Source organism: Gymnoscopelus braueri (assembly GCF_963280865.1).
Source record: "Gymnoscopelus braueri genome assembly, chromosome: 6".
NCBI classification, from domain to species: domain Eukaryota; kingdom Metazoa; phylum Chordata; class Actinopteri; order Myctophiformes; family Myctophidae; genus Gymnoscopelus; species Gymnoscopelus braueri.
The window spans coordinates 42,327,909-42,472,087 of NC_137607.1; the positions used below are offsets into that span (position 1 = coordinate 42,327,909).

Below are 144,179 nucleotides of genomic sequence, written 5' to 3' on the forward strand. Positions count from 1 at the left end.
TGCATCAAAAGGAATCAACAAACTATACTATAAAAACTGGTCAAACATTGGCCAAATTGTCAAATAATATATGAGGCAAAAAAATAAATAAAATGAAAATAGCTCACATTTGTGAAAAATCTCACGACGCCTCGCAACGTGTTGTTGTGAGCTCCCCCCCGCCCCCAGCTGTGGAACCGAGTCAAACAAAATAGAATGCTCCTACAATTCCAAGTGCTTGTCAGGGTGGGGGGTCACCAGTTCAAATATGATTATTTTGGGGGGGTATGGCCTGAAAAGGTTGAGAACTGGACTAGAGCAGAGAGACAAAGCAGGGACCCCCACTACATATATTGTATAACATTGTGTTACATAAACTTTTTTTAATAGTCTGTGACAATGTCATTGTGCTTCTATTTTCTTAAAACCTGTGGCACGCTGACACAAAGCTTCCATGGACACGGACGGACACATATGTCCACCTTACATCTGCTCATAATACAACAGAAAATACATTACAGTATTGCACAAAAGTGGCATGCCAAAGTAAAAAAAACAATCAGCACCATTTCACAGCTGGATATCAGAAGACATGCAATGGTTAGCACTGCTGCCTCACAGCCTGAAGGTCCTGGGGTCGACCCCTGGCAGGGGTGGCCTTTCTAGGTGGAAATTGCATGTTCTCCCTGTGTTTGCGTCAGGTTTCCTCCCACACCAAAAGACATGCATGTTAGGTACATACTCCTGCCAGTGGCCTTGACCAAGGTACTGGCATTACAACTAGAGTTGGTCCCCAAACGCTCCACTGTGGCTGCTCACTGCTCCTACTGTAAGTAGTGACTGACTGCAATGAATAGTAGGCCTACAAGTCTCTCAAAATACAGTAGATAACGTCAAGTGCAGTAAATGCATCTATTCAGTAAAACATGAAGATAAAGAGCTTAAGAGAAGTGCATTTAGTGGGCATCATCAGCAGGCACTGAACAATAGCATACATTATTTGAAAGCTAGCTACTGACACATTAACAGAAAAACAAAACACAATACCATTCATATTTATAGCAATTAATAGAAAGTGACACTTGTAAAGAGAAAAAAAAAATTAAATTGAAATCCCTCTCATCGCCATATGTTTACATACTCTGAGATACCCTGGTTATGTCACATGTAAAAACACATGACATAAATAACTGACTGTAATCCAACAACCTGCACATCAGCAACAGTCTTGTATGATCAGTAACAGTTCTGGTAAAGGTGCATTCTCTAGTGCTAGCATGGCACTATGATTCTTGTAACTATAGGGGTGTTGTCGTGTAGCTCAGTGATTCTCAACCTTTTGATGTGTGTATTAGGCCACAGACATGGGTGTCACTGCCCGCCCTTGCCGGTTCTCAGATAATAAAAAAAAAAAAAGGCTCTGTCATGATTAATTGACCACATACGGTATATGAAGTTAAACAAAATTATATCCGAACGATATCTTAAAACTAAATTATGTAAAAAAAAATACGTTTGAGAGCGTTTTAAAGTTTTAAAACCGAAACCAAAAACACAACTGGGGACTCCTACCCCTAATTGCAATGGTTCTGCAATGGTTCTGCTCTAAACTGGTGGGAACGCAAGCCGGTTTGTGGCCGGTTCCCTGAAAGCACCAAGGTTCCAAGAATCTAGAACGGAACTAGTTCTAGAACCAAAGTTATTTTAGGTGGAAAAGAGGTCTGTGTACAGATGGAACCAATGGGTCCATTTGGTTCCATCTGTACACTCTCAGACCGAGTTACAGACCTATTAGGGTCCATTTGGACCCCTGGTGGTTCCCCCGGGCCAGATGTTGAGAAACAGTGGCGTACTGTAGCTGGTGCTCCTCAGCTGGGCTGGGGGCTGAGAGCAGGCCAGGCCAGGGTGACATTCAGCTGTGGGTTGTGTTGAGCGAGCGAGGTACGGCTGTAATGGAGGACCAACTCTCTCAGCGAGGGGTACAGGTTGAAGGGCTCCGCCGTGAAACCACAGCCTGAAGACGTCTTGTTGATGACACAGTGTTTGGTGGCTCCGTTCATGCTGCATGAGACACAGCAGGAGGGACGTGGAGGGTTAAATACTGCATATAATATATGTAACATTATATACAGTAAATGTATTTATAGAGCACGTTTCACAAACAATGACAGTCCTAAAGTTTGAAAACATATAAAAACATATCAATATAGTATAGACATGCAAGGCATTTTACAGTAGGCCTATATTTAAAAATATATATCTTTTGCTTGCTTATTCCTTCCACATATGTCCTGTAGCTGGATCTGGTAAACAGAGCATCCTACTTGCAAACATTTCTACGAGACAACTAAGATGAAAGCTTTTAATAAATACATTTCTTCTGATATTAATTTGACCATGATTTTTATTTTTGTCACAATAGAGTTGTCGTTTCTATATTTAACCACAGGAGGGCACCAGTTGATTGTTTTAAATGCCATCATCATAGAGAAAACTATGGAAATAGCTCTATCTGGTAAGAAAATAACATATTTCTAATAACTATATTTGATCCTGACTCAGTTTCATATAATGTCATGATTTTATCGTAGGCTACAGTATTGCATTTACTTTTGCTTAACTAATCAAACCCCAGTGACAAAGTGAAGGATTCTGTCATGTCAATAAATGAAACACTTACACCACGGAGCAGGCAAAGCAGCCTATCTGTGACTGGCTGTCTCTGATCAAGAAGGTTCCGTCTCTGCGTCCCTGAAGCAGCCGCTCAGCCTCACCACGCCTCATGCTGCCCACGTACCACGTACGCTCATCAGCCAGGGAGTACTGTCTGGAGGACGTGGTTTCACTTTAGTTCAGTGTTTCTCAAACTTTCAATATCAAGGACTCCACACAACTCTGAGAGCGTACGAATGGAACCAAATGGACTCGTAAGGGTCTATTTGAACCCCTTTCAAGGGACCCTGGTTTAGTTAAGACTTGTGGTTCTTCACAAGGCATCAGTACCTGCAGTAGTACCGCCTGGGTCCCATCCCAATTTGAAACGTTTTGTATGCTACTGCATTTAAATTAGTATGTTGATATCGGTGTAGGAGTGGTGTAGCAGATAATTGTACATATGTGATGAGGATTAGTTTATCACCGTAGAAACATGTGGAACTCTTTTACTGATGATATGCCACTGCTTACTGCAAAAGAGTAGCTAAAGACACAAGTTGAATTTCATAAAGCTGATCTTAGCAGTTTGACTTACTGTTCATCATCACTCCTCATCTCCGGACAGTCCGTTTTCTGGGTCTGCTGTGTGCCTTGTCTGATAAGCCACCTTAAACATTAACAAAACCAAGTCATTTAACAGGAACGGAACACCTAAATCAAAACCCTCAAATGCCCAGTTAAACATCATCTTTTTTTCTTTTTTTATTCCAAGAACAATTTACTCATCCACAGAAAGTGATGTAAAGCTACCAAATAAATGTTGTGTTCAAATAACCTGCTCTAACAACTAATCCATGCACAACTGATCTGCATACTGTGACATTCATGTAAACAAGACATAAGAGTTATTATTATAACAATCCACCCCAACAAGTGGCCCTCAGTTACACACACCCTCAGAATGTAAATAAGCTCTCAAGCTTGGTTGTAATTGTATCCTTTTGACAGATATGTACAAATGTATTTTATGCATATGGTCAAAGATGTCAATCAATCAATCAATCAATCAATCAATCAATCAATCAATCAATCAATCAATCACATCCACTATTTCAAATCACTGATACACACAGGCCAAGAGAACCTATGGCTTTGCAAGTGTGTATCTACAGTGTATGTCCCAGTATACAGGGGCATAGGTTTTAAGTGTATGTGGTAAGCTTCATGTTTCATACTGTATCTCCTACATATCACTCACTCTTTTTGTTGTTTGCCAGACCCAGAGGGTTGGCCAACATGAGGCTTTGTCCCTATTTCGTCCATATATGGGGATAAATGTCTGTCCATCTTTTGTGATATGATATGATGATAAAATTATTTATGCTTTTCAGTTATAAAGTGGTTTGTAGGTGTGTTACATACTAGGACTTCATTCTGGGTCTGGCAGAACCAGGTCTCCTGGTCTTGTTAGACTAGAACAACTAAGTGAACCATGCCGTGCTGTGTAACATATTGTGCAGGTGGATTTATTTCCATGCAGCTCAGCTTGGGCCCTACTCAGGAGGTAGTACTAACCCTGAGTTCTAGCGCGAGCCGACAAAGCTGGGGGTGGCGGGTGCGTGAGTACGGGGGGCGCATGTGCGAGGCGGGTGCACAATTAAAAAAAAAAGAATTACCGATAGGTGCTGAAGTCTCTGTCTAACACGCTGAGGAAGGCTTGACACCGAGACGCAATAGAATTAAAAGTACCAGAAGGTTAGTTTTTGTTGTTGTTGTTGTTGCCAGACCCAGAGGGTCGGCCAACATGAGGCTTTGTCCCTATTTCGTCCATACTGTATATGGGGATAAATGTCTGTCCATCTTTTGTCCCTCTTTCATCCATACATGGGCATAGACACAGGCTGACACGTCATGTGAAGTCCGGCTTAGCCGTGACGTAGTGTTCTGATCTTATAAAGTACTTATTCTGGGTCTGACAGAACCAGGTCTCCTGGTCTTGTTTTAATTGGCAGTGTTGACGAGGGGGCGAGATGGTCCGGTTGAGGGGGCTGCCAGTTCCCACCTGATATTGTGTGGGAGTCCTGACTGTTCCAGATCGTACTGAATAACTGCTAGTTTGCACAGCGTCTTCAGACTAGGACTCAAGTCTAAGATGTACAGGTCATCCAGTAGAACGGGCGTGTATCCGCCGCTGTCTCTGTATCCTCCAAAGATGATGATACGATTTCCCACCATGCAACAGCACATCCTATACTTAGAACAGCACAGCGGCTGTTTCCCCTTGGGCTCAACCTTCTTCCAGGAGAAGGTCTCTGGGTTGAATTTCCACAGATCAATGAAGAGCTCATTAGAGTACCGACCGCCAAGTATGTACAGCTCTCCATTGTAGGCAAATGTTGAATGACCCCAATGTACTTTTGGAAGAAGCTGTGCAGAAGGTGTGTTCAGCCAGCAGTTGGTCTCTGTGTCAAACACTCTGATGGTGTTGTAGTGTACTTTCTGAAACAGGTGGTGGAGTTCCTCTGGTGTTAATTAAAGACCAGACCATTGTGGCGTGTCCAACTTGTAGATGTCATTAGTGTTTACAAGCAGCTGGAGAGTTCCGCCATGGACATACATGACCTTCCCCAAGACACAGGCTGAGTGGTTGTACTTTGAATCTGGAACAGCCCCAGAAATCTCTGGTATGAACCATTTGTGTGTGTCGACATCAAATGCATAAAGAACATCACAGTACTTCCTTGAAACGTCTTCCCGCCATGTAGTAACACCCCCCCAGATGTAGACCACATGGTCTATCAGCACAGCTGTGTGGCTGTAGCGCTTGTGACATTTTCTTCTTCTAACGGTTGTAACTGGGGCAACTTCCTCCAGCGTAAAGACACTGTGTTGAAGACGTTCACATCAATGTGATCCATGCTATAGCTTCTGGAATCTGTAAAGGAATAAACCTGATGTCCAACTGCAACTACAGCTTGACCAGCTCTCTCTTTCCTCCATTCTCTCTGGTTACTGTCCACTGAAACATCTCTCTGTCTTCTTGTCTCTCTTCTCTCTGAATTTCTACCTCCTCTATCTCTTCAGTCTTCTTGCACCCTGCAGCATCTTATATAGACGACACAGAGATGTGGAGTGACGTCACACACAAAATAAACATTCTAACGATACGGATTTACACAGGAACCGTTGCAATTAGTGCAGTGATTCTTAACCATTTTTCATTTCAAAGACCCCCAGTTTGATATTCTTTAGACCACAGACCCCCATTTGTTGCCATGTTTATCTCTGGGATCCCCGACTACGGTAGAAAATCCTCATTGTATAATAAACTCTGAGAGCCTACAAATGTAACTAAATGAACCCTTACGGGTGCATTTGGGTCCATGTGTACGCTCTCAGAGTTACAGACCCGTCAGGGTGCATTTGGACCCCCGGTGGTCCCCACTCCCTGGACTCTGGCGGACAAGTGACAGAGGTGGGATTCAATCATTGTATTGCAAGTCAAAAGTCCTAAACCTTTTGTTTTGTGTCCTAAATGTGGGAACCCATGCAAAAACAACCGATCTAAAAGCTCTTGTAGGTCGGAGCCATTTCATTTTAGGACATCCTTTCAGAGGTGGTTCTGTTATAATGGAAACGTGATCATAAAACTAACACAGAACTTCATGGGTTCTGAATAGTTTCAGTTTAGCGAAGCTTCTGGGTTAAACCTTTTGTAGTTGAAAAGAGACAATAAGAATGTAAAGTACTGTACTGTCGTCCAGTCCAGCCAACCTGAGCTAGAGCCTCAGTTCCTGTAGGTTTGCACTCACGCAGTATACTGATCTGTGATGTTCTTCAACTGTACCAAATCAGGTTTCAGGATGTTGAGCATCCGGACGATCTCTGTACTCTCCGACGCCTCCTTCCCAAGCCCCTCCTCCGACCTCCTCTTATCATCGTGGACCTCCTCCAGCCGCCACTCGACCACCTCCTCAGGATTACTCTGGACCCTGGAAAGAGGAGTCCACATCATGACACAGAAGCACTCCCTTCAGAGGTGGAAACATTACTCACATTTTTTACTTAAGTAAAAGTATCAATGCTGCAAAAGTAAAAGTCCGGAATTAAAAATGTGCTTGAGTGAAAGTACAAAAGTATTGGCATCAAAATGTACTTAAAGTACCAAAAGTAAAAGTACTCATTATGCAGAATGTCCCATTTCACGTTTTCAGATGTATACAAATCTTTAGAAAATAGCAGATCTACAAGCTCACAATGCGTCGCATCGTGACGCATTGTGAGCTTGGCTATTTTCAAATGGCCGAAATGTATATAGGGCTGAAGTGGTTAATGTATGTTTTGTGATAATAATCAAAATCTGCAAAGTAACTAGTAACTAAAGCTGTCAGATAATTGTAGTGGAGTAAAATTACAATATTTGCCTCTGAGATGTAGTGGAGTAGAAGTAAAAGTATTGAAAATGGGAAATATGCCAGTAAAGTTAAGTACAGTACTTGAGTACATGTACTTAGTTACTTTACACCACTGACTCCCTTATCCCTAAATATCAGTTTAAGCGCATGCTCCATGTGTGTGTGCGTCCTTCTTGCATGCATGCATGCTTTCTTGCATGCGTGTGTGCATGTTGTGCATGGATGTGAAATGCACTGTACCTGTGTGTTTCCTGTGTTGGGAACATGTGGATGTAGCGCTCTCCGCTCTCACACTGATCTTCAAACATCTGGATGGTCTCAGTGAAGGCCTCGATGGTACAGTCCCCCTGCCGGTCCTGGGGAGCCTGGCCAGCACGTTTCATACACAATCACTACACCTCATATGTTTTCTACACTCTTATGTTCAAAATGACATATCGTCGCTGTCGGGCAGAAACCTCTTATCTCCATATTCTAACATTTTGTGTTTTTTCGTAAATGAACGCCCTACTTGATCATACCACAGCGTCACACGAAAGCATCAAAAGTAGCAGATCCACAAGCTCAAAGCGTGGTGCAAAGCGACGCATTTTGAGCTTGTAGATCTGCTAGTTTTGCCGTTTTTTTATTTGAATCCTGAGAAGTAACAGTTTTGGACATATGAGGTTTCCACCTGAGAGAGATGATTTGTTAGACGTATGAGAGTCCACAATAAGATTATACTATATTAATGTATAGCAGTCTTCATTGAACCGGGGTCATGATTTGGTTGTAACTGTTGCATGTTGTTGTATACCTTTAAGCTGAGTGTGATGTCTTCATAGAACAGCTCATATTCTCTGCTCTCCTCCTGGTACTGATGTCCGACTGCGTCCATGTTGTCTTTCTGCACCCGCTGGTCCTGGGCACCAGGAAACATACAATACAGGACATTCAGACATTAAGAAAAAGAAGGGATTTGAATATAATTGGATTTATATTTACTGTAACAAACAGTTTTTCCTTTGGGTCCAAAATACCCTTAACGCCAAGGTCTTTTCTTTTCTTAGAATAATGAATTGTTATTTTGTATCTGATGAGATGCAAAACCGAATGATCGTGCAACATGTGCCTAGAATAAGTTGTAAGTTTTTACTGTATTTATCCTTTTTCAAAATTCTAAAGACATACAAACACAGACACCCCCCCCCCATCACACCAGAACCTTTCAGAAATAAAGAAAAAATAATAAAGAAAGAAAGAAAAATAAACACTTATTTTAGAAACAAAAGGTTGTGGTGCAGACAGTTTCCATGTCCACCAACCTTCTGGTGTCTGCAGACAGGGTAGAGCAGTGGCGTGTCCAGTTGGGAGTTGTACGAGGCCAGAGACTGGCTGTGATAGAACTGGATCAGCCTCACCACAGAGGAGAAGACCAGAGGTTCAGAGAACCCAAACCTCCCCTGACCATGGAGGATCCGGATCAGCCTGTTCTGACCGTCTTTCCTGCAGGGAAAAAGAACAGTGGTGGAAAAAGTACTCACATTTACAAGTAAAGTATCAATACTGCCAATGCAAAATAATTGGTATCAAAAGTAGTTAAAGTACCAAAAGTAGAAAGTTCTCATTATGTAGAATATCCCATTTCACAAGTTTTCAAATGCATAAAGTACAGTACTTGAGTAAATGTACTTAGTCACTGTACACCACTGAAAAAAAAACATCCAGAACAACAAAAAATGCCTCAAATAAATGAGCTGATGAAGGTACTGTATGCAATTTGTTTTTATATATCACAGAAACGGAAACCAAATTATCAATATTTGAATAAAATATGAATAGTTTGAAAATAAACAAAGTTTTGCTGTCTTGAGGCAAGCTCGGGTCAAAAGAGATATAGACCCTGACATAAACATTAACACGCCAGTAAAACACTGTGATTTGGAATAGAACTCAATAGTGTTTTTCAATCAATTGGACATTTACCTCAGAGTCAGGGTATATTCTTCTTTGATCCTACTGGAAGCGTCTCGGACCAAAAACGTGCCGTCAGGCCTGTCTACCATCAAGTCATTCACCTCCTCTCTGAACACATCAAACAACCGTTCAATAAGATGCATTCTGTGGTCTGTTATTTCTCACTGCTGTTGTCTTATTCAGGCTACAGTGTTTATATTGTTATGGATGCAGTTCTAATCACTGCATTTAGTAGAAGCTGATAAGAGCTACAAAATAATACACAATTCCATATAATACTTACAACTTTCATTTCATACATAAACTGTAGTGTTAATAATAATGTCATTGATGTACCTTGTAATATCACCCCAGTACCAGTCTGCCTCAGCTAACTGGTTTTGGGGACTGGGAGCACTGGAATCCACTGCTGTCATGACCGTGGACTGGTTGGGTTTAGATGGAAGGGCTGTTAAGAGAGGCAACATTGTCATAAAAGAAAAAGAAAACATCTAAAGTAGTTAAGTCCCTGCAATCATGCTGATTGCTGAACAAAAAACATAAACCATGGGCAGACATGGTCTGAGGAGGAGTACAGTACCTTCTTCTTGGAGTGTGGTGGTTCTACTGGCAGAACGGACCACTAGGTTCTGGGGGGATGCAATCAGGGTCCGAGTCAGTGGTTCTGTCTCATCCTGGCCCATCTCATCGCGTCCGACAGCTCTGAACAACAACCCTAGAGTACTGGTCAGTCTTTACTCCCTGCTGAACTCAAATCTTGATTGGTGTGTGTGTGTGTGTGTGTGTGTGTGTGTGTGTGTGTGTGTGTGTGTGTGTGTGTGTGTGTGTGTGTGTGTGTGTGTGTGTGTGTGTGTGTGTGTGTGTGTGTGTGTGTGTGTGTGTGTGTGGTGGGCGGGTATGAGAGCTATCCAGCGGGAGATACGATTGCGTTCCATGTGGGGAAGCGCTGCCCGGACTAGTCCAGTGACAGGTGACAGTGTGTGAGTGCCTGTCATGCCGGGGCCCAGCCCCAGGGCCCGGCCTCTTAACCTCGCCTTGCAAACAACAGCTGTCCGCATGCAGGCCCGGACACAAAGTGTGTCAGCACACAGTGTCTAAGTTTGTTCACAACTCCACTGCCTGGCTAGATTTGTTCAGCAGATGCACAACTCTGTGTGTGTGTGTGTGTGTGTGTGTGTGTGTGTGTGTGTGTGTGTGCGTGCGTGCGTGCGTGCGTGCGTGCGTGCGGTGTGCCAGTGCGAGCCAGAAATATGCAAGAATCTTATGCTTGTGTGCACAGGGGCGTGTGCCCAGTTTAATGAGACAGGAATCCTAGATGTAGTGATGATGAGGCCCCTTCTTGACACCTTCTCCTTCAATTAATACTAGTGACTGACAAAGATATGTCTAGTGTCTACTATGCAGACATATGTGGGTCACTTGGTCTCATGTTTATGATGGTAGGGTCATTGTTTGCCTGGTATCCTAGTTTCAAATATTTAGATGGATGTTGTTTAGACAGATGCTAGGTTCATTGTTAACCTAGTTTCTTTGATGCACTACACTGTTCCCTCTGCACTCTATTTACGTGATTTTTGCCTTATTCATGCTTACTCTGCTCATTTCCATCTCACACTTGTAAGTTGCTCTGGATAAGCTCATCTGCTAAATGCCTGAATTGTACATTGTAAAATGATGCAGTTCAACACTGTAGCGCTCAAACTTGCAAAACCGATTATGAACACCAGTATGTTTGAATCCTCTGCCATATCGCTGTGAAACCTCTGCACCCAGTAACACTTGAATCTCAACATAGTTAAACTCAGGTTATCACGGCAATGTGAACGGCAGTGAGACCATTGATGTAACCCAATCACAGAGCCTATCTTTAGGTCTACAGTAGCATACTTCTCCTGTGGACTGGCCTGGTGTTGCCTGGTGACCATGTCCTCACACACATACTGTACACTCAAGCACAGGCATCAACTTGCAGACACACACACACACACACACACACACACACACACACACACACACACACACACACACACACACACACACACACACACACACACACACACACACACACACACACACACACACACACACACACACACACAGCACACACAGCACACACAGCCTCTCATCCCATGTCTGCTGTTTACTTGATGTAAATGGACCATTTGTATGACACCCGACAGACAGACAGACAGACAGACAGACAGACAGAAATGCAGGTGTCATTGCTGCACTAATCGAATTAGTCAAAGACCAACATAACTACAGTAAATGAATGTGAAACTACATACAGGAGGAATAACACCTCTAGAACCAGGCAGGGCTTAGCTGTACTGTACCTACTGTGTGTGATTTAGGTGCTCACACTGCATTCTGGGGATTTGGGGGTTAGAATCTGCCATCGTTGTCGGGGACATATGTTTATCACATCTTGTTACCGTCTTTGATCCCTGTATATGTGCCTCTGCTTTGAATGGCAGAGACCCACCCCCGAAAGTAAAATGGCTTTTTGGCAATGCCTTGGTTACAGGCCCCTCAATTTGTGATTCAAACTTTGGAAGGCAATTATACCCAATCGGAATGGAATATGGGAAAAATGTGAAAGAGACACGTTTATCACATGACTCCAGACATAATGTGTAGTTATTTGTGTGTGAGGTTTGGAGAGGAAGTTGTGGCGGGATGGGGACGCTACAATACGTATGTAGGAGTAGTAGCGAAAACATGTTTTGAAGAAAATGCTAAATGGCGTAAAATCGAGTTATGCGGAAATAAATGGCACCATGGCCTGTATGGGCAGTTGCTTCATGATCCAAGGAATACCTACACATTTTGATTGTACGACCTACAGTTCAAGAGTTAAGACAAAAGCAGTGATGCTGCTGAACAATGAAGTGTTCTAATATTAGAACATACCGTATCTATGCAGTTTTCTAATATTAGACTTAAAAGAATATAAAATAAATAAAATATAATAATATATAATTTTACTTATTTTCTATCAATTACACACTCCATGAAGCCTTGAATTCATGGAGATCTTTTTGTTTTTGACACATTCCTGAGCACAGACTCACAGACATATTGGTTGGATCGGCGGTGCCACGTAGGTGTGAGGGTAGCGTAGCGGCCAGAACCTGAGTCTAGTAGAACATAATCACGATTCAAATAACCACTTTTAGCAGTATTTAGCACCATTTTTGTTTAGTGTGACATATGATCTATAGCCTGTAGATCATGTGTTTACCTGTAGACTACAGGTAAACAAAATTTGAACATGAAGTTGATGATCAAAGTGACAGCTTCTGTAACCTATTTGTCAGATAACTATTGTATGAGGACAGTGTAAAAGAAAAAGTAAAAAATATATAATTAATTAATCGTAATCGACAAACGTTTTAAATAGTTGTGATATCGATTTGAAGTCATACCGCCGAACCCTACTCTGACCCTTAACCACTTAAATCTTATATGGTTGAACCGGAGTCCCTCAAGGCTCTATACTATTTTTTTCCTGTTTTATGTTATTGTGGGGAAAGCTTGCAGTTGTGAGCTTGTCGATCTGCTACTTAAAGCTTTCCCCACAATAAAGATGCTGGGGTTTAAGTGGTTAACCACTTAAGCCCTATGTTATACTTCAGTCTGGACATAGTATAAGATAAGTGCAACTACATTTATAACCAAATCCGCTATTCCCACAATGACCCTTGGCTATAATTACACAACATCACATTGTTTACCCTTTCTCCCTACGACACTGAACTCAAAGACAGTCGGGATATCTCATGTCAAACTATCTCGGTGCCAATAAGACTGTTAAAAAACATTTAGAAATAAAACCAATACAGTCCACATTCAGATTAATCAAAGTAGACATTTTACTGGGTGCACCAGCAGAGACAGCATGGTACCATGACAGACATGTGTGCTTGTGTCATGCAGCATGCACTGAGTAGAACAGTTCACATCACAACAGAACATGAACATACAAGTGTTTCTGTCTTTAACTTTGAACTGAAGCAGTGGTTCAGAACCTTTTTTTCTTGGAGCCCCCCTCCCTTCTTACATCGGACAAAACCTGAGACCCCCACATGTGCACACACACACACACACACACACACACACACACACGCTAGATGAAAATTAGCTAGTAGCTAAATCTGGTACAAAACATTTTCTCTTTGCTTGATATTAATGTATTTTGTACATGGTACCTGATACAAATAAACATTTTTTTAAATTATTATTATGATGATACTGCCCGTACAGGAGACTCTACCGAAATGATAAGTATGTGCAGTTTTCTGATATGGTATCAAAGAGATTTATATCATAGAAACACAGGATACAAAATGATTTGTACATAGCACGTTTTCTCATTGTAAACAATTCTCAAGTAAACACACTGGCAAGAATACAGCTCAGCAAAGCTTTTCGAAATGAGAGCTTTGATTTTCAACAATTCATCTTCATCAGATTTGACATCTTTCGGACAACGCACAGAAACATTTGAAACACGTTCAAAATAGTGTCTAACCAAAGGGCTCAAGGACAGCTAGCAACACTAATGGGCAGTTAGGAAAAGCTATATCTGTGGCATTCAAGCTGGAAGTGAAATACAGTGAAGTGAAATACATCCCTAGCACTGCACTAACCCTCGGCACTGGAGACAAGTGTACCACGCAGGCAGTAGCGCCCTCCACAGGGCTGAACGGATGTTCGTGGTAAAACCTCAGTTTGTGCCCTGCGAGATAGATGGAGATATGGGAAGACAGTACTGTGTGTGAGCTGTGAGGACCACATGGGCTTTAGAAACGTGTTCTTCCTGGTCCAGGAAGAACAAGGAAGAACTTGTCCCACCCGTTTATAATAAATACCTTATTTTTGTTAAACGTGACCTTTACCCACGCATAACAGTACACAGGACATTCATCAACAATAACCACATTTGTTTCTTGGTTAAAAACAAAGCCTCATCAAAATATACATAAATATATATTTACAAAGACAGAAATTTTGCATTTGTTCAAAATAAGCCCACGGTGTGCAGTAATAAATTTGACTGTTCTCATTCATACGTTATGTGCCATGCAACGTGCTGCGAGCTTGCAGAGGTGGGTAATAACATTTACTTACAGTAATTAACTTTAATAAATTGTACTTTTAATGCAGCATACTTTTCACTTTTAAATGTTGAGTTTTACTCCTTTATAGTTGGGCCAAATGTGAAGGAGTAAAAGTGACATTGATAATTTTATTTGAGAAGCACTATTATATTTTAGACATTTCAATCCCTGCCAATCCAAAGTGCAGTAACTATGTTTTTGGACACACCGACTTATTTGTGTATCCCAAAGGTCAAATTAGCCTTCGTGATTTTGGGGAATAAACAATTACCTCAAGATGTACAGTGTAATATCACTTATATGCCGATATCTCATTTGGCTGACCAGTTGAATTACTTTTAAACCAATTTTTCATTGATTGATTAATTGATTTTTTTCCCCGTAGTTACTGCACTTTGGCTTGGCAGGTATCTAAGTACTTACAGTCCCTATTTTGGGCATGTCATTATACGCTGTGGGCCGGGGAGGCCCACCACTCTCAGACAACATTTCTGAAAGTATAAAACGGGGATTACATGGCTAAGTAACAATATCTTTAGTTGAGTACAGTTTGTTGCTACTGTACCCACCTCTGTGAGCTTGTAGATCAGATATTTCCGGTGTGCGACACTGGCTTTAGTGTACTTTGACCGTCCTCTGCTGTAAACATCACTACACACAGTAAAACAAGTAGAAACAAACAGTTCAGACATGGTGTCTCTGGACTGAACCGACCACAAAAGCTACATTTTCAGTGAAAACTCTCCACAAGTATGAATACACCATGAGCCCATGAACTGTAGGCTCTGAGCTGTGAGTACTGTAGACTGTTACCAGGGAAACAACATCCCACAAAATCGATAGAAAGATGACACATCTGACACGTGCTATGTTTAACCACTTTCAACCTGGCAATTCAACAGTATTTTGGGCATGTCATTATAGGTGAACATTTTCAAAATGTTTCCCCACCAAAAAAAGAAGAAAGAACGACAAAGAACGAAATCCCAACATGTTTCCAATTCTACCAGTGTTAACAAGGCAAATTACATTACAAAAAAATAACGAAAAAGAAAAACAGTTGATTTGTGCTTCTCCTGTACTGTATGTAAACACAACATACTGTAGGCTCAGATATGTCTGCTCTATTACTAAGATCCATGCTTGAATACAACTGATAGACTCACACACATGCTATCAGTGTTTAAAGCAGAGTTATTAGAGTTTAGTTTTACTGTGTGGAATTTGATTTGAGTTATTAATACGTTTTGATGTTATGAATAGACTGTTTTTTGTTTAGTTTTTATTTAGTTTTTCAGGTATTATGAGGAAAGCCTTCATTTATAGAAGCCCAAGATTGACCTCAGACCTATGATGGTAGAAAAATTGAAATAAGTTAATTTTATATGAAACCCTATTTTGGTTCACTTGGTTTTAGTTAGTTTTGCATTGTTCATTTTCAATTTAGAGTTTGTGTTATTGTTTCAGTCAGTTAATTAACTATAATAACCCTTTTTTAAAGATGTCAGGTACATTTAAAAGTACAACGCTACAACGATAACACGCAATCACAAAATACAGGCCTTTGAGGTCAGGATAACTCTACACATCCTACTCAGAACCCTCCGATTTCATCTGAGATATCATGAAGACTGCAGGATCGCCCAGAAATAAAATAAACTACATTTATGAACATTTGCTGTAAAAAGTTGAATTTGCTAACCCACAAAATAAGAGCTTTCAGTAAACACATGCGATATGGCTTTGTGAAATACTGCAAATATATCTTGGCAACTTCAGGTGACTCCGTAACTTTGTCAGGATATTACTTGACTGAAATTCAGCTGAAGTCATGCCAAGGTTGTGTGGTTTCAGATTTACAATTCAGATAAGAAGCTCGTATTCTGAGGTGACTTTGAGTCAAGCTCTTAGCAGATTCCCACTGCTGGAAGGTTATCTACAGTACGTACTGTATGTACTTTTCAGTTTGTGTAAAAAAAATAACTAAACAAACAAACACCCACCCAAGACATCTACTCGACAAGCACTTATAATTTTAAGACTTCTACCTGCAAAAATGCATTTTGGTCCTAAGATATGTCCTACCATTATCAAACTAGTTTGTGTACCATGACAATTTTAGTTAAAAAATAAACATTTATAGAAAAATCCAGTCTGTGAAGACATACAGTAAATCCACATATGATCAATCAATACAAAACGTTTTTGGAGGCTTGGCTAGTCGTCAAAAGACAAACACACTTCATTGTCCTGTAAACATTTCATCAGAGCTTATAAATGTAATAAATAAGAACAGGAAAAGCCTGTAACACTTAGAGTCGAATATTTACAAAACAAAAAAGAAAGTTTCAAGTTAAATCTTTCTCCCCAATCAATGAAGCCAGTAAACAAGCTTTACATTCCTCGTACTGAACCCCATGGTCGCAGATGTACCTTTCAGCAGTTAACGTTTTTAATGTCCTTGAAAGAGCAGACAGACGGCTCCTTTACACTATAAGAACTAAGCAAACCGTACTGTGCTGTTTAACGCAGTGGTTCTCAACCTTTTCAGGCCAAAATAATCATATTTGAACTGGGGACCCCCAAGCTTGACAAGGACTTGGAATTGTAGAAGTTGAGGCATTACATGATTTAGTTCGACTCGGTTCCACAGATAAATATTGTGAAAATAGCAGATCTACAAGCTCACAACGCCTCGCAGTGAGCTTGTAGATCGCCTATTTTCACAAATCACAATCTTTGCCGCCTTCTTATATCATTTGACAATTTGGCCAATGTTGGACCAGGTTTTGTAGTATAGTTTGTTGATGACTTTTGATGCAGTAATGGTCTTTTTCTTTTCTTGAGGGATTAAAAAGGTCTTAAAAGTCCTTAAATTGTCACTTCGTTCCGACCCACAGGTTGAGAACCACTGGTGTAACATATTTCACAGGTTCTGGATGTGTTTCCATACACTACGGCTGGGTTTTTAGATAAAAGGTTCTCAGAACCTAATTTGGGTCCTGCTCAGGAGGTAGTACTTCTAATTTAGTATTTTCGCTTTTGTTTGAGTTTATTTTATTCCATGATGCATCTCCTCCTTTAGGGGTGGTTCTGGCTCTAAGGCCAGTCCACACCAATGCAACTCCTTGCAACTGCCATTGGGGATAATGGTTGCAAGTAATTGCATGTTGCAAGGAGTTGCGTCGCAAATCATTGGTGTGGACTATAGCCTAAATGGGGAAAAAAAGAAAACGTCACAGAACTTCACGGTTCTGGAAGATTTCAGGTTGTGGAAGGTTCTGGGTTAACCCTTCATAGTGGAAAAGAGCCGAGAGACACGATGGTCAATTCATGCTTTGAACGACAAGTGTGGAACTACACGTCGCACCACAATGTTCTGAGCTTTGATTCATTCATACCGTCTGCGACTCGCCCATAGCGTCACCACAAACATGTAAACAAGGAAGTGGATGTAGTCTTGTGCATCTCCGTGGTCATGGAGCTTACTTTGTACTCCCAACCAATCAGAGTGCGTGTCATATTATTTTGCCAGAGATACGTGACATATGTTTGCCGTTTTAAAGTCGCTTTTGCCATGCAACGCCTCTTCACTCGTCGCACGAAGCATAAATTGACCTTAGGGGGCCGTGGCCACCAAGACGTTTTTTTTCCTGGGCGTTTTGGAAACCCCAGCAGCGTGACGAGGCACTGAGCGTTTATTTTGCACTCGCGCGTTCACGTGTGCCGTTTTTATCTGCTTGAGAGAGCTGAAATATTTTCAACTCCGGCGTTTGGAAGGGTTTTTTAGGCGAGCGCCTGGCGTTTTCAACTGGGAAAAAACACCCCGGTGGACACGGCCCCTGAGCCAGTAAAACAAGCTTTACATTCGTCAGACTGAAACGCGCGGCAGCAGACGACTCTTTCAGAAGTGACATTCGTTGTCCTTGAAAGAGCAGACAGAGACACCGTGAGGCGTGAGTCATTCGGAAGCTGTCGACTGTCACTTCTTCAGGTGTCCATTTTGTGGGCTCTCCCTGCCACCGTGCTGACTTGCCGCCGCCCCGTGTTGAATGGGTGTCATAGCGTGTTGCTGTGACGCCGTCCCGCGTTGAACGGGTGTAGTAGCAGGGGCGCCCCCCGGAGGAGAAGGATGTGGTGAAGCTTCACGTTGCTCCGAAGATGAGTCTCCTCCTACCCTGGTGGTGACCGCCGGAGCAGCAGGCGCGTCGTTGCCGTTCTCCTCCTCTTCGTCTGAACACGCCTCCCACTCGTCTTGTTCCTCGCTTTCCGTCGAGCCCTGAACGGCGATGTGCGGCACCAGGGTGAACTGCCGTCTCACTGCCGGCACCTCCAGCTCCACCTAGTGGTCACAACAAACACGAGAGCAGCTGAAGGTGATGTGTGTGTGTGTGTGTGTGTGTGTGTGTGTGTGTGTGTGTGTGTGTGTGTGTGTGTGTGTGTGTGTGTGTGTGTGTGTGTGGAGATTTCCCTACCAACTAATAAATGTCAACACCAGTAATACCGATAACACCAGATGCCTGCAATGGTGGCTCATAGGAAGCGCAAGACCATCTAGTGGTAAACACTAAAAACACAGTTTTGGACTGCGCAAGTCTTTGGCTCCCTGGGGAAATGAAAAAATTGGACGTGTACACCTCTTTGGCACAGAATGAGTTAAGCATCATAATATGACGATGATATGTGTTTCTACCTCGTCACTGGACTGGTGCTGGGTCACCGCCCAGACCGTCCTGTGTTGCTGCTGCTGCTGCTCAGGCTGGGGGTCCTCATCGGGGGGGAGCGGGGGTCCGGTTACGGTGACGGTGGGCCCGGTGCCGTGGGCTTTCTCCTCAGGCTCGTCGAAGCTGACCTCCTGCACCGCCTCCTGCTTCTTGAAGGAGTCTCTCCTCTCTGACAGGTTCAGCTTCCTCATCACCACCAGCTGCTCCCCAGAGGAGGAGCGCTCCAACGTCCCCGAGTCCCCCCGGAGGAGCGCCCCCCGCTGGCCGCACAGGAAGACCCCCGACACCGCACCTCCACCTAGAGCTGTCACCGTCAGGACATTTTCATTAACTATTTATTTATAACACAAATAATTTTGATTCATGATTTCATTGTGTTTTTGGCATTCATGTTTACTGCCAAAAATCACATGAATCAAAATGTCATTTCTGTCTGTCTGACTTTTAGGCTTTGTAAACAAAGATACAGTATGAGAAATAACTGACAATGACTGGTACCAATTTGTTTTAATAAATAATACACTATGGTCAAAACAGGCAATATACTGTACTTTATAATTTTTTCTCTCTTTCCAGAAATAGCAAAAATAATATCTTCTTGGTTAAAAGAGCACAGACAATGATGTGAACATAACAATGCAAATATTACATTGCTGTTAATTTCATCCAGCAGGTTTTTATACAATTTTCATACAAATGAATTGAAACAATTCTAATGCTTATACAAAATAACCGATTAGCTCAAATAACTGACATCAGGGGATTGAGCAATAACTGTGACATATTCCTACCTCCAGCCAGTCGGGCTCCGTCCACATCGCTGTCCCCTAGCAGCTCCGCCTCACCGTACAGTGGCACTTCCAGAGTGTGCCTGCGAGGGGCGCTGTGGTACAGCTTCTCCGCTGACTGGACCCTCTTGAGCAGCGGGGAGCGGGGCGGCTCGGCACTGCGGGGCCGGACCTAAAGGGTCGTAAACATCATGACATGTTAGTTGACAATTAATTATACAAATAATTGTGATTAACGATTTCATTGAATTTTTGGCATAAAATTATATATAAAACACGCTTAATATTTTTGTTGCACAGGGCAGATATGACAAATAGCAAAGAATGACCGGTACCAACAATCTAAATAAATAATGTACTAAGGCCAAACAGGACATATATTTAATCATTTAATACTTAATTGTTTTCTTAAATAGCAGATCTACGGATCTATGCGTCATAAGCTATTTCTGCAAATTTCAGATGAAAGGAAACAATTATACGATCAGTCGATTATGTACTAATTGTGACAAGCCTAACCGACCGTACCATGTGTCTGACAATGGTGGGGGGGGACAGGGTCTTGCCGTGGTAGGCCTGGAGGGCCTTGGCGAGGCCCGGGAGCGGGGAGGGGGAGCGCTGAGGAGACAGAGGCTGGCTGGTGTTGGGGGAGGCGGACGCCAAGGAGGTGCAGGCCAGCGGGGACGGGGGGATGCTGCTGGTGGACTTCCTGCGGCCCATCTACAATTACAATTTGTACAATTTAGGCATTTAGCAGATGCTCTCATCCAGAGCAAATAAACAAGGTAAATAATCACATAAATAAGAGTGCAGCGAGACCAGTGTAGTGCCTTATTCTACTAGGATACCAGGTAAACAATGAACCTAACATATTGTTGCTGTCAGGCAGAAACCTCTTATTTTCACAGATCCACAAGCTCGAAACGCGGCCTGAAGCTTGTAGATCTGCTACTTTTGCTATTTTTGAATCCTGAAAAGTAACAGTTTTGGACATATGAGGTTTCCACCCGACAGAGACGATATGTCTAAACAACATGCTACCTAAATAACATTCTGTACATTTGAAAGTACAAGACACCAGGTAAAGAATGAACCTAGCATCTGTCTAAATAACCTGCTTAACCTTTTCGAGAAAAACAAGTCTAAGAAACAAACAAAAAGCCAACAACATGAGAACAAGTGACCATGATACTATGTCTGCAAGATATAGCCATATTTTGGTCCATCGCTAGCATCGATCGTCACCTTGGTGAAACGGTGCTGGCTGGTGCTGAGCTTGGAGCCCAGGCCGTGCAGCGAGCTGGGCCGGATGTGAGCCGCCGGAGAGCTGGGAGAGCTGGAGCAGGGGGAGGTGCTCTGAGGAGAGCCGGTGTCTGGGGAGGAAGAGGTTAAACCGCTTTAAAACTCAACACAATGAAGAAATGGGGTTTGACCCCAACGTTGAATTCACGCACGCCAGCAGTGTTGGATGCTTGCTAAAGATTTGCAAAATTTAATTTATTTGGTCGTGTCCAAGGTTATGAGTGAAAATCATGAATTAGAAGGTTGCAACATAATGAGATGTTTAACAAATCATTATTGGACATCCAGCATGACAACCAGGGTGTTTCGATGTGGACGTGCTTTTCTGGAGTGTTCCCAAAGCAGCATTCACACTTTAACAAACTTTTAACCAAACTCTAAGGGCAAAAACCCTCAGGTCTGAAAAAACAAAAACCCTGCAATCAAGTGTGGAAATGCCCTTAGATTCAGATACTGACTCGAGAACATATTATACTATAATACTGGACTGGAGCCATTAAAATGTATTATAATATTAATACTATAGTCATTGGGTGTATTTTATTTCCTTCATGTGTTACAGTGAGCTCACCTCCAGGCTGGTGGTCGGGTGCAGGGCTGCGGCAGGGTGTTGACGGCCCAGGAGACAGGCTGTGTGTGGGGGAGCCTGGTAGACTCTCACTGGAAGACACAGAGTTGTGGAGGCCAGAGGAGAAGCTACGACTGCTGTGCATCACTGTGCTCTGCTTGGACAGCTTCTTCAAGATGCTACGCCGCCTAGTGGCAGAGAAACAAACGCACCATATACAGGGTCAATACTATAAACGGACAGTAAACACATAAGATTAAATTGGGCTGATTGATTGACTGTCAATGCTGGGTACCAAAACCTGCAAGCTGATAAGGTGGCGTGAAGAAGCAGAGGACATCCTTCACTAACCTTAACAATTGACATGCCATGACTGACAATAAAGTGTAATTTTATGTAATCACCTGTCCTGAGTGTCTCTCCTCCTGTTCTTCTTGCTGCGTCGGGCCATCTTGCCTTTGTGTTTGGTCTTTCGCGCCGGGCCAACTTTGATGGACGTGTTCTCGAGGGCTGTGGTCTGTAGCGCCACCTTGTTGCCACTCTGCACATTTCAGAAGAATGACACAATGATTAAGTTCTGTTGAAGACACTGGATTTAAGCAGCTTGATTTAACATTCAGGCCTAAAGTCCGTAAACAACAAAGTACATTAATTTACAGCTACAGGAATGCAAAACGATTCAGAGCCAAACATTCTGCACATACGTGCAAAGAATTGTGTTACTTCAAACAAACAAATGTGTAAGTAGTATTTAATACATAGTAGAAGTTTGCGTACCTTAAGCAGCAGTTCAATCATCTCAGGGTGAACCAGGCCTTGGACAGACTCTCCATTCACATGGGTGATGAGGTCACCGGCCCTAAGTCCCGCCTCATGGGCGGGGCTTCCTTCCTCCACACTCTGAGACAGGAAGAACAGAAAGGGTTTTAAATTACTGTTATTTTATTTCATACTTTGTCGTATGACAGTGTCATGCAAAAGTACAGAAAATGGCTCGACCTACAAGCTGACGTGTTAACTTGTGAGCTTGGTCCTTTAGCTAATTTTTGTTTGAGGTTGTTTTGGACAATTTGACCAAAAATAGGGATTCCAGGTTGAAAGAAGTTAAGCCTGTCTGTGGGTTTTATACTTATTTATTCAATGAAAATGATTAACGGTATTGCATTCAAGTGATTACGTAATTGTGTAATTGTCTACTTACCGATACCATGTGGTGCACAGTGTACACATCACTGTCTCCCATGTACACTCTGATGGCCCGCACAGTGAAGCCGCATTTCTTCCCGGATGTGTGGACCACGATGGGAGGCCGCGCGCTGCTGAGGCTGAGGGACAGGTCCCCTCTGCTGGGGGACGAGTCTCTGGACGAGGGGTTGGAGGAGAGGGAGCGAGGGGAGACGGGACTGGGCTGGAGGCTGAAGAGTGTGTCGTCTAGAGAGGAAGACAGACGGACCACATCCTTGACTGAGAACCAAGTCATTTGATCTGTTCATCAACTGGTAAAATACTAAATAAACATGCCCTGGAAATGCACGCGTCCCCTGACCAGACCACTTGACAAGTGGTCAGATGGGTGGGCCGCGAACGCTTTCAAGGCAAGGGCAAGGCAGTTTTATTTGCCGTTTATTTGTATAGCACATTTCAACAACAAGACAATTCAATGTGATTTACACAGAACATCAAGCAAAGGAAACACAATTATACAATGACATTAGGAAGCACACAACAAAAGAAGGAAACAATTACAGATACAGTTACAGTGAAGACAAAGAAAAAAGAAAAGTAACTCAATCAAAGGCAGCAGCAAACAGAAAGGTCTTTAGTTGTGTTTTAAAATAAATAAGAGTGGCTGCAGAGCAGACCTGCAGTTTTCTGGGAGTTTGTTCCAGATAGGCGGTGCATAAAAACTAAATGCCGCTTCTCCAAGTTTATTTTTGGGACAGAAAGCAGACCTTCCCCAGATGACCTGAGAGGTACGGATGGTTCATGATATCATACAAGATCAGAAATGTATTTTGGCCCTAAACCTAAAAGTGATATGTTCCACTTTCTTGGTATTCAAGTGGGCCCTGATCCAGAAAAGGTTGGGAACCACTGATCCAGATGAATGCATTATGCATCTTGCGATGGTGAGGTGACACCTACCTGTGGTGATGATGAGGGACAGGGCGGACACAGAGGCAGACTTGGGGACCTTCCCTCCACAGGGAAGCCTCTGTCTGTCAGGGGTCTCCAGCTGGTTGCCGTAGCGCCGGGGTTCGGCCGGGTCCTTGGGAGAGGAGTGTTTGGCCCCGGTGCTGTTGCTTCGGATCCTGATGCGTTTCAGGCTGGACACCACCACCTCAGCTAGAACACACACACACACAGTACATTCAGGTAATTAGATAAGTGATGGACCTGTTCCGTTTTCTTTTCTCTTTTCTGTTTCTATACAGATTTTACTTCTTTATGTGCTGGTGTAAGCTGGTGCAAGCTTGAATACTTTTGTTTCGTTCTTAATAAACTTTCTATGGCTGATTTTTTTTAAACAAACTCAAGAACTCCAAATAAGCCTATGGGCTTCCTTCCGTTTCTTGCACAGTAAATTGTTTCTTATTTTTGTTGTGCATGTTTATTTTTGTATACACTGTGCTAAAATAACTAGACTACCATGATCTACCATCCTGCACCATCCTCCACCATCATCCTACGCTCCTGTACCTTCGTCGTCGGTGGAGAAAGCGAAGCGGGGCATGGTCTCCAGACTGTGGGTGCTGCTCATCACCAGAGGGCTGCTGCTCCTTTCTGACTGCGAGGAGCTGGAGGAAGCGCGGGGACGGAGGCTACAAACAGGAAACAACACGTTTGTATAGGTTTTTTCAGAGGGTATACCATAATTAGTTAAGTTAACATGTGAACTACTTCGAAACTCTCATGGCCAGCGGTCATTATCACCTCAATAGCCACACATAAGCCTTCACCTCGGACGCTACATTTAAGTGCACATTTTTGCTAACCCCAGCCCCTCCTCCTGCGTTTCAGATAAGCTACCTCAGATGGTTAGCAAACGGTGTACGCTTTTCTTTTCTTTTTCGGGGAGGGCATACTACGTACATAGTGTGTAACGATAGAACACATCACTGGTCTTGCACTAGTCTAGGAAAGCATTGCATTTGAATAATAATCAGCATTTTTTACAGCACAGTTACTAGTTAACTAGAACTAGGTTCATGAACAAAAAGGAAACAATTATTATAAAAGAAGAAAGAAGAAAAGTGACAGTTCTTGGCTCACAAAGTAAAACATTTCCTAACTGGAGGCTTTAATGTTTAATGTGTAAGCAGTTTTTGAATAATTTAGATAGGACAGCAGAGAGACAAGAACTGAGGGCAGGCAGGGGGTAAGGACTAACATAGACAGTACACAGCTCTCTGGCCTGAACTCGGCAGGGATGTTGCGACGTTGACGCACTATCCGTTTCAGTCTATATTTTAGAGACCGCAAACATCGACTAATTTTTCCTCCTCAAATGAAGATACTGGAGTAGAAATCAGATGCCAGTATGTGCCAGTGTGCCCCATGCCAGTTGTACCCGCTGCTGGTGTGTCCAGAGTGCGTGCGCTCCACGCTGCCTTGTCTGTGACCGTCTCCAGGAGCAGGGGAGGGGGTGAGTCTGCCGCTGTCCCAGCGCTCCTCACTGTGCTCCTCGCTGTGGCTGCGGTCTGACGAGAAGCTGAGGTTGGACAGCGTGGCCAGATGCTCCGTGCTGCTGTACACCTGCACACCAACATAGAACAAGTGGTGTTAAAAGGCCCCAATACAATGAGTGGGGACCCCTTTTTTGGGTCGTGAGTTCCTACAATTTTGTTTCCTGCAATTTCTTGTAAATTATTATTACTACAAGCTCACCAGTGAGCATGTAGATCTGCTATTTTCACTATTAAATAGGGATTAAGTAGTTAATTCATAACGTCGTATATTGGTAAGTTCAGGTTGCTGGGTCTTGTGAGCTTGTAGATCGGCTATTTTGAGCTGAAAGGTTTGGGAACCCCTGCTGTAATCTTCTCAGTAAGAAGTAGAATGTATGGACCACTGCGGAGCACCGTGGAGCAACACACACGACAGCTACAGTACAAGAAAACCTAGAATTTATTTTTTAGATATTGAGGTAGCATGTGGAGATGTTTGTTCATGGATGTGGTCTTCCTCACCTTGCTGAAACGATTCGACCAGGAAGAAAACTGTCGTATTTCCAGGGAAGACTCTTCGTCGTTCGTCTCCTCATCCTCATCCGAGGCCAGGTGGTGATAGCGATCGGAACGAGCTGATAATGCAGACAAATGACACATGCAGCCGTTCAACTAATCATAAACCTAACTTATGGCCTCTCTGGAAAAACATGTGTATAACACTTCATAATTTAAGAGGTGCGAGTGATTTATTTTTGTAAAAAACTATACAAAAAAGGTCTCCCCGTCCTCCAGCTCTTATTATATTTTCATACCAATGTCCGATGTTATCCAATGAGGAGAGAATACTCCACAAAGATAATTTGTCAGCTTCAATTTGATAATGTTCCAGTTCAAATCACTTCCAATTTCACTAGTTTATTCAGTATCCTGTATGAGTTCTCTCTCCTGATTAGATGAAATTGTTATCCAAAACAGAAAAATGTATTTCCTGTTTACTGAAGAGCTGGAGAGACGGGGAGACCCCTGTTACTTAACAAACACTCTATAGCGATGATTACTATCAGAGTATAGAGATATTTAACACTTACTTTAAATATATGACAAAATATCCTTTAAAAGGTTTTGTTAAGATATATATAAAAATGAATACCGGTATACATATTTCTATTAATGTTTTATAAGTTTTAAATAATGTACATACTCACATGAGATGACGATTTAAATTGGTTTGTAGGCTTATAATGAGTTATTCTACACAGTGTGGGTCACCCTGCTTATGTTTAGTCGAAGGGTTAAAGGAGCATTTCATCCATTTTCCTTATCTTCCTATATGGTTCCTCATTATAAGATGGCACAATTTCTGCCTACTCACTCCACCCACTTACTCTGGGTTGTGAGCAGTTCAGAAACCTGCGTACTAATGATATAATCAATGGGGATTCCAAGCAAATGGAAACTACAGTCTTTCTCTTCCTAGAAAGTTTGCATGCTGAAATAGAAGCCATTACCAAAAAAAAACGGGGGGAAAGCTTGAAATCATGTCTGAAATGACCAAACCTGCCCACCGATGATGTCAGGCAGGTTTATGAACTGTCCACAGCTCTCCTCTGAGACACAGAGTGAGTAGACAGAAATGGTGTCATCTTATAATGAGCATTAGTCAGGACCAATTACACGAAGAAAGGTTGAAAATGGGTGAAGTGCTCCTTCAACTCACCCACGCTGACCTGTGGCAGAACTGAGTCCAAGAATGGCTGTTTTAGGATGCTAGGAAGGACCTTCAGGGGAAGTGGCTGAGTGCTCCTTTATAATTAAAATGTAACCTACTGTCAAAGTAGCTGGTATCATCCTCTGCCTCCAGCTGGGGGATGAACTCAGCTTTCTGTCTCAGCAGACCGTTCCAGTCCAGACCCACGAAGAACGAGTGCTGCTTCACCTCGGACGCCCCGCCTAAAACATACATGTTTCACAGTCAGTCAAAAACTGGACCAAGATTTACTCAGATGTCAGGACACAGGCAAACAACTCTGACACCCGTTATGAGAATTAAACTTTCTGTTGATACTCATTCCACATACTGTAAATAATTTTATTGAACAATACAGCCTAAATACTATGGCCAGTTATGACATATTACTTGTGTATGTTTTGGTGTTGGATTTTAGTTCTGGGGAAATGTCAGGAACCCTAGCATCCCTATTCTGGGGGGGAACATTCAGCGAAAATAGCCAATCTACAAGCTCATAATAGTGCACCACTAGCTTTAAGTAAGCTGTACCTGTTCCAAATCGTTCTAGAGGGCTCTGTCTCAGGAGTTGGGTGATCATGTCCTGGGCCTCTACTGGCAAGGCGTCATCTCCGTCGGGCCAAATGATGTCATCTATACACGACAGAAACACAGGCAAATTCATAAAAAGCAGCAACAAATGACACAAATTGCAGCTCAATACTCTAATAGAAATAGTAAAAAGAACCTAAACAAAAAGTAAATGGAAACTAAAACAAAAAATGCCATCAAAGAAAGCCAGTGATGCAGTTGAGGAAGAGTTGGAGGAGATCAGAAGATCTCTGCACTTCATGTCGGGTGAGCTGAGCAAAGTGGCAAAACAACAAGCTACGCTACTTGATCTGATGGAGGCAGTAAAACCTTATATCCTTTTAAAAACTGACATTCAAATCGATGGGCGGGGAGGACACTCCTAAAGAGGAACTACAAATGCTGGAATGGCAAGTCATAAAGTTGTTTCAAATTAAGAACGTGAGCATTCACAGTAACAACGTCACTGATGCGATGCGTTGTTAGCTTGTAAATCCGGTAAGCAAGTGTAAATTAAGCTTGAGGGAGGCAAAGAAGCTGAAGTGGACAGTGGTGTAGTTGAATGAGTATTTTACATAAAAGAAGGCAGTGGCAGACACTGCCAAACATGCACACATCCTAAGTAAGCAAAACAAGACACAAGCAACGTGGACTAGAACCTGCAAACTGATGATACAGCTTAAAGGAACGAGAGAACTCAAAGACCAATACAGAGAAGGAACTATAAACTCTTGCCTGCTGGTGCTGTGAAGGAATATTTCCGTTTGGAGTCGTTGATGGCTGTAGAGTTAGTGGTCATGGGACCGGATTGTGTGGGAGCATTTTCATGAATTATTACCAAAACAAATGACAGATCTTGATAAGGAATATTCGTTCTTTCTCGTTCAGAGACAGTGATGAAGAGGAGTTTGTAGACATTGGCAAGGACTGTGTGGGTGACTATATCATATGATGTCATGTCATCCAAGTATGAAAATGTTAAAGATCATAAGCTAATTTGTAGATCAGTTATTTTTGACAAGCAAGCACCCTTGTGTAATGGAGTATAAATGAACGTTGGCCTATATTTTCATTTAAAAAACATATACGTTTGTACGCCTCATTTCCTTCTATACCAGCACTTATACCAGCCACTGGAGTAGTGTGGTGGTGTGTGCCTGCAGAAGCCCTCGAGCTGTGTTTTGGTGTTTTCACTGTTGTTTTGGTCAACCGGGACATATTTGTGCGTTACCTTTTGAGCATGGGCCCTGGATCTTCCAGACAATAATAGTGCGGAAAAGCTGGTGACGCATTGTGAGTTTGATTATGCACCACTTAACACGCTGAGCAGAGCAGGGATTGACGTAATGTCGTCACGTTCAAATAAATCTGTCTTTCTCTATGTCTCTCCCTCTCTCTCGCTCCCTCAGTACGGCACTATGTGGAATAGACACTGCATGTGGTTGCGATCGTACAAATCTTCCCAATGACAACAAAACCATGTTGACAAGTCAATGTTAGACAAGGATGCTGTTAACTGCACATCCTGCATCTGTGCCACCCATTATTTCAAAAGGAGGAGTGGAAAGGCGCCTTTGTTTACCAAAAGCAAGCGAGGAGCACCTGCATAGTATGACTTTAAGCTTCACAGTACTCAGTTGATGCTCACCGCTGACAACGTGGCTGAACAGCTCCTCTGGAGTGTCTCCGAAGAACGGCACGCAGCCCACCAGGAACTCGTAGAGGATGACCCCCATGGCCCACCAGTCCACTGGCTTCCCGTATCCCTGACGAAGGATGACCTCCGGGGCGATGTATTCTGGCGTGCCACACACCTACAGAAGCAGACCAAGCATAGATCCTTCAACATCTCCAAAATCGTCTGCTTCCACTTCCACCTACCGCTATCCGCCTGATTTTGGGGGGGGTCTCGTGTTGCGAGGCATTGTGAGGCATTGTGAGCTTGTAGATATTTTCACAATATATTTATCTGTGAAACCGAGTCAAACTAAATGTAATGCCTCAACTCCTACAATTCCAAGTTCTTGTCAGGGTAGGGGATCCCCAGTTACTGTATAGCCATATGCAGGGACTGAATTACAACATGTGTGGCATGTCTGTATGGTCTAATTCAGTGGTTCTCAACCTTTTCAGGCCGCGATCGCGCAAAATAATCATATTTGAACTGGGGATCCCCTACCCTGACATACGCAAGTCACACAAATGTGTGTCATCTTTATCTTCAGATGAACCTCTCACCTGCTTGTCGAGGAACTCTCTGGTGTCCTTCTCCATGTGGCCTTCCAGCAGGTTGGTGGTCATGTTCATCAGACCGATCTTGGACAGGCCGAAGTCCGTCAGCTTGATGTGTCCCATGGAAGTAATCAACAGACTGTTGGGAAGAGTGGAGGCGACCATGAGGCTAACACAAGCAGAATCTTTCTTGCACAAAGGCCTAGCGCTGCTCCTGTAGTTTTTTTTAACCTCACCTTAATGCTACACCTCATACCCTGAAGAGGGCAGTTAGCTGCTGAAACGTTGTTTTTTATTACTCTGCGTCCAGAATAATATATTGGCACTTTGGCTACCAATGTGTGCGGCCACTTTATTGTCTCTTGAAGACTATCATTTGTAACCTCATGTATATGTACATATCTTAGATTTTTCTTTTGAACAGGTTTGCTCGAAGAAGAATTTCACCCACTTCTTCACAACTCTAAACCTATGATGTGACAATAACGTTGATTGAAAGATTCTGATTTGCATGCAATATGCATACATATTGAACGTACATTATGGTTTTCCCAATATATATTTTCATATATATTGCCGGGGCGGCAGTGGCTCAGGGGTAGAGTTAACTGGAAGGTTAACTGAAACCGCAAGGTTCCCAGTTCGATCCCGGGCTGGGGGGCTACCCCAGAGCTAGTGTTAAAGGGTCCTTGAGCAAGACGCTGAACCCCTAATTGCTCCCGATGAGCAGGTTGGTGCCTTGCATGGTTTCCTCCACTATCGGTTTATGAATGTTCAGATTGGCACCAGAACAGTACCAGGGGGCACAGAAAAATAAACCCTGCCTGCATGACTAATTATGCAATTTTGACCTTTGACCTATTCAACCCAAAAGTTAATTATATGTTCAGGGACGCTGACTGATAACCAAGATTGGTGAAAATTGATCCATCTCAAGTTATGTTGTTCACGGGCATACACACAATACACAGACAGGCAGCAGTGCTTTCAATAACATGAATGTCCATTCCATCATCATGATGTGAGTCTTACTTGTCAGGTTTGAGGTCTCTGTGCACAATGCCATAGTTGTGAAGGTATTCCAGGGCCAGCACTGTTTCAGCAAAGTACATGCGTGTCATTTCTACTGGCAGAGGACCCATGTTCTTCAGCAGGTTGGCACAGTCACCACCTGGACATAAAACAACTCATGGTGAGGCTCTGGACACGGAGCAATTTTATCAGACTTTCTAACCATTAGGTTATTATCAACTACAATGTCTCTGATGAACCAACTACCCACACAGAACACAAAAATACTGTACATCGATGGATTATGGAAAAACAGTCAACAGTGCCCAGGTGTCCTTGACTGCTATGGGGTCCTTGACTGCTATGGGCCCCATGTGTTTGCATTAAATCTATACCTCAGCCTACAGTACAAGTCCCCGTCTAATAAATAACTGATCTGTTTTTTAAGATGACTTATTTTAATTTTTTTTACGTGCAAATAAATATCATGTATATACTGTACGATGAAAGTTCTATAGGTGCTTTTTTGACCCACACATGCCTTACAACTCAAGTGAGGATCAGGGTGGGGGGTCCTAAAAGGTAACTGCCACAGGGGGGACCTTGAGTATTAATCTATCCCTGCACACATACATAACAAATGTAACTACACATAAATTGTGCACATGCACACGGTACCTTCTACATATTCCATCACCATGCAGAGGTGTCTCCGCGTCTCAAAGGAGCAAAACATGGAAACGACGAAGGGGTTCTCGGCAAAGATGAGGATGTCACGCTCCACGAACACCTGTTGGATCTGGTTCCTCAACGCCAGGTTCTGACGGTTGATCTTCTTCATGGCGAAGCGCTGCCGGGTTTCCTTGTGGCGGACCAGGTACACTGCCCTGTCAACACACCACAGGAACATCTTATCTCCATTTTGTTTTGCTTTTAGTGTTTTTTCATAAATTAACGACCTACTTGATCATACTACAGCGTCACACAAAAGTAGCGAAAGTAGCAGATCCACACGCTCGAAATGCGGCGCGAAGCGACTCGTTTTGAGCTTGTAGATCTGCTACTTTTGAATTTGAATCCTGAAAAGTTTTGGACATATGAGGTTTCCAGCCGACAGAGACTAAATCTGATCTTTAGGACTGACAGTCCACACTATTAAATACTTTACTTTGCAACCACAGACATGTAATCTTCTCACCCATAAGCTCCATTGCTGATCAGTTTGATTGTTTCAAAGTGACTCTCTAGAGGTTTCCTTCGAGTCGGGGTCAGCGCCTGGGGGCATTTATTCTAGAAAGAAAGAAAGAGAGAAACTTCATTCACCAAGTACAATAAATCTACTTTATAGCGTTATAGCTGAAGAACTCAAAGTAACAAAACACACAGGTATACATGGAATACACACACACCAGAACACATTGAAACACATAGGACTCTAGGAACACGCTGGTACATACTGTATGGAACACAGAGACCAGGCACTCACCTACAAAATGCATACAAAATTGGCAAAAAAAAACATGACGAGACAATGTATCTAATGCTGATAAATGCTTTGGACACTTAAAAGTATTAAACAAATATGAAATAGTTTTCATATTTAAATAGTTATAGTTCTTTATGGCTAGCCTACTCCTGAACAACTGAATGTGCTGCATTTCCAGATGCAGTCAACAATAGAAGAAGCTGTTACCTCCACAGCAGCATCCGTGTCTACAGAAGCACTGGGAGTAGCATCGTACGGCTCCAGGTGGACCATGTCTAAAAAACACAAAGAAAAATAACATCATCAATCATCACAAATCATCATTAGCGCTTTCATTACACTATGCTTGCTCTGATCAATCATCTTGATTATAAAGTGTGCGTATGCGTGTGTGTATGTGTGTGTGTGTGTGTGTGTGTGTGTGTGTGTGTGTGTGTGTGTGTGTGTGTGTGTGTGTGTGTGTGTGTGTGTGTTGACTATCAGACTTGTCTATAATCAGTCTACCTGCTGTGTGCGAATGAATAAACCAAGCTACGTTTACCTAATTTCTAAATACAGATTAGTCAACAGAGTTTTTTGACCCAGCTCTGGCAGTTCTGGTATTTACCTTCTAAAGGGTCTCGGTTCAGACCCAGCTGGCTGATGATGTAGCGTGGAATGTCCGTTTTGATCCCCTGGTCGATCTTTGCATGACCTTCTGCCGCCTCCAGCAGGTGGTAAAACTCTTCCGGGTCAAACTCCTGCCAACAGGATACAAGGGCACAGGTGCTTCTTACTTAGAGCAATTGTAGGAACATTTTTAAATTACCCAATTTGTAAATAGTATTATTAGTCAATAATATTATTGGTATAATCATTATGTTTAACAAATTTCCATTGTATTTTATTGTTGATTTATTTCCTAAAAGGATCAATTTCATATGCCAACAAAACAAAAATATAATTTAAGTTCCAAATTTTCCGGCCTGGCAGAAATAACAAACCACAAATCGTCTCCTCACCAAACACTCGAGGAGGCGCGCCGGCCGGCTGATGATGATGAGAATCTTTTTCACCAGCTGGGTGATGACGGTCACCTCCTCGCTCTCTGAACGCTCGTACGCCTGCAAACACAGCAGAACCAAAACCAAAGTCTGGTCAAAACACATTGAACAAACAGGCTTATCACTATAGATTCCTCTTTACATCTAGCAGGCCCAATGTGGGCACAATGACTTATTAAAGTTAATGAATCCTTTATTATGCCCTTATTGTGCACCCACCTCGTGCAGCAGCTTGTCCAGTTTCTCCTGCAGCTCGGCGAAGTATCTGGAGGTGACCAGGCCTTTGTGGGACTTGTCCAGGCAGTCTCGAACCAGCTCTCCCAGCTGGTGCTGAATGAAACCCAGCACCCCGTCAGCCAGTGGGAGACAGCTGTCGGACTCTGCACAGCACTGACTGACCATCTCCTGCAAGCGCTCCTCCATCTGGGCTGTGGCCTACACACGCACACCAAAACACACGCACGTGTGCACACACACACAGACAGGCAGATTATGAGACAATGGGCCCCAGGGCACAGACTTGTAAAAGGCCTGTCCTCAACGCCCCGGCAGGTACACTGACTTGCAGTCAACGCCTCAGTAACAATTTTCACCTGCCAAGCGGACACATGTATAGGCTAAACCTAACTCCAACACCTTATTAGCACATCAGCATCTCAACAGGAGATTTAGACATGCCAATGCTGATTTGCACTTGCTTCTTGCATGCCCCTCTAAAGTCCTATAGATAAACCTTTAATTTGAGACTTTGATCTGTCATCAAAACCATAAATGAACCTAAACTTGGACACGAACATCAGAAAAACAGAACATACCTTTGGAAAGCGTTCTCTGTACACATGGTTCATCATGACGATCTCATTGTCAAAGGAACCGCACGCTCTCCCAGGACTGCAACGCAAAACAACAAAACAAAACGACGCATCAGAACTGAAACCATAAAAAGAGAAGACAGCACCTCTATGGGGTTCAGTCTGAGCAGAAACAACCTCCAGATACATATTAAATGAAGGTTTATCAGGAAGATGGTTCTGCATACTCTAGGTCGGGCTCTTGACAATGACACAAATGTGAAATCGGTGCAGGTTGAACACCACATTTACCCGGACCACAGGATCCAATGCAGCTATACTGTACCTGCCTTGTGTTTGCTAAAATGAGAGCCTATGTAGACTTTACGCTATTTGACAATTTCACAATGTGTCAAAAGACAAGCGACACACAATTTAGGTCAGTTCAATCCAGTTCAAATTTATGTCACACTCAAAGTCCATGGAACAGTGGTTCTGAAAAAAAAAGGCCACGGACAACATAACTTTGAAAGTGTACAAATGGAACCAAATGGACCCGTAACTCGGAGTTATAGACTTCTAAGGGTCCATTTTGGTTCCTAACTATCAATAATGTAGGTGGGGGTCCCTGGACCCCACTGTCTTAGAAAAACATACAACACAAACAAGCACACATTCAAATTGACTGGTTATCGTAAACACTAAAACTAGGAATTGACAGCAGCATGATAAAGACATTCTGACATTCTTACGAATACATTTTGAACATCAGATTTGTCAATAGAGCCTGATTTTTTTTTACGCCTGCATTACAAAGCAATACTGTCATTAGTATGCAAACTGTAACTAAAACTACAAAACTAAAGTAAAAAACTGGCTTTTTAAACTTGGCCCACAAGGGGGCAGTATTGAGAGGAGTGCGGTATCTTCAAATGCTCTAGCCAACATGTTAGCTTGATCATAATCTCTCAAGACAGATTCAGCTCAGCAGCAAAAGAAATAATTGCCGATGGTTTCCCAGATTGGCTTGATCATAATATAATACAACACTGGCAATACATGTCATCATCATCAGACATTAGGTCTGTAATGAAATGTAAAACATCTCAGTCAAATGCTGAAAGTTCAAATAATTATTATATAATAATGTCCCCCTTTTCTCTCCCAATTTAGTTATTATGCCAATTCCTAAATTCCCCACACAATTCTCACTTTTTTTGTCATTTACTGGTTGAACCTGCCAGTGAGGAGCCCCCACCGGGAGGAGGGTCTGTCTGTCTGTCTATCTGTCTGTCTCAGTCTCTCTCTCTCTCTCTGCCTGTCTGTCTCCCTCTTGTTGTCTCTGTGTGTGTCTCTCTCTCTCTCCCCCTCTCTCTGTCCATGTTGTCGTTGATGAAGCTCTGGCTTCAGAGGAGGAATGGAGACATATTGTGAAGAGAACAGAGAGAGTGTCTCAGTCTGTCTGGACATTTTGGTGTATATGAAAGGAGTGTCTGTGTCTTGCAGTTGGAACCCTGCAGCTCCCTGCTAGCACACATCCACCCACGCATGCACTGACTGTAACACTGAGGCACGACAGCACATTGAGCTCAGGCCTGTAGGCAGTAGTGGGAAGTAACTAAGTACACTTACTCAAATACTGTACTGTACTGTGTAAAGCAGTGGTTTTGTGCCAGGGACTAAGTGACACGCTGTGAGCTTGCACATCTGCAATTTTTGAATAGCCAACATATAAATGGATAAAGTGGTTTAAATGATTGTGATGCTGTATTAACACATTTAGCTGGGCCAGGCTGAAAATGGTTGATTTCACTATAATTTCACCAGCTAGAAGGTAATCCAATGAGAGAATTAATAAGAATGACTATTCACATCATCGATTTTTCTCTCCCCAACTAACAGTAAAGAAGACACTTGTAGGATTCTCTAACAAACATGTTCTCTTATGGAGGTAAGTAGATCGGAGAGGCTTATTGTCGGTATCAGCCAGAGTGCGGGAGTCTATCCCTGTTTTGCTATGCGCTAGACCCCTGGGAGATGGATTGTTGAGGTGGAGCCATAGACTGTATAACAAGACCAGGAGACCTGGTTCTGCCAGACCCAGACTTCACATGACGTGTCAGCCTGTGTCTATGCCCATGTATGGACGAAAGGGGGACAGACTTTTATGGCTGGGGCCTAAGGACAAAGTGACCATGCCCATGTATGGAGAAAACAGGTACAAAGCCTCATGTAAGCCAGACCCCCTGGGTCCGGCAAAAAGAATGGACAGCGTCACGCCATTGGTTTCTACAGACCGAAAATGAAGCCGATTGTTCAGCTGTGTGCAATCCGCCATCTTTCAATATCGCGTCATATCCTTTGCAACCGGAAATGAATGCTATTGGTTGGGTAGCTTGTCAATCAAGAGCGCCGGGGCGGGGAATGAATGCTATTGGTTGTGAAGCTTGTCAATCAAATCATCCCGCCCCTCCTAGAGCATAACCTACTTTATCGTAAATTTTAAAATAAATGGGACCATAGTTTACCAAAACACATATCATGATGATTGATAGGAGACTTTAAACTAGCGACTGGAAGCATATAGTATTTATGACAATTGTTTATTAAGGTAAGAAAAAACCCATCCGCTTTCATTGAGATAAATTCTTTCTGACACCAGCAGGGGTAAAACAGCGAAACTACAGGCCATTCATATGAACTGTCTCTTCCGTATTGGCGTCAATGTAAAAATCTCAGGCTGGCGTCTTGGGTGAAGCGCAACACCTACCATGACCTCCTGCACGACTTGCCACACCCCAAACCATGATACTCATTTACTGAAGCTTGCAAATCTGACAAGCAAAACATTTATTTGTTTTTTTTGCTGCTATTTTGGATGTGCAACATTGTTGCACAACAGGGTATTAAGTTAAGCCTTCCTCACCACACCCTGATCACTTACAAATAACATAGTGTGCATAGTCAGTCCTTAAAGATTAAATCTGAGAAAGAAAAGTAGTCTGAACAAAGCGAGGAGTTTGTCTTGGCATAGCAGCACCAGCCGAGCTCTGCTCGCTTCGCGCCGCTTTGCGAGTTTGCAGATCTGCTATTTTCATTACTTAAACATTTGTTTTCTAATTTACAGATTTTCTTTTAAAATAATAATAATTAATGACAAAATGTGGGAAACAAAAAATAAAGGGATATTCACAAATGGGTCCCGACCCAATGTTTGGGAAACAGTGTTGTAGAAGAATACCTGAGGCTGCGGGAGCGAGGTCGTATGAGTGTGGCGGAGCAGCGTCCATCCTCGTCCGTCCCGCTCTCTGAGCTGCGGAAGTGTTTGAACAGGAAGTGCAGCTCGTCCTGGGTGGGCTGGTAGGGCAGCTGGTGCAGACGCTCCTGAGACGACGATGACGACTGTATACACACACACACACACACACACACACACACACACGTCAGTGGAAATGTCTTCACATCACTGACAAGGTTCAAGGTTTCTTTAGCGCTACATCTTACGTACAGGTACATTAGTAGAATTATTTTGTTGCGGTTCTTAAAGCAGCACTATGTAACTTTACTCTTCTACGCCAGAATTGAATAATAATAATAATAAAACTTTATTTATATAGCACCTCTCAAAACTGTGTTACAAAGTGCTTCACAAAGAAAACAAGAAAAGAAAACAGTAACAAAAAAACAATGCAGGAATGCACAGGTACAAATCACTTTCATACCAGTGCAAAAACCAGCGGAGATAGACTAGTATAATTGACTAGGAGTGGGGATTAAAAGCTAATCTGTAAAAATGGGTTTTAAGGAGGGATTTAAACCGAGGGACTGACTCAGTGAGAGCCTGATCTCCAGGGGTAGGGCATTCCAAAGAGTAGGGGCCCTGAAGGCGAAGGCCATACGACCTTTTGAATTTAGTAGGACGAAGGCTCTATATCCTCTCGGTGGGGGCTCCTCACTGCTAGGGGAGTCAGTAGTGACACGGAAATGTGTGTGGGGAGGAATTAATTGGCATAAAGACTAAATTGGGGAGAAAAAGGGGTAATACAATTTAAAATAAATAAAAAACGTTCCGACTGACTAACTTAAAGCTTGTGGCGTGTGTATCGGCGACAACCCGAGGGAGTGATATAATGTAAAAAATGAATTATTGTGCATGTCCAACGCCACTATAAGCAGTAGTACTTTTTTGTTGTTTGTTTTTACTTGAATGGGGCAGCGGGTATTATACTGCCAATCTGTTGGGTTTCTTGGTCCATGTGTGGTGAACAGAAGTGGATAAAGGATGTTGGCTGCATCTGTGAGCTGCCTTTTCACTGCCTGAGCATAAAGAGTGTTTTTGAGGAGCTCTTAAAAGGCCTATTGTCCTACAGAGTCCTAACAGGCAGTAAAGAGGTCTACCTCATAGACTTACTCACAATAGAAGCACATGGCCGACACTCGGCACACACTCATACGCTCTCCTTTCCTGACCCTTCCCCCACCCTGTAGAAAGATGCTAAACACTTTAACGTTGGCATCACTATTTTGGGCATGTCTATAGGCAAAGTTTTTCTAAATTCAAAATGTTTTTTTAACCACATGAACGCTAGTGTCCCTATTCTGGGGCTGACATTCAGCGAAAATAGCAGATCTACAGGCTTGGAGCTTGTCTCTTGATCTAAAAGCTTATAACTTGGAGATCGATTATTATTGGCAAAAAGATTTGGCGTAGAGAGAAAAAAGGTGGGGACCTAGTATAGAGCCGGGACCCCGGTCAACTATTTCGAAGTATTTTGAAGCCTTTATTTGACAGAGACTGGTCTAGTACACTGTAGTGTAGTCTTTGTCTAGTATAGAGCAGTTGTTCTTTTTTTTGGAGGTCCCCCAGATAACAGTGAAGTGACAATTTAAGGACTTCAGACCCTTTTAATACCCCCAAAAAATGTTAAGACCATTATTGCATCAAAAGTAATTAACAAAGTATACTAATTATAAAAACTGGCCAAATTGTCAACAAATTTGAAATAGGCAAACATTTTGAAAATAGACGATCTACAAGCTTGTAGATCTGCTAATTTCACAATATTTATCTGTGGAACCGAATCAAACTAAATGGAATGCCCCAACTCAATACAATTCCAAGTGCTTGTCAGGGTGGGGGTCCTCAGTTCAAATATGCCCACCCCCCCACACACACACACACACACACACACACACACACACACACACGTTTTTCAGACATGTTACCCACTTAAGCCCTATATACTTTTTGTACTTGTAGATCTGCTATTTTCACTATTTAGGAACATTTTGGGGAAAAACAAAATCATTTATAACAAGTTGGACTGATATCACATTGAGAACATACAGGCAGTGGTGGATGAAATCAACTACTGATTTAGAAGCCATTTGTAGAATAATGAATAATGGGTTAAGGCCTCACGCCCCCCCCCCAGTGATCTATGGTGCCCCCGCAAGGGGGGCCCAGACCCCCCGATTTGGGTAACAGTGGGGTCCTAGGGTGTGTGTACTTACAGAAACAGTGGAACTGGGTGGGTTGGTTCCATAGCCAGACGAGGGGAGAGACGCCAGTGACCATCTTCTGCCTTCCGCTCTAAGAAGAAACACACATGCCTGTTATGTAATGCTGGCCATTAGCATTTCATATACAGTATATATGTATACAGTATATATATATAGAAAACTACTTATGTAACATACATGCAGAATCCATTCATAGCTGCCCCCCCCCCCACCCCACCCCAACACAAGGAGTCTATTAATCTAGTCTGCTCTTTAAAAAAGACATCATACGTTTCTCTGTGGCATCACTGGAGACTCATTAAAAAGTATGCAAGTAAAAGTGGAAGTGATGAAACAAACAAACAAAAGAAAAAAATAACTAGCAGATAAAATTGGAATTGGAACACAAACTTAAAGCTCATGAATTCTCTGTTCTCTCTACTGATGGATGAAATTGGTTAATGTATTTTTGTTTACTAAAAAGATGGGGAGACCCTTGGTACCTTTTGAGCAAAACTACAAAATAAAAGCCTGGAGATCAAGGCTACTTGGTACCAAAAAAACACTCTATATAGCAATGATCAGCTTTTTTACCCAAAAAGATTACTTACTGCACCTTTAAGTGTTTTGCAATATGCAAACTTTACTAGATTATAAAGATGAAATATATTCTCAAGAATCCCTTTGGGAAATTGGCCACATTATTTAACGCAAACCTGACAAAATCTTTAAAAATAATAAAAAATAATAAACTACCTGTCAGCACGAGCCAAGTGACACAACCGTAATAAGCAACAGAGAGAGAGAGAGCGAGAGAGAGTACTTGTCAGGAACATTTCGGGACATACACATTTAGTGTGTACAAACAACACGCTGGCACAGGGTGGGCTGTGACCTGTGGCATTCAGCTGTGCGATTGAGACTCACACACTTGCCTTCTCTATCGATTGTAATTGATCCTCACTTGTAGAGGAACACTAAATTAATTTGAGGCTTTAGATCATCGCATAAAATCTTTACTTTGGCTGTGAAATGTCAGCAATTTAGGATTGATTATTTGATTTCAGTTTGCAAAAGCAGAGAATATCCAAAGTGTAGCACGACACGAAAGAAAGTTACTGAAATATTTATTATAAATCCCACAGACAACCAAACCAAAAAAAAACGTGTTGTGAGATCGTTTCACTACTTTTTTTCTCGATACTCTTGTACGACGTAGGTAGGCCATTCATTTACGGAAGAGGGGGGAAAAAAAAGAAATATGGAGATACAAGGTTTCTTCCCCACAGCGACAAAATGGAGCTTTCCTGATTTTATGATTACAGGTTATATAAGCAAAGACCTAAATACATTTTTTAGACATTTGCTCTTTCCAGCAGATGAAAGCACTGGCAAAGCTATCTGACAGCTGTGAGTCCAGATCTGATAATGTTGCTGTACCTGGACTAGATCTGTCACAGTCCTGACACCTGATGTTAAAGCTGCACTACGTAACTTTCCTGTTCTAACCCCTATTTTTGAACCGTGGTCTCTTGTGCAAGCGCTGACATGTTTACCGCACTGAGCTAATAGAGCTTGCCTGCTTGCTCTGGGGAGAAATATAAGTTTGACCCTCAGGTCAAAATGTTTGTCAAACCAGAAACGGGATAGGGTCAAAGGTCGTGTCCGTATCGACACAGGATCTAAATGTCTCAATAGAAGAGCAGGGAGACCAAATACAATCAAGTTACGTTGTGTTAACATACTCTACCATACAGATTGTCCAAAATAGCATTTTATTCACTAAAGAAAATTACATGAAAGAGCTTTAAATAATACTAGTAAATTGTGTCTTTACAGGTAGTAAAAAATAAAAGCCAAATAGAGGCTGTTTACAAGTCAAACATAATTGGGGTTGGTTCATCATTGTGTGCACCGTCACTACCAGACAAGTAGCCATCATCAAATCCATCCTGGCAATCGATCTGAAGATCAATCATGACTTCATAAAATGTGATCAGTAATTTATAATAATCAGATCTCACACACACACATTTCTCTAATTAATAGATATCGTTTCTGTCGTGCAGAATCTCCTCGTATCTTCACATTTGGAGATTTTATGTTTTTTCGTAAATTAATGCCCTACCTACTTCGTCATATTATAGTGTCACACAAAAGTAGCAAAAATAGCCTATCTACTGTACATGCTCAGATCTGCTATAAAAAAAGGGTTATTTTGTTCCCCCCTATTTCCTGAAAAGTACGATATGGAATTATGGATCACTGGTTCTCAACCCCCCAAAATAATCATATTTTAACTGGAGACCCCCCACCCTGGTAAGCACTTGGAACGTACGAATTGAGGCATTACATTTTGTTTGACTCGGTTCCACAGATAAATATTGAGAAAATAGCAGATCTACAAGCTCACAAGCTCGTTCATTAAATTGTCATTTCACTGTCTTCTGGAGACCAAAATCATGAGATTGAGAACCACTGATATAGATGATCATACAGTGGTTACCCACAGCTGAGGAGAAGCTGGTGTGTTGCTATGGGAACCAAGCTGGGTGAAAGCGTTTTGAATGCTTTAGTTTAGGGGCTTTCCTCATGTCTGTCTCACTCTCTCTGGTGAGGAGGAGGCAGATGCTGGAGGGTAGAGGATGTGAGTGTTTCCTCCTGTCTTACCAACCCACCCTATCTCTCTGTTCATCATCATCATCATCATCATTATCATCTCTCACATCTCCTGCCTCAATATTTCCCGTGCTGTAGGCCTGTCACAATGAATAATAATTAATTAATTAATAATAGCCATAATCGTTTCCATGTTGAAAAATCTTGTCGGTAGGCTATTACTACACTGTGGAACGGATGTTTTCCCAGATGTTGCTCATACAGTAAAACAGAAAGGGTTGTGAAGCAATGATGACCGCTTGTCTTCACTTCCGCAGTCTGGATGCTTCTGCTTTTCAAAGTGGAACATTTCACACACTTCACATTATATAACAATGTTATAACCAGGATTGGAATTTCGTCATTTTAGGGGCAAGGGCACTTGACCTTTGGTGTTCTCAATCTTTTGAGGGCACAAAGGCCAAATGCCAGGGCAGGAAGGCCATCAAATAAAACAAAAGTCCACAGAAATAATCAATTTAACTTGAAGGTTAAGGATGATTTACAAGAATAGTATGACATCTGTGAAATCTAACCTATTTATTTCACAAAATAATATATTGGCAAATTACCAATATTTGTACAAAGTCATAGCCTATTGGTCTCAATATTTGTCACATTCAGCCCTGGAGGAGGGAGGAGGGGATTATATGCCTGGACTGACAGCCACATTCCAATTCCTCACTCCTGCTCACTCACTCGCTACTCCTGCATGTCATGTTGTATATTAGATTCTCATAAGCCTACTATATGAGCTGTTTGACATGCATTCTCGCACAACAAACAGCATGGTTGTATAAATAAAAATCTACGTGTGACACTGACAATGGAGATGTCTGTTTCTGTCTGTCAACCTGTGTCCCTTTTATGCCGATACGAATATGGATCTCTGTATCTGTCAGTCCCATAGACCGTAAAAAATATGGACGAAGGGAACGGTGACGTCACCCATTGGTTTCTACAGACCGTAAAAATCAAGCCGATTGTTCAGGAACGTGCAATCTGACATCTTTAATAGATACCATTGGGCACGTCGGAACTCAAACGCTATTGCTTGAGACCAGACATGTGAACAGGGAACCGGAAAACAATCCCCAAAGAATGCTATTGGTTGGGTAGCTTGTCAATCAAGAGCGGGGGCGGGGAATGAATGCTATTGGTTGTGTAGGTTGTCAATCAAATCATCCCGCCCCTCCTGGAGCATAGCCTACTTTATCGTCAATTTTAGAATAAATGGGACCATAATTTAGCAAAACGCATATCATGATGATTGAAAGGAGACTTTAAACTAGCGACTGGAAGCACATAGTATTTATGACAATTTTAATTAAGGTAAGAAAATCTAGTCTAAAGTTCGTCAAAAACCCATCCGCTTACAATGAGAGAATATTCCTTCTGACACCTGCAGGGGTAAAACAGCGCCATACTGGCCATTCATATGAACTGTCTCTGGCCTCATTGTAAATATGTCAGGCTGGCCCCTTGGTCAGTCCATGTCCCTTTTATTATGGAGATCCCTGATGTCATCAGTATATGCCCATATATTGGAATGCCCATATATGGGCATATATATTTAGATCGGCGGTTCTGGACAACTGGATGTCCGAAATACTCAACACCGAGTTTGAAGTTGATGACCATATATGGGCAGAGCGGTCGGATCCGTGGCTCTGGACAACTGGATGTCTGTATCTGTCAGTCCATGTCCCTTTTATGCCCATACATGGAGATGATGTCATCAATGCATGCCCATAAATTGGCATGCCCTTTTTTGTGCCCATATATGGAGCAGACTGATTTGTTTGCGCCTGATGACTTATTGAGGTTAGACAACACACTCCATATTTGGGCGAAACTGCATTGGGAACTCCTTATATGGTTATGGCTAAGTCATAGTGACATGTGCGTGCCGACGTGGTACCACGGCCGGCTAGTCCTCCCTTAAGGCAATTTTAATATAATAAAGATTGTACTGCTGTACTTTAAAATGTGTCCATAAAATATTGAGTCAATCAATTTCAATCAATTTCTTGACCACAAATGTACAGATTGTGATTTAGATAGCATGTTATTTAGACAGATGCATTGTTTACATGGTATCCTATAGTTTCAATTGTACAGGATATCATTTACATGTCGTGTTGTTTAGACAGATGCTAGGTTTATTGTCTACCTGGTATCCTAGTGTCTTAGAGGCACTACATTGTTCTCTCTGCACTCTATTCATGTGATTATTTACCTTGTGTATTGACTAGAGTCCATGCTTACTCTCTTTATTATGATCTCGTGCTTACAATAGACTACGGGCCTATTTTTGTCTCCGCCGAAGGTGGAGAATATGTTTTCGCTTTGTGTGAGCAAACATTGTTAGCCAAGCTAACATTGGGCAAGCTCCACGTGACACGTGTCAATTTGTTGACACCAATGCCTCTGATTGGCTAGAGGGACGCGTGACGAAATAAAATTCTATAAATAGGTGTGTCACTTCAAAAAGCCCCTACTTTTTGAAGTGAGGTAAAACAGGATCAATCAGACTTGATTGGAACAGTACCTTCAGTAAGTCCAAGTCACCCGTCTGTGCGTGTGTGTTTCCCTCTGAGAACACCTAACATTGGTCAAGCAAAGGCGCAGAAGGCCAAAGCTAAGAAAGCATACTCATCTACAATTGTAACATAGAAGAGGACTAGAGTTGAAATGATCCCACAACAAAGCCGAACTCTTAATACGTGTCAATATGTTGACATCAATGTCTCTGATTGGCTAGAGGGACGCATGACGAAATACAATCCTATAATAAAAAGGTGTGTCACTTCAAAAAGCCGTTTACGTTTTTGAAGCGAGGTAAGACAGGATCAATCAGTCTTGATTGGAACAGTATCTTCTAGTCCAAATCACCCGTCCGTGCGTGTGTGTGTCCCTTTGAGAACACCTGACATTGGTCAAGCAAAGGCGCAGAAGGCCAAAGCTAAGAAAGCATACTCATCTACAACAGTAACACAGAAGAGGACTAGAGTTGAATTGATCCCACAACAAGACCGAAATCTTAATACGTATTAATATGTTGACACCAATGCCTTTGATTGGCTAGAGGAATGCATGACGAAATACAATTCTATAAATAGGTGTGTCACTTCAAAAAACCGTTTACGTTTTTGAAGCGAGGTAAGACAGGATCAATCAGTCTTGATTGGAACAGTATCTTCTAGTCCAAATCACCCGTCCGTGCGTGTGTGTGTCCCTCTGAGAACACCTAACATTGGTCAAACAAAGGCGCAGAAGGCCAAAGCTGATCAAACACACCAATCAACTGCTGAAACTGTTCAAAACATATTTTTAAACATTAGAAGACAAAATATGATTTTTAAATAATTTTCTTTTTAATAAATATTTCTTTAACATACACCTTTTTATTTAACTACAGTATATATCTTTTAATCTACTGTATCTCATTAGTTATTGCTATGATAATATAATTGCTATAGTCTGCTGGCGGAGACTTGTGCTCCGAGGAGCACATTTTCTAGTTAAAAATATTTTCAAATAGTTCAACTAGCCGATCTACATCGACACGTTGTGAGCTTGTAGATTGGCTATTTGAAAATGTTTTTAAAAATAGAAAAAATGGCAAAGAAGTTTAGGTATAATGGGTAAGGCACCGGCGAAAATAGGGCCCTAAATGCCAAAATTGAAATTTGTAAATCATTCCCCAAAATAGGTGCTTCCATCAAATTCTCCTATTTGGGTCAATGGAGCTTCAAACTTGTGTTGAAATTGAAAACGGGCCGTAAGGCTGTGACGAGGGACAAAGGATTCACAGTGTCGAGTGGACATACCTCCGGGCAAAGGGGAAGTTGAGACAGGCGCTCGAAGACACGTTCCGAGGGCTGTCCAAGGGGCTGCCAGCAGCTGAAAGAGTCACAAGAGTATTAGTACCATTACTCAGGGTTCAATGTGTGTGTGTGTGTGTTTGTTTGTTTGTGTGTGAGTGAGTGGGGGGGGGGCTCCATGAATGCCATCCATTCATTTTTATGGCAAGTAGGGGATATGTTTTATCCCTGCTTCTGGTCAGACTGAATTAAATACATGCACTTCCTGGGAAATGTAGACTGTCCGATATGTTTGATAATTATGTTTGATAATATCACAATTTAACAATTTCATTAACCACAATAACCCTGCAATTGTTAAAAGAAATGTGATACAAGACACAGAAAAACAACAACATAAAAAGGCAAATGATTGGGATGGGATTGGAATTTGTTCCCATCTTTTTTTAACAATATAGGAACCCTGCCATTACTGTTCATAACTGCAATAATGAACTCGTAAAAATACAGGAGGCAATAACGTGAACAGTTTAAGGATGAGGTGATGTCTGTGTAGAGCCCTCTACTGCATATTGAGAAACCCCTTCCAGATTAACAGTCACCTCACCACACTGTCATATAATATCTTAGACTTCAGTTCTTCAATCATAACAGTGACTCACAACTCAGGGCGACGCTGTCAGTATGTATGGAACTGTGCCTGTGTGTGTGTGTGACTGCGGTTCCTTTACATGTAATTGGCTCAGTAGTACCAAATAATTACGTGGCCTCGAGTGCAAATTAAATCTCGATTGTGTCGGGTAATCAGTTCATCCTTGAGTGTGATTGAGCTCTAAAGACAGAGTGGGTCTAAACGCCTCTGGTATGAGTGCTTCTCCAATTCTATTCATAGACTGCAGCTGTTGGACAACATGAAGTCATAATATACATGTGCATACAAACATACTGTACACATGGCTGGTTTACACCCAAAACACCCATTGTGGCTGTCAGGCAGAAACCTAGGGCTGTCATGATTGTGACATTTTACGTGACGATTAATTGTCACACAAATAATTGCGACTAACGATTTCATTGTGTTTTTGGAACACTGGAACATTAAAAAAATATATGAATAAAAATTACATTTCTGTTTGGCTTTTAGGCTTTGAAGTTGCTCAGGGCAGATATGACAAATAACCTATATACAAAGAAAGGACTGACATATTTATACTTTCAAAAAACATTATTTTTGAAAATGTTTGAAGATATATGAAAGATTTTCAACATGGAAACGCTGACAATTATGCAAAATAATTGCAATTATCTAAAATAATTGCAATTAGGCGATTATGTAATAATTGTGACAGGCCTACAGAAACCTTGGATCTCCATATTTCATTTATGTTTTTTCATGAATTAATTCCTATTTTATGCTATGTCGTATGACAGTGTCGCACAAACATGGTGAAAACAAAAAAAAATAATCTACAAGCTCACAATGCGTTTCGGAGCAATGCATTGTGATCTTTTAGATATTTCACCAATGAAAAGTATTAACAAGAGCTTGTAACTACATTGGATCCAAGAGCTTATCTTGTCGAATACCGTGGTACAATACAATATACAGTAAGTTGGGCTTTACATGCATGCCGAAGTGAACCGACATGCATTCTGTGTGTGCTCCGCCCCCCCCGCGCGCTCAGGTAAAGATAATTGGTAAGCATGTACATGAATCATAGCACTGTTGCTCTAGCAGCTGTTCTCATGTTTTTGTTACTTAGGCTTGTTTTGTCTTGACCCATAATGTTAAATGTAATTTAGATAGCATGTTATTTAGACAGATGCTAGGTTCTTGGTTTACCTGTGATCCTAGTTTACTGAGGCACTACACAGTCTCTGCATTTGATGTATGCTTTTAACTTGCTTATTGTAAGTCGCTCTGGATAAAGAGCGTTTAGTGCTGGACTTCCGGTAAGATGGCGGAGAGAGGTGCAGCTTAAGTAGTTAGCTCTCTACAGTTGGACATAACAATAACTCGACAAAAACAGAACCAAAGTGGAAAAGGAATGAAAAGTAATAGGTAGTTTAGGAGACACAGATGAAGCCGTAGAAACACTCGAAGACATACAGCATAAAAATAAAGTAACAAAATCAACGACGACGACGTACAGAGGAGAAGACTCGAATGGGAAAATGGACGGGGGCCTGGCCGAGGTACTACGTGAGGGAATCGCCAATATAAAGAAAGAATTAACGGGTAAAATAATGGACGAAAACCTCGCGGAAATACTGCGAACGGGACTCGCTAATATCACTAAAGAGCTACAATCTGACAAGCAGGAAAGACAACAGGAGCTCTCGTCGTTCAAAGAAGAAGTGAAAAGGGAAATGAAGGAGGAAATCATAAGTTTTCGCAGGGAGATAGATCACCAGATTCAACGACACGATGAAGAGATGGCAACGTTGATGGCTGGTGCACACGAGGCACAAATGCACATATCAGAAATGGAAGAGTGGAAAACGGGGGCAGATGATGTGGTGGTGACGGGGTTGGTGAACCGTGTGGAACAATTACAAACTGAGCTACTGGACATGCAGGTACAGGCAAAGCGCTGTAACATACGTGTATTCGGTCTATTGGAAGGTATAGAAGCGGCTTCAGTAGTGAAATATATGGAACAATTGTTTCAAACGGAGCTTGTTCTACCTAAAGGGACCCAACTCCACATACAGAGGGGATACCGCGCTCGCACTCAGAAAACCAACAACCCATCGGCCACCCCCCGATCCATTGTGATTAACTTTCTTCGATTTGAGACGAAAGAGATGGTGCTTAAAAAGGCCTGGGAAACAAAGATCCAAGTTGGTAACAAGCAACTGGGCTTCGACCACGACTACCCAAACGATGTTGTCCGTATACGGAAAGAATATCTCCCTGCTAAAAAAACTCTTAAAAGAAAAAGGAATACATTTCCAGACCCCCTTCACGAAGATGAGGATACATTGGCTTGACGGAGTGAGGATCTACAGAAATGCGACAGAGGTCACCCAAGCCATGAGGCGAACTGCCTATTCCCATATTGTTGAAGGGGGCGGGGCTGGCGGGGCTGGGAGAGACTGAAGCGCACTGAAGTCAAGGCACAGACTAGGCTACTGTGTTGTTGACGGACAACGGATGCACGCTTATGAGAAACAACAAAAATAAAACCTGGCAAAACAGTTGCGTGCATTAGCGCAAGATGAGGATAAAGGAAACATTCAGTCTAAATGTCCAGCTTGCTAATTCTCGCCTACTACTACTATCCTACTTTTATATTTGAAACTTTAAATTTCTCTAAATATTATAAACTTTCAGGACAGCCTAAGTACAAATATCATTTATGAAAAGGCTACTATAGGCTACAGTGAAGTCGGACTGAATAATGACTTCACTGATATTTGTACTTTAGCTGTCCTAAAAGTTTATAATATTTAGAGAAATTTAAAGTTTCAAATATAAAAGTAGTAGTAGGCGAGAATTAGCAAGCTGGACATTTAGACTGAATGTTTCCTTTATCCTCATCTTGCGCTAATGCACGCAACTGTTTTGCCAAGTTTTATTTTTGTTGTTTCTCATAAGCGTGCATCCGTTGTCCGTCAACAACACAGTAGTCTGTGCCTTGACTTCAGTGCGCTTCAGTCTCTCCCAGCCCCGCCAGCCCCGCCCCCTTGCTTCAACAATATGGGAATAGGCAGTTCGCAGCCATGAGAGAGAGAGAGGCTACATGGTGGGACAACCGAGCGTGGAACGAGACGCTGACTTGCCGAGGGAGGACGGGAGATACGTCGTGTCGACTGTGGACCCAACGGCGGAGGAGGATGGGCGCACAGGATCGAACCATGGAGCCGCGGAGCGAAGACGAACGGAGGGGGAAAGAGGAGTGATGAAGAGAGCCAAAGAAAAGTTGAGAGTGTACTTAAAAAAGAACTGAATACAATATGCTAAGAGATAAGAGGTAACATTGAGTTGGTCTGTGGATGGGAGGTGGAGGGGGGAAATGACAAGGGAAGGAAAATTTGTAGAGAAAAGAAGAAGACACTGATGTCATGCTAATAGACATGTTTAAAAATGAAAAAATGAAAAAGAACAAAAGAAACAACAAAATAAATAAAGAACCCTCCTACCGTTTTGATTCAACAGACATATTTTGGGAATACCACCAACTCAATGTGGGGACTAGAGTGAGAAGTTGGGCTATGTGTACAAAATAAATGTTTTTTTTTGTCCTGTTTGGGGGGGAAATGTACCAACAGAGAGGTTTTTATGTTAAGAGGAGGATGGCTAGGTGCTGGGGAAACCCAAGGATGGGATTAGAACTAGTTGCCTAGGGTGGGGCCCCCATTTAAGATGGGGTTTGCCCCCACACCCTGTTAGGAGGGTTTAGGGGTCACGGGGTCACGGAGGTTTTTACCCCGTGTTTGGAAGTCACATTTTTTGTCTTGTTTCTTTTATATGTGGAGATCCTTCGAACAAGAACAGTACAAGAGAACTGAAAAAATTTGAAGTCACATTATAATTCAGGTAAAGAGGGGTATTTTGAAAAGCAAATTAATGATAAAGAGGGGATGTAAAGTATAATTAGAGGAAGACTAGATAAAGAACCAGGCGATATACCTAGGCTACCCCAGAGAGTGAGGGAAAAAATAATAATTCAAGCCCTTGTGTGATATTACAGTCATGACTGAATTGAAATGTTATGCGTTTCCTTGTTGATCTTTTGTTTTTACTTATGACAAGGTCTATCTCCTTTTGTGTTTTTATTTTATTTTTATATGTTGTATGTGTGTGTGTGGAAAAGTCTAATAAAAATCTAAGTGACAAAAAAAAGAGAGCGTTTAGTGCTAAATACCTAAAAATCAGTCTATGTGTACGTACCAGTGTGGACAGAGAGGGGTGACAGTGGCCGGGACAGAGATGGTGAGGGCGACACCACGCCAAGACACTTCCTGTTGCTGCTCCGACAGCTAGGACACAAAACAGGAAGAGAGAGATCAACAATATGCCAGCCTCTTAATCACATACGACAACATGCCATATCACCTCATACAACTTTATGGTCAGTTTACTTTACACTGAAAGGCATTTTGCATCCTTCATCAGTTCTGCTCAAGAGATTTACACACAGATGACACATAAATTTCAACACTTTTTTTTTCTTTTTCCCCAATTTCCTCCCCAAAACAAATTTCTGTGTTGTCAATGCTGTTGTATCCTACTGACACGCCTGCCGAGTAGGAGCACTGTAGGAAGTAGGAGTACGTGCAACGACCGATATCATCCTTCCGCCCGGCGTCCCTCCCCCAAAGCCAAACACCGGCCAATTGTGTTCGCATAACAAAGCCAGATGCACCACGGTGGATTCCAACATATTCATTCAGGATTCAGTTTTATTCAGTTTTATTGTTACATCTCATATAGAAGTACACAAGAGTAAAACTCTTTGGTTTCGGTTCATCATCCCTGTAAAAGCAGTAATAACAACAATAACAATAATTGCATTATACTTTGCTGTACAATTGTGGCGTACAAAAATTGTGAAAATAACCGACCTAGAGAACGTAGATCTGCTACTTTCACTATTAGTTTATTTGTTTTAAATAATCCTTCATTAATCGTACTTGAGGGAAAACTTTGAAATAATCGTGAAATTGATTTGAAGTCATATCGCCCAGCCTTACTGCTGATTCAGGCCATACTCCAGAGCAGCATGACACTCTGAATGACTACTGGCTCCAAATGATCGGTTTGGCTCAGTCTAGGGATGCAACAGTTAACCAAACTAATCAATTGAATTGACTATAGAGAAAATTATCGATTTGCAAACCATTTTACCATAGGGGGACCGTGGGCAGAGGCTATGGCTAGTTGGGGGTCATCATTGGCATGGTAAAGTTTGGGAACCCCTGATATAGGATACTCTCCGGACAAGATCTCCACGGGACGGAAGGTGCGAATGGAAACCTACAATACCACCTGGAAGTGGAAGGCGATGTGATGAAAGGCTGAGCCTGTGTATCACTATCAATAGAGCCAGGTCTGGCTCTAGTGTAAGCACAATAATCCTCTATTCCTGAGAGGACAGGACACACTCAATAATGCATGCTTCAGCACTTTTAGTGTGACACCAGGGTTAATGGCACACATGGAACGGACCACACTTCACGTCAGTCAGAGCTTCTGTATTATTAAAAACCCTGCTACAGCAGCAAAGGAACCTAGAGTTCTGCTTGTGGTGAGTCAGACTACCAGGTAAAAAATACTGAGGCACTCCTGTCTTCAGGTGAAAAAAATATTTTGTAGATGAACAAGGCAACAGCTGACCGACGTGTTTCAACACTTGGGTCTTCAACAGGGTCTCCCTGCTACAGTAGGTACTAGGTACAGTACACTATCAGCAACACACACACACACACACACACACACAAGAACCTGCTCCATACACCACATCACACCAGTCCTCCCGTGACCTTCACATGGCTCCCAGTTTACTACACAACAGATACTGGCCCTCAACAACCTATAGCAGCGGTTCTCAAGGTGGGGTCCTTGAGTGGGTTCCAGCATATTGATTATCCATCCATTTAGGAGGATACTGCAGAAGCCAAATGAGCCCTTGCCCCGCTGCTGAAAGATGGACCGAAAAATAATAACCCAACGTCTCTGCTTGATGGACGGGCACTCAGGCAGCAAGTCACCTTCCCCCAACAACACATCCTGACATGTTGTCCACTGTTGGAAACTGCATGCAAATTTCTGTTTAGAGCTGCAGTGATTAATCGCTCATTGCTTAATAAAAGATGACTGGGCAACATTATTGTAGCCCATCTTATTCACGTTTATTTTTCTTGTATTACGGTGAAATAGCTATTTCTCAATAGACATAGGCCTATCGGCCCGTGTGGAGGGGGGGAGTTGTGCGAATTTTTGACCACCCAAAATGAAAATCCTGGCTACGCTAATGGGACAGTTCCCCCCAAGCCTAATGTGTACTGTAAAACAGTGCTTCTCAACCAGTGGGCAGTGAGGGCATTGCAAGTGGGCCCCCAAATAATTGGCAAAACATTAAGATAATAATGATACTATAACATTAATAAGAAGAAGTAATACCAAAAATTAAGAACGTAAAGAACGTGTATTAGGTCCATTGATCCAAGGTGGAACACAATCGATTGATTGGTCATTCAAGTTCTGAGAATGCACAAGGCCAAATAAAATATAATATGAATATGATGAGGCACCGCAAAACAAATGTTTTTTTATTGTTTTGGCATTTGAGTGTTGGGCTGTTGGACAACAAAGCTGTGTAATAATATTACACAGTTATTACATTACACATGTTATTTTAACAATAAGAATTGTTTTATTAAAAAAGTGCAAAAAGTGACACAGAGAGTGTCCTCAGACCATCAACACTGAGGACCAAAACGTCCATTGACTTTTTTAACCATGTCACTTTTTGCACTTTTGTAATCAAAAGAATCTATTGCATCCAAAGAGCCTCAACATTCATGTGTCAGTGTGTGAGCCTTCTCTCTCTGTTGTTTATGGACATTAATGTTGGTCTCTTGCACCTGTCTTTCTTTATCCTTAGTAAGCCTTGAGTTTAGAGTGCAAACTCTATTTTATTGATAACATTAAGCACATTATGTATTATGACATTTAAGTAGGCTACACCACAAAACCCATGACACAGCAAGATAAGATGACTAGAAAAGATGTTATTCTTTGCTATTTTACATGTCTAGCATGTTAAAATTGTTTGAATGTACTTATTATGGATTACATTATATGTCTCTATACTATATATCAATCAACAACAACACAAATCTGTTTTACACCCCCCAAAACATAACCGGTCAAAATAAATGGATGAATACATAATGCATACATATGCATTGATATTGAAGCTAATGAGCCGTCCCAATGCCACATGTTTATTAGCTTGAAGATGAATCATGAAGATATAATTATAGCCTGGAGGAGATGTGAAGATGTTGCAGATTGTTACAGCGTGATGATGATAGCATGAGATCACATCACATGAACACAGCGAGGAGGACTGGAGGAACCTTAAGGCAACCATGACGATGATAGAGCAGGGGTCTTCAACTGGGGGTCCGGGACCCTTAGGGGGTCCTCGAGTTACTACAGGGGGGCCGCCAAATCTTTGTGTGATACGAACTCTTGTATTTTTACATTAACCACTTGCACCCAATAGCATCTCTATTCTGAGGTGAACTTTAGCCAAAAATAGCAGATCTACAAGCTTGTAGTTCGGCTATTTTCCGCAAAGAGGTTTGGTGTAGAGGGGGAACGGAGCAAACTACAGAGTGAAAGGTCAAGTTTACTAATTATTAAGTGGTTAAATGTCTGAAAACACTGACATGAACCCAACATATACTGATGATAGTGACAATCTATTAAATCTATGAAAACGTTTAATCTACAACCCATGTTTTTACAGAATATGTAGGGTCCCTGCTTCATTTCTCTCTCACCTAGGGGGTCCTTGGGCTGAAAAACGTTGAAGACCCCTGTGTTAGTTGTTAGAGAATGCCAGTTTACATATTTGATTAACAACACTGTGAATGTGTGAAACACACATAGCAACCATCTGCAGGAAACAAAAAGGAGCGCCTTGAAACAAACACAACCTAAGACAAGGTTTCTAGGCTATGTGTTTGTAAACACGTGGCAGACAGTGAATGAATGGGGGGGGTATAGTCATTCATTTATGACAATGAAAAACATGACTTTAGCTATTTGTAAATGATAAATAATCCATGAAAAAAACATCCACCAAAGCCTGTAGGCTACTCGAACCTAACGGTTAGACCCATAGCGTCCCTGTTCTATGTAGCCTCGATCGTTCCCAGCCTTTTGTATGGGGTAACGTTCACCAAAAGATAGCCTCAAGCACACAGCGCGTCGTGAGCTTGTAGCAATGTTGGGGGAGAATCAAGAAGGTTTTATTTATCACTTTAATATATACGAGTTACAAGCAGCGAAATGTTGACTGGAGAAGAGCTTTAGTAGCCTACATTCACAAAGAATAACATAGGCCGTATAGTTGTCGATCACGGATTTGAACTAATAGTATTTCAATGATTTTTTAACTTGTTACCTTTTGGATCTCTTGAGCAACGCTCCTGTAACAAAACGACTCTTGTGTTGGTTCGGTTGTCCTGCGGACCACTGGTTTGGATCAGACATTCTGCTGGATTGGTGGTTGGTTGGTTCAGGTTGGTTCTACTGCCCTTCAGATCAGATTTATAATCACACAATCCACAGCCTGGTGAAACCCCCGAAACTCTACAAACATTAATGGATCCCCCATGGTTTCTCCTCACACAACTTAAGTCCTTTTGTGATGCCTGCAGCTGCAGCTGTGTGTGTCTGTGTGTGTGTGTGTGTGTGTGTGTGTGTGTGTGTGTGTGTGTGTGTGTGTTGTTGTGAATGTGTGTTCTCGCTCAAAATAATCCCATCTCGTTCAAAAAAGCATGATCCCGGGAGGACCACCACATCTATCTTCCGGTATGAACTGAAGACCCCGATAATCGCGATTAAAAAACTAATTGGTTGTGTGTAACAATGTAGCCCATTTAGCTGATTGTCTGTCTGTATGTGTGTGTGCGTCGGCAAGTGTAAACACAAGCACACTTTGTTTGAAACGCGGATGAATGGACGCTGGTCGTTGTGACGTTGTTGTTGGATCGCACCATACAGCTTACTGAGACGGGGGTGTTAGCTAGGCATACTGAAAAATGGTACATTCCACTTGCTGCGTGGTGGCAACGAGTCTAACAATAGAAAGTATAGTATAGAATATCTAAAATGCTACCTTTGTTTGGTGCTGGGTGCTTGGGTCCCATGCACCTCCAATATGAAATATAGCATACAACATATTATACAGTAGCCTAGTATTTATTGCGTTTATTGCTTCTAGTGTTGATGATGTCTTGTTTATTATTATATATTATTGTATGTCTTTAAATGTCTCATGAATTGAATACACAGGACCACAATGGAAACAAGTCCCTAGTAAAGGCCCTAGGGCTCTTTGTGCTATCCTTTTAGCAATCATGGTAAAATCCTACCACTGTACTATTTGCAAACGAATAAAGTAAGCAATCAATCAATATAAGTAAATGGAAGTGTGGAAAATGAAGGGGAGGGGCCGAAATAAGTTTATTTGTGTCTAACAGAACAGTAGCCTATTATAGGCCTACAGACAATTTACTATAGGAGTTGCATTTCTCTGGGTTATACTGAGGATAAATCTGGCAGCCAGGAGAAAAATATACAGGAAAATAGGCTATTCAGAATATAAAGGGAGAATAAATTAGTAGTAACAAACATATACAAAAGTACAATATGTGTAGAGAATGAACTTGAAATACAGCATTACAAGTTGTTTACATTAGCCTTGGATCAAGACGGTCATCGGTCTTGTCATATAATAATGTAAATGCCAGTCTTGTAAGGCTATTGTTTACATGTGCATCTGTCCAGAGTGACTCATGTGAATAAAGACTTGGAATTGGGAATTTAAGTAACATGTTTTGTGAGGTCAGTGACCTTGACCTTAATAGTTCCTGTCATGATGCTCTGAGTGGTAATTCCCGCGTGGGAAGGGACACTAAGGCCAAACATCTTAACCGCTGGCCTAAAGGGGACTCCCCCCTTGGCCCAGGGGAGATATAAAGGCTTTTTGTCATCACCAGGAAGAGGCAGTTTGTATTTCTATTTTCACAAAGAAGCAGTGTAGCATGCTGGTTCTCAACGTGAGGTCCGGGGACCACCAGGGGGTCCGAATGGACCTGTATGCGTGTGTAAATCTGAGAGTGTCCAAATGGAATCAAATGGTAACATTTGTACACTCTGAGAGTTAAATTAACACTGAGGACACAGCGCCTCGCTGCTTTACTGTCACATGATGTGATGTGATATGATGTGACTTATCACTCTTCACACACCCAGGCCAGTGCATTGTTGCTGTCGGACAGAAAACTTTAATTCTGACTATATGGCCTACAGGAGGCGCCAGCCCTGGATTGGAGCAACACTGTGCCTGTGGCCCCCGGGGGCAACAGTGTTGCTGTGCCCAGGACCTCTGCCCAGAACCAATGCACTTAAGAAAACAGTCATTTACAGAGCCATTGCATACTGGGATGTGCCCCCCCCCCCCCCCCCACATTTGACTCTAACTACAAATACATTTGGTTTAAAAAATAAGCAATCATTAGAAAGGAAATTTGATTAGATTAGGTTGTTATTATATAGTATTTTCGGACAGACAAACCTGTTTTGTATTCTTCTTATTTCACTTATAATGTCAATTTTGTTCTCTAAGTTTATGATTTTGTTCACTGACATTGATCATGGTGTACTGCATTGTATGATTTCTATTGTGATGTTTTTTGCCTGGACCCCAGGAAGACTATAGTCTCCACTACGGTGGATCCTTTATAAAAAATAAACAATAAACACATGGCCCCTGGTGTGACTATTGTCATGGCAGACCCCTGAACAGTGTTTGTTCCAAGTTTGGTGCAGTGGAGCAACAGTGAGCCTGTTGCCCCCAGGGCCCCTGATGAGGCTGTGTGGCCCCTGGTGTGGATATTCTGATGGTAGTGCCAAGTTTGGTGTGTATCGGAGCAATGGTGCACCTTGTAAGACACAGATCCACCGTTCACCATCCACCCATTAGGCAATTTTAATATAGGCTTGAACAATGAAATGTATTAACAAGGGCTTGTTACCGATGGTTGAGCTCATATAGGACTTGATAGTACAATCCCTTAGATTAATCAGCACTTAGTATTGAGTGGGGTAGGGGTAAACGCTTCACTGGGGTCTTCAGGTGGGCACCCTCCTTCATTGGTGTTTGCGTTGATAGGCCCACGACACCTCCACATGGGCTCAACGGCGACACCTTGCGTCCCAGCTGCGCCCCCCTCTGCTTTTCCCCCTCGATGGTCATTTTGCAGCCCAGTTGGGGTCCTTTCTCTTGATCCACATCCAGCTGCTGCTTCCTTCGGCAGCCTCTGACAGTGATTTGACGGCTTGTCGGAAGGCCTTTCCTCGCACTCTCTCATCCCCTTAAGAAGCTTGCCTTGGATGTGGACGTGGTGACAAATCCTCTACACCCGACCTCAACAGGAAGCGCCTGGCCACGCCAGCCTCGGCTGCTATGTCGGAGTAAATAATGACTAAATAATAACTGGATGCATTGGAACACAGGTTCTTTTTTTTTTTCGTTCGCTGAAAAGTAACAGTTTTGGACATACAAGGTTTCCGTCCGACAGTGACACTATGCTGGATGCTGCTGCCGGTGTTTGCTGTAACGCCTTCCTCCACATCACCCGGGCCCGTTGCCAAGCAACCCACATAGACTGAGAGAGACAAATAAGAAGTGATACGCTTTGCCTCTGGGAGCATGAAAACCTTAAAAAAAAGAAAAACACGTGGGAGATTTTGTTTTCCACGTGTTTCCGAATGCCAAGCGTTTTGCCCTTTGCACAGTTAAATACCGCCGCTGCTGGGTGGAAACCTTGTATCTCCATCTTTCTACTTTTTATGTTTGTTTTCGTTTTTTTTTTTTAAACGAATGCCCTACTTCGTCAAACTACAATGTCACACAAAATCTGATCTACAAGCTGACAACGCATCGCATTGCGATGTTTTTTCTATTTTTGAAAAAAATATATTTAAGTGGTTAAGTCTATCTGTGGGTTTTATACATTTTGAACCAATGAAAAGTATTAACAAGAGCTCGGGACTAAATAATAGCTACTTTGGATCCGTTGGAACACAGTTTATTTTTTACATTTCCTGAGAAATAACCGTTTTTGACATACAATGTTTCCACCCGACAGTGACGATATGAAACAGTGAATTGTAGTTTATGTGTATACGAAATGCAGTTCATCATGCCATTCCTGCATCCAGACAAGGCTAATCAATATTTATGTCTCTACAAAATGTCTGCAGAATCTAGAAACCACAGAAACACGGCATGTCTTAAAATATGGGCGTGGCCCGTGGATCAAAGTGTTTACACCAGTGGTTCTCAAAGTGAGGTCCGGGGACCCCCAGGGGTCCTTGAGGGGGTTCCAGAAAAGACCCAATATGGAAATGAAATGACTCACGATGAACAGCCAAAGCTCCGTGTGGGATGGAAAGGGTTGGATCACAGAATCGAGCTGTGAAGAGGGCACTCCTATGCACCAATGGTTCTCAAAGTGAGTCCCAGGACGACCCAGGGGTCCTTGAGGGGGATCTAGGGGTCCCCAGCTAAATGTGCTAATATACCTATCAGTTTAACCACTTTAACCCTATTTTATACTTTGCCTAGATCTGCTATTTTTGATAAAAGTACAACAATCGTGAAAAAAATTAAAACGTTTGAAAGATTTAGATAAAAAGAAACTAATCTTTCCTTCTGGGGGTCCCTGGAACATATTATTTTCACATGGGGGTCCGTAGCCAAATACAGTTTGGGGGTCCTTGACATGAAAATGTTTTCGAACCACTGACTTACACACTGCCAGCGGATGGCTGATTCTGTAGTGTGCTGTATTGCTGTAGATGCTGTAGTGTAGTGTACAAATGGAATTTGGTTCCATTTATACACTCTCACCGTTACATTTACACAGAGGATTTTACAGTGTAGATTGGGGTCCTGGATATAAAAATGGTATGAAATGGGGGTCCGTGGTCTAATAATGCAAATCAAACTGGGGTCCTTGAAATGAAAAAGGTTGAGAATCACCTCCTTAATACATTCCAAATATTGTCTATAAGGGAAAGGAACGAAGGAACTATTCTTCTTTGTGGAATAAACTTTCAAGATAAGCTTTTGGCATCATTGTCTTGACATCTCTTTGTAATGACGAGGCCCACGGCACACCAGTGCCAACATCTCAGGTAGAGAACGCCTTCATTGCTTAAATATCACATGAGCCAAGTCATTCATCTTCATTGTTTCTGAAATGTGAGTAATGTGATGTTTGCCTCCACAGCGGCTGAAATCAATAACTCATCTAAATCCTTTCAACTTCAACTGCTGTTCAGACAACTTGAAGTTTGGTTCTGTGATTGCGATGACAAAACAGTTTTAGGATCTTTAAGGACGACCAGGTCTCCATATATGGATATATATGGGTGTATTGGTCGGATCAGAGGTTCTGGACAACCAACTCTGACCGACTTCACCCTGGGTACCACACTCCCTTAAAGGAGTAGTTCACCCAAAAAATGACTTATTTTCCATCAAGAAGCCACGAAGCCTTGAATTCATGGTCATTTATTAGTTTTTGTCCCATTCCTAAGCCAATAATTTGATGACCGGCGGAGACTCAATGGAGACTCTTTGAGTCTCCTACCGGAGACAACGCCGGCCATCAAATTATTGGCTTAGGAAGACAAAAACAAATCCATGAATTCGAGGCTTCATGCGGTGTAAAATTGATAGAAAATAAGTTATTTAAGTCCTTCACGCTTGAAGTCGATTGGTTAGACAGTTTTCGAGATATGCAAAGTAGGGCTTTCACCAACTAGTCGACTAGTCAACTAGTCGACTAGTATAACCACTAGTCGACCTTGTTGGTACTAGTCGAATAGTTGAAAAAAAAAAAAGGGGGGGGGGGGGGGTTAATTTGTTTTAATGCCATAGCAATGGCCCATCTTACTATTATTATTATCCTCCTGACTTTATTTTTTATCAAAAGCGGGTCAAAAGTATCCATCCATCTTCAACCGCTTATCCGGAGTCGGGTCGCGGGGGCAACAGTTCCAGCAGAGAGCTCCAGACCTTCCTCTCCTGAGCAACATTAGCAACTTCCTCCTGGGGGATCCCGAGGCGTTCCCAGGCCAGTGTGGAGATGTAATCCGCCCATCTGGTCCTTGGTTTGCCCCGGGGTCTCCTCCCAGTGGGACGTGCAGCGAGGACCTCCCTAGGGAGACGCTCGGGAGGCATCCGTACTAGATGCCCGAACCACCTAAGCTGGCTCCTTTCCAAGCGAAGGAGCAGCGACTCTACTCCGAGTCTCTCCCGGGTGACCGAACTTCTCACCCTATCTCTAAGGGAGATGCCAGCCACCCGTCTGAGAAAACTCATTTCGGCCGCTTGTACCCGCGACCTTATTCTTTCGGTCATGACCCACACTTCATGACCATAGGTGAGAGTAGGAACGAAGATTGCTCGGAAGACCGAGAGCTTTGCCTTCTGGCTCAGCTCTCTTTTCGTTCGTCACCACAGTGCGGTACAGCGACTGCAATACCGCTCCTGCTGCTCCGATTCTCCGGCTGATCTCCTGCTCCGTCCTCCCCTCACTCGTGAACAAGACCCCGAGATACTTAAACTCCTTCACCTGGGGCAAAGCCTCATTCCCTACCCGGACTGCACAATCCACCGGTTTCCTGCTGAGAACCATGGCCTCAGATTTGGAGATGCTGATTTTCATCCCAGCCGACGCACACTCGACTGCGAACCGATCCAGTGAGAGCTGAAGGTCAAAAGTATGCCCAATAAAAGCCTATTATTGGGCAATGGGGATCCTTGGAGATGCTGCTGTGGTGCTGTGCTGCTGTGCCAGAAGCGCTTCCCTTAAAACGCCATAAAAATAAGGGCAGGAGGATAATAATAATAGTAATATAGTAGTAGGATGGAATTAAAACAATGCCCCCCCTAAAAAAAATAAAAAAAAGGTTTTTATTTTTTATTTATTTATTTTTTTAATGTAAATTTCGACTAGTCGACTAGTCGACTACCACTGGGTCAAATGAGTCGACTAGTAAAAATCATTAGTTGTGAATGCCCTAATGCAAAGGACACTGTCCCCACCGCCATCATTGCTGTGATTGGCTAAAATGCTCAGAGACCCTGTTTCACTATAGGAAATACGTCACGATATTGTAGCAAAAAGCTATTTCATCTGGTCTTTATTTACATTTTGAATAACAGTGAACTGATGACCAGCCTACACCTTAAAACAGTGATTCTCAACATGGGGTTGAGAGGGGGACGCACAAGTTTACTCTACTTCAGCCCTACTCTTCCGGTGGTGCTCCTTTGTTTTCATTCCTAATAACAACAACTCTACACGTTGTAATGGGAGTTGCCGACAGATTCAGCTGCGGAGCTCTGAATCTGTCTTGAGAGATTAGGGCAGGGGTGAATGCGGGTGTCTCTTACCTCCAGGGGTGCAGGGTTTGTAAGGGGCTGCAGGGACTGCAGGAGCTGCATGGGCTCAGCAGGGTGGGACTCTGGCAGGTGGGGGACAGACTGTAAGGGAAGACATGTACAGAGAGATCAGTGTGCTGAGTCAGCATAAACAAACGCAAGTCATCTGACCGCCAGTCAGCAACAGCCACGCCGCAGCTCTACTCCTCCTTTCCACTGGCTGACATTCAGATTGAACTTGATGTGATTAAACGTTATTTATGTTTAAAATAAAAACACATGGCATACATGCTTGATGCTTTTCACAGAAAGAAGAGTCAAGGATATAAATTTCACTCTCTTATTATAGGTTATGAACCATGTTTATCTGCATCATCTGTGACAGACACCTGTGTTGACAGTGACAGCCGCGACAGGACTGGTTTTATAAGAGGAGACTCTGTGTACCGGCCCGGTATATAACACTTCAGTGGATTCTGAGCCAAGTGGAGGTAAGGTCAGGAATAGTTACACGAAGTACTCACATGTTTTACTTAAGTAAAAGTATCAATACTGCAATGTAGAACAGAGTACAGATGTACTCTGTTACAAGTAAAAGTCGTGTACTGAAAACGTACTTGAGTAAAAGTACAAAAGTATTAGCATCAAAATATACTTAAAGTACCAAAAAGTGTAAAAGTACTCATTGTGCAGAATGTCCCCATTTCACAAGTTCAAAATGTATACAAATCTTTAGAAAATAGCAGATCTATGCGTCGCGATGTGACGCATTGTGAGCTTGTAGATCGGCTATTCGGCTTACTCTGCCTTTAATTGAAAAGGTTACACAGTATATTGAACTCCCAGAGATTTGCTCCAGTGTGCATTATCATAACATCACAAATACGCCTGCTCAGCCACTCCTGTTGCATATAACAAGATGCTGACCGGGCGCTTATGATATTTCCTATTGATTTCCCGACATACCAGGGGCAATTCTAGACCTTTAGGGGGGCTCAGCCCCTAAGGCACTGCATAACATTTTATATACAACATTACTTATTACAACATACAATAATACAGTGATTCTCAAAGTGAGGCCAATTAAGTTAATATAGCAGCTAAATCATTTAACCTCGTCAACCCACTGTACATAAGCTATTTGAATATAGGCAATCTGCAAGTTTGCGTCATGAGCTTGCAGATTGGCTATTTTGGCTATTTTTTTTAAATGTTTGAATATCTTTAAAACATTTCTAACACACAGAACTTGTCCCTGATGGGGGTCCGTGGCCAAATGTGAGGGTCCTTGACATGAAAAAGTTTGAAATGACAACTGCTGCACAAATAGAACAGAGATAATAATTCTCCAACAGTGTTTCTATTGTCTCTGTGTGCTGCAGTCAGAGGATTCTTACTGCAGACACACAGTCAGCGGCTGTAGCGAAGCACTAATGAAGCTGTTGTCATAGTAATACAGTACAGCCAGGGGAGATGCAGCCCCTGCATGCAGGACTGTGATGATCCCGTCACGTGTAGCTAACTCACAGCCTGGTCGCCAGAGAAAACCTCGTCACTGTACACTGCACAGAAGTGTGTACAGTGACAACATTTTGAATCCCCAAAACGTTGCATGTGAACGGGACCATAGATGCGGACCATGTTGAGTCAATCCTCTAATTCAGGGATGGGCAACTTTGATGATGGAGAGGGCCACTATATTTCCACACTCACTCCAGAGGGCCACATTGCATATACCGGTACTGTCTGTAAATAAAATTGTAATACTAGTCATTAAGCTACTAATATAGACTGAAGTAATTAAAGTGGGTCATGTTTGCATGTTTGGAATTGTAACAGCTGAAATCAATAATATATCAGTATTCCGATATTAACCTGTGGGCCGCATTAAGTGAAGGTGGGGGCCGCATGTGGCCCCCGGGCCGACAGTTGCCCATGTATGCTCTAATTTTAAGTAGCCTACTGTACTACCGAACTAACCCTGATCCTAACCTCTCAAAAAACTATACCTAAACCTGCCTAAACCCTTTTCAAAATGTACATTCTCTCTTTACTGTTTTTATCACAGTATAACTGGCGTCCCCCAGGGCTCTATACCAGGCCCCCTACTATTTTCGCTGTACGCTAAATATCTTCGCCGAAAATAACCGAGTTACAAGCTCACAACCCGTCACTACGCAAGGCGCTGTGAGCTTGTAAGATCAGCTATTTTCCCCGAATGTTCACCCCAGAACAGGGATGCTAGGCTAGGGTTCATGTGGAACCCTGGCAACCCAATTTTGGACATGTCATAATAGACGGGAAAATAGAAAGAATTTGTTTTTAAACATTTTGAAAGTCTTTTGAAAATAGCCTATACACTGTATCTACAAGAAACGCGTAGTGAGTGATTACACACTCTGGCACAGAACAGTAACCTACTGTAGATAATAACCCTTTTATTATTATGGCATACAGTACAACAGCAACTGCAGAGCAGTTTCAACAACACATCTTTCTTCCTCAAGGTGTGATATGTAATCATTATGAATAACGGCTTATTATCAATTTTCCTGTTCTGTGTGATTGTGTGTGAAGACTTATTGACTCTCTCTCACTTCAACAAGCCTGGGTTCATTACCTGATATCTCCTTTCTCTCTTCTGAATTTAACTGGCTGTACGTTCAATGTTTTGCTGTAATATTAAACTTTAATCTCTCTCTCTCTCTCTCTCTCTCTCTCTCTCTCTCTCTCTCTCTCTCTCTCTCTCTCTCTCTCTCTCTCTCTCTCTCTCTCTCTCTCTCTCTCTCTCTCTCTCTCTCTCTCTCTCTCTCTCTCTCTCTCTCTCTCTCTCTCTCTCTCTCTCTCTCTCTCTCTCTCTCTCTCTCTCTCTCTCTCTCTCTCTCAAAACATTAGAGAGGACATCCATGTGATAAGAATGTCACAGGTTTGATCCCACCACCAGCAATCAATATCTTTCTCTCTCCAAGACACCTGCTTCAGGCAGACACTGAATCCCACACCCGCCTCGTGGGATTAAAAGAGCACAAGCTGAAAGACTCCATATGAAAATGAAATGACTCACCACCATGATCAGCCAAAGCTCCGTGTGGGATGGAGAGGATTGGATCACAGCACTGGGCTGTGAAGAGGGATCTCCTACACAATCAAATCTGAGTGCATATACATTTAACTCAAGAGTCTATACATGGGACAAATGCAATGTGGACCACATAGCATTTGAAAAGAGACACATTGCATTTGAAGACATGGAGTCAGAGAGTCTACAAATGCATTTGTAGACTCTCCCGAGTTAAATGTACACTCAGAATTTACAGCGCACACCACCCCCAAGGCTACATTCACTCTGAGAGGAGAGTGGGTGGATTCTGAACTGTAAACCCCTTAATTCAGATGCTATAGGAAGGGTGGAACAACAACAACAACAACAAGATAAACAAATCATTCTCGAAGCTGTGCAGTAGACCTGACTGTAGTGGACGTGTAGGAGGATGTACATTTTTATTTCGAAATCTGATTAGAGGATGAACCCCCTTGAGATGCATCATCTCGTTTCAAGGGGTCCTCATGCACAGCAGCACATGAACAATAATGACAATAAAACACAGTACAATACAGAACAATCAACAAGGACATGGTGGGCTCTCCCAATATCCCAGACTACCATGTTACACCTGTCATCTATAACGGCGTTAAATAGAATAAAAACTAATAAAAGTAAACAAACATAATCTCTACATACTCAACTTATAAATAACATATAGTCAAAAACAAGAACATGATGCGTTTTGTGCAGAGATTCTGGAGTGAGAATTGAGAGTGGTTAGACAAAGAGCAAGGCACACAGGGTGTACGATTATAGAGAATATACTGTTATAAAAGGAAAGGACCGTCTGAGTCTATATTAACCATTATAGGCCCCCTCCTTTTTCCCTGTATACCAAATCTCTTCTCTGAAAAGTTTAAATAACCTACTTGTTTGCCTATTTTCACCAAATGTTATTTTCACCCTTTATGACATGGCCAGAGTAGGGATGCTATCATTCATGATTGGATGGAGTGATATTATTTGCAGAATTTGTCCTGGCTAATATAGAGGTAATGTAATGACACATTCAAATGCATTGTAAATCAGCTTAAGAAATGTATCAACTCAGCTCTGTAATCTTTCCGCCCGAATTCATACTACTGAGAATGTGTTTAATGCATAGGCTGAATTTGACCATTTCTGTAGCAATTTACAAATGTAAAAAAGGCGATATTTCAATCTTCAGTAAATTTGTTTTCATACACAGTATGTTCAGTTATCACGCAGCATAAAAGCCATAGGTCATTGCCACCTGTAACTCCATTTAGCCACAAAGAACACAGTCCAACATTCTGTCACCTCACACTGAATCAAAGACACCTCATTACAGTAGGCCTACAGTAAAATAAATCCTGCAAAAAGTGTAATTTATCCATTTATAAGAGTTGGAACTTAATAGACCATAGTCCATTTGGTTCCATACACTCTCAGAGTTAAATTAACATTGAGGGATTAGCCTACTATTAAGCATCAGGCAAAATGTTCAATGTCAGCTCAGAGACAGAGAAGAACTTGATGACGCAGATTGTGTCTATCGTCAGGATCTATATAGTGCATCAGATTCTCATTGTCAAATAATAAATCTGCTTTATATTGTTGAAATCAACTGTATTTTAAGAACTCACGGACATCATGGTAGCCTATACTGTTATAACTTATCCACTCCCAGCATCGGTATTGTGGGGAAAGCTTTCGCTGAAAATAGCCGATCGACAAGCTCACAACACCAGGAAGCAATAAAGCTTTCCCCACAATAACAAAAACATAAAAGACACTAGTATTGAGCCCTAAGGGACTCCGGTTACCCATATTATGGGGTTTAAGTGGGTATCTAACTTATCTGCCCTAGCCTATACGCGCCAGGGGGCGTAAGACCCAATGTACTGACAGTCAGTCATAGTTCACACAGTTACACATTCATACAGAATAATAATCAAAGCAAAACTTACTCCAGAGTGAGAGAGGGGATTTTCAGTTTATCTCGCCTCGACTTCATTCTGTCGCCACTTTGGACTCTGTGTGTAAAAGAAGTGCCACTAGAAGACCTCCGTCACCTCAATGTCCCCGCAGCGGCAGCGCGCACTGCTGGCATCGCCTGTCATCGTGATTCGTGCGACTCAGTGGCAACTATAAATAACTTCCCAACGCGAGGTATCGCTTACCATCATCGGCTTCTTCAGCAGCTATAGTTCCTATTAGCAAAAAGAAATGAAGGAGAAAGAAGCAGACAAAATAACACCGTGGTGGCGAAAGTGGAGATATGCCGTTTAAAAGTGCACGGCGAACGAGTCGACGCGCGTTCTCGTCGTCCGTCCGACCCTCCCCAGAGCGCACGACTGACTGACTGACTGAGATGATCTGATGATGATGGTGCTGGTGGTGGTGGACTGGTGGTCACCTCCAACTCCCACGTGACTGCTGGCTCCGGTGTGTGTGTGTGTGTGTGTGTGTGTGTGTGTGTGTGTGTGTGTGTGTGTGTGTGTGTGTGTGTGTGTGTGTGTGTGTGTGTGTGTGTGTGTGTGCGTGCGTGTGCGTGTGCGTGTGCATGTGTGTGCGTGCGTGCGTGCATGTGTGTGTTGGGGCCGGGTCGCTTGCCGAAAAGAACTGAATGTATACTAACTGTAGTGTAGCTCTACGCATCACATTAACATTGATAATATCATATAGCCTATTCATTGATCCGTGATCGTTGTTTAATTTGTGCGTCATTCCATCTGGGGTTTCAAGACACGCACATAAAAGACGAACTTGAACTCGACAATTAGTAGCCTAATATAGATTATCGGAGACGTTATCGACCAATAGGCCTATATGCGTGTTGGCAACTACAACATACAATAGAATGGAATTAGATAAAATAAGAAATAATTCATACACTGCAAACAATGAATTGATGAGTGCAAGTGTTGTGTGTGTGTGCATGTGTGCGTGTGTGTGCCTGCATGCATGCATGCGTGGGTGCGTGCGTGCGTGCGTGCGTGTGTGTGTGTGTGTGCGTGTGTGTGTGTGTGTGTGTGTGTGTGTGTGTGTGTGTTATGACGCTCATGTGTCATGATATCTCCAACAGCAACAATGACACTAAGCTCCTTCCTTGTTGCTATGGAGCTCATGTAGTAGCCTCCCTAATTGGTTCTCAACCTGTAGGTCTGGACCCCCAGGGGGATCCCCACATGATTTTGGGGGGTTCCCCAGATGACAGTGAAGTGACAATTTAAGGACCTTTCAGACCTTTTTAATACCTCAAAAGAAAAAAAAGAAAGAAAGAAACGGAAAAAGACAATTACTGCATCAAAAGTACTATAGGGTAGCCTACTATATAAAATGGTCAAACATTGGCCAAATTGTCAAATAATAGGCTATAATAAAGAGGCAATAATTGTGAAAATAGCCTATATACAAGCTCACTTTTCACAATATTTATCTGTGGAACGAGTCAAACTAAATGTAATGCATCAACTCCTACAATTCCAAGTGCTTGTCAGGGTGCGGGGGGGGGGGTCCCCAGTTCAAATATGATTATTTTGGGGGTCACGGCCTGTAAAGGTTGAGAACCACTGGCCTAATAGAGATTGACTTGACCTTCTGATCAGCGGTAGGCTGCACGCTAAAAAGTAGGCTAATCTAATTTATTTAAAAAGACCAATTTCATTGTCAGAAAATTATTAATGAAAGTCCAATCAACATTATGTAAAAGTCTAATAATGTTAGACACACCATATACTGTACGTGACCTTCCTGTAGTCTAAGCTATATATCAAAAACAAATCCTCTGTTGAAACTTGAAGTGTTGACATTTTCGGCATATTAACCGATTCACAGGATTTGTATTGTTACAGTATCCAATTGTAAGAGACAAAATTAAAAAAACAACAACAAAATTACTATAGTAATACTGTAATAGTACATTTACAGTAACAATAGTAATATTTACAGCAACAGTTGCACTTTGGTGCCTTATTGGTGTGTCCCACCTCTAAATATAATACAATAAATAAATAGCCTATGTAGGCCTAGGTGTGTGTGTGTGTGTGTGTGTGTGTGTGTGTGTGTGTGTGTGTGTGTGTGTGTGTGTGTGTGTGTGTGTGTGTGTGTGTGTGTGTGTGTGTGTGTGTGTGTGTGTGAGTCAGGCAGGCCTGGTTGCCTGGTATAAAAAGCGGTCCCAGAGCCTGCTGGTCCTTGAGGTTTCTCTCTCTTTATGGTAGCATGTGAAACAGTCCATATAAGGACTATAGGCAATGGTGCTCCAACTTTCACACTTTAAAGGAGTATAGTTCAACCCCAAAAATGACTTATTTTCTGTCAATTACACACCCCATGAAGCCTTGAATTCATGGTTATTTTTTGTTTTTGTCACATTCCTGAGCCAATAATTTGATGACCGGGCCATCGGTCAATAGGAGACTCTTTGAGTCATCAAATTATTGCCTTAGGAATGTGACAAAAACAAAAACATCTCCATGAATGGCTTCACAAGGTGTGATAGAAATTAAGTCATTTTTGGGTATACTACTCCTTTAAGGACCTCCAGTTTGATATGCATTAGTCCACGGAACCCCATTTGATAAAAAAATCCTCAATTTAATCCTCAATCTTACAACAAGCAACACCCCCTGCTGACAGGTGCTGCCCCTGTGCCCCAGCCGGTAGGAGTACGTGCAGTGACAAATATTACCCTCCCCAGCCGGGTTATGCTCATATTATGTTACGACTCAAAGTGTGACTATTACACAGAAAGAGACCTGTGTTAAATATAGTGAAGTTATGGAGGAGGTTCCTATTTGCTTTTTTGGTTGCTTTCATAGATTCCACTTTGAACAGCCATTGGAGAGCGGTTCTTCCGTTACCATGGAAATATGAGCTACATGCCTCCCAGCTCAGCTGGGGTGAGTAAACAAGAACAAGTCAAGTCTCCCTCCCAAGCAAATGGCTGCTGAGGTCAAATTCAAAGTAAAATACATACCAATGCACTGGTTCATACGGCACATACGGTCTGCTAAAACATAGCCTAATCCCAAACATGGTGCCCAAACAAGTGCCTTTAAAATACACATCATCAAAGTGGCCTTTCACTCAAAATGGTTTATTTAGTCTGCACATTTTTATTGGGCAAAGTTCCACTGTATTAAACTATAAACGTATATTGGAGAAACAATATACAATCAACACGTGTGTGATAGTTAGGAGGGATCATAGATTATATATATCTATGGATGGGATATGCGAACAAAGTCAAATCCCTCCAGTCACTAATGGTTTACATCCACAAGATGGTGCTATAGAGAGAGATTAATTAAAAACCAAACATGAAACTGCATCCAAGGGAATAGAGACAGCCTGAGTTATTCTATTCCACTAGATTTTCAGGCCACTATATGCAGCCTTCAAATCCAGTCCTAAATTGCGCTTATCAGAGCATTGGTCACGAGTTATGGCCATTTGACGTGTTAAACACTGCTTTAGCGCCCCATATGTGTGCAATTTAGATTGTTTTGGAGTGGCTATTTACATGGCAGACCCCTGAACAATGTTTCTGCCAAGTTTGGTGCAGATTGATGCAACAGTGTGCCTGTGTCACACGTGGCCCCTGGGGGTCACACGTGGCCCCCGGGGGTCACACGTGGCCCATGGGGTCACACATGACCCCTGATGTGACTTTTGTCATGGTAGCCCCCTGAGCAGTGTTTTTGTCAAGTTTGGTGCGGATTGAAACAACAGTGTGCCTGTGGCCCCTGGGGGCCCCTAATTTGGCCCCTGGGAGCCACACATGGGCCGTGGTGTGACTATTCTCATGACTGCAGGAATGCCATTGGCCGATGGTGGACGTCGTAACATCCGTTGCTCCAATCTGCACCAAACCTGATTCAAATACTGTTCAGGGGTCTGCCATCAGAATAGCCACACCAGAGGCCATGTGTGGCCCCCAGGGTCCATAGGTGCACCGTAGCTCCAATCTGCACCAAATTAGGTACAAACGTACGTACGTACGTTCAGGGGTCTGCCATGACAATAGTTACACCATGGGCAACATGTGGGCCCTTAACTAAGTCTTGCACCTTAACTAACGTCCATATCACGTATAGTATCTGCTGCTATGCTCACGCACCTTATGTCTTACCTCAGGTAGCCTACTTACCGTACCGGATAAATATACTATGTGTAAATGTAGATAATTGCTGTTTTTCATTAATCTCTCTCTCTTCCCCTTGCACCCCACTGCCCTTCTTCCCTTTCTCTTTTTATAGAAATAACAAAAACTAATTTCACCCACTGTTTTACACCTGTAAACCTGTGATGTGACAATAAAGTTGATTCTGATTCTGAACTTGCCACAAATACTATTCAGGTGTGTGCCATGAGAATAGTCACACCATGGCCCATGTGTGGCTCCCAGGGGCCAAATTAGGGGCCCCCAGGGGCCACAGGCACACTGTTGCTTCAATCCGCACCAAACTTGAAGAAGCTAGTGTTGGCTTCAGTGGTGATGGTCGTTTTTTTGTCGTCTTCCCATGACTTTCACACCCTTTACCACGTCAACCACAAGACCCCCACACACTGGAGGAAGACCCCCACAGCTGAGCACAGTAAATAATACAGTAGCATGACTCAGCAGGCTTGTGTGTGTGTGTGTGTGTGGGGGTGTTGGGGGGACTTTTAATATTGGAATAGAAGCCTATAGTAAACTCATGAACTCTATTGGCTCTTTTCAAGTAGGCTACTAGAGGAGCATCATGACTGTTTCAGATGCTGCCTCAGGGCAAGTGTAGTGTGTGGCTGCACGTGGGGCCCGGGGCCACACATGGCCTCTGGTGTGGCTATTCTGATGGCAGAATGGCAGTATTTGTATCTGGTTTGGTGCAGATTGGAGCAACGGATGTTACCTTTGTGACGTCCACCGTCGCCCAATGGCATACCTTGAACAGACTTTCTAAATGTATACAGTTTCTGCTTCCCTGGTAGACAGGTGAGCTGTGCATTAAGGCTATGCTTAATTTAAATGTGGAAAGACTTGGACAAGTATTTATTCTGGATGGAGGACAGCTCGTCAATGTTCACGGTTTTTCTTTATTGTTACAGCCTGTAGGTATGCCTACTGTACATAAGAGTAAAACTTATTTTTGTTCGGCTTTCTTCAGACTTTGCAGCAACATGGAGGAGGAGTGAGGGTCGGTTATAACGTTTCCCTCTGGCCAATTTGTTTTGTTTTTCTTTTGTCAAGAGGCTGTGCAGCCACACACTACACTTGCCCTGAGGCAGCATCTGAAACAGTCATGCTCCTCTAGTAGCCTACTTGAAAAGAGCCAATAGAGTTCATGAGTTTACTGTAGGCTTCTATTCCAATATTAAAAGCACCCCCCCACACACACACATGTGTCATGCTACTGTATTATTTACTGTGCTCAGCTGTGGGGGGTCTTCCTCCAGTGTGTGGGGGTCTTGTGGTTGACGTGGTAAAGGGTGTGAAAGTCAAGGGAAGACGACAAAGAAACGACCATCACCACTGAAACCAACACTAGCTTCTACATACACACGACTTCAAAGACCCCAACATCCTCTTGTTTGGTAAAAAAAAAAAAAAAGATTTGTGGATGTGTGTGTGTGTGTGCGCGTGTGCGTGTGCGTGCGTGCGTGCGTGCGTGCGTGTAGTATGTCATCTTCATCCTGAGCAGCTGTGCAGTTTTTAATTGTTTTGGATACCAGGGTCTTGTACAAAGTGAAAGTGGGTAAAATTCTTGTTTGTGCAGGCTCTTAGCAAAGGAAGAGAAAAAAAGGGAAGAGAATAAAATATAGAGGAAGGAAAGTGCATAAAAATAGCATACTGTAGTATTAGTAAATGGCTGCATGTGAATTGTAAAACATTCCTCACCCTCCTTATCACAAGAAATCCAGCTCCACACAGTACTTCGTTCAAATTGTGAGTTGTTTTTGCTGAAAGGTTATTAGTTTCCTGCTGCTTAGTATACTGGAATATACTGATTTGGTAAATTTAGATTGTTTTGTCAGGTTGGTAGCATATTTTAGGCTAGTTTGTATTATTTACTTTTACGAGGACAGGTATCAAAACTGGGATCTTCTGTTTCCCAGGTTGCCTCTCTACCCATTCAGCTATGGCCGACCGTTAGTACATTAATACATATATGAAAAACCAACGTTAGTAGCCTAATTATGAATACCAGATTAAGTTAGTTATGTTTATGTGTAAGCTTACGCCGCAGACTCACCAGGCTCTATATGTCAACCCCAACCACCACTCCTTACCTTCTACTGTAAATGTATAACTCATAAAGGGTTTGTGTGGATTTAGTTGGTTTCTTGTATAGCATCCTCAGTTTCTGAAATTAATTACACAAATAATAAAGTTGGACTTGACTCGACTTCCCTGGCAAATCATGAGAGAAACATTGTCCAGTAGGTTTACATGAAAGTTCTGTTTGGAGGAAAACACACAGCAAAGTCCTGACTTCTACAGTCAGAGTTAAATTAACACTCAGGATTTCGCTGTGCAGTTTATCAGCTGAGCTCATCTCTATCTACACCACATGTCCTTGAGGAGCTTTGAAGTTCTGCCTCACAGGAGGAGCTTGCTGTATAGACGCTACTGAAACCAGGCACAACATGAGTTCCTGTGTAGAGTTTCCTCCTGTCAGAAATATTAACTTGTGTGGCAAAAATCACACTCAGATATTCACCAAACCCAGGCAGTGAAGAACGACCAGCGGAGACAAGGACAGAGAAGATGGCTGCTCCTCTGAGCCTGAAAGAACACCAGTCTTCATCTGTCATTGTCAACTACTTCATCTTCAACACTTCAACACTTTGGAAAGTTTTGCTCATCGCAGCTCTGATTCTACGCGCAGGTAAGATGTCTGCATGCCTAGCCATGTGGAACTACCACGCCGGTAGTTATCTTAACATAAATAAGAGCAGTTGCTTAGAAAAGTTGGTTCGGTGTGTGGTAGGTATAGGCTACAAGTTATGCTCTTATTCTGAACCAGAACGAAGTAATAGAATTAAACACCAAATTCAATAATGATACAGGAATTGTTCTTGGTCAAAATAGAGACTTACTTACTTACACATAGTGATCTACAAGGACAACTACATTGTACTTAATCACACATGGTTCTCTACAAAGACAAGGACCTGTATACAATTTACAGTTCAGGCAGCTTTTAGACGCTCTTATCCAGAGCAAAATACTAAATAATAAAAGTGCAAGATTGGAGAAAATATGTAATATCTCACCATGTTTACTATATCTTTATAGCTATCAGTCAGTGCATTTCTTCTTAAAACATACTACTATAACAGCTTGACTTTCAATCCAGAATATTTGACTGGTATTTGATATTGTTCCTGTTTATCACAGATCTCGTGTGTGTGCGTGTGCGTATGCGTGTGCGTGTGCTTGTGTGTGTGTGTGTGTGTGTGCGTGTGTGTGTGTGTGTGTGTGTGTGTGTGTGTGTGTGTGTGTGTGTGTGTGTGTGTGTGTGTCATTTAGAATTTTTCTCTTTTAACTTTCTACATATTTTTCTGATTGATTGTATTTGCTGATATGTACTGTAACATACTTTGACACTTTATTATTAGGGTTAGGGTTATTATTTAGCGCTGTGTTGTCTGTCTCTACATACAGGCTGCAGCGGGACCGACAGCTTAAAAGGAACACAGGGCGAAGACATCACCCTTAAGTTCACTTTGGGGAGCAATAGAACAAGATCTATAAGTTCTGTTGCACTGTACACTGTACCATTAGACAACAAAAAGATCCATGAATGTCCGTTCTTAAAACACTGCTCAACAAACCATACCTGTGTCTTCAACAACTCATCTATGTCTGCCTTATTCTGCATCACAAACCTGACATTAAACCATGCTGGGACATATTGGGTTGCTTTTTATAAAGAAAACGGAGTTGACGTGTTGGAGGAGAGCACGAAAATATCCTTGACAGTTCAAAGCCACAACAGAAGCCAAGGTACAGTATGAGGTCTAGGATCGGCATCAGTGTGCTCATTATATTAGACGAATGAGCACCTTCAATTCTAGAGAAATGTAAATTAATTTAGTTTTTTACACAATGTTTCTTAAAACCTGCTGATTGATTGGCATTTGGATATGTTGGATATGTTGAGTGTGCTTAAATTGATATGATCTAACAATTTCCTATGTGTGCACATGGGTGTGCATGTGTGCAAGACAGAAGACACAGTGATTTTACTCTGACTGTAGACACTGTAGGTATGTACATACAGTAGGATCACACTTTATCATAATCATAACAACTACAACAGCTTTTGAATGTCTTCCTGTACAGTACCAACAGATGCACCTCGGACCAACACTGACAGCTCTGTATCAAAGGATACTGGGAAATCAAAGGAATTGGTGATGGTCGTGATCCTCATGGGGACGCTAGCTGTAGCGTTGTTAGCTGGTCTGCTGTCCTGGCTCGCCTGGAGCCACTGTAAAGCCACAGGTAGGGACATTTTTACACGTAGACTACAGCAGTGGTTCTCAAACTTTTTCACATGAAGGACCCCCAAATGGATGTGTATTTGGCCGTGGACCCCCCCCCCCCCCATCTGAAAAGGTTTTGTGCCAGGGACCACCAGAAGCAAAGATTTGAGTAAAACATTTTCGCTTTAGAAAATACATATTCTAAGATTTGCAAAAGAAATCAAGATTTTTTAAAAATAGCAGATCTACAAGCTCATATTAGTATATGAGCTATATACTATAACCATACAACCAGAATAACCCAAATATAAAATATGGTTTAAGAGGTTAAAATTATTGATGCTATATTAACACATTTTGCTGGGGACCCCCTGGAACCCCCTCAAGGACCCCTGGGTCACTTTGAGAACCACTGTACTACAGTGATCCTTAACCTGTGGGCCGGTTATTATTACTTAATAATATAGCATCAACATCAGTTAAACCACTTTAACCCTTTGAAAATAGCCGATGTAATGTAGTTATGTTTCCTCATAACTACATTACAGTGCCCCCTAGGTATTTTAGTATGAAATTTAAAAAATCCGACTCACCGGCTGGAACTTCCAAAAATAATATGTATTTCATAACAACGTCTTGGTCTTTAGACCTTCATCAGGACAAGCATCCTTTGTCTTGATGGTCAATAAGGACGGAGACGTCGTTATAAAATAAACATTATTTTTTTCGGACGGTGTGCGGGATCTTTCATTTTGTTCTTTTTAGCTGTACATTGGCCTTTAGTATTTTAGTATCCCCTTGTCAAATAACAGTCACACCATATTTAATTTATAAGTCCCTCCTAAATACAACATTTTTACCTTACTGTATATCAATTTTGTTTCCCCTAACTACATTATTGTAGGCCGGTAACTATTTTATAAGTACCCCGTGATTACAAAATACTTACACCATAATTGGCAGGCTGTAATCTAAAGAGTTACCCTACAGTTACATTATTTATGCCACAATTTAGCCAAAAATATGTTTAACCATATTATCACTATTTTTGGCAAATGTTCCAATAAATTAATAGATTCAGTATTATACAGCTTGTAGATTTTTGCAATTTGTCATGACGATAGGGCTTACTTAGAAAATGCCCCCCTCCCTGTTTCTTTTCAAAATCGAACTGTGTTTACGCCTACGCTGCAATGAGAAAAGTATTTGTTATGTGTGGAAAACATGGTGTGGTAAAATGTGTCACATGCAATCCAGGTTGCAGTTTCACTTCCTTTCCATATGAGAGATGAGTCACAGATTGCCATCAGTAGCTGTCCTTTCACTTGGGTGAAAGCCTACATGTGGTCATCAATACTACCAACTAGGGATGGCTGGAAAAAGTGTAGACTTGCAGTGTCGTGTTCATCCTACAAATATTCTCTCACCTAAGTGAATTGCAACGTTTGAACACAGCCCCTCACCTCAGAAACCACACGTTTTTGCATTACCCGTAAACAAATGCCAGGGCTAGACAGTAGACACTGTGTTTTTTGCTCACTGTGCATTCTGGTACAGTATCATTTCATCTTTCTGAACGTCTTAACAGAGAGGATATCACAGCTATCACAGCTCACCCCGCTGATGAAGCAAACTTTTTCAGCAGCAACATCCCAACCCCCCACTCCTCCTCACTGTTAGTTAGATGAGAAGAAGTTCTGTTAACCACTTAAACCCTCTAGTCTTATAGTGAAACGGATCTGAGTTGCAACTGTACCTGGACCGTATGCATTGCAAGATGGTACTGTAGATCTGCTATTTTTGGCGAATCTTTCCCCCAGAATAGGGATGCTGGGGTTCAGGTGCTTAATATTATTTAATTATTAATTGTTAGTATGCTGTGACTACATTTATATTTATCTGTTTATAGCTCATACAAAATGCAAATCCCAGGCAGTCCAAGTGCAGACGGCCAAATAAGAGTAGGCTACTGAAGTATATGAGAATCTCCTTTGGTTCTGGTTCTTTATTCCTATCCCTGTGGCTGCGTTACTACCTGTGTACTCTTTTTTTTTTTACTATTATTTACCCTTTCTGTATATATGTTTCATTACAACTGCGGTACTGCCATGAGGAACTGAATTTTCCGAGGGGAAATTATGTTCTCTTGGCAACTATGAAACATAACCCCAGACCATAGAATAGCGGTTGAAAGTGACAGGGAAGGAACATAAGATTCATTTCTCGTTTTTGTCTTTTCTTAAGAGAAACAAGTGCAACAACAGCCCGATTCCACAGCGCAGGTGAGACCCCAATTTCAATGTCTGCCATATTGAAAGAAATTAAAGTAAAAGCATACATTTTAAGTTATTTATCATAAGCATCACATTCAACTTGTCCACAGGAAATAACAGAGGTTTCCAACCAAGCGCCTCCTCTGATCTACAGCCTTCTGGACTTTCCCAAAAGAGCCCCGAGTGGAGTGGAGGCCGGTCAGATGGAGGTCTGGTCCACAGATACTGACTACGCAGCCATCACATATCCAGCGAAAATCAGTCATGTGTGAAGTAACAGTAACAGTGAATGTAAACAAAATGGTTCTCAATCTTGGGGCCGGGACCCTCCAAGGTTTGACAAGCTTTCTGATTAGTAGTGTGTCTGTGATTGTGAATGCCGGTAGTGTGTTTTGTCATTGTGAGATACTGGATATACTGTGTATACACAACCTCTGGGCCTCTTAAAATACTTAACTGTTAGCATAATAACAAAATAGTATTCATCATTTAGAGGCATTATATCTTGCATTTACTGTAGGCATGCATGTGGCCGGTAGTTATGAAGTGACTATGCTGTTTTCTGGGTGTTGTGAGCTTGTTGATTGCCTATTTTTATGTATGTTTTGTAATAATAATCAAAATCTTCAAAGTAACTTTAATACATTTTTAAAATAATTCTAGTGGAGTAAAAAGTACAAGATTTGCCTTTGAGGATGTAGTGGAGTAGAAGTATAAATTATTGACAAATGGAAATACTCAAGCAAAGTACTTGAGTAAATATTCTTATTATTTTCCACAACTGGTATTTTCTACCATTAACTGTTCTTTCAGACATTACTTTGACTATACAGACTTAAGAATGTAGTTGCCACCAGACTTTTCCCACATTCTTCCACTGGAGGTGGAGGAACATAATAGTCCAATATGCAAATGAACCACTTGCTGAAACCTGAAACCACTTTGCTTCGAATGGAGTGGTGGGCGGGGCACGAGGCCTGTGATATTTGCATATGTGAATATCCAGAATTTGGGGGTGAAAGACTAGACATGCTTCCAGAACCTTTCTCAATCTATTTTTCTTCTTTTTACGTCCGAAACCATACTAGACACATTACAGTGGTGTAACTGATGTGTTTTTTTTAAAGAAAATAAAAAGTACAAGCTATATTCTGATAGTAGACAATGATAGAATGTTTGTTCAGTAACATAGGTCCCCCCGTCTCTCCAGCTCTTTAGGATACCAATTTTGTCCAATCAGGAGAGAGAGCCCCTCAAAGATAGTTTATCAGCCTCGATTTTATAGTGTTCCAGTTCCAATTTTGTCTTTTAGTTTAATCATTTCCAAATCCACTTGTGTATCTAATATCCTGATGAGTTCTCTCTCCGTGGAGAAAACTGGTATCCTGACCTGAAAATGTATGTTCAGTTTACTTACTTAAGAGCTGGAGAGACTGAGGGACCCCTGTTACTGAACAATCACTGTATAGGCTACTACTAGCTATTATTGCTAAGAGAATATAGAACTATTTCATACTTATTTATGAATAAATGTCACTTACACCTCATAGCAGAGTATTTATACTTGTTTAGTTTAACACATGTCTGGAGGAAGACTTTTTAGTGCCTTTAAGGCACTGAATGGTTTGGCTTCTCCCTACTTCACAGTGTCTTTCACTCTATGTTCTCTCACAAATCTTAACCAGTTAAACCCTACTTAGTTGGCGGGGTCCCCCAGGGCTCTATACTAGGTACACTCCTTTTTTTTGCCTCAACACCAAATCTCTTTGTCGAAAATAGCCTACAAGCTCACAACGCATCACGTTAATGTTGTTGGCCCTATTGGCCACTGGTTTTCAAAGTGGGGTCCGGGGACCCCAAGGGGTCCTTGAGGGGGTTCCAGGGGTATCCCAGCTAAATGATTGATAGTAACTGTAAGAACCAAATGGACCCTTACAGGCCTGTAACTCCGAGAGTGTACAAAATGGACCCTTTGGTTCCATTTGTATACTGTTAGTTATGGGGATCCATGAGCCTAATGCATACCAAACTGGGGTCCTTGAAATTAAAAAAAAGTTTGAGGAAAAACTGCTATAGGCCATGGAACGCTACTCCAGCACATCAGACTCATTTAAAACACATACAAGATGAAAACATTTAGCTTTTTTATTAACATTTATACATTTATGTTTTTATTTATTGTGTTTGTTTCTTATCTGTTTTAACCTCTAAAGCACTTTGAGTTGCATTTTGTATTAAACGTGTTTTATAAATTAATGTTCTTACAGGCATCCATATTCTGGGGCTGGTGCCGGGTGGGGAGTGGAGGATCTGCAGGCTCACGACGAGATGCAGTAATGCCCGTCGTGGGCCTGTGGATCGGCTGTTTTCAGTTAGAGTGTTGATTGTTGAGTATCAACGGATTGGTTTTATTAATTCATTTCTGTTATTACTGCGTTATTTTTTTTTTATGTTTTCTTTGAACATGCAGTGGAGATGTTTGGGTTGTGTATATTTTTTTTTGAAAAATTGTGATAATTATCAGTGAATAGAGTTGGCAAAAGGGGGGTAGGAGTTTATAAGTTTACACTTCATCCTACTCCCTTTCAAACATTGTTGTTGCTATGCTTGTTTTTTTCTGTTTTGTATTTTATTTGTTTTTAATAATGTTCGAAATAAACAAATTCATTCATTCATTGTTGTTAAAGTTCACCTCATGTACTGTAGGCTACTGTAACAACAATCATAAATCAACAATGTCAAGCAGACCAGCTCACGTTGAATTTCTAAAGATGATTGTCAATTCTGCTGTTTTGAATTGAAGAGATTTAATAAATGAATCCTTCTCACACGGACATTGTCATGTCTTTTTTGATAAATCATAATCAAGCTTTAAAGGGATTAAAATTAAACAAATCACCACATGTGCAGATTATGTGCACCATAACATTTACGTTGTGTTAATGTCTGTCCAGTGCAGTACCCACTACCATATGACCGATTGATATTTGGATATGGAGCTACAGGGATCCCTGATGTCGTCAAACACTGCTGATGTTGTGTTGATGACATACATGGGCATAAATGGAGACAGACGGAAGTATATAAGTAATAGTAGTAGAAGTAGTAGAATTAATATACAGTAATAGTAGTAATAGCAGAAATAAACTGCCCACAAAAAGTTCGGAAACGTAACTTTGGTCGATTATTTCTCCCTTTTAATAATACCAATAGGTATTGTGTTTTAAATAGTCACCTTTACAACAAGGTACAGCTTGTACGGATCGGGCATTCGGATCGGGCATTCGTGGAATGAGGAACACAGCTAAACTTGTGGGTAGCGCCTCCAAAGGATTTGCCAAAATCCCCTAATATGCTTCTGTTGGTAATCGCTCTCGTTTTGAGCAACCTGCCAGCAGGTGTGTGCTGGCAGGTCGCTCAAATCCAGTCACATGTGTGTGACTGGCACCTGAGCATGGGTTCTGCAACTTTGTTGAGTTTGTGTATGCTCCAAGCCGTAACACTGCCCCCTGGAAAGATGCCACGTTTGTCCCTTCAGGATAAGGCCCGTGCAATAGGACAAGTGGAAGCTGGTGTTCCGTTATGCAGAGCATTATTTGGTGTCAGCCCTGGTAACATTTCCAAACTTATAAGGACCAAGTTCTGTGAGACTGGTGAAGTCAAAGGAAGACAACAACCCAAGAAGACCGGTTCCTCTAGCCTGGTAAACCCTCCCTCCGGAAATCTCATTTCCATTTGATTCCAGGAGTGAGTCTGGCATGAAGGCTTGTATGGGCGTTTCTAGTGCATTACCAAATAACCGAGCCAATCAGCGTCCTCGCTCATTGTTTTGTGATTGACAGCGGGGGTAGGCCAATCAGGTGGAACCCGAGTGGTTCACACGTCATTAATCAATACACCTTTCATACAAGCTGCTCATTAACATCAAAGACAAACCAATTACTCCTGGTGATAATCACTGCAGCCTAAAGTGGCTTAATTGGACATCAAAGGGCCACTTGGACATCAAAGCTACATTACTCCCGCCCAGCTCCAGCCCACAGCCAAATTGCCCATATAGGTCTACAGGCCAGACTCACTCCTGAAATAAAATACAAATGAGATTTCTGGAGGGAGGGTTTACCAGGCTACGGTTCCTCACCCTTGCTTCACTGAGGAACCATAGTTAGCTTTTCTTCCAGAGATATACAGGCAAGATTTGCACAACGGTATAGAAAGATGTCAAAATTGCAGGACCCATGCTCAGGTGCCAGTCACACACCTGTGACTGGCACACACCTCTCAGCAGGTGTCAAAAGAAGAGCAATTACCAACAGAAGCATATTGGGGGATTTGGGCAAATGTTTTAGAGGCCTACCCACACATTTAGCTGTGTTACTCATTCCACGATTGCACGATCCTTACAAGTTATACCTCGTTGTAAAGGTGAATAATCAACGATAAAAAATATATAAACACACAATACCAATTGGTATTATTGAAGGGTAGAAATAATCGACTGAAGTTAAGTTTCCGATTTTTTTGTGGGCAGTTTATTTGTAGTTGTAGCAGTAATAGTAAATAAATAGTAGTAGTAATACTTCCAATTGAAAATGTCATGGTTTTGATTCAGCCTTTTGATTGATTGATTGAATACTTTATTAGTAAAAAATGTAAACAGCACGGAAGTACAGTAAAACACTTGGGCTGAAAGGATAACACAAAAAAGTGCTGGGGACTTGTTTCCATCGTGGTCCTCCTAACCGTAATAACCACACACAGTAGCAGTGGAGTGTAGGCCTATAGATGTGTAGGGGTAACGGTTACATTTCCACTCTGCATCAGCGGATTTACAAAGTAGAGCATTGAAAACAGAATAAGGCGCAAAATAGAAAGGTTTCACATGTCAGCAAAGGAAACTCCTGAATGCATATGGTTCAATAGTTCATTCAAAGTCCAGAACTGTATTTCATTTATTCTTAGCGAGAGCTGGAAAAGGATGCAAAAAGGTTTATATATTGTATAAGTATTATGATGTAAAAATGTTAACCACATTAACCGTTTAGATCATTATAAACACAAATCGTATATATATAAAAAAGAAAAGAAAACACAAGCTCCCAACATGCCACATTGTGAGCTTATCAGCTATTTTCAAGTATAATAGGACTCAATTGGTTAACAACTTCCTTTATCTTATATTCAGCCCTTATTTGCAACTTACACACATGAACGTAGGCCCTACTGACCAAGTTGCGAGGAAGGCACCACAACACTTCTAAAATATGGCGCGACGGAAGAAGTTTAGTATGGGACTATGGGCACCTTATAGAGAGGATCCTGACTGGCTGAATCACTGCCTGGTATGGGAACTGTACTGACCTCAACCACAAAGCAATGCAGAGGTTTGTGCGGACAGCCGGGGTCATGCAGATGCTGAGTGCATCGGTGGAGGTGAGCTTCCCTCTTTCGTTGAGTCAGCAAAGCTCCATGACTTACAGCATGAAAGACTCTAGTCTAGCCACTCCAACCACGGACTGTTTCAGATGCAACCAAGGTGCAAGTGGCTTTGAAGCCACAGAACCACTGGCAGTAGGCTAGATTGCTGAATAGCGTCTTCCCCTCGGAAAGCAGGCTGTCTGTCTGGGGTCCTCTAATGAGGTCCCCCTACTTTACTGCATATCTGGGGTCAGAGACAAATGCCAAAGGCCACTGCCACAGTTTGTTTATAATAGATGTTTATAATCCTTTTGCATTTTTCCTTGTTGCATATGTTTATATTATTATTATTATTATTATTATTATTATTACCCTTATTATTATTATTATTATTATTATTACTATTATTATTAATGCTGATACAGTGTCTGAAGAACCAGAACAAAATAATTATTCTTGTATACACAATATGTAACAATGAATGAAGAAACCTTGAGCCTTACCTGAACCTTGAACACGCACAGTGGGAGATGACTGCCCTCTTGTGGTTGATTAATTGAAAAGCATCCTTGTACTGTAGGCTAGCAGTTGTGTTTGTCGGTTATTCTGTGTGCTTAGTTTTAACCATAAAATGACGGTGAAGTCAGGTAATGTAGCCTACAAACGTACAAAATGATGGTAAGAGTTCTGCTTCCAACTTAAATCGTATACTCTTCCTTTTGTGAATTATGGTGGAATATATAAAATCACTGATAACAGAGTAAACAGACGTGTGATGAGGAGTTCAGTAGGCCTATCACTTCTTCTAGACAATGGCAGATTGATGCATAAATATGGCCGGATGCCCGGATCTGTATGATTTTGTAAATAGTAGCTATGAAAACCACGGTGAATCAGCACACATTTAAACAGATTGCGCTGTAAAAAAAAAAAACGACAAAAAAAAAAAGCTTTTGTGTGATGGGGCGGGAACCTGAAAGTCATTAGTGAGTGACAGCCAGGTGCGTATCTGGTTGTTGCCTAACGTGAAGACAGTGCACAACGCTGCAAGGTGGGCGTACGTTTTTCAGCCTGCAGTTAAAGGTTCACTGTGACTGTAGGCCTAATGTAGCCTGACACTCAGCCTGAATTTTAATTTCGTTTCACTCCATTATTCGGCTATTGATTTAGGGGCTGGCTGGAGCATAGACTGTATAAAAAGGTCTGGAGCCAGGCTAGGCTACCCTAATTTTTCCCCGTTGAGAACCTATGCACATCGGCTACAAGTGGGCGGGCCTTCTGATCAGGTAGCAGGCCGCGCTTTACCCAATCAAATGTAGTGGGCGGATTTACATCTGTGCGCTCGCTTCCCACTGGAAACAAGCCGAAACTCATTTAACGTCCCCGAAGTCGACAAAACCACGGAAAGTTAGTAACATTTTAACTTGCTCTTTCATCATTGAAAAAGTGGGCTTATAACCAAAACGATCCATGTTCTTTGGGAGAAATGGTGTTAGTGTTCCGTGGAGAAATATTGTTAGTGGGAATGAAAACAATTCCCACTAACAATAGCCACCGGAAGTGGAGGGCTGAGGGCAGACCAAAATCCCGGTTTCCAGTCAGCATAGGTCTAGTTAATCACTCCTCCCAGAGTCAAATCAAAGGTAAAAAAACAGCAGAGGGCGCTGTTTTTCCTTTTGTTTGACGATGGGTTCCCAGATTGTAGGATGGGTAAAATACAGAGGACAAATTTCACGTATGTGCAAATATACTGTGACAAATAAATCCCCAAGGCGTGGGGCCCATATAAAAAAAAAGAAAGAAAAAAAAGATGGATATAGGAACCAAATGGCCCTAACAGGTCTGTGGCTCTTAGTGAACAAAATGGAACCGAATAATAGACACTTACTGGTCCAAATTGGTTTCACTTTCAGAGTTATGGGGTCTGTGGCCTGCCAGGGCCAGGGGTCCTTGAATAAAACGTTTTAGAATCACTGCTCTATGAACTGTATATGAATATGAACAATTAGACCATTAATTAATGATACACACTCACTCTTCACCAGTGGTGTAAAGTAACTATACTATACATGCAAGTACTAAAAGTACTAAAGTACTAAAATTTCCAATTTTCAATTTGTACTTGTACTTCTACTCCACTATATCTCATAGACAAATAGCCTACTTTTTACACCACTACAATTATTTGTAAATTTTAGTTACTAGTGACTTTGTAGATTTTGATTATTATTACAAAACATAAATTAAACACTTTAGCCCTATCTAAACTTTGGCTCTTTTTAGAAGAAGGCTGATGCTGATTTTCAAATAGCCAAAGTTCAAAAGGGGATCTTTGATAATGACATCAAAGAAAAGGACACGCACACACTGTCAGGAACTTGCAAAAATAATTTCTCTTTATTCGAGGTTTTGGTCATTAGACCTTTCATCATTGTCTGTCCTGATGAAGGTCTAACGACCGAAACGTTGAATAAAGAGCAACATTTTTTTGCAAGTTCCAGACCTTTTCTTTGATGTCATTATCAAAGATCCCCTTTTGAACTTTGGCTCTTTGAAAATAGCCGATCTATAAGCTCACAACACGTCGTGATGCGTTGTGAGCTTGTAGATCTGGTATTTTCAATCAGTTTTATACATAACTTGTGAAGTTCTGCATAATGAGTATTTTTACTTTTGGTACTTTAAAGGACAAGACCACTTTGGTAAAGGTTTGGGTTTTGTATTTACCTTGCCATGGTGTAACTCCAAAGGTGGACAACAAATCAAAAATAATTGCTCCATTGATTAGAAATTGATAATTCAAAATATGCTCCTCATTGACTCACATTGTACGGTGAAACAGCTCTCAAAGTCACTCTTTTAGCACATAAACTAACACAAACAAAGCTGATTCAGAGAATATAGAACATCACCAAACCCAGTACTGTTTGTTTTTTTAATAAAAATGTCAACTTCCTGCTGATTTTACTATTTGAAGATCCGGAAAAAAACAGTACTGGGTTTGGTGATGTTCTATATTGTCTGAATCAACTTTGTTTCCGTCCATTTACGTGCTAAAAGAGTGACTTTGAGAGCTGTTTCAGCGTAAAATGTAAGTCAATGAGGAGCGTATTTTGAATTATCAATTTCTAATCAATGGAGCAATTATTTTTGATTTCTTGTCCACCTTTGGAGTTACATAATGGCAAGGTAACACAACCCAAACCTCTAACAAAGTGGTCTTGCCCTTTAAGTACATTTTGTACTTTTTTCAAGTAAGTTTTGATTACTGGACTGTAACAGAGTGTTTCTACTTTGCACTAGGCCTATTGATACTTTACTTAGGTAAAAAATGTGAGTTGCCTACTTTTCCCACCACTTTTCCTCACACTCTGCTTGTCATTGAAATGGAGCATGAAACTAGCTTGAGTTTACCTGGCAATCATTAACCACTTATGGTAATCCCCTATATGCATTGTTGACCAGAGTCCCAGAGGGGTCTATACTAGCCCCCCATCTTTTTTCCCTCTACACAAAATCTCTTCACCGAAAAATAGCCGGTCGACAAGCTCACAATGCATCACAATGCAATCTACATCAATATTTTAGCAATTTTTACGCTTTTTTTTTAACAAACAAAAAAATATATACAAGCAGGGGATATAAAGTACTGTCACTTGTTCCAGCTATTACTGCATTGTAATTTTAATGAGCCTATACTCTTCTTGGCTTCAGACTGACTCCAGCCTCTCAATCATAAGTCACCAAAGGATTACTCAGTTGAGTTGTTTGCAACTCTGTATACTCTGCTGTAGTTACACTTGTTTCAAAGCTGATCTGGTCTCCATGGTCCTCTCACCACCAGCCATGATGTGTTGACTCTCTTGTGTCTGTTGTTGTGATGGATGGTTCATTGATCCGTGGACAGGGACATTCCTTGCCTGTCCAGGGACAAGGAGGAGCTTTGTTTGACTGAAAAGAGAGAGGCGCCTCAAAGGATGAAGACATCTCAGAATTGGGTCTGATTTTTTATCCTGTCAGAAGGAATGGAGGCTATACAGTAGTTTATCTACTTTAGCTGCTTTAAGAACAATCTGAAATCTATGGGTTTATGAAATGGAGGTGCCCCACAGCAACTCTTGGTGAGTGTAAAGCCCCACTTCAACATATGACAATAGTGAAAATATTAATCACACAACGTGTCGCATTGTGATGGTTGGTGAGCTTGTAGATCTGCTAATTCTGCTATTTTTGAAAATGTTGAAACTCTTTGAACATTATTGCATGTAATCACATGTCTAAAATAGGAATGCCAGGGTGAATTTGGTTAGTGCAACATTTATGGATGTTGTTGCATATAAAACATACTTAATATTTATTATTACCTGTCCAAAAAAGAAATAAGTATAAAGTATTGAGGACTTTGAAGTCATGTCAATTTATTTATAAAGCACATTTAAAAATAGCAAAAGTTAACTAACATACTGTACAATGAAACAAGTAAAACAATGAAAACACAATTCATATTACTGGCATTAATTAGCATTTGTGAAGTAAAGTGTTAATCTCCCCAGGAGAAAAAAAGATAATTGGCCCAGGGGCCTACTTGAGTCATTTAATGCTGTGGTTCTTAAAGTGGGATCCACTTGAGCCGCAGATTCCAGAAGGTCCCCAGCTAAATAATTGATAGTTAGGAACCAAATGGACCCTTATGGGTTTGTAAGTCCGACTTTTACGGGTCCATTTGGTTCCATTTGTACACTCTCAGAGTTAATGAGGTTTGTGGCCTAATAGCATATGAAACTGGGGATCCTTGAAATTGAAACGTTTGACAACCCCTGATTTAACAAATATATTTTATTTGACCTTAACAGTGATGCAGGTGGTGAGGTCAGACCTGATGAGAACCTCACCCTGCAGCTCCTGGAAGACGCGTTCGCCCGCCACTCTGCCTCCAGAGCTAATCTACAGACCCAAGAACAGAGAGAAGGAAGACCAGAACACAGAATGGGTTTTGAGGAGTTACAGGAGGTGCTGAGGTCCATAACGCCGGGTCCTGATAGTGAGGCCGGTGGGGTGGAGAGGTTCTTCCATGAGGTAACGTGTGTGTGTGTGTGTGTGTGTGTGTGTGTGTGTGTGTGTGTGTGTGTGTGTGTGTGTGTGTGTGTGTGTGTGTGTGTGTGTGTGTGTGTGTGTGTGTGTGTGTGTGTGTGTGTGTGTGTGTGTGTGTGTGTGTGTGTTGTTGTTTTGATCATGTACCTGTAGATCTGCTATTTTAGCTATTTCTGAAATAAATATGTCTTATTACATGCACAAAATAGGGGCACCAGGTTGAAGGTGGTTCATCTCATTATAAATTCACCAGCTAGAAGGTAGTCCAATGACAGAATGTACTTTACTAGAGGTTCAGGCCGCTGCGCGGCCCTCTCGTCTAGCCGCTGCGCGGGGCTCCCGTCTAGTAGCCTGGGCTGCACATCAGACACAGAGACAGCAGAGCGTGTTGACGTTCATTGCAACACGGGTGTTTGTGTCGACACGCAAATCAAAAGCGAAAGCAATCTGCAACATGCAAACCGAAAGTGAAGCGAGACCTAACTTGTTGGAGACCCACACACAAACAGCTTGGAGACGCAGACAGCCATGCATGCGCAGACCTAACTTGTTGGAGACGAAGACACACAAACAGGCTGGCGAGGCAGACAGCCACACTGGCGTATTGCGGTCCTCTGCAATACGCAAGCTGAGTTTGAAGTTGACCGGTCGGGCAGTTCTCGAGATATGTTGGTGACCACTGATCTAGAGATATTTGTCACAACAGAAAAGCATATATTCTTCTATTCATTCATGCGTTGGTAACCACCAGGTGGATATCAGCGGTACTACAGGCCGTGTGGAGGACTACCTGCTTCAGCAGTACAGGGAGAGAGGACACTTATCCATCCCCAGAGACGCTGTAGCGGACACTGAGCCACACATCACACACTGTACTCACAACAAAGTATGGGGGCATCAGTCACTGGTGCTCATGCACTTTTGTTTGACCGCACTTGACCTTATTATAAGTCATTATGAAATGTTTATTGTGTTATAATTAGGGATGCACCAATATATCGGCCATATATCAGTATCGGACGATATTCGTCCCGCTCATCAGCATTTCAACAAATAAGCTGGCATTCATCGATGGCAGTGGCCGATGTTGTTGTGACGCATCAAGTTTGCGCTTGCTATGTTGGAGTGTTGGTTATCTGAACATTTGGAACAGATATTTTTTATAATGAAGATTATTTGGTTTCCCTGGCACAAAAGGGGGGATGAACAAAATAAACTATCGGTATCAAATATTGGCCAAATTGCTATTTTAAACATCGTATTGCCTATCGGCCCAGAATTTCCATATCGTTGCATCCCTAGTTATGATTATTGTTACGATGCATTATGAGGATTTATGAGTGCTTATAACTATAATTAGGCTATACAGTGCTAAGCAGGTTATAATACATTATAAGTAGCCTATGTTTATAACGTGTAATAGACTTGGGCTTCATAGAAGGTGTTAAGAATGTCATTAAATATCAATGTGTCCTGTGCAGCGGCAACCGATTATGCGTGTGGTGGCTGTTCCCTCTCCTCCCCCCCTCCGGTACATCAGTGTTAGTAAGGCTGGGATGCTCACTGTCCTGAACACTCGACTACACATCCTTAAGACTCTGCAGGTGAGTGCTCTGATGGTCTGATACAGCAGATAATCCAAATAAATGCATTGCGATGCGAGAGTGCGGTTTAGCCAACTCCAACTCGGGACTCCTGAATCGCTGCCCTCCACGCTCTCCTATCTAGCATCAGGGTCTTGAGCGCTACAGTGTTGTTAAGCTGGTGGTGCGCTTCTTGCCTTTCCTGACTTTGCCCTGGGTTGGCTCCCATAGTGTCAGTTTGCTTGCCACTAGTTCCGGGTGCCTCACATGGACGGACCAGCAGTGCCCTGCCAGCCTCATCCTTCTCTCTCTGACTATGTCTGTGACCCGTGGTAGTAGGTCCCCGTAGACTAGAGGACCACATTTCTGATGTGGTAGAATTCTTGTGTAGACTCCATCCAGGGCCCTTTCCTGTTGTGCTGTGAGGGTCCACATGTAAATGATTATAAAATATAATGCATTTTAATGAAATAATAAATTTTGGGTCGAAAAGGGAAATCTTTTTTTCAAAGATTAAAAACTAAATCAAAGCAAAAATAGACGATCTATAATGCACATTGCGGGATTCTGGCTATTTTTGCAAATTTGGTTGGCTATTTTCTGTGTCAATTTGTTGATATATTAACAAATACAATTATTTCGAAAAACGCGCTTCTCAATTATTCAGTTAATCGAAAGTTATCCATAGAAAAATGGCTAAGAATATGATCGACAGCCCTAGTCTGATGCATACATTATGAAGATCTTGGTGTTTGAGAATTACATTTGATATTGAGCCAGAAGACATCGAGCCAGAAGGCCTATTATTGAGTGGTACTTTTCAAACTGGATATATGTATATTTTTGTAGAATCAATCCCTTCCTATGTTCTGTACATCTGATCCTCAGCTGGCCGGGGACCCAGCAGCGGACGGGAGTTCCAGGAAACCGTTTAAGGGATGGACCACGGATGCCGTCTACATGGCACATGCCCACAAGGTTGCCATAGCAACCAGTTACAACGACATCCATATTGTTGACGTGACCACGTCCGCAGTCTCTGAGGATATCCACTTGTATGGTATGTATTTATTATTTAGATTGGTTTAACTGTCAATATGATGTAGTGTGACCGGCATTGATGATATATACCGGTATTACATTTTTCATTCTTTCTTTGAACTCTTTCTGAAACTTTCCTTCAAGGTTTTTCTGCTCTGCCAACTGCTCTTTGCTACTGGCATGATGCAAAGGTAAGACTATAAGTCCCCCACCACCACCACCACCACCACCACCATCAACACATCTGAATTGATCATTTGTATAACATTAATTTATACTTCTGCAGGTGACTGTCTTGGTCAGGTTTCCATTTCTTTTTTGAGGGAATGGGACTATCCTGTTTAAATAAAGGTTAAATAAATTACAATAAAAGTTGATGTTGTAAGCCTGTTGTGTTCCATCCTAGCATCCAGAGCAGCATCCTCTGCTGCTGTGGGGGGATGAGAAGGGAGGAGCCCACCTCATGAGGTTCCTGAAGCCCTCTAGAATAGAGAACCCCTTCACTGAAGACACCTCCACCCGCAAGATCTACATGCCAGTAGGCCTGACCTCATAATCTATTCACTAACGGTGCTTAAAGGAGCACTTCACCCATTTTTGCCATCTTCATATAGTTAGTCCTCACTCATGCTCATTATATAAGATGGTATAATTTCTTTCTACTCACTCCGCGTCTCATTGGTGGGCTGTGGACAGTTCAGAAACCTGCCTACCAAATCATCGAAGGGGATTCCAAGCTAATTGAAACATACAGCCTTTCTCTTGCTGAAAAGTTAGCATGCTGAAATAGAATCCCTAATTAAAAATTAATTAATCATTAATTAAAAAGAAAAGTTTGAAATAATAGTTGAAATGACCAAACCTGTCTAATGATGTCATTCTTCCACCGTAATCTGAAGACTCACCTCTTCATACTCCACCTTAGCCCTTAGCACTTGCCCTAGCCTCGATGACTTGCAGGCTAAAATGTCATTTAGATAGCATGTTATATGTAGACAGATGCCAGGTCATTTGTAGACCTGGCATCCTATAGTGTGTATAGTTTCAATGTACAGATTATTGATCTTTGATATTATACTATTTAGACTGATGATAGGTTCTTGGTTTATCTATGGTCCTAGATACTACCATTTTTGATCATTGATATAATACCTTGTGTTTTCCTCGCTTACTGTAAGTCGCTCTGGATTAAGAGCGTCTGCTAAGTGCCTACATATTAAATTGAAAATTGGTAGGCAGGTTTCTGAACTGTCCAGCCCTTCTCTGAGACACAGAGTGAGTACCGTAGATAGAAATGGTTCCATCTGGACCAATAGGTTGAAAATGGGTAAAGTGGTCCTTCAACTCAAGTTGGAGTTGTCTTGCAGTTATTTGTATCGGTAGGCTCACAGGGAAATTGGTGAAAAGTAAAAGAAAATAATTATATCATTTCATAATGACTCACAGAGCCTGCTTGGTGACATCAAGTGCCTGGTGTCCTACCATCACATTCCAAACATCCACCATGAACCAATCAACAGAGTGATGTATGAACCCTTCACTGACCTCATCCTGACATCATCAGGAAGCGACACGTCTTCTGTGGTCATCATGGATGTGTCACGCAGGCTGAAGCCTTACATTTGGATGATTGACAAGGTACCTCGTCATCACTCAATGGATGATCTCATGGTGGAGGATGGCACTTATTTTTAAATCACTGTTTCTCAACGTCGGGTTTGGGGACCTCCAGGGATACAAATAGATATGAGTATGTAACTCTTGCGAGTGTTCAAATGGAACCAAATGGACCCTTTACTGTATCTTATGGTCTTATGCTATGCATTATGTAGATATCTTGATCTTTTTATGTTCTCTTTGAGCTTATTTCATGTTTCATTTTTTCTCCTCTCTCCCTGCCCTGTAAAAAACAACCCTGTTTCCCATTTCTGGAAAACAACTAAATAATGGAGCTTATGCTAAATCAAATTTCACCCACCTCTTTACATCTATAAACCAGTGATGTGACAATGAAGTTGATTCTGATTCAGTGCTTTTACACATTCTGCCTCTTACTCTTTGCAGGGAGTCATGTGTTTTGACTACAGCAGGGCTCTCAAACTGATAGTAACAGGTGGTCTGGACCCAGTGGTCAGACTGTGGAACCGCTATGTTCCTGCCAGTCCCTCTGCTACACTGGAGGGTCATCTCACCACGGTGCTGGATGTGGCTATCTACCACCCTGTAGGACAGATCTTCAGCTACTCCAGAGATGATGTGAGTCTTTCAAAACACATTTGTATTCGTATTGAACGTCTTCAAAATCCTAAAACCGCTAAACATGAAGACAACGTGCAACATTTGAGCAATGCAGGACTTTGGGCAACATTTTTTATAGTTTAACTTTTTGAGAAATGTGCTTACGCTTAATAAGTTGTCCAATCATGACTATACACAAATGCAGAGCTGCTTGTCCGTGTTGAGGGCCTCTATGCTCCACTGTCAGCCACCGAGGTACCCACACCAGACTACCACCAGCGTCCCGCCGCCTCCTCTGCCTAACAAAACAGTATATTAAACATATTATTGCCTAATCATTTTGTATTCGCTATATTCATCGTGGAGTTGTATTTTCCTATATCGCCGATTCATTAATAAGCGAGTTGTGATCTAGTATTAAGCTCCACTGCTCCAGATGGAGCGAACCAGCAGCCATGCCCGCGAGGAGAGAGGTGACATCCAGGGAGGAGAAAAAGACAGTCGATGTCCGCCTGACAGCTTGTCTATTAAACCAAAAAAATATTTTAGGCGATAAATGGGCCATGCAGTTATCTCAATCTTGATTAATCTTCATCATTTACACCAGAGTTTCTCAAACCTTTTAGCTCAAGACCCAAAAGAGAAATTTGCTGTCTCCCTGGAACCCCATCAAGGACCCCTAGGGGTCGCCAGACCCCACTTTGAGAACCACACACGTGGTGATTAGTATTTGGTATTAATGTGAGGTTTTCTTTTCCATCAGGAGCTCAGGGTGTGGGACATCTCATCTCATGCTTGTCTCAGAACCCTCCGCCTGCAGTTTCCCTGTGTGCTGCCAGGGCGCCACCCTGAGCACGGCAACTTCCCCTTCCTGTTAACCCCTCCTCTCCCGGGGAAGCATCATTTGTTGGTGGGATGCAAAGATTACCTCGCTCAGCTGAGGCTGGCCGAGGGGACCGAAAATGAAGATGTTGATCCCGTGTGCTCTCTAAAGTGATCTACTATCTTATATTCTACACATTCTAGCCTATTTCACATAGTCTACACTATTATGCCACCAAAATGTGGAATGCCCTACCATCAGCCATAAAAAAGTGTGACTCCCTACACTCCTTCAAAACCGCCATAATAGAGCACTTATCTACAATTTGCTCCTGGTATTGATGATCTCTTGTAGAGCCTACTATGAATTTATATGTCTTGATGAATTGAATACACAGGACCACAATGGAAACAAGCCCTCAGGGATTTTTGTGAGCATTAATGTATAACTGTACCTCTGTACCTTTTGCAAACTGTTAATAAAGCATTCAATCAATCAATCTAGAATGTCTGATACAGAAAATGCATTTTGAGGAATTATTAGTAAAAATGGAGGCTGCCCTCTTGTGGCCTTTTAGAGTAATCCTGATTCCTGTTTAGAGCAGTCCAGCGTTACCTTACACCTGTTGTTAAGAGGGAAAATGAAAATATACATTAAACCGATTTAGAAAGAAAGAAAATGCCCTGAGAATCAGACAGCATTTATACATAATTTGCTGTTTTGATCAAGTTCTTTTTATTAATCTCATTATTACTGCAGCTGTGAAATCACCCAATAGGTCACACTGTACATACACTTCAACCAGTTTATTGTCACATTACAAGTTTACACCTGGTATAAAAAGTTAGTTTTGTGCAAGGCTCCCACAAATTGCAGTTACACGTTTAAATAAAGAACAAGAATAAGATAGAGTAAAATGATCAAAACAGAATATCAAATATACTGTACACTAAGATTGTCACAAGTCTTCCACTGTCTCACTGTCCCATGTTATTATAAAACAAACAAAACCAAAACAGGATTGAGGTACAAAGCAAACTGTCAGGCAGAAAACGTGTATCTCCATATTTGATTCATTAATTAATGCAATTCTTTTTTCTTCCTTTGTCATATGACAGTGTCACGCAAAAGTAAGTTAAGTTTCCTTTCAAATGAAAAAGAAAGTAGCTAAGTATGTCTGTGGGTTTTGTATTGAACCAATGAAAAGTATTAGCTAGAGCTTGTGACTAAATAAATACATTGGAACACAGGTTCTTTTTTCTATTTCCCGGAAAAGTAACTGTCTTGGTTTCCACTCGACAGTTAAAATATGAAAGTTGTCAGTTATTTGTCTGTTGATGTTGTTGTGATACAAACCATGACGGTATCAGCAGCCAGAATCTAACCACACAGCGTTTATCAGATGTTAATCTTTACTCTGTGGTGTAGACGTCTAGATCTGCATCATGTTGATCTAAGATGTGGGCAGTGATAATAACTTTTGTGTGATGCCACTGTTAGTCTAGACCTGTGTTTCCCAAACACTGGATCGGGACCCATTTGTGGGTCGCAGACACATTTTTATGTGTCACGAGTAAATACCCCGTTTCAAACAAATTTTAAAATTATTTCAAAAGATTAAAAAAATTAAACACATGAAAAATATTCAGGAAAAAAAGAAGGAAAGAAACAAACTTTTAAGAAGTAGTAGATCTACAAGCTCACAAAACGTCGCATCGCAACGTGTTGTGTGCTTGTATCTGCTATTTTCACTAGTTTGGGTCAATTTCTCTTTTGGGTCTCGAGCAAAAACGTTTGGGAACCACTGGTCTCTAGACTGTATGGTGTTAGTGTGTGGTTGGTCTTGGGATTGCTTGTTGCTTGTTAACCTGCTTTGTCCTAGGTGTCAGGCTGGGGCAACCTGCAACCTGCATGGCTCATGGAGAGTAGACTACTGGGCTCGGTGCCTCCAGGAGCCTACATGAACTTGGCCATGATCATTCTCTGGGAGATTCAGACCTGCTGCCATCAGGGTTTCTTCAGCTCTCCACATTCCTTTGTTTGCTATTATGTTTTGCCCTTGATCCATCCACACCCTGCACTACACCATGTTCCACTCATCCATACACCTGCACACCCTACTGATTACTGCCTCCACATCCCATAGGTTCCGTATGTTTTGCTATTTCAGTTCACCCATGCTTTATGTTAAGTTAATTCTTTATTAAATATGTATTACTTCGTTTTACACCTTTGGTCTCCCTCCCCTTTATTTGTCATGGCCGAGAGCCAGTCATGATATGTTTCCTCTACGCTCAAAACAAACGCCCGGAATAAAAAAAGGTGCATTTCAACAGAAATTAAAAATGCAATGTAGCAAAAAGATCAAAGGGTCGAAAGGGGGGGACAATACAGAGGTAGCGACGTAGACGCGTATGATGATGAGTATGAAGCGTTTACACTTTTCCTGATGAGGGTGTTTCTAGGTCTTTTCAAAACCACATCCTGTCACATGGTCTCCTTTCTTCTTACTGCTCACATCATTGTTACTATTACTAGCATTTACAGTACTACTGTTAGAACAATTTTCAAAAAAGGTTGAAAAGGTTTGTTGCCAGAGTCCCCCATAAGATAAGACCTTAGTTGTTGTTATATCAGATTTAGTACAGAATTATACAACTGTCTATAGGTGGGGAGAGAGAGAAACCTGTGAACCTACAATGTTCAACCAATTACTGCATTCACCACGCGCGCACTGTGACGGCCCGAAATGGTCCGCGAGCCGCCTGTTACCCGACGGCCCGAAATGGTCCGCGAGCCGCCCGTCAATCACCCCTTCGTCACCCCCGTTGTCATTAAGTGTCCCGGTGCTGGCACCTGCGGTGCGAGAGAGTGAGCGTGGGAAGTTTGGAGGACGAGGAAGTCAGACCCTCGTTCCCTCAGTGTTTGCACCGTGCGTTTAGACCGTTAACAAGTGTCGTAGCCCTCCGTGAAGTGGACGTTGATCCCACGGAAGAAGGAGCCACACACCCCGCCAACGGATCCTGAACAACTGTGCGATTCCCCGCATTCTGGCCGTTCCTGCTAAACGAACAACAAAGTGTTTGTTGTGACTGACCGTCACTGACACGCAGGGAACCGTTCCAGATCACCTCCGCTGCCTGCCTTACTGGTATTTCCCTTATTATTTGAGCTCATAGGCCTATTTTGTTTTGGGGAGAGCGAACTTTATTTTGATTTATTTGTTTATTGTTTGGGGGAACCTAAACAAGGAGCCGATATACTCGGTGAAGAGGACTTACTATAACGTGCGTTGCGTTGCGTCTTGCGTGCTGCGTGCGTATTAAGGACCGGGCACGGACTATTAAAGCCTGTGGTACGTGACTTTATCTATCAAAGACCTTGGTTTATGATGGCCTTGTGTTGTGCGACGTTGTGAACTGATGGTAATGCATTGAATTGTGTTTTGCGTTAAAAACGAGGGGTTACATACGTAACCTGGGTTTTGTGATTCTGTGAATTATATTTTGTTCTTTTTTGTTTGTTTTTGAAACTATTGATCAACTGGTTGGCTTTTGGTTTAATTTTGATGAATTGAAGAGTTTGATGAACTGCTTTGTGTGTTGAAAATGACTTTTTCTCACTAAAACAATTGCAACGGAACTTAAAACGTGTGTTTGGTGGTTTATTCTCAATGACAAAAGGGTTTATATTTTATATTTAAGTCCTTTGTGTGGTTTCACTAATGGTTAAAAAAAACTCAGATGAGGAAGAACTCACTAAATACAAAAAAGGAGGAATAAGGAGTATTATTTCTCTGGTAGACAAAGTCTACCTGGCACCCCAAATTCAAATTAACCAATTCAGTGGAAACCGTTACATAAAAGTGGCACCCCAGATGGGATAAATAAAACATTGAGAATAATAAAATCAAACATGGACAACCCAGAGCCAAACATGGTCAATCAATCAATTAATGGAGCCAATCTGGAAAACACAGAACCAAACCTACTCAATCAGCCAATCAATGGAGCCAACATGGACACCCCAGAAACCAATGTCACCAATGCACCAAGTGAACCTGAATCCGAAACTGAGTCTGAGGAGGAAGGCAATGTGGAACCTGTTGCTGTGACTCAATCGGGAGATGGTCAGATTCCTGTGGATGTGCAGGAGGAAGGAATGCTAACTAGCCATACCTTACTTGACATGGACCTCGTTAATGTAACTGAACGCCAGAATCTGCCACCTGGACAACAGCAACCTCCACTTACTTTCACACCTTCATGGATATTACTACGAATTCAGGATGATTTAAGCAGTCTGCATAAAAATCAGTTAACACTACAAACACTCATCATCGATCAAATCAAACAGCTCCGCGTTGAACAGGAAAAACTCTCAATGTTCTCAATGACAAAAGGGTTTATATTTTATATTTAAGTCCTTTGTGTGGTTTCACTAATGGTTAAAAAAAACTCAGATGAGGAAGAACTCACTAAATACAAAAAAGGAGGAATAAGGAGTATTATTTCTCTGGTAGACAAAGTCTACCTGGCACCCCAAATTCAAATTAACCAATTCAGTGGAAACCGTTACAGCACGCACGCATGCACACACACACACACACACACACACACACACACACACACACACACACACACACACACACACACACACACACACACACACACACACACACACAGCTACTTAAGTCAGTTCATGAACTGTTGCATACAACAGAAATTGACAGAAATTTAGAAATATGTTTTCACGCATTTGCTTTTTTGTCAATAAAAGTGTCAGTCAGTCAATCAATCAATCAATCAAGCAAGCACTCAATCAATCTCTCAATTAATCAATCAAACCCCGGGTAAAGAGGAAATAACTTAAAAATCATCTTTGGAAAAGAGTGTGATTTTCCTCAGAAGCTCACAAGTGATTAAACAACGTAACCTGACTGCTCTATAGGTCACTGTCTTCAGCTTGTAGCCTCAGCTCCCTGTTGGAACAGTTCACTGCTGTTCACCTTGCAGGCCTCATTGCACTTTGGCACATTCACACACCCAGAATCTTCCCCCCACAACGTGAAACCTTCCAGACCTGGGGAAGTTCTGTGATGGGGTTTTTTTGTTCACGTTTCCATTATCACCAGAACCACCCCTGAAGAGGGGGGTACATCATCATAAACTCATTAAAAAAAGCAAAATGTGCCTATATACAAGCTCTATTGTGAGCCTGTAGATAGGCAATCTTTTTGCTATTTTAAAATAATGTAGTAAGTACAGTAGAAGCTCTGAGTTCTGTGTTCCCAGAACTCAGGTTTAGTGCTACCTCCTGAGCAGGGCCCAAATTAGGTTCTGTCAACCTTACGTGAAACCGAGTCATAGCGTATGGAAACAAATCCTGTGAAATAAGTTACACTGCACGGTTCACTTAGTTCTTAGTAGAGCTGTTAGTTCAGTCCGCCTTCATGTCGAAGACTAAACCATTCCTGTACACCAACGGGGTGACCTCACTGTCTCCATCTCCCCGTCCGAGACCATCGCTCACCTCCACGTCTCCACATGGCTTCAGGCCCTGGTCTTTATATCCAGAACTTATCATAGGCTCATCACAGGGACTCTCCGAGGTGTCTGAACCACTCAGGATCCCCTGGTGTTCCGAGTCTTCTTCGCTGTCATCGTCGTCCGTGACCTCCTCTGCCGAGGGCGTGGTCTCCGTCTGGTCCTCGGGGGTCTGGGCGGTGATGTCCGGAACCGGCGGCTGATGATGGAGAGTGAACTCGTGAACTTCCTCTTTCATCTCCAGCATCTCCTGTTGAAGAGACGCAGACACGGCAGTGACGCCAGGGATGTGGAGAAAATATAAATATAATATATTTTTGGACGGCACACATTCATCTCACACTGCTTCAATACATCCAGGGTTCTCAAAGACCCCCAGGGGTCCTTGGGGCGGGGGGGGGACATGGTCTCCAGCTAAATTAGTTAATATAGACTGACTGACTGACTGACTAAGTGACTGAGTCAACTGACTGACTGATTGACTGACAGACCGTCTGATTCCCTGCCTCACATATGCATACACACACACACACACACACACACACACACACACACACACACACACACACACACACACACACACACACACACACACACACACACACACACACACACACACAGTGAGTCAGTATTTGTGGTGTGTTTGTGGTGTAGGCCTACTTGTGCTTCATCTACTCAGCAGGTGATTTCCTCTCCGACTGAAACTTTCACATGAACTATAGATGTAGACGCTCTTTTCCTAATTTTCACATGGTTGCTCAGAACCTCAGAAATGTAAAGCCTAATATATACCCTGTTGTAAGCTCACTGCGAGTCACAATGTCATGCGTTGTGATCTTGTAGGTCTGCTTAAGTTGTTAAAATGTTTATATTTTTTGCTGGGAACCCACTGGAACCTACTCAAGGACCCCTGAGAGTCCCCGGACCCCACTTGAGAACCATCGTCCTAAACCTCTGCTGAAATGAAGTCTCCAGATGGGCGTTTACTGTACCTCTGGACAGTAGGGGTTGGTGGGATGTAAAACAGGCACTGGAACAGGAGGGAGGATTCTCTTTTTGAATCTAAGGATGGGAGCAGAAAAGAAAAACATGGATATAAAATCCACTGGAACTGAGGAAGGTAATGAAGTTCAGAATCAAGAGGGATTTATTTGTCACTCACTACTGTGACACAACAATACAATGTCTTTTCCAGGCTTAACTCAGGTGCCGCACGACCGAACAGCCTCAAACTTGGCCTGTGTGTCCCCTATGACCCAGGGGTATGCAGTGCCAAAAGGCAATACGATCAGATCAGTACGTTTTGCACCACTGCCCATCCATGTCAAGGTGGGAGAGGGTGGCATGCAGAACCTTGGAGATGGCATTGTAGATTCCTGTAGTTTCTCACTGCACATTTTATTTTAAATCTATTATCGTGTTTGGTGTTTTCATTCCGTTGCTGATTTTATTTGATCGTTCTTTGTACATGGTAAATAAAGTGTATCATTACATTTATTCTACAACTACTTCTTGAGAAGAAATAATGTTGTACGTTTTCTTTTGTTCCAGACATACAGAACAGCAACTCACCATCTACAGACTCACAACACACGATGAGAGCTTGTAGATGGGCTATTTTCAGCGAAGTGATTAACAGGACAAAGCAAAGCAACTCACCTCTTAAAGATGAAGGTGCACAGTATTGAACAAATGAACAAGAGGACAAACACCACCACCAAAACACTCCATGCTGATGTGGAGAAGAGCAAAGGAGTGAAAGAACAACACATTATAAATAAGCAAATATTCAGTCCTGTATATGGAAGTTCAAGTGCACATATATTGGCTTAAGGTTCAAGGTTTCTATGTTACATCTTGTGTACGGGACAGGTATAAGAGTAAAGTTATTGTTGCAGCAGCAATAATAATAATAATAATAAATGTACACAGTGCAGTATATATAACAACAAGGGAATAATAAAACAAATAATCAAAGGATAGCAGCAGTATTAAGACAAATTAAGTTTGTCTGTTGGTCCTAACGCTTATGGCCCTTGAAGTGTGCAAGGTGTGCAAGGTTCTTATTTAATACACTCCAACATTTACTCCATCTCACTGTGTCGCTACACTGTCACACTAAAGAGTATAAATGAAGCTCTGTTCCCTCCAGAGACCAGGAAAGAGGTTTCAAAGTCTTCCTAAAAGGATTCTAAAAGCATCCTAGAACTCTCCCACCGTTCTTCCAGCTTTTCCTCTCCGCTGATTTGATGATGAGGATGGACTCATGGGGTCCTGCTCCAGCCTTCGTTACTCCAAACACACTGATGTTGTATATGAACCCTGGGCTGAGCTTGTCTAGAGGATGCTCTGTGTGTGAGGCTGAGATGTTGTGACACTCTTTATGAAAACACAGTAAATGTGATCCATGTTACTGCAACATACTGTGAGTGTGAGTGACTACATAAAACATTCAACAAATCCCATATCTTACAGTTACTTTGCTTACTTTTTGTTTTGCACGTAACATTGTTAATTTATTATGATTTATTATATATTATCTGTAATGTTTTCCATATTGTTTTGTGCCTTGCGGCCAATTAATGACAAGACATAGTCAATTTAAAATAGCAGATAAACAATCTCACAACATATTGTGACATATTGTACGATTGTAGAGCTGCTATTTGTGCAAAACTTTAACATTTGTAAACATTTTAGATTTTTTTTGGTTACTGTATATTGTCATCAAAATTATATTTAGGGGGGGAAATGTTATCATTGCTATGGAGTGTTTGCTCAGTAAGAGTCTCCCCGTCTCTCAAGATCTTTAATTAAAAAATATGTTCAAGTCGGGATATTCTTTTATCTAAAACAAAATCCTAACAATATATATAGTATAAAGTGCTGGAGAGACTGAACAAACACTCTATAGCAGTCATTACTATCTGGATATAGAGGTATTTAACTTTTTTCTTTTTTCCACAAAGTTTAGTTTAGTTATAATTGCTTACTCTACTTTTAATGTGGTTAAATGTCCCTGTTGGAAATAATAAATAGTTGGACTTGAACTCACCCTCATTAGGATGCAGGTCATGTGGACTGGTCTTTGTGATACAGACAGTATAGTATGAGAGGAAGCCTCGTAGGTCTTCAACAGGGATGGCTTTCCACCACAGTTTAGACAAGTTGTGCGTCTTGTTATGAACAAGACCTTGTGGTTTGACACGTGGTGCTGAAACAGACGAGAAAACATAACAGCGGTCAAACCAGCTCCAAAACAACGCAGATGTGAATTCATAACATCGTTCAATCGCAGCATTCACAGAAGAAAGTGTGCAGCTTCCATGTTAACCTAGCCATGACCACTTAACCTCAAAGAAATTGTAGATTATGCAAAATATTGCCTGCATATAATGATTAATGAAAATAGCTGTTCACACACATTGCATCACAGTCTGCTATCTTCACAGTTTTTGATTTATTTTCTTTTTACATTTTTGAAAACGTCTGTACATTTTCTTTCTTTTTTCTCTCTCTCTCTTATAACGACATTTAATATAAAAAATACTTACCACCCTCTTTCTTATAAAAAAGACACATTTTGATTGTCTGCGGTGTCCTGTTTATGCATTTGTGTTCAAAGTAATAGTAGCGAACGAAGTCCTCCATCTCTGAAACTAAACCATACAGTATACAGTAAGACTTTATGTTTATGTTGTTGGATGTTTATCTAAAGACACCTTTGTTATGTGCTTTGTATCTGAATGTGCTTTACTATTAATAATTAAAGGGCGTGCATTTTTTAAAATATATATAAGAGTTAGGGTTAGGGTTTACCAATTAGGAGATACCAGAGCATACCAGATGAAGAAGTTTGTAAAGAAATTATTGAAAAAGTTACACAGTGTGCCTTTAAAGGATGTGTATGGATAAACTGGAGTCAAGATATAGAACTTACGTAGTTTCATTTTATCATACTTTTTCCTTGCTGGTAAAGTTTTCACTCTAACTGGGTCTCCATGTCGGAATGTGAACAACTCAACGCAGGTTTTTCTACGGACCCATAACTGATGGTCACAAGCTGTTTGTGAGGAAAACACATTTATTTAAATAAGCATGTTTGGTCATGACAGACACAGAGATGGTGACATGAACACAGACACAGATAGAATAGTCTCGCATAGCCAGACGATAAGAGATTTCCACCTACTGATGCATCTGGTGATATCTTCATTCAATGAATGTGCTAAAACTGGATATAAACAAATATTAACAGCATCGCAGAACCAATGCTAAGACTTAAAGATGGAGTGCCATGATATTTTTCAACCCTAAAACCTGATCATAAGGTATTATTATTATGTAAGGATTTTTTTCAACAAAAAAAAAGTGTACAGTAAGTGTTAAAATGTTGTTTTTATGTAGACACACCCACCAGTGCATTAAGTATACCTGGTTCTCACCTTAGCACCTCCTCCACCACCTTAGCACCACCCACCTGTCCTAGTCCCTCCTCCTCCTCATGCCCACACCTGTTGTGTTATGATAATGAGGGGGAGGGTGTGGGCTTTGTGATGTCACTAAAGCACTGTTTCTCTATTGGCACATTTGACCCTCAAGGTTTCAGCCTCCAGGAAAAAACTCCAAATAGTCAGAGAAGACATAAAACACCATAAAAACACCACCGGGGGGCTTAATGAAGTTCTATCAACCTCATAGACACATGAAAAACAGAAAAAGTGCAAAAACATGGCACCACCTCTTTAAGGGCAGTCCTTGGCTTCATATTGGGATGGTATTTGGACTGGTGTTTAGGTTTGTTAGGTTTGTCACCACTGTTCACCACTGTTTTATTTCACCCAGTGCCCATATATATGGAATTGAGATTTACCCAGATGTGTCAGTGGGCGAAGATCTCGGATCGTCTGACAGTGCAAGACTAGAGAAAGAAAGACAGAACACAGACACATGGGAGGGAGACAGTGATGGAGCGGGCAAGAGAAAGACAGACAGGGAGAATGCTGGGAGTGAACTGCACTGACAGAGCACATGCACAGTATGCACATACCTATACACTTACATTTGATATCTTTGGTTAGTTTGACTGGTAGGCCTACTTTTAGGACAGCAGGGGGTGACTGTCCCACCTGGTTCATGGCGATAATGGAGATGTTGACAGGAGAGTTAGACACATACATGGTGCATGCAGTGTCGTTCGTGTGGCGCCGGCCCTTGTTCCGGCAACGACAAGACTGGGAGTCATTCACACTGTACTTCACTCCACCCACTGCAGCTGCAAGTGACGGAGCCTGATCAGGGACACAAGGCATTACAGATTGTTTGTGACATTTATCAACTCATTGTGTCTAGGTGGAAACCCCCACATTCCCTTTCTGTTAAAAAATGGAAACTATCTTTTCTGAAGGTTTTAGGGTTGGAAGTGTCAATTGCAAGAGCAAATGGGGCCAAAAGGCAATCTATCGATGCACTCATGCATGCTGTAGAAAAGGTCAAAGCGCACTTATAATTTGCTTACATTTTTATGTTGTCATCACAAGCCTGTATATGTAGTCATTGTATTTTGTGGAATGTCTTTTCAGTTATAGTCATGTTGGAACCAATATAACGGTGGGATTGTAGGAAGGGGTGGGGGGTGGGGGGAGGGATGTAGTGAAGGGAGGGTAGCCGCCCTGTGTACAAAAAAATGGGAAATAAGTGACAGGACGTGTAGGTGGGTGATTGTGGATGTATACGTGGCACGTGCATGTGTTCTGAACACATGCAGGCAACAAATATGTATGTCCTATTGTCCGTGCACTGTAAATCTAATTGCTGAGAAAAATGGGTTGCTCTTGTAAAATGTAAAATGAACAATAAAAAGTTGGTCACAAAAAAAATATATAATTAATTGTGACTCCGTCCAACCAGTCAGCTGTGAGTGGTAGATGTGGTTTCTATTTTATTTTGTATGTGTTATGGGGTCACGGGTTTATTGTTTAGGGCCACTATAGCCCTGGGACAAAATTAAACTGAGGATGTTGTGTTTGTGGAGAGGATGGGAATCAAACCAATCATTTGGTTTGATTGTCTATGGGGCGTGCAGGTGTGTCCTGTCCATGCACAGTTCTATTAAAAAATTAAGCATCAACAACTTACCTTCCAAGTTAGACTGAGGACCCGCTGGGTGCCTTTGTCAATCTCCTGCAAAGTAACTTCAGGTGGTTTTTCAATCACTGCAACCAAACCACACACATTCATTCATGTAGGATTTATACATTTACTTGATAAAGAATGGATTCAGAAACAAAAGGACCCCTCGTTGATCACACCACAACAAAAAAAGATGTAGCAGGCTGCTAAAGTGTCCTTAGAACATGGATATGATATGCCCATATCATTATAGGCAAAATTCTTAGTTAATTTAGTCCATCATAAGCTGGTGTCGTGCGTTGGAAATTGCAGCTCTATACAGTAAGCTCACAACACTTCACATTGCGAACTTCACAAAGTATAACATTCTGGCTTAAGTGATTAAAGGACCATACCAGTGGTCTTACATGTTTAGCTTATTGAATATGACCAAAGATACTTGAAATATTGAGAAGACACACCTCCCCATTGTATCATTCTTATAAGTGAACTATTTTTTAAAAACATTTTCCCATGATCACCTGCAATTATGCCATGGAACACTTGAGAAACAGTGTGAATTCACCCACCTATAGGAACCGTCTGGTTTTCTGACCAGTCACTCCACAGAGCGTTTTGGGCAGTAGTGGACTTGTGTCTGATCCGGACCCAGTACGCTGAGTCTCTCTGGAGGTCCAGCACAGTGACCTGGTCTGGTCACAATGATACACACTGCAATTTAACACACCTAATGGCATGACACAGTGGTTCTCAAACTGTTTTAATATCAAGGACCCGCAGTGTGGGGGTATGAATTATTGGCCAGTGGTGGAAGAAGTACTCAGATTTCTTTGCTTAAGTAAAATAAGCAATACCGCAATAGTAGAAATATTCACAGGTAACAGGTCTGTATTCAAACTTACTGTGTACTGTACACTCTCAGAGTTATAGACCTGCAAGGGTCCATTTGGAACCCCCTCAAGCAACCCTGGGGGTCCCCAGACCCCACTGGTATGACACATTCTTATCATCAGTATGATGTGAATGTTCATACTCAGTGATTTTTTTAAATGTATTTTTAGATTTGGTCTTAAAATTACAAATGTTACGTGGAATAGCAAGCAATGTTAGACAAATAGATAGTTGTTCTAGTGACACCGTTATTCCATTACTGTTCAAATCTGTGACGGTAGACTATTCATCTCAGGCACATCCTGGTGTAACACTGTTCTAACAATACTCGTTTATTCATTTATTCATTTAAAGCTGAAATTCTGAACATTTAATGAACAAAATGTTATTTTAACCAATCTGAATGGTAAAGCGTGTTAATATACAGTAATATAATAGAACATCTGCAGTGGTTGGAGGTGGTGCTCTGGTTTGCCCTGCCATGAGGCCAGAGTTCAAATCCTGGGTTGGACATGAAACTTATGGATTGCAGATTTAATTGAAGAGATGTTAAGGTGTCTTGCTATGTAGCGTACATAATGTAAAATAACATGGGAGTACTTACACACATCGTCTTTGGAATTCGTCTCCATTGACGTCTGAATCAACAATGGATAAAGAGATAAAGCAAGTTAAATGAGACAGCAAACAAACTGACTGACTGATGCTAACCTGACACAAAGATAGATAGATAGATAGATAGATACTGTACATTTTCCCATTGTGCAGTGGTGTCATTGTGTCTTCTGAACTGCACATGCACTGCAGCCCTTGTCTTCTCTGTTGCGTTCCAACTCAACCTGAGGTCATTTGCAGACCACGACTTAAGTATATTCAGTGGCTCTGCGTATTTAACTGTGAGAAGAAAAGACACCTTTATGCTGTAATTTACAGACACTATTTTATTCTAATATACAATTTGGTTTCATGAGCTTCGGGTAAGACCTGTCGCATTGATTCTGAAAAGCATTTCAGTGTGTGAGTCAAAGAGGGCATTTTTAGACAGTGTCCCTATTTGGTGGAGTGTGAAAACATCTGGCGGCCTGCGGGACCCCAGTCAACGAAGTATGCTTTAAGTGGTTGACAGAACATGTGTGTTTTCTTATTGGTTATAATCCAAAATATCAGGACAAACAAATACTATTAGCTGCCTCAACTTCTGCAAAGAAAACTGATATCAAATACTGGTTTGAACCGACTATTAATATGAGGGCAACCAGGCTTATTTTCTTCTGGCTTATTTATGTGTTTATACATAATAATAATAAATAATAATACATCAAATTAATATAGTGCTTTTCTTAGTACCGAAGTTGTGTTACATCAACACAAAACAAAATAAACAACTTAATTAGGAGAGGAATAGTTAAAAGGCAAAATATTTTGCAAGGAAAAAAACATTAAGCTAAGACTAAAAGGCAGAAAGGGAGATTTGAATTAGACGGGGAAAAGTGCGTCTGAAAAGGTGGGTTTTGAGGGAGGCTTTGAATAGGGCAAGGGTGGGGGCGGATATACATATGTGTACATATGTTTATTATTTCATTTCATTGTAATCTGTGAGATTCAAGTTTGTTGGACCGTTATTGTTTTATGTTGTTTATTTTCTCAAATGTGTCCCTGTTTGTGGCTTCATATGTGCATTTGGTGAGCTGGATTAATTATGTTGCTCTTAATAAATAAATAATTGATTAAAAAAATAACGTGTATTGCAGTAACCTACCTGTGTGGCTGAGTATGACAGAGGTGTTGGCTGAGTCACAGCTGTAGTTTCCCATGCGAGCTCTCACCCAGATGTACACAGAGCGGTTTTTGATCAGACTCTCTGCCGTCACATCACGTCTTCTGATGAGCGCTGCCTTCCCCGAGTCCCTCCTCACCATTCGTAACGAATCCTTTATTCTTGTCTCCTTTATCAAATTCATCCATCTGGATCCACCTGCATTACTGTGAAGACAATTAGGTACTTAGAAACATCTTTTCAATTCAACCCAGTTCATTGTATTCATCGTATTATCTAGTTTTCGTCAGGACTCTAGCAGCAGCATTCTGAATCAGTTGGAGTTGTCGAAGAGCTTTGCTTGAGAGTCCTGTGAGCAGACCATTACGGTAATCCAGTCTACTGGAAACAAAAGCATGTATAAGTGTTTCTAGGTCTTGCTTGGACAATTCCGTATCTCTTTCAGGTCTGTCAATGCCAAAACGAAATGTCACATTTTGTCCCCCCAAAAAGTCCATTCTGTGCTCTCAGTCATGATATGAAACTTGCAGGTGTCACTCTTTTCATTTTGTAGCTATACTCTCACAGAATCAAAGGGCAGTACATTTTGTGGTTACGGTCATGACTCACATCAGATCTACAAAAACTACAGACATCTACTGAATACTCTAATGTCTACTTACAGTGCTGGAAAGTAACTCATTCAACATTAACTGAAGTACTGTACTTACTGTATGTACAATTTTGAGGTACTTTATTACTTTACTTGAGTATGTCCATTTGTATATTTGTATATCATACTGTATATTTTTTCTCCATTAAATCGCAGAGGCAATATTGTACTTTTTACTCCACTACAATTATTTGAAAACATACAACATTAGATATATCTGCTATTTTCCAAAGACGGGCCACTACGCGACCCTCACACCTATACGTCGCATCGCCGATCCGACCAATATGCCCACATATGGAGATCTCTGTATCTGTCAGTCCTTGTTCCTTTTATGAAACACACTCTTAGACGACACCAGACCCATAGAGAGAGAGAGTTCCGTCACGCTTTGATCTCGCTGCAAAGCGGGCTGCTATGGGCTGCAGTTCCAAACATTGGAACTTCCTCATTGAGATAGACAGAGCATATCCGCATTCCATTCTTACAATGGGAGTCTATGCTAGTGTCGTCACTCTCATACTAGATCACGCTGGACAACACACTCACACACTGAGTCATAGTGACATGAGCATGACGACGTGGTCTGTCTGTCTGCCTGCCCACCCGCCCACCGGCCGGTCCTCCCTTAAGCCAATTTTAATATAAGAAAGAAGAAAGATTAGGACAAAGTAAACTACTTTAACTTTTTTGGTACTTGGTATTTTGATGCCAATACTTTTGTACTTTTAATCAAATACAATTAGTATTACAATGAGTATTTCTACAATATGGTATGGCTTTTACTTAAGTAAAACTATATTTTACTAAAGTATATTTCAGTATATTTTGACTCACCTGAAGTGAAGATTGAAAGTAGCGTTGGTCATAGATGCTGGCACTCTCCATTCACACGTGTAAAGATTAGCATCAGACGGATTTATGAAGCACTGAGGAGGTGAAGGGGCTTCACAGGCTAATCCTAGATTAAAACACACAAAACGGTTCAACAATCAGTTGATGATATCATTTGTAACCTGTTTAACTGTTAACCACTTGAGCCCTAGTATAGCCTACCTAAACGTTATTTGTAAGTTGGGTGCTTTTCTGAAGACATTTTCTCCCCCTGTTCAAATAAGGTGCTTATCATCCATAGGTATGGGTACCAGAGAGACTGTTTTCAGCCATACCTTTTGACACCTCTATATGAATGTTGTTATTGTATCATGTCTATTTATGATTCTGTGTTGCATACTATGTGCTTATGGTCTTGAGATAAATTAATCTCTCAAGACAATTCAGAGCTCCGCAGCTGAATCTGTCGGCAACTCCCATTACAGCGTGTAGAGTTGTTGAAATTAGGAATGAAAACAAAGGAGCACCACCGAGGGCTGATGGAGAGTAAACGGCCGACATCCGGTCTCTACGCGGGGAATTGGGCAGTGCCCCAAGAGGCAAATTCTAAGGAATGATTTTCTTTCTTTTCCTGATTTGCCGATGGGTTCCCAGATTAGAGTTAAATAAATGAAGATTAGTTATATATATAATGTGTTAATATGTTTTCTCACTCAACAGTAAACAAATCAACATAGAGTATTGTATGCAGTGTACAGTATCTGGACATTTCTAAAGTGACAATTTAAGTTCTATTAACACCTTTTTAAGACTGCAAACAATTAATAAAAAGATAAGACTATAACTGTGTCAAAAGTAATCAACAAACTACAGTATATTGTCAAACATCTGACAATTTGTCAAATATTACATATTACATACATTAGAAAGACGCAAACATTTTGAATTTTTGAGGCGTTGTGAGCTTACAATATTTATCTGTGGAACCGAGTCAAACTAAATGTCTCAACTCCTACAATGCTTAGTGCTTGTAAGGGTGGGGGGTCCCCAGTTCAAATATGATTATTTTGGGGGGTTAGGGCTGAAAAGGTTGAGAACCACTGCAGTAGTACTGTAAGTAGTCAATTAATAAAAGGATACAGTATGAATGCAGAATCAGTGGCAAACAGTTACAGACAAGACTGCAAACCAAAATGCAAGACATAAAACATAAACAAAAGAGACGTTTGCATTGTTCGCCAGGCTGCAAAGTACCTCAGCATCAGACTGGAGCCTGCTAACTGCCTTTGGAAACCACATCAAACTTTGTGACTCACGTAACACTCTCTCTGCACCGTAGCTTCTGCTGGCACGTCACACATCTCATCTATAAAAAAATGTTTATTTTAATTTACCTTTGTTGCCGATTATGAACACTGTAGCCAGGGTAATGAATCCCTGTACAACAGTACGACCCCTCAAGTCCATGAGGCCCTATGGAAAGCAGCTATTCTAATAGCCCAGTGTCAGTCAGTATAACCAACAGTCTGACAGGTACCTTCACACCAGACACACCAGACAAGCTTGTTAGACGATGGTTTCTTGTAAATGCAGCTTGATAGGAAATGTCAATGCAGTTTCATGTGTGTCAAAGTGTGCTGCAGCCAACCACATGTGCTGTGGGGGTGTGTGGGGGGGACCTTAATGTCACTTTGAAGTAATTTTACTTTATTTTCACTTGTCGATTTGACAGTGTGGGAACGTAAATAAGTACATATACTCAAGTACCGTTACTAAAGTAGTAAAAAGTGCAATTTTCAGGTACTTTTTCTTTACTTGAGGTGTTTAAAATGTTCAATACTTTATACTTCTGCTCCACTATCTCAGAGGAAAATATTGTACTTTTTTACTCCGCTACAATTATTTTACAGCCTTAGTTACTAAATACTTTGTAGATTTATATTATTATTACAAGACATACATTAACCACTTAAACCCTATCTTATACTTCAGCTCTTCAAAAAGAGCCTACAAGCTCAGCAGCAGCTAGATCTGTTATTTTCAAAAGGTTTTGTGAAATGAGACATTCTGCATGAGTGTTTTTACTTCTATATGAGGTATTTATTGATTGAACGATTTTATTTGGTGACATTATATAAAAATAGAGCACAGTAGCACTTTCCTGACTTTACAGTCATAGCATCAACTAGGATAAAAACAAATTAAAGCCCAATAGGCTTATTTTCATTGTGGTCCTCTTCATATAAAAACACTTAAAACATAACAAACAATAACACAACAGTATACATAAAAATATATATAATCTATGCGTTGTAAAGTCAATACATTTTAAATTATATTAAATTATTATTATATTAAGGTATTGCTACTTTTAGTTAAGACAAATGTCTGAGTACTTCTTCCATCACTGCTTTGAAGCTTTTGAGTTTATTTTCACTTTCTCTGCAGAAGGAAAACAGAAACAAACAACTAATATCTATTTATATATCAAAACAACGGAACAGAAACTCTCATTTGAAGGTTAAATAACAATAACAATAGTTAACTGCAAATTACAATTGTTCCGCACTAACTCAATGCTTGTGTTATGAGTCAAAACATGGAATATTAAACAGAAACAAAAATAACATTTAAAAAAATATCTATTTGTTAAATATCATGACAAGAAAGAGGTTGCAATGGGTGGGGTGCTGTTCAGACGAACAAGAACAGCTGCTCACCAGAATGATAAATTCACTTTGTATCACTTCATTGTTAAAAACAAGCTCTAATGAAACATAAAAATATTATTTTTTGACGGTTAAAGACTTGCTATTCCCTTTTCGCACACCCACCCCCCTCCTACACATCCTCATTCTATTCCCATTTCTGTCTGAGACTCATTCTGACTCATGTTGAAACTTGTCACAAAGAAGATGGAACTGCCATCAAATGAATACAGTACATCCTAAAGGCTCAGAATGAAATTGGGGGAATTGTTCGTTTGTTTGTATTTTGAATATGATTCAGTCTCAAATTAGTATGTCATTGGTGAAGGGAATTGTAGAGGTACAGGGTCACGAGTATAGGGGTCATGAGTAAATATTGGATTTTTTTCCGTTTAGGCTATACTACAATCTTTTAAAATTATTATTTCAAAAGAAGTACATATTTTTTCTCTAGCTAAAAAGTTTGCGAACCACTGCTTCATATGGTCACATTCTGTTCATCAACATATTTGAACACACATCAGCCATACTGACAACAACACATGGTCAGACCTTTGACTGCCTAGTTCAGAGGTCATTAGGCAATGGTTCACTCCAAACACACTCTCATATTAACAGAGGAGACACAGTTAACACACAGTTAACTTAAAGTTACAATATGTAACTTTCATGTTCTACCCTGGATTACATTTTCTTTCTTTTTTTAGCACTGAGCTAATAGAGCCTGCCTGCTTGCTTCTATTTTGACCTCCAGGCAGTACAGTAGGCTACCACTTGTCAGCCAGTAGTGGTCAAACCAACCAGACCAGGATGAGCAGGGAGACCAAACGCTACCATCACCCCAATTGTGTAAGTTATATTAACATACTCTACCATAGATTGGTCAAAATAAATTTGTATTCACGCAAAAAAGTTACAAATTGTAGCTTTAAGAAAATGTTATAACGACATATTGCTTACTCATAATATCTATAACTAGTTTTGTTTAGTTTGATTATTGACATTTCAGTATTTTCATTTCAAGTTCATAAATTCATAATTGTCATTTAAAACACATGTTGTTGTTACAATTAGTAGGTCTACTACTATAGACCAAAAATAGACCAAGATAAGATTTAAAATGTGAAGTTATCCGAACTAAAACTGAATAGGCCTATCTCAGATCACAAAATGTGAAATGAAAATTTAGAATAGAAAATATTATTTTCATTATGCAAAACGCCCGGGGACCCCCAGGGGTTCCAGGTGGTCCCCAGACCCCAGCTACTAGTGGGAGGGAATCGCTACATGTCTGTAAACTCTCAAGAACCAGCGAGCCCCACCCCGTCCATCGAGTTCAATGGACAGGTGGCGCCATCTTGTGAGGTTTTCAGCTATTCCTTTCAGTGGTGTGACGTCACGTTCTCTTTCTATTCTAAAACTAAAAGATGTTTGAGAACCACCGTATGTAGATTGAAAACCCAGCCTTTTTGTAGAGATAAAGCTACTTTGGCGCCGCTTAGTGGCAAGAAGCGTGACATTGCAGGGAATTAAGCTCCAACGACGTGCCCACACACACAGGGAAGTCATCAGCGTTGCCATGTCTGCTTATTATAAGCGACTTTGGGCTTGTTTTTCTGTAAAGTTGCTTGTAAATATTTGTAGTTGGCTGCGGGTTGCGGTTTTTTGTCCTTGTTTCTAAAGTGTAGTTGTTTATTTGAGCTTGCTGCCAGCCTAAACATGTGTTTCTCAAACATTGTCAAGTGGACCCCCAAATGTATTATTGTCTGCGGACCCCATCTGAATATGTTATGCCATTTTTTTTTTTAAATGTCTTAAATATTTTTTGAAAATAGCCGATGTATATAGGTTTAAACTAAAGGTCTCAGTCGCTTCGTTTGGACTTGTTGGTTGCTTGTTTTTCTCCCAAAACCTGGCAACACTAGAGGAAGTCATCATCATTTCCAACAACACAGACAGACAGCAGTGTTGTTGGTGGTCATTTCTAAACAACTTACTGGCTTGATGCGTTTCATTATTGACGGATGGGGCGTTTATTATCCCTTTGACCTGCTGTTAATGCACCTAAACATGCTCCATGCACCCTGCTGTCACACTGTGCTAGAAGATGGCCGAGTCGGATGGGGGGGATTTTGCCTCGAATCATCCGCAGAACAGGTGAGGATGTCCCCGAGAGAAGTGTCTTTGGATGGTCGCCGTGGGGTGCGTCAGGGTGCCCCCTTTGGGCCCCTGTGTTACCTTCCTATTATGGCAGTGGTTCCTGAACCTTTTAATTTCAAGGATCCCAAATAAGTGTGAGAGTGTTGCAAAATGGAACCGTTTGGTTCCGTTTTGCACACTCTCACACTTACTACTATACTAGCCCTGAAACATGAAGCGTCATGTGAACCATGGCTACTACTATACCATTTGGAACCCCCTCAAGGGGAACCCTGAGGGTCCCTGGGACCCCTCCACTGCCATATGGGAATCCTCGGTGCGCCTTAACGCGCCTATTTGCAGACGAAAGCCTGGAGAGAAGAGTTCCAGCTCTGCAGCTTATGTCCAGGAAACACCGAGGATGTTTGGCCTATTTGCATGCATATTACATGTTTTTATATTATATTAAACTAAAACAGTAATAAAGTGAAGATGCATTATCATCTATGCACCACCAAATGCAACCTTTAATTAATGGAGATTTCTTTGTTTATGTCGCATTCCTGAGCCAATAATTTAACTTATCCAGGTGCCCACATGTCCCTAGTGCCCAGATGGTTTCTGTGCCCTGTTGTTTGGTGCCCACCTCTCCAGGTGCCCACTCGTCCAGGTGCCCAGTTATCTCCACCCCTAAGTGTCCACTCCTCCAGGTGCCCACATGTCCCTAGTGCCCAGATGGTTTTGGTGCCCAGTTGTTGATAGGCTAACTAAAATGTATTATGATGTCTGTATGTACAGCCAGTTATTTGTCAGCACTGACAAAGCCCTGTCCCATTGATAACAGCGGCAGTAGGCTGTCTATTTTTATTTTGCAGGATCTGATTACAATTTAAACAGTGTCAATAGCTACATGATACATGATGATGTTGACATGATTAATTAACAGACTAAATGTACACCACCTGAACTTGAAGCCTGCGCCCAGGGACCAATTACACATTGGCTGTTAATCCAGTAAGCTAATATGCTTGTGCATAGAGATACACTCTGCAACAATGAACTATACTGTAGGCCAGTGGTTGCCAAATTGGGGGTCCCCAAATTATTTTGGGGGGTCCCCAGATGATTAGCTTAATTGTTTTCTCACTCAACAGTAAAAAAACAACAACATACAGTATAAGTGTATAGTATACAGCCAGGGTATCTGCACATTTCTGAAGTTACAATTTAATGACTTATAAGAGCGTTTAATACCAAATTGGCCAAATTGGCAAATATTATGTAAGAAAGACAAAAACACCTCACAGTGTGAAGATTTTAGAGCTTGTAGATATTTGAACTGGGGACCCACCCTGACCAGCACTTGGAATGTAAGAGTTGAGGCATTCAATTTAGTTTGACTCGGTTCCACAGATAAATATTGTGAAAATAGCCAATCTACAAGCTCACAACACCTCGCGTTGTGAGCTTGTAGATCGTCTATTTTCACAATTCTTGCCTCTTATATTATTTGTCAATTTGGCCAATGTTTGACCAGTTTTTATAGTATAGTTTGTTGATTACTTTTGATGCCGTAATGGTCTTTTTTCTTTTCTTTCTTTTTTTTGGGAGGTATTAAAAAGGTCTTAAAAGTCCTTAAATTGACACTTCACGGTCATCTGGGGACCCGATCAAAATCGCCCGCAGGTTGAGAACTACTGGAATAGGCTAGTATTTTGATAATCATAAGGCCTATGTTAAATAGATGTGTCCAACATGTTATGTCACAGACTGGACATGTGGCTGTGCTGAAAACAACTTACAGCTAGTCACGGTTACAGCTAAATACATGACCAGCTGGCAGCAGTGGCTCAGGAGCGGCATCGGTTCGATCCCCGGCCAGCGGCCACCCCCCTTGGGTTAGTGTCAAAGTGTCCTTGAGCAAAACGCTGAACTAACCCTAACTGCTCCCGATGAGCAGGTTGGTGTCTTGCATGCAGTTTCCTCTGCCGCCGTGTGTGAATGTGTGTTAATGGGTGAATGTAAGGCATGTTGTAAAGCGCTTTGGATAAAGGTCCTAAATACAGTAATGCATCATATTTTACCAAATTTCAGTTACGGTAGTTATTTTTATCTTTTTGAAGAGACGACAAAGAGTAGCACGACAAATGTTTTTGTCAAACATCTGAGGAAAAGGGAAGTGCTCAGTTACTGTCACACACATCCTTTGTTCAGATGTCACTCACTCCAGTGGAGAGTGTCAGTTGAACGCCCAAAAAGGGAAATATCGTGCCTAATAATTTATGCTTTGTCATACAACGGCACCGAGCCCGGAAAACAGCACCATACAGTAGCTTTATGAGCTTGTAGGTCTGTTGTTTTTGGTGTGCGACACCTTTGCGCAACAACGTTAGAATCAGGATGTATGCTGCGTTCAGAATACAGGCAGATACAAAGATACAAAGCGACACAGCATATCTGTCTGCTGAAGTACTGATCAACACGCTCATAACGCGTATTATATATGCGTCAAATATAAAGCCTGGGGTTAAAAAGAACACGAAACTGCCTGGCTGACGTCGTAAATAATTAGTTTCCCTCCATCACAAGCAGGAATTGTGTGAAGAGAGAATGTGAGTGGAAATAGTTAAACAACACTTGTTTGTTTTGCAGCTTTGTAGCTGCAGTTGAAGCCATCCTAACTTGGATTGTTGCTTTGTAGACTCTTTGTAGCAGCTACAACCTTTGGACGTCGCTTTGTATCTTCATGTTTCTGGCTTCTATTGAAAATGAAAGTGAACACAGCATTACAGTAGGGTTCCCACGGTCGTGAAATTCCTGGAAATATTTAGAAATTAGAAAAACTGTTTTCCAGGCCTGAAAAAGGTTTGGAATTAATCAAATGTTTTGAAAAATGTTTGGAAATTGTTTTTGGCTATTGATTTTGTTCATAAAAAACATGTCCCAAAACATGTCTATGCATCCCACTGTTTCTCAACCATTAGTCCACGGACTACTAGTGGTCCATGGCATAAGTAGGCCTGCAGGTGGTCCATGGGAAAATGTTCTAAAATGTAAATACACAAATAAAATACCTTTCGTTAAATGTATTAAAATAATACGTAATATGTCAATTAATGTAAGAAAATATTTGAATTAATAGGCGTGGTGTGGGAGAAAAAGCTTGCAATTCGATAATGACTGTTAAGGGCTTGATTTAATTTGTTGCACGATACTATGTGCAACAAATTATATCAAGCCCAGGCATTATTTAACTGAAATATGCGAGTGGTCCAGAGCTAAAAAAAAAGGTTGAGAACCACTGATCTATTCCTATCCCACGTGGCACCTATTCCTGATTTGTATCTTACAGTATGTATTGAGTGAGCAGACACATGCGATTATATGGGCACATTTCCTAATAATGATGACTCAATCAGGCAATCCGGTACACTTCTTGAGATTTTATGTGGAATTATTTGACCTCCGACTTCCCAGTAACTGACAACATTGACACATTGTCGTATATTGGTCCCATGATCAGGCGGAAACAACACTATTCCATAACTATTCCCTGAATGCAAGAAGAACAAGGATCCAGTTTGAAAGTAGGTTTGTCCATAGAAATGCTTTTATTTCCATCGACGTGACACCTGCGTTGCCAATCCACAGAGTGTACTTGAATCACCAAAACATTGCACTTTATACAGACAGACATTTGACATAGGACCTCCTCCCAGTCCTCCTTCTTGACCACTCACAAACAAGCTTTTAGAAACAAAAGGTTTCTTGGCCAGCCTTTCTCAGTCATCACAAGGAATTAGCATCCGCCTAGATTTAAACACGTGACAATTTACTTTAACCCTTAACTATAAAACTATACTTTTACACAAGCTCATATTATGAAATCTTTGTTTAACATCTTATTACCTTCAAATTAAGTCCACACACATTATACATTCATAATGGCAAACAGCAGTTAGAAATACAATGAGTCAACAAAGACAACAGTTACTTTAAGACAGAATATTTTCCTTAACTGACATTTCTCTTTGTTAACAGCACAAGTCATAGTTATCAAGACTTTAATCATTTTAATTACACACTGCAGACCTAAGACTGAAGAATAATAAAAGTGTATATATTTTACTGTTTACTCAGCCATCTTGACCTGGCTTCTAACCACTCGATACACAATTGCTGTCTGTGACCTATGCCCAGGAAGGAGTAATGATTACTCTGATTAGTTTAAATGAATTCAAAAGCCTTGCCCTGATAATCAAGACAAGACAGAGAGTGTCAATGCCTCTGAACCAAGGAACAAAAGGTCTATACTCTTGGTTGCTTGTTTTTGCAGAAAATGCACTAAAGTCTTCTGGTGATTAGTAGTTTTCGTTCCCTACCTATGTTGAATACACTTATTGTAAGTCGCTTTGGATAAAAGCGTCTGCTAAATGACTGTAATGTAATGTAATGTAATGTTTATCAGAACGACTGTTGTGACTCACCTCTCACCTGGACTCTCTAGTGTAGCTCAATGGACAGGAACTCTAAACTGATTGCATTACAGCTGAGCCCACACAAAGTTGGGTGACATCTCTCCCTAGCTTACAGTACTTGGCCAAAGGTCAAACTCAGTCCTAAATACAAACCTTCAAGTGTTTTACCAATTAAATGGAATATCATTTAAAAGGATTTATCATAGAAATACATGTTCTCATGTTTGAAACGATACTTTAGTCCTGGATATACCATAACGTCATCATAGGTCACCTCAGGTCATTTAGTGTACTGTTCCGTGGAAGAACATAATTCACTTTCCACCATTACTAAATGCATGGTCAGGGACCACATGCAATACCTTCATGGACCACCAGTGGTCCACGGACCACCTGTTGAAAACCCCTGCTTTACACCACTGGTGGGAACCCAGTAAAGAGATGCACGTCGACGTGAGTCCCTGAAAGTGATGACGAGAGGTCTTCTCTCTCTCTCTTCCAGTATGGCTAACAACAAGAACAGCACACTGCGTTGCACGTTCTCAGCACCCAGCCACAGCGCCACGCTGCTCCGGGGCCTGGCGGTCCTCAGAGACCAGGGACAACTGCTGGACGTGGTGCTGTCCATCAACGAGGAGCGATTCCAAGTCCACAAGGCTGTGCTGGCCTCCTGCAGCGACTACTTCAGGTGAGAGGTCACTTATCGTCGCTGTCGGGTGGAAAAGCTTGTGTGTCCAAAGTCTTTACTTTTCAGGAAATGGAAAAAAATTACCTGTGTTCCAAATGGATCCAATGTAAATTAGTTTATTATTATTTTTGCCACACAAGCTCTTGTTAATACTCTTGATGGGTTAAATATTTATTTCAAAAAAGGAATAACCACGTTCACTTTAATTTATTTCATTATATTTTTGCTACTTTTGCGCGATGCTCTTGTACAGCAGTGTACAGCGAAGAACTTTGTCACTGCACTAGCAGCTCCTACGGGCTGAGTCGGCACCTGTCACAGAATTGTGCGGGGAGGAATTAATTGTCATTAACAACTAAATTGGGAGAAAGTTTTTTTGTTTTGTTTGATGATTTGTTTCCCCCCCGTCTCTCTCTTTTGGCTGAAGAGTTCTCTATTTTTCACAATTATCTTGGGTGTGCCATGATCTGCCATCTAACTCTAATGTCATCTCAACCGTATCCATATCAGAACCACTTCCTTATTATATTTAGATCGTTTGACATCTCTGTAAAGTAATCTGCTGCATATCGCCTCTGTCGGGTGGAAACCTCACATGTCAAAATCCAAGGGATTCAAATTAAAAAATATCCAAAGTAGCAGATCTGCAAGCTCAAAACGTGTCGCGCCGTGTTTTGAGCTTGCAGATCTGCTGCTTTTGTGTGACACTGTAGTATGATCAAGTAGGGCGTTCATTCATGAAAAAACACAGAAAGTTTGAATATGGAGATAAGAGGTTTCTGCCCGACAGCAACGACATCCTATTCCCTTCCATCACCATCTCCTCCTGTGCTGCAGAGCTATGTTTACCGGAGGCATGAGAGAGTCCAACCAGGACACCATAGAGCTGAAGGGCCTGTCAGCCCGAGGCCTCAAACACATCATTGACTTTGCCTACAGTGCGGAGGTCACCCTGGACCTGGACTGCATTCAGGTATAGGGGCTGCATTCAACTATCCATTATTTTCTCAGCGATTATTCTATTGATTCGTTTTTCCGATTAATCGAATAATGAAGAAGCAAGATTTTACAATATTTTAGAAAATGTGATATAATTTTTATATGCCGGTATTTATACTTCATTGCACAACATTGTTGTTGTGGATTAAATTTAAGCATGTTGCGCAGCGAAAATAGCCTATCTACTAGCTCTAGATCGGCTATATTTGGTTATTATTTTAAGATCGGAGCATTTGAAGTGGTCAAACTAGTCAACATGTTCAGAAGCATCTTCCATAATATCCTAATAGTCTCGGATATTTCATATAAAAGCAAAGGTTAAAGCCTCAATCTGTGATTTATTCCCCTGGTTGGCAGTATGTAGAACAGCAGGGACAACATAACAAGAACATCATCATTTTACATATTGTGTTAATTGTTTAGGAATCAGCGCTAGTGTGTGGGAGGGCTCCTTTCACACTGTTTTACATATCGCACATTAGGTTATACAAACATTTTCAGTCGTGGGATTTTATTTAGCTTTAATCCATGTGTTGTGCAAAAATAGTGAAAAGGGCAGATGTACAACCACATTGCATTATGACGCATTATGAGATTGTAGATGGGCTGTTTTCAATATTTGTGCATGACGTATATAAACGCATATTATGAAATAGATATCAATTACTAATTGATTATGTTATTAAATAATGTTTTAAATAATTGACCAAATCGATTAGTTCGATTTACCTGTTGCACCCCTCCATTCAGGACGTACTGGGTGCAGCCGTGTTCCTCCAGATGGTGCCGGTGGTGGAGCTGTGCGAGGAGTTCCTCAAGTCGGCCATGAGCGTGGAGACGTGCCTGAACATCGGCCAGATGGCCACCACCTTCAACCTGGCCTCCCTCAAGGAGTCTGTGGACGCCTTCACCTGCCGACACTTCCTGCAGATCGCCGAGGAGGAGGACTTCCTGCACCTCCCCGTGGAGCGTCTCGTCTTCTTCCTGAAGAGTAACAAATTAAAGGTAGGACAACAGATAACGGAACAACTTCTGATATTTAAGTATCTGACAGACATATTTGCAATGCTCTGGAAGCCTCTCTATTATAAAAGGTAAAAGTATATGTATGTTGATGTGCACGTATAGCCTGGTAAACCATCCCGGTCACGTGAATTCACATTCACATTATCATGTGTCTTCTCCAGACCGGTCTGCAGAAGACGCACGATAATCTGAATTTATGTGACCGGGATGGTTTACCAGGCTAGTGCCACGTATCCTTGTATGTTATCTATGTTTATAGGGTGAGTCTACCATGTTGCACTTTTGACATCCCAAAACTGCTAACTAAATGTCGGGGGGGTGCGGGGCAGATTTATCTGTTCAAACCCCTTTTTCCAACATTTATACAACATATTTATGGTTTATGAGAATGCCGAATTATCTTAAATTGATCTGTTGCTCTGCCTTTTAAAGAACTGCAGCGAGATCGACCTGTTCCACGCCGCCGTCCGCTGGCTTCAGCATGACGAGTCGCGCCGGGAGGAGGCGGACGGCGTGCTCCGATACGTGCGCTTCCCTCTCATGCGCTCGTCGGAGCTGGTGGACAGCGTCCAGACGGTGAGCATCATGGTTGAGGACGAGCGATGTCGGCAGTACCTTCTGGAGGTATGTGGACCTACTGATGCCTTGCCACTTTTTGCACTTTATGTCTAACCTCGTGTACGTAACCTGCTGCTTTTTACACCTCATGTACGTAACCTGCTGCTTTTTATACCTTATATGTCTAACCTAATTTACTGCTGCTTTTTTATGCTATGTGTAGGGCTGGGCGATATGACTTCAAATCAATATCACGATTATTTCAAACTTTTGCCTCGATTACAACTCATTGACGACATTATTGAAGAAAAAATATTATAAATAGCAGATCTACAAGCTCACAAGGCTATGTGCTTGTAGATCGTCTATGTTTTTGTCAATTATTCGATTAACCTACTGTACATGAGCAAGATTAAGTCACTCATTGGTTCTAAAGGTCAGTTTTGATACATTTCCAGTTAATTGCCCAGCCCTAATATGTACATATCTTTGAATTTTTTTTCTTTGACCTGTTTCTTCCCTATGTTTTTTTCCTCCTTCCTCACCCCCCCCCCCCCCCCCCCGCTTTTCTTTCCTGGAAACTACAAATGAGCTTGCACAAAAAATAATTTCAGCCACTTCTTTGTGCACCTGTAAACCTCTGATGTGACAATGAAATCTAATTGATTATCATTCTTCTGATCCTCGAGGCCTTCAACTACCAGATCCTGCCGTTCCGCCAGCACGAGATGCGCTCGCCGCGGACCCTCATCCGCTCCGACGTGATGTCACTCATCACCTTCGGCGGCACGCCGTACACGGACAACGACCGCACGGTGAGCGCCAAGGTCTACTACCTCCCGGACGCCGCCTCACGCCAGTACAAGGAACTGACGGAGATGGAGACGGGCTGCAGCCACGCGTGCGTGGCCGTGATGGACAACTTTGTTTACGTGGTGGGCGGGCAGCACCTGCAGTACCGCAGTGGGGAGGGAGCGGTTGAAAGCTGCTTCCGCTACGACCCGCACCTGAGCCATTGGCTGCGCGTCCCTCCCCTGCAGGTAGGGCTGCAACCATCCATTGTTTTTTGGGGTTTATTCTGTTGATTGCTTTTTTCCATTAATCCGATCCTGACATGAAAATGCATTTTTTGTTTAATAAAGAGCTGAAGAGACATGGAGACTCCTACTGAACAAACACATTTGAACCAAAGAAAATCCCTTACCCTACCTTTTTAAATAGCTCAATATTCTTTTATAATTCATAAAATCGATTAACTGTTACACCCCTACAGGAGGGCCGGATCCAGTTCCAGCTGAATGTCCTGCATGGACAGCTGTATGCCACAGGGGGGCGCAACCGGTCCGGCAGCCTGTCGTCCGTGGAGTGCTACTGCCCCAAGAAGAATGAGTGGATTTATGTGGAGCCGCTGAAGCGCAGAATCTGGGGTCATGCAGGTAGGGTAGCAACTATCGATTATTTACTTAGTGATTATTCTATCAATTACTCTTTCTATTAATCAACTACTTGAGAAGTATGTTTTTATATCTATTTACATTATAAATGCGTGTATATATTTTAATATATCAATGAATCCACTTATGCGTTATTTTCTCTGCTGTGTCATGCAAAAAACTGTGAAAATAGCAGATCTAACAAGCCCACAATGCTATTTTCACTGTTTGATTTTTTTTTCTTTAGCTTTTCACCTATTCGCCTATACAGTAATGACATGCCCAAAATAGGGATTGATTATTAATCGATTATTTCATTTCATTATCAATTAAATGGATTAGTTCGATTAACCGTTGCACTCCCTACATTGCAGGGACCGCCTGCGGGGACAAGCTCTACGTGTCCGGGGGTTACGGCGTCTCACTGGACGACAAGAAAAGCCTCCACTGCTACGATCCCGCCGCCGACCAGTGGGACTTCCGCGCCCCCATGAACGAGCCCAGAGTGCTGCACGCCATGATCAACGCCAGGGAGCGGATCTACGCCCTGGGGGGCCGCATGGACCACGTGGACCGCTGCTTCGACGTGCTGGCGGTCGAGTATTACGTCCCCGACAACGACCAGTGGACCACGGTCAGCCCCATGAGGGCGGGCCAGTCGGAGGCGGGCTGCTGCCTATTGGATACGAGGATCTATGTGGTGGGAGGCTACAACTGGCACCTGAACAACGTGACGAGCATCGTGCAGGTGTACAACACGGAGACGGACGAGTGGGAGAGGGACCTGCACTTCCCGGAGTCCTTTGCGGGCATCGCGTGCACTCCGATTAAACTTCCACAAACAACCACTCAGCGCTGAGCCCTGATCAACACCACCTGACCAACACGATCTCATTAGGAAACAATGGATACTGATGTTATGTCTCACCATAAGTAACATACTTTTAGTTTTGTATTTTTTCATAAATTGATGCCCCCATTGCCCTACGTCATCATACAAGAGTGTCGTGGAAAAATAGTGAAAATAGCAGATCTACAAGCTCACAATGTGGGCTTGTAGATCGGCTTTTTAAACTATTTTAAAATGTTTTTAAAATAATAATTTAAAAAAGGAACGGTTTTGGACTTACAAGGGTTCCACTGATCCTGCTGGGGGAATTTCAGTCGCCAGAGGCAGTACAGCAGTTAAGAGACAATTATAGGGCAAGAGAAAGTACTATTGATACCCTCAATAATGAACAAAAGTACAGTATACACCCTCAACAAAGCTTGCATTTATGTAGGACAAAAATAAGTAATAAGGGCTCACACAGTAACATACTGTACATACAGTAGTTACTAGTTCCATAGTACATATTCAAACAACATAAATCACGAAACGTTATCATTTGTTATTCATTTTATAACAACTCAACATTTAATCGCGAGAATGTTATGCTATATCAAAATGTAACATTAAAAACATGGATATAACCTTGGGTTAAATGTTGAGTGGTTGTGAAATTACAACATTGCGTAATTTACATGTACATTGGTTGAACACGTAATATATGTACTACGAAACTAGTAACTACTGTATGTCGCTTATGGTGAAGACATAACTTACTACAGTATATGTACATTAATGCCATTAGTATCCACTGTACAGTACGTTTCCTAAAGAGAAGGGGCTCGACCTGACAACTGTGATGGTTTTGGTTCCGTGTGCTGCTGCTGAGTGTTGAGTCAACACAGTTTTGTTGTGAACATTTCACACGCTGTTGCCGTCGTGTCCTTTTCTTTTTTTTCTTCCGTTTATATGTACATTTGAGGGAATGAAAAGCAATCAAGCAATTGAACTTTTATTCTATACAGTGTATCGTTGAAATTTTCCTTCCTATGGCTTAGGTTTGTATAATGAATGCTGCGGCAAGCATCATAACGTTTTAATCTTTGTGCGGAGTTCTCTACATCAGCGATTCCCAACCTGTGGGCCGCTAGGATATAGCAAGTCAGCCTTCAAATAATTGGCAAAACACTGCAATGCGAGAGTGCAGACTAGCCAACACTATCTCGGGACTCCCTGATCGCTGCCCTCCAGTCCCTCCTATCCAGCATCAGCTAAGGCACAAGCACCAATAGAGCCATCCAGGCAAAACTCGTTAGATTTTAATATAAGATTAATATTAAAAATGTATGTAAGGTCTTTAAAACCTGTGTTTTCATTGTGGTGCTGATAAATAGGAACTTAAAGTGTAACACGTTAGTTCCATTGATCCTAGCTGGAGCCCGGTACGCAATCGATCGATCGTTAACATAAACTAAAATGCACGTGGCCTGACCACTCAACAAGGCAGCCGTTAAGAGGTCAGATGGGTGGGCCGTGAACACTTGAGATTTCAAGTGGACCCTGATCCAGAACAGGTTGGGAACCAACTCCTCTACAAGACACATTTATGACAGCGGAAGTTATACGTCCGGAAATAATTCAAGGTGTTCGGATAGTTAGTAGTATGCCAGTGGTTTATGATCATACAGGAAAGCAACTCCAAGCAGAAAGCCGTGCTGAAGCTAAGACTTAAGACTTCGCAATGTGCCCTGTATCATATGTGTGTAGGAATGGATTGGTTGGAATGTATGTAAGCTCTAAAACCTTTCCATTAGTTCCTGTGCAAATGCCCTTGAGGAGAATTTAACATTTGCACACTTGAATAACGCCAACCATGGACTAGTTAGCAAGTCACAATGTACAGTTATACTGAAGTTACTGTATAGCCTATATCCATTGGGGGAGGGGGATTGTACCTTAAGTATATCTTTCAATCATTGTGAAACTTAAAGGAAATTCAGTTAGTAAGTGTTATTGTTTTATATAATGTATTATCCTTTGCAAAAGTACCATAATTTAATTTAGTGTTAAAATTTAGATTAGATGTAAAATGTTATTTTGGAACAAATAATTTAATTTTCCCACATTGTTATTTGAGTTTAATCAGCATTTTTGCTGTGCAAAGGTGTTAATAGACTGTTGGACATGTTGATTGTACTGTATTTTAAGGGGCCGTTTCCAGATAAATCTTTTGTTTTCTGAGCTGCCAATGCTTTTCTGCCATGCATTTCTATGGTAATGACGCACTGGAGCTCTCCTCTTCCTAGTCGAGCATCGCACTTCAGCGCTCTCCGCGCATCAATGTCACTTTCCTACGCAGACGGTTGGAGTAGACTGTGGTCAACTCCTTCTGCAGTTTTCTGATCCAGTCTGCAGTGGATACGTTTGTGTCAATAGGCGGGCCTATTGCAAAACAACGTGCTCATCTAAAATGATTCCTCTCAACCAGATTATATTAGTGATTAGATGTGATGAATCTAATAAGTTTCTTCAAGTAATCCATGGAATACCTTGTTTGGTATAACCACCTTTTTATTCCAACTCATAGTGGGACTGGCGAGACTAGAAAGCGCTTTACATAGATTGTGCATTACATTCACCCATTCACACACACATTCATCCACCGATGGCAGAGGAAACCATGCAAGGCACCAACCTGCTCATCAGGAGCAATTAGAGGTTCAGTGTCTTGCTCAAGGACACTTCGACACCAACTCTGGGGGAGCCCGGGATCAAACTGGGAACCTTCCGGTTGCCATCCGGCCGCTCTACCAGCCACTCTACCCCTGAGCCACTGCCGCCCCATAATAGAATTCTACAGTAGGCGTGGCCTAGACCAGATGAAAACCAGGCTTTCCTCCGTGTGGAATTCCTGGTGGCGCAAGGTTAAGGTTGGAGAGACAAGAGACATGGCGACAATCATTGAGCGGTGACGTCTTGCTCAGTGCATGTGTTAGTGCTCTGCACACGACAGTCAAAGCCACTGGTTCTTAAATTGGGGAACCCCAGGGGTCCTTGAAGGGGTTCCAAGGGGTCCCCAGCTAAATGTGTTAATATAGCATAAAAATCGGTTTAACCATCTTAACCCAATGTTATACTTTGGCTATTCAAAAATAGCTGATCTACTAGCTTGAGCTTGTATAGATCGGCTTTTTATGTTTTAACACAAATCTTCTCCCTGGCACAAAATCTTTTCAGATGGGGTCAGCAACCAAATACATACTGTATCAATTTGGGGGTCCTTGAAGTTGTTCTTCAGCTTGATATGGTTATTGTGATGAGGTTATTGTTGCACAGATGGGTTCTTTTTGTAAGCGTTTTTTAACAATCCTCATTCCGCACATAACACTAAACTGCTACTTGATCAACATGACAAAGTATGCTGTTTCAAAAGTGCAATTTACAACTCTTTGGCAGCTACATTAACCACTTTCATCCTGTTAAATAAAAAATCTACAATGTTAAACCTTTCAAAAATAGCAGATCTATAAGCTCACAACATGCCGATGTGTCAGCTTGGTGGTCTGCTAATTTAGCTGTTTGTCGCACGAGGAAGTATATAGGGTTTAAGTGGTTATACTTGTGTGCATTCATGTAGAAGTCAGTCTACAGTGTTACTGTCTTTGGTCTATACTGTCTTGTCTAATGCACATGCTTCTGTCTCTTGAGTTGACTACCTGTGCATATAACGTTGCAACAAATGTTTTGTCAACTGCGTGAAAGTGGATAGCTAGATCTGGGAAAAGTAATCATTTGACACGGTACAGTAAGGGTCATTTTTATTTTAGTGACACTGCTGCTCTTCTCGTAGCAGTATTGACAAAGAACGATGACTTGGCTGATAATAGATTTAGTTTGACTTATGTCTGTAGGGGAGATGCACGGTTGTTGGGACACTTCATAAACATGTCGTAGCAGGGTAAGGACAAGCTGCAACTGATGTTGCAGGGCAATCTTCTACCGAAAAACATCATATTCCATCTGAACACTTAGCACTGCAGATGGAGCTGGTGGCATGAGCCTTGATCTTCTGCAGAAGCGATGTCCTGGAGGCTCTACGAGCAGCCTCCTGGGTCATGCTGTGGTGCAGGCCTGCTGCCAAGACTTGCTGCCTTGTGTTCCAGCTACAGTATGGCCATCTTGGTGGCTGTACATACAGCTATATTGGTGGCTGTAGGAGATGGTGGGGCGGAACAGTTGACATTGTTGGCCTACTCTACAGGCTCTTCATTGCAGGTGCTCTGCGTCTTTGCATTTTTTCAGCACCTTTGAGACCGAGCTCTCACACAATGCATTTATAAGTTAATAAAAAGGGGTGTAGGCTCTGTGATATAAAAAATACCTCCTGGTTGAAAACGCTTTGAAACACGCTTCCTCTTGCAAGTGTGTCTTTTCCTGGACAGTGTTTTAGGAATCAACTGGGACTCGGATGCTGAATTCTCCCACACTCCATTAAAGACAAGTACAGTAGCTTGGTTCCTCAATAGCACATGCACTTAACCACTTAAACCTATACTTCATTGACAAGGTTCCCCCAGGGTTCTATACTTGGCCCCCTCTACAAACCTCTACAAATCACTTATAGATCTATTTCCCCTGAATGTTCACCCATTATCACACGCCCAAAATAGGGAGGCTAGGGCTCATGTGGTTAAATTTAGTCAGTTTGCTTTAGATAAAGAAGAAGCAGTCAGTGTTGTCAGTGATTTCTAACGCATTGATTGTCAAATGTTTTAATTTCAAGGACTCCCAATTTGTTCTGCATTAGGCCACAAACCCCCATAACTCTTCAGTGTACAAATGGACCCAGCCCATTTGGTTTCATTTACACTCTCTGCGTTGCAAACCTGTAAGGGTCCATTTGGTTCCATTTGTACACTCTTGAGTTACAGACCTGTAAGGGTCCATTAATTACTATCAATAATTTACCTGGGGAACTGCTGGAACCCCCTCAAGGACCCCTGGGGGTTGAGAACCACTGTTCTAACCAAATGTACCCATCACTGTTAATTAGATTATTATAGCTGCAGCTGTGTTGTCTTTCCCTGCTGTGATGCCTCTGTGAAAACGGTCCATGCAAACATGAGGAGTATAGCTGCAACAGTTAATCAAACGTATTGATTATACAAATAATTGATAATTGATTATACAAATAATTGATAATTGATTGATTAATAATCAATCTACTAGAAACTTGGTGTCTCCTCGAGACCCACACTTACAAACCACTTAAGCCCTATTCCAAAAATAGTGAAAATAGCCGATCTACAAGCTCACAACGTGTCCTGATGTGACGCTTGTAGATCGGCTATTTTCACTATTTTAGTATAACACCAGTGTGTTTGACAAAGTATAACGCTTAAGTAGGTTATTGATTCATTGATATATCACAAATGTAAAAAATATGTTAAAGAACCCTGTGCTTCTCGATTATTCTATTAATCGGAAGAGTAATTGATAGAATAATCGTGAAGAAAATATTCCGTAGTTGCAGTTGCAGCCCTAATGATAGCAGCCATTTTGAAACTGTCACCGTTTGCCTTGTGTCTTTGCAATGTTGTATGTCTCATTAAGAAGCACATTAATTAATACTACTGAAGTGCATTATAAAGGAGCCCACTGTAATCTAAGGGGAATGTAGACTTCTGTGTAGCTTTATGTGTATCCTTTATTAAATGTATTAAAACAACTGTTGCTGTATATGTTTCTAGATGCACAAATGAACACATCCAGTGTGTCACAAAATTCATCTATATTTTCCACCTGCAACTGGTCTTCAAACTTAAGATGTTTTCTTTTTTAATTTTCCTCAGATTGTTACATGGCATTGAGCTTTTTTTTTTAAATGTACTTCCAGGGGTTTATCAAAGAAGACGTGCAGGTCCCTTAGAACACTTGTTTAAGTTGTATTTCTTGATTAGTTCTAAACAGCCACTATACAACAGGCCTATAGCTGTGTATAGCAAATAATAAATGGATAGGACTCATTTTAAGTAAAGGAAGTGTGTGTGCGCGTGTGTGTGTACGTACGTACGTACGTACGTACGTACGTTGGTACAGTAAAACGCCCCTCCACACATAGCTGTTAATAAAACATCAACTGATGCTCAAACTTGGACACATCATCAGTGTTGTTTCCTGGAGTCATGGGTGTTTTGGGTCTTGCAACAGACACCCTCCTCCAGGCGACCCGACCGAGGCTGATCAGACCCCGGTCTGTGTCTAAGTGGCATGCTACTGGCCCCACCGTCTCTTGGGGGCTTAGGGTGGTTGGTGAGATGTTGCAGCAGGTGTTGGCGACACTAGGAGGCTCTAGGCACTGTGGGTTGCCCCCGGGCCTGCATGGCTCCTACTTCGTCTGACCAGAAGTGAGCATTCTTCTGTGCGTTGCGTCGTCGTTGCTGCTGCACGGCACAAACATCTCATTCTGCCTTGATGGATTTTTAAACCCTCCTTGCAGGTTTTACCACAGTCTGTAGCTTTTGGCTACAGACTGTCCGGCAGTCCTCCGGCAGTCCTCTGTCTCTCCAGATGTCACCACCTAATATAAATCCTTTATAAACAACCATCCATGCATACACAATAACAAAACAATTGATGACAAATAGTCACACTTACACTTACAGTGACTGTCTTTAGGGGACAGTTTGTTCTAGAACCTAGTAGCAGTGGTGGAAAGTAACTAAGTACATTTACTTAAGTACAAGTACAAGTACAGTTTCAAAGTTTCACTTTGACTTTACTTGAGTATTTCCATTTCTCGATAGTTTATACTTCTACTCCACTACATCTCAAGGCAAATGTAGATTTGGCTCATTATGATCAGAACATACATTTAACATACAATTAAAGCCTATTTTATCATTCCGCTATTCAAAAAGAGCTGTTCTAAGCTCACAACGCGTCACAATGTGAGTTGTGTATATTTTGATGCCAATACTTTTGCACTTTTACAGGGCTTTTACGTGTAACAGAGTTTTTTTTTACATTGTGGTATTGCTAAGTAGGGATAGGACGATATGAAAATTACATGTCACGATTATTGTGGCAAAAATAATTGCGATTAACGATAATATCACGATAATCAAACTATGCTTAAAACTTCAAATGCCACTTTGTTAACAACTTGAACCCCCAGCATCCCTATTCTGCGATACGATAATCTCTGCGATACGATTATTGTGAGCGTTTATTTATCATGATAAACGATAATAACGATTATCGTCCCATCCCTATTGCAAAGTAAAACAAAAAATCACGCCTGAGTACATCTTCAACCACTGAATGATAGGATCATAGTGACATCAGAGATGCATTTGTGAGCTAAACCATTAAGAGCCTTGTAACCAATGAATAATTGAGTAGGTTGAAATGGATTGCATTGTATCAGGAGTCAGTGAAGTGATAATGTGTTCAGCCTCTCTCATCCCAGTAAGCATTTTCAAAGAGCTGGAGTCTTCAAACAGTCCTGTTGGGAAGTCCAGCAGATGAAATGGGTGATTTTATGTAATCTCTTCTTGTCTTTTCACATAGTTGTCCTGGGGGACCCCAGACAACTAGGCCTATGAGGGTTTATGTGGTTAAATGTATTTTGGTTACTGTAGTGACAGTCGAGGTAGAACAGCCACTCGGAAGGTTCGATCCTAGCCATCTCCCCCATGGGTTAGTGTCTAAGTGTCCTTGAGCAAGACACATATAACCTTTTAACTGCTCCTAATGAGCAGGTTGGTGCCTTGCATGGTTTCCTCTGCCATTGGTGCAGTGACTGTAATAATGTATATTGTATAAAGGTGCTGTAAATGCACCATTTACTATTTGTAGCATTCTAAATGGTACAATTGCTAAATGGTGAGCATACAGTAGGCCTATAATTGACAATAACAACATCTCATGAGGAAAGATTATTTTGACCCATGGCAATGGCCCAATTTCGGCATTGTTTTGATGTTCCGAATTAGGGTTCTATATTCACATAGTTTGATTGATGGAATTGTTATTCTTATCCTATCATAAAATCAAAACATACTTATACTCCAATCTTTACAGACTTGTAAACAAACCTAATATTAGAGCCCCACGAAAGCGGGGTCCCCGCGGTCCCCACTTTGAGAACCACTTTAATGAATATCAAACTAGGGGTCCTTGAAATTAAATTAAATTAAAAGATTGAGAATCACTGTGAAGGGGGTTAAGACAAGTTACAGGACCTCCTGAGATGCTGCTGCTATAATAATACGACCACCAAAATAACACCTGTCACTGCCTGCCACGGTGCCACCGTGCGTGGTGTATAATGCCAGAGAGCCTTCTAGTGTGTGCTACGCGAGTACGCGTACGTGCGTGATGACGCGAGCGGGCATACGGCGCCCGCCGTGCGTGGCGACGTTCCATTGAGAAAGAAAGAGGAGGGAAAAGATGGCGTCCTCAAACAATCCCCGCAAATTCAGCGAGAAGATCGCCCTGCACAACCAGAAGCAGGCTGAGGAGACCGCCGCCTTCGAGGAGGTCATGAAGGACCTGGACGTCACCAGGGCCGCCAGGGTGAGAGACTCCGCTAGTTACCGCACAAAATAACATACAAAAAAAACAAACAAAACATCCACGAATGTTATGTGTTATCATCATGTCGGCTCAGCCTCAGCCAGGAGGAGGATAGGAGGAGAAACCGTTAAACGCCCGTTAATTAATTACACGTTCGTCGTGTGACACAGAAAAATGACTCGTTTTTTTAGGTGGAAAACACGTCATTTTCCGCGTGAAAACGCGTCATTTATTTTTGACAGAGCGACGTGCGAACGAACGTGTACGACGAAGTATAAATAAATAAACAGACGAGCTGCGGCATCTCTCTGTGTGCACGCCTGTATGAGCGTTAGAATGACAGGTTATTATGGTCTTCAGATGGGATGTAGAACGATGGTTAGCTGACGTTATTAACGGTTATTAACGTCCACTGCGTTAACGAACAGCTGGAGGACGTTGCTAATGTTAGCTAGTAGCTGCCTAGTTACTGGAGCCAGATGTGGATAACTGGCACCTGTGTGTGTTGTGTGTGTGTGTGTGTGTGTGTGTGTGTGTGTGTGTGAGACAGGATAGGTGGGCACCAAGGAAGAGTGGGCACCTCGGTGTTAAATTGGCTATTTTTGCCAAAATGTAAAAAAAAAAAAAAAAATGTTTTTGAGTAAAGTATTCATGATTAATAATAATAAACTTTATTAAACATTTGACAATTCGGTCTAATATTTCTACAATTGCTACAAATGACTACACAACCTGTTTATCCAGTCATTCTGGGGCATAAACAAGAAGTTGAAGGATACATTTAAGTCTGATAGTGATGTACTGTGCATGTCCACATCACTTTACTTAAGACCATTTTTTAAATGTATATATATTTTTTACATTTTGGACAAAATAGCCAATTTTACATTGAGGTGCCCAGATGTCCCTAGTGCCCACCTGTGTGTGTGTGTGTGTGTGTGTGTGTGTGTGTTGTGTGTATGTTGACATTTCTGTCCTGTCAGTAATGGGCAACGTGATAATAATATATAGGGCTGGGCAATATTTTTATATCATAGTCAATATAGTGATATGAGACTAGATATCATTATGATATGGCAGAAGTGTTGTATTTCCCTGGCTTTAACTACTTAAGACCTATTTTAAACTTTCTAAAATATTTTGAAAAGTTTTGAATATGGAAGGGGTCAGAATACAATATTATGCTCACGATTTCAAGGTATCTTGTCAAATATCGTGACATTTGATTTTGTCCTACAGGTGATAGATGGATAGGATTGATAGATAAAAACAGCTCGGGCTCTTAGGAAATTGCAGTGGGACAACACTGCTATTCAAAGCATGATTATGGCTAACGTTAGGTAGCTTATTGAATGCCAAGAATCACTCCAGATCTCAGCTGTGTGATTTATTATTTTCCTCCAGTTTTCGTTCCTCCTGAGACAGCTGACATTTTTATGCAGCTCAAACCAGTATTCCCAGTGCTGTTTATTTTTCTTGCTCATAGTGAAGTATTATTAGGTTTGTGGTGTTGGCACAAGTTCCTGCCTTTGTCATTAAGGGACACTTAGACAAAGAGTCCCTTCTGTCACGGTGGAATCAGCAATCCGCAGGGACATGTGCGTGACAACTTTGTCGAGCATCTATGCTTGGCAACAGCGGCCAAGGAGATGCCTCAAAAACATTGTTGCTTTAATCACAGAAGGACATTTGAATAGTCCTTGAGGGGGTTCCAGGTGGTCCCGCAGCTATATGATTCTCATTTGGGAACCAAATGGACCCTTATAGTTACATCTAGGTATGTAACTCTGAGAGTTTACTAATTTTTACACTCTCAATAGTTAAATAAAAGGTAATGTAAGTGATATTTTTAGGTTAAAACAAAAAGTGTAGGAGAATGAATGAATGAATGTTTTATTTCCGTGTCCGGGCAATTTCTTGACCCATCCCACATGGGATTATCAGACACATCAATTTTAAAATAAAAAAACAAAGGAGTGAAGGAGTAGTTCACCCAAAACAATGACTTTTGTTTATTTCTATTGTTTACTTACCCTGTGATGTTTTGAATACAAGGATCTTCTTTTTGTTTATTAATTCACCGTAAAGAAGTGTTATACACATTTTTGGGGTGAACTATTCCTTTAAAGCTCTATATTCTGATAGTAATGCTAGAGTGTTTGTTCAGTAACAGGGGTCTCTCCAGCTCTTTAATAAACAAAATATACATTTTCAGGTGGTTTGCCAATATCAGCCAATGAGGAGAGAGTACCCATTTATCAGCTTCAATGTTATCACAGATGGACATCTGAATAGTTTTGTAACCCTGTGGCTTCCCTTTGTGATCTGTTACTGGAGTCTTTGCTGGTCTACATTGCTCATTGTACCACTGTCCTCAGTCGGATGTTTTGCCAGTAGATGTAGAAAAGTAAAGTGGAACGTCTTGTCTAGCCGTGTCAGATTTCTTTGTCTTTTCATTCATATTCATTCATAATTCATTCATTCATGTCGTTCATGCTATTGCAAATAATCTCTATTATACATTGACAACCTACATCACTTCACTAGACAGGCTCTTCACATAACACGGATAATGGACAACCTGCTGCTTTTTGTCTTTTTAGGACAACAACAGACACGAGGCTAATGCCAGTGGTGGACAAAGTACTCAACCCCAGTACTTGAAAGTATAGATACTCCTGGTCAAATATGACTCAACTACAAGTGAAAGTTGCTGTCAAATTTGTACTTGAGCTTTGGAGTACTTGCTTTTAAAAATACTTAAGTATTCAAAAGTACATTCTTATTAAAATACTTCAGTATTAAATGGTGCAGCTTACCAAAGTACATTTGCTTATTAATATCAATGCATTGCCGTATTGAATTTGAGACATTTAAATATCACTAATAGTGAAAATAGTAGATCTATAAGCTCACAACACGTCCCATCGCAAGGCGTTGTGAGCTTTTTGAATGCTCTTTGATCTGCTATTTTCACTATATTTGAAATGGAGCTTAAGTGGTTGATTCATTATGTACTTTGTACCTTTGTCAAAAGTACATTTTTTTAATGTAGTGGAGTGAAAGTCAGTATCCAAAAATACAAATATTCACGCAAACAAAAAATGTACTTAAGTACTATACTCAAGTAAATGTACTTTGCTACTATCCACCACAGTTTGTAGGACAACAGACTTGAGGCTCAGATGTGCAAACATTATAACATGCCCTGACTGTCGTCAGGTGTTGTTCACTCAACTGTAGTATCTGCTGTCGAGTTATAGAGCACTGCAGTCTGACATCACTGCCGCTAGAGGGCGCTATCCACCTGGGACACAGTGTTATTTTTTGTTATGGATTTCCCATAGGGGAATCTTAGATCTTGTGACATAAGAACAGTGTTCCAGAAATAAACTAATCCCCCCCCCCCGTCGATTTTATTCATATGGATATGAAGCATCAACTGACGATAAAAAAATAAAAATGTATCCAAACAGACGTTATCAAAATGTAACTCAATACCATAAACTACAGAGAGTCACATACCTGACAAAATGTCCAGGGTGCTTTTCTAAGTTTTGGAACACAGTTCTTGTATGACATGATGTAAGATTCCCCTATGGGAAATCCAATACAAGAAATTACGCCGTGACCCAAGGGTAGTGGGAGTGACATCAGGACTTAGGTACTCTATTACTGTCAGTGATGTTGTCTGCTCTTTGCTGCTCACAAAACACCCAACCCATCAATTAAATCACATTCCATCCAGATGATAATATGTACATTTTTCATTTAAACTGAAAAGACGGGCAAGGTGGGTAATTAACCACAACCAAATGGTATAAAGTACTGACTGTCTGATTAATTCAACACATTGCTATGTAATTAAGCTGTCCGTTTGACTTGTAAATGTAAAAGTAGTTAGTTTCCTACCCTGCCAACAAGCCTGATTGTTTTTTTTTTTCTTTCTCCAGCCATATTCTTTTTCCATGTATCAGATCAGTCATTCACTCACTCATGCTTTCATGCAATTTTATTTTGCACAGCTGCAGTTGCAGAAGACCCAGTATTTGCAACTAGGGCAGAATCGTGGACAGTACTATGGAGGCTCACTGCCCAATGTCAATCAGATTGGAAATGGCAACATTGACATGCCTTTTCAGGTGAGCCCCTAGCTTCTCTCAGCTGCTAACAAAAGTGTTGTTTTAATCTCTGAAAAGAAAGCCTTTTGCACACCTACAGACAGAGCGACGTAAGAGAGGACAAAAGTAGCAGAAAAAAACTCCCACACTGTCTTCAAATGAAAAAACAAAATCAGGGATTCTTTATTGGGAAATGTATTGGGAGGTTGTCTTGACAACCCAATGAAGGTCTCGGGAACGTTTGTTCCGTTTTTGCATTTGATGACCGTGTGCGGTGGTTTTAACCTCTACTAATGGGATATTGTTAGCTGCTATTGAGCAGATCAGATGAAGACTACAGTTGTCTTTAGCTTTAGTGAATGTCTGCAATAAACCTGTTAGTTATTTTTATACAACAATGAGTTCTGATCCCACATTGTGAAAGGACGAGACATGCTCCATGCGTGCTTATATCCACAATTATAGGAACTCGTACCTTGTTACACAAACCGATAGCTGTGTTTACTTATCAGTCAGTGTTCCAAACATTGTTTTATTGTAGGACTTGGTTATTCCAAATAGGCGCCATTGGCAATAACTGTTTGATAAACGTGAGACATGAAACTTATTTCATACTGATTATTAATTTCTCTTTAGTACTGTAACAATACTAATGAGGACACCATCTAACTGGTCAGCAGGTTCCCTCAAAATTAACCTCAAATGTCATGAGGTGTGGATCAATATAGTATTGGCAGGCAGCAAGTATTCAGCACCACCATCAAGCAGGCAAATTTGATAGAAGTCAAGAGTAAAAATTGGTTGCATCAACGGTCGATTGTAACTGAGCTGAATTACTTCAGCTCAGTTACAATCGACCGTTGATGCAACCAATTTTTTTTTCACTAAATGCATCGAATTGAATGGAAACATGCAAATCAGTGTTTATAAAGCCATAATACATGTTCACAAAATAGTCCAGGCTAAAAGCTGATTGTTAATGTCTAGCCACAGAGAATTTGCTGTCAAGAGGAGAGCAAAATAAACCAATTCAATAGTTGTGATAATACATTGAAGTTCGTGCTATATTGTGATTATATGGCAGTGGCACATGGCTTTCTGCCACATTCCTGTGACTGCAGCACAGCTGTACCTTTAACCATGATATAGCATTACCTTGTGTATTATTGCTTACATTTAGGATAATTTGGATGAAATTATGATGACAGCAGTCTGTTTGAATGTAGACTGCTGGTTGGTAGGAATCAACTAAATGCAGTGTAGTTTTGGCACAACTTGACACACTGGCAGGTGGATAGCATAAACATGAACTGAGAGGCACACTCCAGCAACACTTAAAGTGATGAGAACAGTACGTAACTTTATTTCAAATGAAGGTATTGTTCTCATCACTGTAATGCATAATCTATACTCTGTCGTGTGACGGTGTCACTTACAGAAAATATCCAGTCGGCAAGTATAAATCCGGTTAATTGTTGCTGGGACCACCCTTTTGAGTCAACTACAAAGGCGAACTGTTATCTAGGGCACAGAACCCAAAGCAAACTAGAACTGTAGGCTATATCAGGCAAACCAATTCAACCCTGGAATGTCAATTTGGATCATAAATTTAAAGAGTACACCATTGCTTGTCATGGCTTTCCATCTTTAAATACATTTGCCAACTCGAGCATCAGTATGGGGGCCCATGGCTTGACTCATTTTGAAATGAATACATTTGCATTTTGCAACCATTTTATATTGATTATATTATATCGATCATTTTGGTGATATTTTGTGTTCTCTGAACTTGGTGGAAGCTGGATTTCTCTGCCACGTTGACTTGGTGTGTTCTCTTCAGAACTCAGTGCTGGACACCAGTCGGACCACCAGGCATCACGGACTGGTGGACCGTGTCTACCGGGACCGCAACCGCATCTCCTCTCCACACCGACGACCGCTGTCTGTCGACAAACACGGACGCCAGATATCCTTCTCAAGAAACACAACGTGTACATGTCGAACAGAAGTCATCAGAACTAAGTTTTTGTTTACATTAACATTTAGTGGCTAGGGTTTAGGGCTGCAACTATCGATTATGTTCATGGCGATTATTCTGTCAATATCTTTTCCAGAATAATCGAGAAGCCCGCTTTGTTTTATGTTGTATTTCTTTTTATATCAAGTATCAAGGGATACTTTGAATGGGTCTTTGTTTGGAAAATGGGTCTTTGTTTGTTTGTTTTCAAGGTTATTGCTCAAAACACCCCAAATATAAAACCTGTATCGCTCCTCCTGACCCCAAGTCAAACACTAAAGCATTGTGCAAAATATGCAGCAAAGAATCTGACAGCATGTTAGAGGCAGCATTGGTCTGTCATCTGCAGGGCAAAAAAACATACCATTGTAACTTTCAGTGCTTTAAGATAACCACTGGTGATCAGAAGGTCTACACACAAAACAAGAAAACTACAGAAAGTAGAGTTCTTACAGGCAAAATAATCAGTTTGGAAAGCATCTGGAAAAAGTCTAGAATTTGTATTTTATTTTATTTTTTAAACTGTTTATATTAAAGAATGAAATGTTGGTTTATGATATCCACTGCTGTAACAGCAAAAGCTTAGAAGGACAGGAGACGGTAGTAGTAACTGATTAACTTTAAACAGCCAGGTAACAGAAACCCCATCCTGACACTCCCCTCTTATATGATCTTTCTAGTTTGGTTGGTATAAGGTCTAGTAGTCAATGTGTCCCCGAGACCCGGGCTGTTGCACTTCTATCATGGCTGCTTGCAGTGTTTGTTATCCCTAGAGCCCAACCGAATTTGGAGAGTCCTAGACCAAGATCACTTTTTGTTTTAATTTAATCACTTAACCACAACACATTTCTAAAATAGCTGATCTACAAGCTCATGTTGAAAACCTTTTTAAAATGCTCTCCTGTAATGACATGCCCAAAGTAGCTATATACTTACCCTCTGTCTACACCAAACCGACCTACAAGCTTGCAGATCTGCTATTTTCTGCCGATGTGCCTCCAGAATAGGGATGTTCAAGTGGTTACAAATCGGGACACATCAGCCGCATAATTGCAGATACTGATGACGTTAAATAATGGCTCTAGTTACCACTGCAGTCGTACAGTCACTGTCACTCTAGAGTAAGAACCTACGAACCAACTTGATGCCTCAAAGATCACCACAACATAGCTATATCTCATCACCAGCTACATTATTCTTCTTAACTGAGATTTACATTGACAGCTGTCCCTACAGCTCTGTTTACCTGTCCCCTCCACCAGATACCAGCTGGAGAAGGTAAGCTGCTTTTGAAGTTTACTAACTAATGAAGAAGAAGAAGAAATAAAATTGTCTCCAAGTTGGTACACTTCCTTTTCAAAATGAGGACCTACATGACTCACTGCGTCATTGCAGGCTGGACATTTTGCCAACCTGGCTAACACAGAAAAGTAAATGCATAAACAGAGTGTAGCAGAGAATGATTCTTAATCATTTTGACAATGCTGGGGCAATAGATGTGATGCGACCATTGGTTGGATGTGTGGGGGGGCTGGCAGGGCTATAGTTTTGCTAGTCTCTCGAGACAGACTGTTGACTCACACAGTTGTCAAATGCTTCCGTCATACAGTCTGTGCCAAGTGGAAGCGCTGAAAATGCGAAGAAACAGCAGAGGATGTCTGCCTCACTTCCGTTTAGTCTTTTCAGTCCCGTAAATCCAATTAGTGGTTGAATATATAGCTTGCTGCTTAGCAGAAATGGAAATTCAAAAATGTATTTTAAAGACATTTTTAAACGAATTTGAACGGAATTGTTGAATAGACCACAGCTTCTGTTCACAGCGTGCAGGAGGTGTAGTTACAGACTCTCTGTAGCATTCAAAGATTGTGTGGAATAGTTGTCTGACTTGAGAGACTACAATTTTTCTGACAACTTTGTTTCCTCTCCAACACACCCAGAACAAATTCGGACTCTGCCTTACACCAGAGCACCATGAACCCTAAGCCCCAGGAGGTATTTGCAGGGGGATCGCAGGAGCTCCAGCCTAAACGAGGTAACGGCAGATCTGTTCACTGACACTTTATTTATTCATACACAGTGGTATAAATGAATGGGGTTGTTGCGCTTCATTTCGGAAGATCTAGATCTACTCTCTTCGTGAAATATGTATGTGAGTACGATGACTGAGAAAGCATTACATATGGGATGCTGGTACTTCTGTATACTGGCAGGCCTGATGTAATTGTTTCAGATGGAAAACGTGCACATGTAGGCTATACGAACAAGCATTGAGTAACCGTTGATCTTTCATTTTGATGAAGTCGGCTCTGCTCTGTTGGATGCAAGCCTCCTTTCATCAACAGGAAGATCAGTCTGGATACAGCTCATAAAAACGTAACCGTTTGGAAATTTTTCAAAGTACGGCGTCTATCAAGCTGGCGGCCGACCCTTATGGAACACCCTGCCAAGTATAGATGGCTTCTCCCCTGTCTTTTGGTTGACACCTTACTATTTTTAGGTGTGCTTGGATCTTGGTGTGATTATCACTGTGAATGCTTCTCTGCCCTGTTGGAATCAAACCAAGATTTTTACTGTGGACATATTGAGAGCAAGTGCCCAAAACTATGCTTACAATAGGTTGACTGCAATGTCAGTGACTCATTTGTTGAACTAATTTAATGCTTGGGCTGCAACTATCAATTATCTCCTTAGTGATTATTCTATTGATAACGTTTTTTTAATTAATTAAATAATTGGGAAGTGTTCTTGTTTTGTATTTTGTTTTATATATCAATGAATCAATTAACCACGTAAGTGTTATTTTATACTTCTTCACACAATGATGTGGTGCAAAAATAGTTAAAATAACAGATTTACAAGCTCATAACATGTCGCGTTGTAGATTGGCTACTTTAAACACTAGCTTTCCGCCTGTATTACATGCCCAAAATAGGGATAGATTATTAATCGATTATTTTGTTTACGATTATCAATTTTTATTTTTTTTACAATCGATTAAATCGATTGATTAACTGTCGCAGACCTATTTGATACTGAATTAGCATGCAACTGTCTTTGTGTTTTGCAAATCAGTGCTGCTGCTAACAGTACCTGGGGCAGAAGAGTCAGAATCGACTGCGGACAACGATTTGAAACTGATGTGGGATGACGAGAAGGTGTGGAGGGGCTACAAGGGGTTTATTTGTTTTGTTGTATTTATTTTATTTATTTAAAGGCAACATAACATCTTTAATACTTAATACTATGGCGTGACCAAAGAACAATCACATTAATGAGCAGATGGATCATAGTTTGTAGTGTACATGTTCACCACTACTAGAACATGTTTACCGAGTTTTATCTTCTCTTTTATTCAGGACGATTCATCAAATTCCAACACGTGTGATGTTCCTGGAATCAAGTGAGTACCTGTTGATTTATTGCTTACTATGGTTAGTTTACAGATTGGAATAACTGCCCAGTTACATTAAAAGCACAGAGTTGAACCGTTTGGAATCTTTTACAGTGAAATGCAGCCATATAATTTTGACCGTTTAGTTTTAGGCATTTTGAACCGTGTTTAAACTAACAAGCTAACGGTAGCCTGCATGCTGCAAAGCAGTATTGTTGTTTACTAGTTACACGTGTGGTGCAGTGATACTTCCATTTGCCTGTTGTAATGTCCGTTTGGAGCACCCAGGGGGCAAATTGACAGTTCAGGCTTTGAAGTGGCACCGAAATGAAGCCCCAAAATGTGCAGTATAATTCGTTCCGGTAGGTACTGGACCCATAGAAACCGAGCTCAGTTTCTGTAGCTGACCTTACTCTTCACCCCCTTGTTGCTGTTTCTCTCTTCTCCAAAATGCCACTTTTTCAAACGTAAGCTAAAACCACAACACATCCTCTGACATTTCTGTCTTCCAGCATTTTCCCGTCACCGGACCAGGAAGTCAGCCCGACCGGCCTCCCAGGTGTACACAACACGGGAGGCTCTCTGCCCGATCTGACCAACATCCAGTTCCCCCCACCGCTGTCCACCCCTCTGGACCCAGAGGACACCGTGGCCTTCCCTTCCCTCAGCTCCTCCAACAGCACTAGCAGCCTCACCACCAACCTGACGCACCTGGGCATCAGTGCTGCCAGCCATGGTACAGTACCCTCCCACTTCTCATTCCTTTTCAGCGAGATACATCATCTATTGATGAAATTGTAAAATTGCAAATTGATGTTCAGAAGCATATTCCATGAGACCCTAATGGTCTCAGATATTTCATAAAAGCAAAGTTAAAGCCTCAATTTGCAATTTCTTCAACTAGTTGGCTGTAGAACAGCAAGAACATAGGTTTAGAATGATAATACCCAAACATAATAAATCTACATAATTGTGCTAATTGTTTAGGAAACAGCGCTAGTGTTGAGGACTCTTTTCTCGCTGTTTCACAAATCACAGATTGGGACTGCCTAACGAAAAGGATTTGTTTTTGCTTTAATCCCATTCCCTGCTGATGCTGTAATGACAGTAG

The 144,179-nt window shown here is 41.5% G+C and overlaps 7 protein-coding genes across 10 annotated transcripts in view; 4 read left to right on the forward strand and 3 right to left on the reverse strand.

The window, feature by feature from the left end:
* Positions 1-1,847: 1,847 nt before the first annotated feature.
* On the reverse strand, positions 1,848-9,688 carry LOC308086945 (phosphatidylinositol 3-kinase regulatory subunit alpha-like; the record flags this gene model as incomplete). Its single annotated transcript, XM_080430588.1, has 10 exons — positions 1,848-2,040; positions 2,660-2,806; positions 3,230-3,301; positions 6,447-6,626; positions 7,290-7,414; positions 7,846-7,950; positions 8,354-8,534; positions 9,015-9,113; positions 9,342-9,453; positions 9,586-9,688. 10 exons carry the CDS (start codon positions 9,686-9,688, stop codon positions 1,848-1,850), a joined length of 1,317 nt encoding a protein of 438 aa, XP_080286714.1.
* A 3,168-nt stretch (positions 9,689-12,856) lies between these two features.
* Positions 12,857-67,470, reverse strand: mast3b (microtubule associated serine/threonine kinase 3b). 2 transcript variants are annotated; one of them, XM_080431353.1, is made up of 31 exons: positions 67,294-67,470; positions 62,269-62,358; positions 50,946-51,034; positions 46,055-46,127; positions 39,576-39,654; positions 37,303-37,463; positions 34,086-34,161; positions 33,490-33,705; positions 33,229-33,330; positions 32,835-32,967; positions 32,435-32,502; positions 31,940-32,031; positions 31,420-31,628; positions 30,763-30,901; positions 29,737-29,869; positions 29,147-29,312; positions 27,460-27,561; positions 27,009-27,131; positions 25,701-25,813; positions 25,082-25,266; positions 24,211-24,332; positions 23,656-23,856; positions 22,712-22,941; positions 22,288-22,410; positions 21,915-22,051; positions 21,514-21,698; positions 20,886-21,013; positions 20,169-20,360; positions 19,644-19,812; positions 18,822-19,156; positions 12,857-18,470 (listed from the first exon to the last, which is right to left on the reverse strand). In XM_080431353.1, exons 1-31 carry the CDS (start codon positions 67,338-67,340, stop codon positions 18,111-18,113), a joined length of 4,578 nt encoding a protein of 1,525 aa, XP_080287479.1. In that variant the 5' UTR covers positions 67,341-67,470; the 3' UTR covers positions 12,857-18,110. The 2 variants fall into 2 exon arrangements, with proteins under 2 accessions (XP_080287479.1, XP_080287480.1); XM_080431354.1 differs by lacking the exons at positions 62,269-62,358; positions 67,294-67,470 and adding an exon at positions 55,195-55,664.
* Positions 67,471-73,994: 6,524 nt separating this feature from the next.
* On the forward strand, positions 73,995-80,829 carry LOC308087202 (uncharacterized protein). Of its 3 annotated transcripts, none has more exons than XR_013933289.1 (6): positions 73,995-74,199; positions 74,979-75,320; positions 75,660-75,821; positions 78,047-78,084; positions 78,186-80,070; positions 80,202-80,829. XR_013933289.1 is itself a non-coding variant. In XM_080430918.1 (5 exons), exons 1-5 carry the CDS (start codon positions 74,079-74,081, stop codon positions 78,345-78,347), a joined length of 825 nt encoding a protein of 274 aa, XP_080287044.1. In that variant the 5' UTR covers positions 73,995-74,078; the 3' UTR covers positions 78,348-80,829. The 3 variants fall into 3 exon arrangements, 1 of the variants encoding a protein (XP_080287044.1); XR_013933290.1 differs by having other exon boundaries at positions 78,186-80,050; positions 80,180-80,829; XM_080430918.1 differs by having other exon boundaries at positions 78,186-80,829.
* Positions 80,830-87,588: 6,759 nt separating this feature from the next.
* LOC308086946 (cilia- and flagella-associated protein 337-like) lies at positions 87,589-94,443 on the forward strand (the record flags this gene model as incomplete). Its single annotated transcript, XM_080430589.1, has 10 exons — positions 87,589-87,614; positions 88,347-88,569; positions 89,336-89,470; positions 90,066-90,188; positions 91,056-91,227; positions 91,353-91,399; positions 91,615-91,746; positions 92,655-92,846; positions 93,273-93,464; positions 94,210-94,443. The coding sequence occupies 10 exons, from the start codon at positions 87,589-87,591 to the stop codon at positions 94,441-94,443; spliced, it is 1,476 nt and encodes a 491-aa protein (XP_080286715.1).
* A 5,262-nt stretch (positions 94,444-99,705) lies between these two features.
* il12rb1 (interleukin 12 receptor subunit beta 1) lies at positions 99,706-111,668 on the reverse strand. The gene is made up of 15 exons (XM_080430148.1): positions 111,496-111,668; positions 110,105-110,228; positions 108,598-108,821; positions 107,590-107,732; positions 107,443-107,476; positions 106,517-106,639; positions 105,954-106,030; positions 104,878-105,106; positions 103,756-103,878; positions 103,370-103,474; positions 102,871-103,029; positions 102,033-102,194; positions 101,475-101,547; positions 100,808-100,877; positions 99,706-100,065 (listed from the first exon to the last, which is right to left on the reverse strand). The coding sequence occupies exons 1-15, from the start codon at positions 111,566-111,568 to the stop codon at positions 99,709-99,711; spliced, it is 2,076 nt and encodes a 691-aa protein (XP_080286274.1). The 5' UTR covers positions 111,569-111,668; the 3' UTR covers positions 99,706-99,708.
* A 3,098-nt stretch (positions 111,669-114,766) lies between these two features.
* On the forward strand, positions 114,767-127,208 carry klhl26 (kelch-like family member 26). The gene is made up of 8 exons (XM_080431041.1): positions 114,767-114,966; positions 119,929-120,114; positions 120,952-121,087; positions 121,864-122,118; positions 122,572-122,763; positions 123,387-123,737; positions 123,971-124,133; positions 124,505-127,208. Exons 1-8 carry the CDS (start codon positions 114,917-114,919, stop codon positions 124,987-124,989), a joined length of 1,818 nt encoding a protein of 605 aa, XP_080287167.1. The 5' UTR covers positions 114,767-114,916; the 3' UTR covers positions 124,990-127,208.
* Positions 127,209-133,405: 6,197 nt separating this feature from the next.
* The window catches only part of crtc1b (CREB regulated transcription coactivator 1b), a 19,894-nt gene continuing 9,120 nt past the window's right edge, over positions 133,406-144,179 (forward strand). The window contains exons 1-8 of the mRNA XM_080429728.1: positions 133,406-133,539; positions 137,565-137,681; positions 139,501-139,626; positions 140,894-140,955; positions 141,615-141,709; positions 142,750-142,832; positions 143,034-143,077; positions 143,581-143,804. Coding sequence (XP_080285854.1) covers positions 133,414-133,539; positions 137,565-137,681; positions 139,501-139,626; positions 140,894-140,955; positions 141,615-141,709; positions 142,750-142,832; positions 143,034-143,077; positions 143,581-143,804 — 877 coding nt within the window. The 5' untranslated portion in view covers positions 133,406-133,413. The remainder of the gene's footprint in view (positions 133,540-137,564; positions 137,682-139,500; positions 139,627-140,893; positions 140,956-141,614; positions 141,710-142,749; positions 142,833-143,033; positions 143,078-143,580; positions 143,805-144,179) is intronic.

What these genes read in the sequence shown, in the direction of transcription:
- mast3b (XM_080431353.1), bottom strand. Translation starts at nt 67,340, where the DNA reads ATGAAGTCGAGGCGAGATAAACTGAAAATCCCCTCTCTCACTCTGGA. An exon ending in GTTCAGCCACGTTGTCAGCG is followed by an intron (nt 27,562 to 29,146) that starts GTGAGCATCAAC and finishes TGTCGTGTATAG; the next exon opens with ATGACATCATTTGGCCCGAC. An exon ending in TCTAGAACGATTTGGAACAG is followed by an intron (nt 27,132 to 27,459) that starts GTACAGCTTACT and finishes TGTATGTTTTAG; the next exon opens with GCGGGGCGTCCGAGGTGAAG.
- LOC308087202 (XM_080430918.1), top strand. Translation starts at nt 74,079, where the DNA reads ATGGCTGCTCCTCTGAGCCTGAAAGAACACCAGTCTTCATCTGTCATT. An exon ending in GAGCCACTGTAAAGCCACAG is followed by an intron (nt 75,822 to 78,046) that starts GTAGGGACATTT and finishes TCTTTTCTTAAG; the next exon opens with AGAAACAAGTGCAACAACAG. An exon ending in AGCCCGATTCCACAGCGCAG is followed by an intron (nt 78,085 to 78,185) that starts GTGAGACCCCAA and finishes ACTTGTCCACAG; the next exon opens with GAAATAACAGAGGTTTCCAA.
- il12rb1 (XM_080430148.1), bottom strand. Translation starts at nt 111,568, where the DNA reads ATGGACTTGAGGGGTCGTACTGTTGTACAGGGATTCATTACCCTGGCT. An exon ending in TCCTCAGTCTAACTTGGAAG is followed by an intron (nt 105,107 to 105,953) that starts GTAAGTTGTTGA and finishes GTCCCTGATCAG; the next exon opens with GCTCCGTCACTTGCAGCTGC. An exon ending in GAGGAAAAGCTGGAAGAACG is followed by an intron (nt 101,548 to 102,032) that starts GTGGGAGAGTTC and finishes TCTCCACATCAG; the next exon opens with CATGGAGTGTTTTGGTGGTG.
- klhl26 (XM_080431041.1), top strand. Translation starts at nt 114,917, where the DNA reads ATGGCCGAGTCGGATGGGGGGGATTTTGCCTCGAATCATCCGCAGAAC. An exon ending in TCCTGCAGCGACTACTTCAG is followed by an intron (nt 120,115 to 120,951) that starts GTGAGAGGTCAC and finishes CCTGTGCTGCAG; the next exon opens with AGCTATGTTTACCGGAGGCA. An exon ending in GTCGGCAGTACCTTCTGGAG is followed by an intron (nt 122,764 to 123,386) that starts GTATGTGGACCT and finishes CTGATCCTCGAG; the next exon opens with GCCTTCAACTACCAGATCCT.